Here is a 143,691-nt window from a genome sequence, read left to right as displayed (position 1 = left end):
CAATAGGATTGTCTGGGTAGTATATTGTCTGTCTATAGAAAAGTGTGGCTGGCTATCCACCCAAAGTTCCCACAGAGACACGTTCATTATCTTTGTGAATCTCATAAGGTCAAGGCTGCTCTTCAGCCTCTTTAGGCTCAATACTGGATCTCATCAGCACACTGAGAATGAATCTAACTGGGCATCACTTGGAAAGCTTATAAAATTATGACATTTGGGTCATGCCATCAGCGATTCTGACTTAACTGGTCTGGCTTGTAGCCTGTCATTAGGATTTCTAGAAGCTCCCCAGTTGATTATAAAGGGTGACTAAGATTGAAGACCACTATCTTAGAGATAGCCTCATTAACATCATAACTGTGAGTTCAATGCATTTCATTCCATTTGCCTTCTGGATTATTATTAATGACATAGGTTTTGGTGCCTTAAAAGTAGTGCTGAAATTTAAATGAGCAAACGCTTTAAAAAAAAAAAAAAAAAAAAAAGGAAGGCTCCCAAGTTTGTCATGTTAGCTCACTGAGTAAAATAACTCTAAGTATTAATCACCACAGCATTGCTCCAGCTGAGAACCAGATATCTCTACTTAGAGGTCACAAGGGATGGCTATCTCCAGATGTATGGGTAAGCAGCCCAGATTGTTGGTTTCCAGTTCTCAGAGAGAAAGACTGAGCAAAAATTCCTTTTATTGTAAGCTCAAAACACAGAAAGAAGGAGGACAAGAATTGGCTTCATCAGAAGAAGAAAGAAACTTGGTGGTAGGGTAACCACGCAATTTACAATCTACAGCAATTCAATGTAACTTGGTCCATGGCCTTCCTCCAAGACACACAGAAAGTGTCTCTCCTGGCATTTAAATTTTTGCAATCAAACTGAAATGTATTTCAGCCATATTAAGGTTAAAACTAAAATACACATACACATACATACCTTCATTTCTAGAAAATATAAAGAATGCCTAACAATCAATGCAAAGGTCAGGCACTCTAACAGAAAAATTGGCAAAAGACTTGAACAAGCATTTTACAGAAAAAGGATATTCAAATGGTAAATATATTAAAATTTTATTAGTCATCAGATCAAAGCATACTGAAACCATAATACCATACCAAGACATACCCACTAGAATGCCTAAAATAAAAAAAGACCAAAAACACTAAGTGTTGAAGAGTAAGAGGAGCAACTAGAACTCACAGACACTGCTGGTGGAAGGATAAGTTGGTACAACCACTCTGAAAAACTGTTGGGCACTACCTATGCCTCCCCTGGGTTCCAGTGATTCTACTTCTAATTATACACTCAACAGAGATGCTTACGTGTGTTCACTAGGAGACCTGTACAAGATTTTTCATTTCAGCACTGCTTTTAGTAGCCAAAAATTAGAAATTATAGTAATAATAAAATGGGTGAATAAACTGTGGGTTAGTCATAAAATGGAATTTTATACAGCAGTGATAATAAATGAACATGGATTAATCTCACAAACAGAATAGGGAGAGAAAGAAGCCAGACACTAAAGAACATATTGCATGATTCCATTAAAAAAAAAAAAAAAAAAAAAGAACTCAACAATAGTTGAAACAAATCTCTGGTGTCAGAAGTGAGATAGTGGTAGCCTTGAGGAGGTAGGAAATGACTGGAAGGAGTGTGATGGGGCTTCAGAGGGCCTGATGATGCTTGATTTCCTAATATGGGTACTGGCTTTATAAGTGTGCTCAGATTCTGAAATTCCTTAAGCTATTTAATTATGCTATGGGCCCTTCTTTATATTATAAGAATAAAAATATACAAACAGATATACAAATACATACACATACTTCATGGCTGCCCCGTTTTTATTTCTCTGAGGTCTTTCTAGAGAAGTATTCAAGGAGTAGATGAGTTTGGGGCCCCAAGGAGCAGACGCCAAGACAAGATTGGACATGCAAGAGATCTACTGGGGAAACACCTGTAAAGAATCAAGGGGAAATGGACAGAAGGCAGGGAGACCCTTCAGACTGTGACAAAGTTCTAACATCTATGAAAGGAGGAAAGGAAGGAAGGCCTAGGTAGGATGATCCTTCAGAGCACAATGCAGTTCTACAAAAATTCAAGCCAGGTCACTGGGGAGACCCTTAGCCAAACCTATAATCCTATATCATGCAGGTACCATGGCCCTGCCACACTTAGCAGCAGGTTGCAGCCTGCTGGCAGAGTGGCCTTGCTGTGATGAGAGCAGAGGGATGGCAGTTGGAAGTTACCATGATCGATGCCCCCAGAAGCAGGCTCTCTGGAGGAGTGCTGGCCACCACAGGAGGCATACACAAGGAATGCTCTTTGAGACTTCATTTGCACCAGAAACAATGTAAACAGCCTCAATAGTCTATTGCTAAGAAAGTCACAAGATAACTAAATATCCACATTGTAGAATATCCACACAGTGGTTAAAAAAAAAAAACAGGCATGTGTATGTGTGGGGGGGGGGGGGGGCGGTGTGCGCCAATGTGAATAGCTAGATGTTCAGGATGTATCAGAGAGTAAAAAAATAAATACATGGTAGAAATATTTTTTTTTCTTCTGTGACTACCAAAGACCCAGCTTTAATTCTGAAAATGTTTATTTACTCCTTATGACTACATGTCTAAGAATACAGACAAATTGTCATGATTTTCCTGCCTTATAGGTGCATTTTTAAATACTGCACATTCGAAGCAAGTATCCACACAAGACATTATTCCTTTAGCTGCCTTTGGGAAACTCATGAATTGATGTGCTATTTTTCATCATTACCTTTCCATTGTTCCTTTCTCAGACACTATTTGCCTTAGGCCTTTAAAAATGTATTTCAAGGGCGCCTGGGTGGCTCAGTGGGTTAAAGCCTCTGCTTTCGGCTCAGGTCATGATCCCGGGGGTCCTGGGATCAAGCCCCACATCGGGCTCTCTGCTCAGCAGGGAGCCTGCTTCCTCCTCTCTCTGCCAGCCTCTCTGCCTACTTCTGATCTGTCAAATAAATAAATAAAATCTTTAAAAAAAAATGTATTTCAATAGTTTGTATCTTTCAAGAAGAGAATCAGCCATTGATATCAATGGTCTTTCAAAGTTTTGGTCTGTGTCTGTGCCCTGATTTCCACCTGGGTGGCTCAGTAGGTTAAAGCATCTGCATTCAGCTAAGGTCATGATCTTTGGGTCCAGCCCCAGGTTGGGCTCCCTGTGTCAGGCTCCCTGCTTTGCAGGGAGCCCACTTTTCCCTCTCCCTCTGCCTGGCCTTCCTCCTGCTGTGCATACTCTGTCAAGTAAATAGATAAAATCTTTAAAAAACAAAACAAAACAAAAAAACCAAGATATTCATCTTATTTTGGGGTCTTTGAACTCCAAAGTGTTATGTTTTGTTTGCAAAAATTATGCTTTGTACTGGTGAGTTTCTCTTCCTGATTTTTTTTTTTTAAGGCCATTTGGTTTCTTTTTCTAGAACTTGGAAGCATTTGCTCTGGATAGCTCCCCTTCTGCCTTTCTCGGTCCCTGCCACACCTTTCCCTCTCCTACTACAGCCAGTTTTACACATCTCCCAGGTGGCTTGTTGACACAAGCGGCCAAGAACTAGAGTCATTTACTTACAGTGAATCATGGATAATAAGAGCATGGGCCCTGGTATCAGGCCTCCCTGGCTTCACATCTTGTCTCTGCCACTTACTAGCTGAATGGCTACAGCCAAGTTCATGAAACCAGTCCTCACCTGAAAATGGGAAGAATGACAGCAATTACCTCTAAAGGGTATTGTGAGGCTCGAATGAGAAAATTTCACATAAAGTGCTGAGAGCTCGAGGGGCCACTCATCCAGTCAACAAGTCACAGAACACATCTTTAATAGTTAGGGGCATTAAATCAGCACGTTACCAGAGGTGTGGCCCTGGTGGGTAAGGAAAAAAGTGCTTTGCGTTTCTTTAAAGCATTGGTAGTCATTCTCTTTATTTGGCAAGAAGCACGGGGAACAGTTCCATACACCTGCAAAGTGACCACATTCTCGTTCTTTGGTTCCTGGAGACCTGGACAGAGTTGAGAGAACCATGACTCAGCAGAGCAATGCTCCATCGGCCAAGTCAGGATGTCACCATTCCCGAATCTCAGCAGGAAACAGAATCCAGGGTGCCTCAAGTACAGTGGATTCCAAGCAATTAAAATCAAGAGCAAAGGATTGGGATTTTAACACAACATGTTTACAATGTTTGTCATTGAAATGGGCCGGCTGCTCACGGGGACCATAAATAGTTCTGTCGTTTCCCAATTTCCAGCTCTCACATTTAAAACAGATTTTTTATTTTTGAGGTGAAAACAATAAAAACAGAAAGATCAGAAGATGATATATGACAGGATGTTAGGCAACGAAGAATGACCTTTTAATACGCACACTCACTTAGTCATTGCCCCGATGGTCAGCCTTTCAAGTCAAAACTACAAATAATTCCATCCGCCAGCGAATCGCAAACAACGCACTTATCAAAAATTGTCAAATAAATCTGTCAGTCATCAAGGGTTACAAGGCATTTGTAAATGTGGCAGACTTCCCAAAGTAACAAGCCCCCTAACGCCCTTGACTGTCTCTCAGGAAGAGAAAAAGCAAACTATTGAATGGCTGCCAGAGACTTGGAAATTCCAAAGACTGACATGGCAGCCAAGGGGTCAACAGAAGCCAAGGAGGCCAGCTGCAGGCTGCAGGCTCAGCACTTGGCCACCACCCAGAGACTGCTTATTCTCAGGACCCACCTGTCAGACAGGCTGTGCAGGTGTTGACTGAACAGCGGCTTGGCCTCTCCAGCGCTTCCATTATTCCTAAAGAGAGAGGGCTATAAAAGAGGGACCAGAACACCCATCTGGAGTCATGGACTCATTGAACTTTTAACCCAGAAAAATCCTTAATGACCCATCTAACCCACCCCCTTCATTTAAGCTAGGACAAAATGACATCCTAGGAAGATCATAGGCTTTGCCTGAGATTCACAAAGACAGAACCCAGAACAGACCCTAGACTGCCCAACCCCAGCCATTTATTGGCCACTGTAAGAGACAGTAAAGCAAGGGAAGAGACACAACCTGTCTTCAAAGATGCTATCATATGACTCAGTGTAAAGAACCTTGCATAAAAGGCATGCTCGAAAAAATGGTAGTGCCTACACTGCTTCCAGGTAAAATATGACATTCTGGCTGGTGAATGATCCTCTTAACAACTGCAATGTCAAACAAGTGTGAAATAGGTTGCTCCCTCATATCATATTTTTAACCAAAAAAAGTCATTCAATTGAAATAAACTATCAAAACTTTAGATGCATTTATAGAATTTTTTTTTTCAAATTCCAATGATGGTGAAGGAGAAAGTTTCTGACTGATTCGCCAAAATAAACATTAATGTGACTGGTCCAACCAAACATGTTCCAGAGCCAGTGCTTGGCATTCAAAATTGCCTTCCAGAGAGTTCCTGCCTGAAACATTTTTTTAGCCTTCCTTCTCAAGCCTGCAATCCTATGAGAACTTAACAAGAAGAAAAAGAAACATGTTTCCTCTTTTTCTTCTTGTTAAGTTCTCATAAGATTGCATGGTGTGTTCATTTTCTTTATCACTCCTGTACCTAGCAGGTGGATTTAGAGTATGTTGGCTGAAGGCATGGGCTTGAGAATCAACCACTCAGATCTGGATTTCCAGTTGGGGGACTTGAGGGAGTCGTGTAAAGTCTCAGTTTCTTTCTCCATCAAATGGGTATGACAGATCTTATCCATAGGGCTGTGGTGATGATCAAGTTAAAGGAATGACATCAAGCAGTTGTTGGCAAGAATGTGGAGAAAAGGGAACCCTCATGCACTATTGGTGATAATGCAGCACTATGAAAAACAGAATGGAGGTTCCTCAAAAAGATAAAAATAGAATTGCCATATGACCCAGTAACATTACTACTGAGTATTTACCCAAAGAATATGACAATTTGAAAAGATACGTGCACCCCTATGTTTACTACAAGGTTATTTACAACAGTCAAATTATGGAAGCAACTCCAGTGTCCATCAACAGATGAATGAAAAGAGATATGGTGTAAGAGTGTGTGTGTGTGTGTGTGTGTGTGCGCACGCGCGCGAGTGTATGTGTGTACATGCAATAGAAAACTACTCTGCCTTAAAATAGAATGAAATCTTGCCCTTTGCAACAACATGGAAGGACCTACAGGGTGCAATGCTAAGTGAAATAATCAGAGAAAGACAAATACCATATGACTTCACTCATATGTAGAACTGAAGAAACAAAACAAGTAAACAAAGAAAAAAGAGACAAGTAAAAAACAGACTCAAATACAGAAAACAACCTGGTGGTTACCAGAGGAGATGTGGGAGGGGGGGATGAGTGAACTAGATGAATGAGAGTAAAATTATACTTATCATGAGGTAGAGAAATGTTGAATCATTATATTGTACACTTGAAACTAATATAACAATGTTAATTATACTTGAGTTTAAAATAAATTGTTAAAAATTGAAAATAAAAAAAATAAAAAAGTAAAAATTGAAAAATAACAATGCCACCAAGTATTCTTAAGTTTATTCTGTGCCAGAGACTGTGCTAGGCCCTAAGAATTCAGTAATGATAAGTGACCTCAGTGGAGCCCAGAAGAAGAGAGAAGAGCCCTAAAAAAACAATCACATAAGGAAATGTATAAAGACGACTCATCTCCGTGAAAGGCAAAGTGAGTGAAAAGGACAAAGATGTTAGTGAGAATTTTCAGGACATGCGTGTAAAGCAGAGGCAGCAAGAAAGCCGTATTTGCCCCCACATGATGTTTTCTTTGGGAGAAGCAGTAAGCTGGTGCGGCCCATAACTGGTGATGGACCATATCAGTATCCATAGGATTTTTTCTTATCCCAACTCCTCCCAGAAAGCTGGTCCAGAGTCTCCCCCCAAAGTAGAACATCTTGAAGAGACCACATGTAGTCCCAAACCACATGAAGAGGCCATATCATATTCTTGCCTGGACCCTAAGGGAGTCTGCTGGTCACCTTAATGGCATTGGCTGAGGTTTCCTACTGCCCTTATTCTGCCTCAAGTGGCTTACATGGAATAATGACACAAAGGCAGAAAATAAAGGAGATGAGGGTTACTGGGTCACCTGGGGGCTATTGCTTTTGGAAAGACGGTCCAAGCAGAATTGTGAGAAACTCCGTAAGTGCCTCAAACAGCAGCCTCACCAGGAGGGACTTGCAGAAAAAGAAAAATAATTCCACTGTTTTTTTTTTTTTTTCCTCCTCCAAGTTTCTGACCTATTCCACTTTGTTTTTGAAAACTGTTAAATTGAACTTTTAAAAAAAATATATATGCTCAAATGAAAGAACTTTTATTCAACTGCCTGGAGAGACAGAGGGCATTTATTTTAAATGGAATATCTTTCCATGTCTCTTTCTGTTTCTAATTTCTCTGCGTTAGGATCAAGAAACATGGCCATCCCTTGGAAGGCCCCATTTGAGAGAATTCCCTAGCAGCTGGCTCATAGGAGCTGTCTGTGGAGGTCAGCTAGTCTCCTGCAGCTGATCTCCTCCAAGGCCCACAGGCATGGAGTATGAAAAGGTCAGGCAAAGAGGGGAGGCTTGTGGCATTGCCTTATGTTGGCATTACCTCGGGGCCAGGGCTTGTCCAGCGGGAGCAAATTCCAGTGGTCCCAGATCCCAGAACAAGTGTGTTTTCCCAATGATTCCTGCCAACTCCCCTTTAAACTGACAGGATGCATGTTCCTGATGGCTGGAGGCCTGCCAGTGCTGGAATGTGCATGCATGTGCGTGTGTGTGACAGAGACAGAGAGAGAGAAGCAGCCTGAGAGAAACAAGGTCCCAGGCTGATGTTTTATAAACATGGGGCTGATGATATGACAAGAAGGCAAGTCAGGAGAGACAGGACTTCGGAGAAAGAAATGCCCCAAAAAGCTGAGTCTCCTTGCTGCCATGCTCGAGCCATAGGTTCCAGGAAAGTGGAGTGTGGCTGTCTTAACACTGACAGAAGGACCTTGTAACACTTCTCAGCTGTCACATTTGTCACCACACAGCACTCTGAGGCAGGTGGAATTGTTCCCATTTAACAAATAAGGAAGCTCTGGTCCCTGAAGCAGTAAGAGCTCCCTCAAGCCAGACCCTAATCTCCTGAAGCAGCTCCACTGTATGCATTCAACCACCCTCTGGGTCCTAGGACCTAAATGTCTAAGCTGATGTGCTGCTCCCACCTTCATATGGCTCTGATTTCAGCCCCAACATGTAAAGAGCTTGGAAGACATCACTCCTGTTCTTATAAGATGAAGCTGAATAAACAGAAAATCAATACTTTGCTTAGACTCATCAGGAAACTGAAGTCATGGGGCAAACTACCACGTCAAAATGTGAAGATACAGGGATGCCTGGCAGGTTCAGTCAATGGAGCACGCAATTCTTGATCTCAGGGTTGTAAATTCAAGCCCCATGTTGGATGTAGAGATTACTTAAACAAATAAAATCTTTAAAAAAAAAAAAAAAAGAAGGAGAAGAGACAGACACATCCAGAGAAATACAGCAACTGAGAGAGACTTAACTGAAGCAGATGCCAGTGGAGGCAGAAACTGGTGGGAATATTTAAATGAGAGTTTTGATGAATTCCTGGGGAATGAGTGGGGAGTAGTGTAAGAGCAAGAAACTGCTGGGGCTAAAATCAAGGGGGACCCCCACACTGCCATAAAGTTTCCCTCCAGGAACCTCACCAAGTTCTCAGGCTAAAGATCTGGGCAGGACCTCCTTGTGGCTCCTGCAAGGGGAAGAGTCATGATAGGGAAATGTACTTGAGAATTCTTCATCATACTCCAGACCCTCCTGCTCCTGTCTCATCTAAAGGGGAAAAAAACATAGTCAATAGGGGATAGGGTTTCAAGGAAACAGATTGAGAATGCTGCAGCCCTGGAAGGGGGTGGGGGACATAGTAGGTGGTAGAGCTATACCACTGGAGGAGTTCGAACTTGTGGAGGTCATGACCACAAGCCACAGGCCCACTAAAGATGGAGACTTCCTAACAGATGATAAGAAACTCTCCTTGCTATAACCTTCCACTATAAGGCTCCAGGATAAAAACAGTGGGTTATAGCTCAAAGAGCCATAAGGCACAGACTCTTTCTGAATGAATGTAGACATGCTCCAAAGCCAAAAGAAAGGACAAAATAAAAACACTAGAAGAATTTGAAGTCTCTGGTACCATAGCTACAACAAATATAAAACACAGTCCAAATCCTCACCCAATTAACATAAAATCTCATGCTAAAGATCTTTTTACTTTAGTTCCTCTTCCCCAATACATGTCCAGCTTTCAATAAAAAGTACAATGCATTCAAAACACAAGAAAAAACAGTCCAAAGAGACACAGAAATCATGAGAACAAGACTCAGATAAAACACAGATACTGGAATTACCAAGCAGGGAATTTTAAATAACTATGATTGATAATTTAAGGGCTTTAAATTAAAAAAAAAGAAGAAGAAGAAGAGGGGCACCTGAGTGGCTCAATGGGTTAAGCCTCTGCCTTCAGCTCAGGTCATGATCTCATAGTCCTGGGATCAAGCCCTGCATACTCTCTGCTCAGCGGGTAACCCGCTTCCCCCTCTCTCTCTCTGCCTTCTTGTGATCTCTCTGTCAAAGAAATAAATAAAATCTTTAAAAAAGAAGAAGAAGAAGAAGAAGAAGAAGAAGAAGAAAACAATATGCAAAGATGGGTCAGGTAAGCAGAGGGATGGAAACACTTAGGAAAAAGTCAAAAGAAAATGCTAAAAATCAAAAACATGGTCAAAGAAATGAAGAATGTCTCTCAACAACATAAAAGTATCAACTGGGACAAGAATTGAACATAGATCAATCAAAACTTCTCAAACTGAAATGCAGAGAGAAAAAAAAATGGGGAAAAAAAAGGACAAAACATCCAAGGACTATGGGACAATTTCAACAGGTATAACATAAACATAATTGGAATGGTCCTCCAACTCTGTATGAAGGAGAAGAAAAAGAGAGTGGAGCAGAAGAGATGTCTGATGTTATATCAGCCACAAACTATCCAAATTAATGAGAGACACAAAACCACAGCTCTAGGAAGCTCAGAGAATGCCACATGAGATAAACACAAAATAAAAACTATATTATTATGTTATAGTATATGATCTTCAAACTGAAAAATAAAACAAAGACAAAAAGAAAATCTTGAAGGAAGACAGAAGGGGAAAAAAAAAACCTAACCTACAGAAGAAAACAGATAAGAATTACTATAGACTTCCCATCAGAAATCAGACATTCAAGAAAAGAGTGAAATCTTTAAGTCTGGGGGAAAAGAACACCAACCTAAAATTCTATATCCAGCAAAACTATCCTTCCAAGCAAAGAGAAATGAAGACTTTTTCATACCCAAAAAAAGAAAGAAAGAAAGAAAGAAAACGGAAAACTGAGAAAACGTATTCTTGTCAGAACTTCCCTGCAAGAAATGTTAACAAAAGAATTCTTCAGGCAAAGGAAAAATTATGTCAGTCAGAAATTGCATAAAGAAAGAAAGAGGGGGCGCCTGGGTGGCTCAATGGATTGAGCGTCCAACTCTTGATTTCAGGTCAGATCCTGATCTCAAGGTTCTGAGACTGAGCCCTGCACTGGGCTCCTTGCTGAGAGTGGAGCCTGCTTAAGATTCTTTGTCCCTCTTCCTTTGCTCCTCCCCTCTGTTTGCTCTGTCATACTCTAGATAGATAGATAGATAGATAGAAAGAAAGAGTGAGTTGGAGAAGGAATAAAGTAAAATATTTTATTTGTTTCATTCTTAATTGATCTAAAATATAGCTGCTTATTTAAATCAATAATAGTAACAACATATTTGGTAATTATAGCTTATAGATAAAAGAAATGAATGACAGCATTGGCACAAGAGATAGAGAATGAAATTGGAATACTCTAAGGTACTTGCAATACCTGTGAAGCAGGATAATGCTATTTGAAAATGTACTTAAATTATCTAAAACTATATACCATAAACTCCAGGGCAACTACTAGAAATATAAAAGATATGCTAAGAAAGATCAAATGGAATCACCTAAAATGCTCAGCTAAAACTAGAGAAGGCAAAAGGACTGGAAAAGAAACAAAAACCAAATGTAATTAATAGAAGACATTACAAAGATTATAGATATGAAACAACAATCACTTTATTGTGAGTGGTATAAAAACATAAGCCAACTCTATGTTCTCCACAAGAAACCCACTTTAAACACAAAGTCAGATAGTATATAAATAGTAAAGGCTTAGAGAAAAATCTACCATAATATCACTATCAAAAGAAACCTGGACTCACCTTATTAATTTCAAACAATGCAGGATTTAAAACAAGGAAGAGTATCAAGGATAAAGAGGGATATTACACTGTGATAAAGAAATCAATTCTTGGGTGGCTCAGTGGATAAAGCCTCTGCCTTCAGCTCAGGTCATGATCTCAGGGTCCTGGGATAGAGCCCTGCATCAGTCTCTCTGCTTGGCAGGGAGCCTGCTTCCCCCTCTCTCTGCCTGCCTCTCTGCCTACTTGTGATTTCTCTATCAAATAAATAAATAAAATTTTTAAAAAAATCAATTCTCTAAGAAGACAAAACAATCCTGAATATGTATATACCCACCAAAGGAGCATCAAAACACACGAGGCAAAAACTGATAGAACTGGGGCACCTGGATGGCTCAGTGGATTAAGCCTCTGCTTTTGGCTCAGGTCATGATCTCAGGGTCCTGGAATTGAGCCCCACGTCGGGCTCTCTACTCAGTGGGAAGCCTGTTTTTCCCTCTCTCTCTGCCTGCCTCTCTGCCTACTTGTGATCTCTCTCTCTTTCAAATGAATAAATAAAATCTTTACCAAAAAAAAAAGAATTATTAAAAAAATGATAGAACTGGAAGGAGAAAGAAATAAATCCGAAGTTATAATTGGAGACATCAATATCTCAACAACTGATACATCGAGCAGGTGGGAAGTCAGTAAGACTACAGATGACCCAAATAACACTACCAAACAACTTAGACTAATTGACATTTGTAGAATACTGTGCCCAACAACAGCAAAGTACACATTCTTCCCAAGCTCACATGGAACATTCTGGGCCAAAAACATACCTTAACAGATTAAAAAAAAAAAAAAAAAAAAAAAAGAAAGAAAGTCAGACAAAATAGGATCTCATACCACACTGGCATTAAATTAGAAAACAATTACAGAAAATCTCCTACGTATTTGACAATTAAACAACATACTTCTAAATAACTCATGAGCCAAATCAGTCGTTCATCTTAAGAGACGTTTTTCGAATACGATCAACTGAAAATTAAACTGCAATTTCTCAAAATTTGTTGCTGCAGCTAAAGCAGAGCTTAGAAGGAAATTTACAGCATTAAATTCACATTGTAGAAAAGCTGACCAATCTAATACAAATAGCCTAAGTTTCCACCTTAAAAACTAGAAAAAGAAGAGCAGATTAAAACTAAAGAAAATAAAAACAAAGAAATAATTTTAAAATTGGAGCAAAAATCAACAAAACTGAAAACAGGAAAACAGAAAAGAAAATCAACAAACCAAAGACTAGTTATCAGTATCAGAAATTAAGAAGGAGTCATCTTTATAGACAGATCCCATGGATTTAGAAGGATAATAAGGAATTCTATAAACAACTCTGCTCACAACTTCAATAAATCAAATGACCTGATTCCTTAGTTTAATGAGCCCACAAGTCCTCTATGCATCTTGTTTAAATAAAAAATTAGGATTAAAAAAAAATTAGGATTCATGGGGCGCCTGGGTGGCTCAGTGGGTTAAGTTTCTGCCTTCAGCTCAGGTCATGATCTCAGCTTCCCCCACTCTCTCTGCCTGCCTCTCTGTCTACTTGTGATCTCTCTCTGTCAAATAAATAAATAAAATCTTTAAGTAAAAATTAGGATTCAGAAGATTTAGGATGGGGCCTCAAACTCTGCATCTCTAAGGCCTTCCCAGGTGACTCTGATGCTGTTAGTCCGGGAATTACACTTTGAATAGCAGTGATTTAGAAGACCAAAGAGAATGCATTGCTTCATTACACAATGCCAAAGTGATGTGAATACAATCAACTTCAGGAGAAGCTTATTTAAATTGATCACATATTCAGGGTCATGTCTTTCCGGGTCTTTTTTTTTTCTGCTTTTCCTGGCTTTCTTTCTGACTTTTTAGAACCTCACCAACAGTCATGCCTGAAAGACGAGGAAGATGGAAGGCAGCCTTACCTTTCATGAAAGCCATACTACCTCTACAGACTGGGGTAGGAGAGGGAGGCTAAAACACTTCGAAGCCGGGGCGCCTGGGTGGCTCAGTGGGTTAAGCCTCTGCCTTCGGCTCAGGTCATGATCCCAGGGTCCTGGGACTGAGCCCCACATTGGGCTCTCTGCTGGGCAGGGAGCCTGCTTCCTGCCTCTCTGCCTACTTGTGATCTCTGTTTGTCAAATAAATAAATTCTTTTAAAAAAAGAAAAAATTAAATGCCTCTAGCTTATAGTCTTACATGCTATTTAAATGCATCATAATCTGCCTTTAATGACTGTGAACATAACTTTGAGACTACTGCAGAAAAGATCTGTGTCCCATCCATATCTAGTGTTAGTTCACTACCTCAGCAGCCCCGTGGGGGGAAATCTGGAACTGGCCATCAAACCAGGGCAAGGAGACTGGCAGACCCTCCAGATCAGGAAGCCGCAGGTTAAAAGAGAAAGGAGCCTTATAAATAAATAAAATCTTTAATAAATTAATAAATAAATAAATAAATAAAATCTTTTAAAAAAAGGAGAAAGGAACCTTACCGGGCTTGGTTAGGCAGCCCCAAGAAGAGTAGATACCCGCACTAGCTACCAGAATCTTAGAAATTTATACAGAAGTCTTACCTTGGTTCAGTCACAGACGTGGTCCTGAAGTCCTCAACAGCGCATTGCTCTCAAAGCTGTGGCCCGGGGGGGCACCTGGGTGATTCGGTCACTAGGCGTCTGTCTTCAGCTCAGGTCTTGATCCCAGGGGCCTGGAATCCAGTCCCATCAGGGGCTTTCTGCTCCGAAAAGAATCTGCTTTTCTCTCTAGCTCTCACCGGACTCCTGCGTGTGTCTGGGCGCGCGCATGCGCTCTCTTCCTCTCAAACCAAAATCTTGAAAAGAAAAAAAAAGTTGCACCCTGGAAAATGGATCCCCCTGTGAGCAGGACATAAGTTCCAGGATAGGGGCAGGGACAAAGAGCCTCCAATTCCCCAGGTTCCCAGGGTGAACCCCTCCATGAGGTCCTCCAAAACTATACCCCTGGCGACAGGCTCTTACAAACTCAGATGCTCTCCGCTTCCATGGTACCCTGAGGGTCAGAGAGGGGTTTCATTAGCATGGAGGGGGTTCATTCGGCACAGTGATCCGGCTGCACAGGAAGCGGATACTCCAGCAACAATACAGGCAGGTGCAAGAAAAAACACAGGTTATCATAATGGTTCCTAAAATAAGTAACAATGTGCCACCAAGTGCCCCATGATCTGAACGACTCATTCAGTAGGTCCCCTGGGCTGAGGATTGGATCACTCAGAGTGTACACTTGTGTCCTCATGTGATTTAACAAAGATGATACACCAGCAGACTCATCAGGTATGAACACACAACGTTCTATTTGGATAATGGCACACGTGCCTCCTCTCAAGGCAATAATAACATCCAAGGTCATTCCATTTTGGAGGACAGCTTTTCTCAGCAGACACATTTCAGTGTTCAATCAAGACAGACTTTGCTGACTACCAAATACATGGCTCTCTCAAGACCGTGTCCTTGAAAACCAGCTCCAACCGTGAGAGCGGTGGGCAGAACATACAATTTACAATTTTAGTCATCATCGTATTCACCCCTGAATACCCCTGGAGCTCCATTCGGGTCCAAGTTAAGAAAAGAAAAACTCTAAATAACCCCTTCATTGTTCAGAAGGGAAGGCAGATGGATTTTTCCAAGGCCACACAGTATGTAATGGGCACAGCTGAGGAGAGTACATTCACTCAAGCTCCAAGGATTAAACCAGCACCAGTATTCTCCAACAAAATGGTAAATGAAACAATTCAACCAAGGAAAACTGACTAGAATAATCAAGAGCTGAAAAAGTACATTAAAAAGTACTTACCCAAGCAGGGCTAGGTAGGGAGAGACAGGGGGCCACATGATCAGGCTCACAGAAATCCCAAAAATTTCTGGGGAAAGCAGAGATAAAGGGACAAATCAACCACCCTGCCCTAGGTGTGCGGAGTGGAGACCATCCTGCCCTAGGCATCTGTGGTGGGCCGTGTGGGGTGGGTGTCTTTATGGTAATCACCTGTGACCAACAAAGTATAACCAGACCCTAAAAAGGAAGTAAGCCATTGAAGGTGTTATGCTATCAAGATATTAAAGGATTGAAGTTCCCTGGTTAGCTTTCCATAAAAGACCAACCCTAAAGGCCCTTGCTGGCAATGCTGTCGAGACCCCTTTCACTCTTGATAGCTTTTTATTTTTTTTTTAAAGATTTTATTTATTCATTTGATAGAGATCACAAGTAGGCAGAGAAGCAGGCAGAGGGGGTTGGGAAGGGGGCGGGGAAGAAGGCTCCCGGCTGAGCAGAAAGCCCGATGCTGGGCTCCTGGGATCATGACCCGAGCCGAAGGCAGAGACTTTAACCCACTGAGCCACCCAGGCGCCCCTTGAGAGCTTTTTCTATATCTTCACTTAATAAACTTCAATCACTTTACTCAAAAAAAAAAGTACTTACCAATGAATTCTGAGTAATCAGATTTGTGAAATACAATCACAAAAGGCAAAGACTTCTCTCTCATCACTTGTCCCCTAGAAGCTACAAGGGCATCCAGAGAAGTCACAAAATCCTAGCGCTTTGTCATTGGAAAAGCCTTTAGAGATCTGGCAGACCATTTACAGATGAGGACAAAAAGGTTCACTGGGGGCGGGGGGGTGCAGGTTTGCCAGGCGTGCCTGGGTGGCTCAATTGGTTAAGCATCTATCTGCCTTTAGTTCAGGTCATGACCCAGGGTCCTGGGATTGAGCTCTGCTTTTGGCTCCTTGTTCAGCAGAGAGCTTGGGCTTCTCCCTCTCCCTCTGCCTGCAGCTCCCCCTGCTTGAGCTCTCTCTTTATGTGTCAAACAAATAAAATCTTAAAAAAAAAAAAAAAAAAGTTCATAAAGGCAGTCAGATGGAGACTAGAGGGAAAGATTTCCAGGCAGAGGCAGAGCCCAGAGTCAAGTGTGGAGCTGGTACGCTCAGAGAAAAGCAAGGAAGCCAGGATGGGCTACATTGGAGTGAACTCCAGGGGAGATGGCAGGAGAGTTCAGAAAGGTTCAAAAATTGTCTTAATAGCCAATAAAGGCTGGAGGGACATTGCATTAGTTTTCCAGATCTTTCCTACACCACATTATTTTGTTATTGCAATTTATTTTACTTTTTTGTTTTTCTTATAATTTAAGATACTAAAAAAGAAATTTTGCTCAAGTATTTTTCAAGGGGAAGTTTAGTTAAAACCTTCTCAGCAAGATCAGTTTTCAAAAGGGAAATTTAAAAAATACACAATAAGTTCAGAAACCAAAACTTTGAAAGGCATAGGAAAAATTGTCAGTTGTGTAAGTTGTGTTTTAGCTCTTAAACAGCAACTGTAAAAATAATTTTTTTTGTTCAAATTTCACACCATTCATTCATTTTTATATATCTTCTCCCAAAAAAGATCCACTTATACAAAGTTAACATATATTATTTATAGGTCTTATGGATGTGTTTTGTCAGTAAGTTTGCTTCCTGTTTTGAAAAAAAAGTAAACAGGAAGCAGTAGATTTCAGTGAACTTCCCCATCAGAAAGGAAATACGATTAATAAAGCATTTTTTATCCCCTCAGTTCACCTAGAAAGCATTTATTAAATGATTACTTCAGTGGATGATGGAGTAACTTCATGACCAGGGAAAAATATATTCTATTATTATACATCAATTTTTAAAATATTTTTATGTTATTGTTTTTATACATTATTGTTACTTATATTTTATTTTTATATTGCATATTATATACTAATATTTTATATTTTTTATTTTAATTAATGTTATATTTACTATTTATACTCTGTTCCTATACTTCATCCTGGACAAAAAGCATTTCTTTATAAAAAGGAGAGGAGAGGGCGCCTGGGTGGCTCAGTGGGTTAAGCCGCTGCCTTCGGCTCAGGTCATGATCTCAGGGTCCTGGGATCGAGTCCCGCGTCGGGCTCTCTGCTCAGCAGGGAGCCCGCCTCCCTCTCTCTCTCTCTGCCTGCCTCTCCATCTACTTGTGATTTCTCTCTGTCAAATAAATAAATAAAATCTTTAAAAAAAAAAAAAAAAAAGGAGAGGAGAGGGGTGCCTGGATGGCTCACTGGGTTAAAGCCTCTGCCTTCGGCTCAGGTCACGGTCTCAGGGTCCTGGGATCGAGCCCTACATCGGGCTCTCTGCTCAGCAGGGAGCCTACTTCCTCCTCTCTCTCTGCCTGCCTCTCTGCCTACTTGTGATCTCTGTCTGTCAAATAAATAAATAAAATTTAAAAATATATATTTAAAAAAAAAGGAGAGGAGATTAGAATTAGGACATCAAATACTAAGTTAACCTAATACATTTCTAAAAATTAAGATTTGAGGGGTCCCTGGGTGGCTCAGTCAGTTAAACATTTGCCTTCAGCTCAGGTAATGATCTCAGCATCCTGGGATGAGCCCCCTCAAGGGCTCCCTGCTCAGCGGGGAGTCTGTTCCCTCTCCCTCTGATTTCTGCATGCTCTCTCTCTCTCTCTCTCTCTCTCTCTCAAATAAATAAATAAAATCTTGAAAATCAGTAATCAAGTAAGCAGTCTTGAAAGCCTTCTCAGGAAAGCTCGATAAAACCGTATGTACCTATTCACTTGTGACAAGTGAAGTTGAACATTAAGATGTGACTTTCAGTCTGATAAAAAATCTTTTGTCTATTTATGTGGACTTTCTTAAGTTTATTATGCTATCTTGAAGAAATAGATTCCTTCTATACTTCAAGTGCTTTTCAAGGAAGCCTTAATGTACGTATAGTCTCCTCCTTTTTTGATGAAAGATATTAAGCTTTAACATGAAGCCTCTGCATTTCATTTCTCTCTACTTGCAAACCACTAAAAATGCCTATGAACAACACAGCGGTTGGTGATCACTGCAGCTACTGTGGCTTGCTTTAGAGACCTTCCTAAGAGGCAAGGCAAAGCTCCTTCCCAGGGTTTTACAAATTTATGTCAAAGGTTTAAAACCCCAAATCCAGGGGCACCTGTGTAGTTCAGTGGGTTAAGCCTCTGCTTTCGGCTCAGGTCATGATCTCACAGTCCTGGGATTGAGCCCCACATTAGGCTCTCTGCTCAGCAAGGAGCCTGCTTCCTCCTCTCTCTCTACCTGCCTCTCTGCCTCCTTGTGATCTCTGTCTAATAAATAAATAAATAAAAATCTTAAAAACAAAACAAAACCCAAATTCATTAGTGTTTGAAACTCTTCCCTGCCATATGACCAATCCATAGTAGCTGTATTTGTCAGGGTAGGCTAATGGCTGTAACAAATAACCCTAAAGATCAGTGTCTGAACACAAGAGAAGTATCTCTCGTTTATGTAAACTCCAAAACAAGTGTTTCCTATCATCAAGCATCTCTACTCCAGGTAATGAATCCTGGGCAGGGGAGAGGTGGGAGGTAGGCATAGTCATCTTTGTCATCTTCAATATCCAGTTATTTGGGGGTGGTCGCCACTCCAGCCAGCTTACTAGAAATTAAAAAACAAAAACAAAAAAACCCATGGTGTTACATAAAAGGAGTAGACGTATCTCCAATTGGCTTCTCCATCAAATTCTTTCCTACAAGACCTTCATCTGAGTGACTCCTCTGTTGAAACCCCTTCAGTTGCTCCCCAATCCCCACAGGAAAGAGAAAAGTCCACATTCCCCACCACAGCCTATGAGTCTGGCTCCTGGCCCAGCTCCTGGCCATTCACACCTCACACAGGGCAGCTCGCCTTCGCTAAAGCTCCCCAGCTGATACACATCCCCTCAGCAAGGATCATGCCATCACCCCTCTTCCTCAAAACCCTACTTCCTATCCAGTGGCCCTTCTTCCACCAACACCCCTCCATTCTTCAAGACTCAATCCAGGTCACTTGGGCAGGAGCCCTTATAATCCTCCCCAAACACTAATGGGGATTTTGCATGTCCCATGTTGTATAGGAAGGGTCTTCTGGGCCAGATTACCTCACAAAATGCCTGAGTTAGCAACAGTAATGATAGTAACAATAGAAATAGCTACCCCCAAATGGCTAACGTGCCAAATATCATCCAAAGTGCTTTATGTAAATGGATTTGTTTAATCATCACAACATTCCTATGATGGATCATCATTCCCATTTTACAGATGAGGAAACAGAGGTCATGAAGGAAAATATGATGAGACCCTCAGCCAGTAAATAATACAGGCACGATTCAAAGCCAAATCCATCTCCAGAGTTCCTGTCCTCTTCATCATACCTACTTGGTTTTGTAGCCATTTCTAAAAGGTCTGGTACCAGGAGGATACCAGAGACACATGGAAGAAACCGACCCAAAAATGTACCGCTCAGAGAAAAAGGCATTAAGTAAAAACAAAGGAAATCCAAAACAAAAACAAACCACAGACTTTAGTTACTAATAGTATTGAACCAATAGAACCAATATTGGTTCCTTAGTTATGACAGATGGACCTTAGTAATGTAAGATACTAACAATAGAGGAAACTGCGTACAAGATATACAAGATCTCTCTGTGCTATCTTGGCAACTTTTCTGTGACTGTAGAACTATCCTGAAAGAGGGGTGCCTGGGTGGCTCAGTCGTTAAGCATCTGCCTTTGGTTTAGTCATGCTCCCAGAACCCCGGGATCAGTCCTGCATGGGGCTCTCTGCTCCCCAGGAAGGCTGCTTCTCCCTCTCCCACTCCATCCGCTGTGTTCCCTCTCTCGCTGTGTCTCTCTCTGTCAAATAAATAAATAAAATCTTAAAAAAAAAAAAAATACTTGCCAAGTGAAGTTGGTAATCGCAGAATTTCTACAAAGGAAGGACACTATTTCTTTGGCTTAAGACTTCAACCATTAATATGATTAAAAGAGGGGCACCTGGGTGGCTCAGTGGGTTAAGCCGCTGCCTTCGGCTCAGGTCATGATCTCGGGGTCCTGGGATCCAGTCCCGCATCGGGCTCTCTGCTCGGCGGGGAGCCTGCTTCCTCCTCTCTCTCTCTCTCTCTGCCTCTCTGCCTACTTGTGATCTCTCTCTGTCAAATAAATAAAATAAAATCTTTAAAAAATAATAATAAAAAAAATTTTTAAAAAATATGATTAAAAGAGGGCTTGAATGAATGAAATTAAAAATAAAATTATCAATACATGGTCTTGTCTGTCACTGACTCTCCTTCTCCCAATTTTCTTGGTTTCAGCTCTTGATATGAATCTATTCATAGACGTTTTCAAAAGGAAGAAAGAGACAGAAGTAGTATGATAGTTCAAAATGAGTCTACAGATTTTTTGATCCTTGAGGTGGAGCTCATTCCTATCCCTTCATTTCTAAGAAATATATGTGACAGATGCGATGGTGTGACTTCAGAGATCAGATTGTAAACAGCAAGTGGCTTCTGCTTTTCTCTCCCTCTCTCTTAAGTCACCCATTCTCAGGGAAGCCAGCCGCCATGTTGGGAGGATCCTCCAGAGGCCCCATGACCAGGTCCACACTGCAAGGAACTTAGGCCTCCCACGCACATCAATGCGAGCGCACCATCTTAGAAGACTTCCCAGTTCAGCCCTCAGCTAACTACAGCCCTTGCCAACATCTCCACCACAGATTCATGAAAGTCCCAGAACCAGAACCACCTGGCTAAGTCACCCCCAAATTCCTGACCCACAGAAACTCTAAGATAATAAATGTGTATTGTTTAAGCTGCTATGGTTTGGGTAATTTGCTACACAGCCACAAACATCTCCTTATTCACCACGGACCTCCACCAAAGGTAGAACTATCCTTAAGTGATCCTTAGTCTTTTTTTTTTTTTAAAGATTTTTTATTTATTTATTTGACAGAGAGAGATCACAAGTAGGCAGAGAGGCAGTCAGAGAGAGAGAGAGAGAGGAGGAAGCAGGCTGCCTGCCGAGCAGAGAGCCCGATGCGGGACTCGATCCCAGGACCCTGAGATCATGACCTGAGCCGAAGGCAGCGGCTTAACCCACTGAGCCACCCAGGCGCCCCAAGTGATCCTTAGTCTTGACAAAAGGTCTCATAGATTTGTTTGTGCCATAGACCTCTTTTTCCCTATATTCGTTTCCTATTGTTGCTATTAACAAATGACCACAAACCTAAACACTTAAAACAACACAAATGTATTATCTTACAGCCTCTGCAGGTCAAAAGTTCATACGGAACTCACAAGGCTAAAACCAAGGTGTTGGCAGGGTTGTTTCCTTCTACAGGCTCCAGGGGAGAATCTGTTTCCTTGCCTTTTCCAGTTGCTAGAGGCTGTTCACATTCTTCAGTTTGGGGCCTCTTCCATCTTCAAAGCAATCCCTTTACTCTGTTTTGATCATCACAAAGTCTTTAACCCTCTGACTCTGATTCCAACTCTGACTCCCTCTTTCACTTACAAAAACCTTTGTGATTACGTTGGGTTCATCCAGACTCTCTAGGATGTTCTCCCTATTAAGGTCAGATGATTAGCCACGTTAATTCTACCTGCAACCTTAATTCCCTCTTTGCCATGTTGCATGACATTTCACAGGTTCTAGGGAGTAGGTTGTGAATGTCTTTGGGGAGCCATTTTTCTGCCTACCATTAGTCAGTCTGGTGGAATCCATAGAACCCCTCTCAGGATGATGTTTTTAAAGGCATTCTGTAATATGCATAGGACTACCAAAGAAACCAACCCCACTAAATATGATTATCAAAATCCTTTAAAAGTAAATGTGTGATACAGAAATATATGCACTTCTCTTCTAACACATGATAAGATCTAACAGTGAATCTAGTAACAATGTTAATTTCAAAGTGGAGATGAAGTATATATGCTACTTCAAAATCTACAATCGTGTATTATAAAAACTGTGATTTCTATTGGTGACAGAGTCCTAGGTAGTACAACTACTACCTACATTTATACCTACATTTATACTCAAAGGCAATGCTACTTTTCTGTTGGGGTTAGTGATTTTTTTTTCCCTCCTCAAATTCACACCAAATTTGGATTAAGCTCTGATTGAGAACCTGGGTAGAATCAAGGAATTTACTTAATTTAAAAGAAATAAATAGGGGGGCACCTGGGTGGCTCGGTTGGTTAAGCATCTGACTCTTAATTTTGGCTCAGGTAATGATTTCAGCATCCTTGGATCGAGCCCCTCATGGGCTCTAAGCTCAGCACGGAGTCTGCTTGTCCCTCTCCCTCTGCTTCTCCCCGGCCCCTCATAACTAAATAAATAAAATCGTTTTATTACAAAAATAGTACTTCAGAAAATTAAAGTACTAGTACACTATCTCCTCAAATTTCTGGAAACTGTCCCTTCCAATTCAATCCAAATTTTATTTAGTACCTACTTTGCACAGAGACCTCCACATACCCACTACGAGCAAAAAAAAAAAAAGACCACAAACGTAATGGAAAGTCAGTGACAATATACAAACAAAGCAAGGATTCTGATAATTTATTGAGACAAATCTGCCTTCTAACTTAAAAATGGGCATATTTGGGTTCTCAATCTAATGAAATCAAACCAGGGTGGGGGAGGGGTGGGAGGAATCAGGAGGTAGAGGATTAATGAACATGACAACAGTGACATCTAGTGGGCTTCATGTGCTAAGGCACCTCAGGTACCTACCAAGAAATGCTACAGATTTTGAAAGCAAGAACAGAGAGCCACTCGTTAAACATTTATTGAGCACCTATTATAGGTTAATATCTCATTTGGTCCAGGCCGTCAGCCCACTTGTGTTCTTTTCCAGCCCCTGGCTCTATTCCACACCATAATAGTCTCATGTATACATACCTCAGCCAAGTCCCAGACGCAAGGTAGGTAAAGAAAATGATTCTGGCTATTCTTAACCTTCTAAAATGAACTGACTGCAGAGTCAGTGCCAAAGCAAAAACTCATGTGGGTTATGAGACTACCAAATCTAGGCAAGGGATATTTGTTCATGGGGACAAAGAAAAACATGTGCACTCAGGTCGATTATGATGTTGACCCTAAGGGTGGGGTCATTCACTACTCCACAAACTACTTCCATGCTCTGTTCCCTGTGATCATTCCTGTGTTCTTCCTCCAACAAACACAAAGCACCCTACAGACAATACAAGGGCTGTGAGAGAAGAAAGGAAGGGGAAGAAGTAAACAGACAGGATCTGGAGGAAAGGGAGGTCCTTTGGCCCTTGGACCTAAAGGTGCACACCCTTGTGACAGATCCACTCTGCAGAGAAAGGGGATCCCCAGGCACTGTTCCTCTTGTGCTGAGGACCTACACCTCACAGCGGGCTGGAGACCCATTGGAAGCTGGGTGTTCAGAGTCTAATGGCTGGAGGAGAGGCCCATGCAGAGATATGCTTGGGACCATCTGTGCAAGGAATTCCTGAGTCTCAGGCACCCAAAACAAGGTCTACAAGGCCGGGGAGGGGGGGCTCCAAGTGGACACTCCTCTTAGCCTTCATGGACTCCTCAGACAGTGAGAAGCCAAAGGAGAACCATGGGGGAGGAAAGGGAGCTCTTGCCAAGACTTAAGGGTACTACTGCTCTTAGAGTGAGAGTTCCCAGCTGGGACCATTACCATGACTGCAACAACTGTTTACACATTCATCTAGGCACTGCAGAAGAGGAGTGGGAGAGAGTAACCACACCTCTCTTTCTAAAAGCCCTCTGGAGTACAGCTCTTCTCATACATCACTGGGTTCGGGAATCACCCGGAATCTTGTCAGAACACAGATCCTGATTCAGTGGGTCAGCAGGGGCAACAAGAACACGCATTTCTAACAACTCCCAGGTGCTGAGGCTGCTGCTCTTCTGTGGGCCACACTGCAAGTAGCAAGGCTATAGGAGAGAGACATCATTTTCGTCTGCCTGGCACTGCATTTTCTTGGAGAACCCATTTCACTCCCATTCCATAGGAATCTGCCTCATTCCAAGTGATTCACTTAAGGCTGGTTCTACCCTCCCCAAAACAGGCACATGCCCCAAGCCAGGCTTATGGGCAGCCTTCCCAGGACACTGTCAGAACTACTCAGCATTGCCAACTGTGCATTTGTAATGAACACGGTGAAGGTCATCCTCTCGCCAGGTTGAGTCAGCCTGAGAATGACACCATCGCAGAAGAAAACATAGCCAAGACATGATGAGAAAGAGGCAGGACTTTGCTGAAATTCTGCATCTAGCGATGCCTCTAAGCTTCTCAGTTGCTAAGTCTTCCTTAGATGCCTAGTCAAGACAAGAGCTAAACTGCCTGAGTTCAAATCCCACCTTCGCCACTTCTTAGCTGTATGATGTTGGGCCAGTTACTTAACTTCCCTGTGCTTCCATTTCCTCATCTGTAAGTGGGGATAATTATAGTTCCTTACTCCCGGGGCTGCTGTGATGTTTGGTTGATTAACGTATGTTAAATTCTGAGTACAGTGTCCAGCCCATGGTAGTTTCCATAGAAGCATCTACTATTACCACGACTATCATTATTTTTATTATTATTTTTTCCCCAAGACAACCTGCCAGGGAAGGTATGATTTTTATCTTCATCCCCATTTTGTAGATGAGGAGACAGAAAATGATTGTGAGGCAGAATCATTTACTGGGCAGCACTGCTGAGATAATGTCAACATTCTTCCTCAAACTGTACTGTGGACTCTTCTAATGCTATCTTGTATTATTTAGCTATTTCATTGCAATGCCAACGCAAAACAGTGTTTATATATGAAGTTCTGTTGTCAAAAATACTTTTCTGTGTATACCTTTCTACAGGTAGACAAGAAAATAATGACTGCAGAAATTTATATCCAAATGTTAACAAGGTTATCATTGCTGAATAGAAGCTTATAGTTAACCTTTGTGCGTGTGTCTGGGATTTTAATTAAGAGACTTCCAGAGACTCAGTAGTTGACAGATGTGGGGTGTTGACAGAGTTCTCCCCCCCATCCTCCCCTACTGCTACCTGAGAGCTGTCAGGCTCCTAGGAGTCACCTCAGCTGAAAATGGACTGAGGGAATCTTCTTGAATCTAGAAACAACATTAGTTAATACCCCCTTGGTGTGGCCACCTGTCCCAGTTTTCCCAGTGGGTCCTAAGCTGCTAGAGTGAAGCCTCCCAGAGGTGCCATCAAATTCCCTCTCACTTCCATTTGGTGTCTCCTCAGTCAAGTGTTGTCAGAGGGGCACTCACAGCTTGGCACTCTCTCGGGATCTCTTCCATGTGGAAGAGCCCATGTGGTCCTTTGAGGTGGAAAGAGTGAGGTTCCACACAGGGGCTCTCCTTTCTACATCTTCTACCACCATCATGCATCTTATAATAGAGAAAAATGCATTTTTAAAGGCAAATGTTTGTTCCACCAAAGCATTAAACATATGTTGGAAATATACTCAAAGAAGTGGTTTGCATCCTGTCAAGCTTCATAGTGCTGAGAATATTTTTTCCCTAGCATTTGTTTTTGCTCTTTGGGATCCTTCTAATTCAATCAGCTTTGGATCATCTATTCAGGATTCTTTAGTCCACACATCCTCTCAGTTTCCTACCTCCACAATGGCTGGCACAGAACAGTTGTGAAATTTATAAAGTTAGTACTAAGGTCTTCCCTAATTTCTTTTTAAAAAATAGTCTTTAAACATTCCGATGGGTCAAAACTCAAGTCTGATCCCTCTTTATCATTTAGCGACTATTTGCTCAGTGCCTTCTACATGACAGACCCTGGGGGTAAAGTGATTAATTAAAACCACTCTTCCTGCCCTAAGGGACCTTAGAACATAGTGGAGTTAAATCTCACTCACCTCTGGAAATTATTTCCTTTTGTCATATTTCTATGCTAAATGCTCTGCAAATGTTCCAAAATCAAAGCTTCCCATGCACACTGAAGAGAGAGAGGCACCAGGGGGAAAGGCATTAGGAGAAGAGAAGTTGCTTCGTAGTTTATCTTCCTAATTATTGGTCTAAAATCTACCTTTGCAAGTATATGTCAAGCTCCATGAGAACAGGGGTCATGTCTTTTAATTCACTGCTTTATCTGCAGCACCTAGAACAGTGCCTGGCACCTAGGCGGCACTCAACAAAGATTAACTTACTGAATGAATGAATAAACGAATGAACCTAGAAATATTGCCTGGTAGATGGTAGGCGCTCGTTTGTGGAAGTTAGATGGATGAACAGGTGGTGGACAGAGGAGTGGATGGATATGTATATGGGTGAGTTAATGGCGGGTGGACAAGGAGAAGGTAGGGAAGGTTAATGTGACATAATGAGCGGGTGAATAGATGTGTGGTTGGGTTGGTGCTTATGTGGGTTGGGTGATATTAAAAAAACAGCAAAGTTTCAGTACAGTGACCATGATACTTATGATAATGTTCAGTTTGTAGAGTTTTGAATTTTCTCCAATCACAGAAACACCATCAGAGTTTGGAGCAGCCCATGGCCAGGAAGTGACCTGCACATTGCTGAACTGTCATCCCAGGTCATAGGGCTCCAGCAGCACACATGGGTCAGTGTCAAGAGTACCTCCTGTTTTTGCTATCCTCACCATTTTCCCTACTCCTCACAATAGCATCTCTTTACCATTGGAAGAATTACTTCCTCCTCCCAATATGATCTCCTGAGTGGTCACATGATATAAGCTAAGCTACCCAGATGTTTGTCTCTTGGGATTTGAACTTGGAGCAGAAGAACACTAATCATTTCCTAGAGCTGCCATAAGCAAGCACTACAAACAGGTGGCTTAAAGCAACAGAAACTTTTAATCTCACAATTCTGGAAGCTACAATTCCAAAATCAAGTAGCTGGCAGAGCCCACATGCTCCCTTGGAGATCTATAGGGGAGAACACTTCTTTGTCTCTCCTAGCATCTGGTGTTTGCTGGCAGTCCTCATTGTATTTTGGGTTTTGGATGTATCAACCCAGTCTCTGCCCCATCGTCACATCATCATGCCCTTGCATGTCACTGTCTCTCCTCTTATATGGACACCAGGATTGCTGGATCTACTGGATCGCTACCCTACTGGCTCACCACTGGATGAGCAGGACCTCATCTTGAGTACATCTACCAATATCCTTCTTCCCAATTAGATCCCATTCACAGGAATGGAGGGCTAAAATGTCAACATATATTTTGGGGGGGACACAATCCAACCCATAGTAGACATGAAGTCTAAAACCATATGGAACTCATTCATCCAGAGAGGGGAGCCTGAAGAGACTTCCTGGATCCCTGGTGTGCCTTGGTCTTTCTGTTTTCCAAAGTCTAATGGGGAGATTTTCCTTGATTCAATGAACTATACCTTCATATCCTTACCATAAACTCCTTTCAATTTTGTCTTTTTACCCTTTTAAGACAGAATTGGTTCATGCTGCCTAAAACCAAAGTCCCTTAACAGCTAAACCCAGTCCTCCAAGACAAAAGGGCTAAGTGTGCTACACACATGCACAGTGTTATTGCTCCCACTTCCCTTCCCTTTGGACTTTGAAAAGTAACCTTGGCAAGAAGAGGCCAAGGGGTTCCTTTGCCAACTTAAAGGAAAACAAAAGGATGGGGTGCCTGGCTGGCTCAGTCAGAGGAGCATACAACTCTTAATCTCGGGGTCATGAGTTCTAGCCCGACCTTGGGCATAGAGATTACTTAAATAAATTTAAAAACGTAAAGAAGAAGAAGAAAACAGGGGTGCCTGGGTAGCTCAGTTGGTTAAGCGGCTGCCTTTGGCTCAGGTCATGATCCCAGAGTCCTGGGATCGAGACCCACATCGGGCTCCTTGCTCAGTGGGGAGCCTGCTTCTCTCTCTCCCTCTGCCTGCAGCTCCCCCTGCTTGTTTTCTCTCTCTCTTTCTCTCTCTCTGCCAAATAAATAAATAATCTTAAAAAAAAGGGGCGCCTGGGTGGCTCAGTAGGTTAAGCTGCTGCCTTCTGCTCAGGTCATGATCCCAGGGTGCTGGGATGGAGTCCCGCATCAGGCTCCTTGTCCAGCAGGGAGCCTGCTTTCCCTCATTGCCTCTGCCTGCGACTCTGCCTGCTTGTGCTCTCTCTCTGACAATAAATAAAAAAATCTTTAAAAAAAATAATAATAATCTTTAAAAAAAAAAAAGAAAGAAAGAAAAAGAAAACAGAAGGACTTGCCAAGTGACTTTTTATTTAACAAGGGTACCTCTTTCCCTCTGTATTTTAGTTCAAGAAACTTGGATGGTTCACCGGCTAGATTGTGTTGAATTCTTGCCTAAGCTTATCACAGGGCTATTGTGACAATTAAACAGGGGAAACAGATTTCAAAGAAAAACATTGGCTACAAGGTGTTACACAATAATGAAGGCCCATATCTTCAAATGAGGAGGCTCAAGCAATAAACTTTAGATTGAAAAGACCCCTTCAGTTAAAAATCAATCCCTTATCCTGCTTTATTTTCCTCTATAACCTGAAAGTACACTTTATCTGTATTTATTTACTTACCCACTGTCAGTCTTCTCTACTAGAAGACGAGTTCCACAAAGGCAAGGGCTTGGTTTCATTCACTGCTGAACCCACAGTACCAGAAGGAATAAATGAGAGAATGAAGAAATGAATAAAAGCCACAAGCTTCGAAGCAGCTATACTGTTAGCACTGCAAACAAATTCCTTTATCTGAGCTTTAATTTCCTCATCGCTAAAACGGGAATGCTAAAACCTACTTTGTTAGGTAATTACAGGAATTAAGATGAAGTAAGGCTAACTATTCAAAATGTAGTCTGGAAATTATGGCACTCACACAAAAATTGACACATCCATCCCTGGAACAGAATAGAAAACCCAGAAACGGACCCTCAACTCTACAGTCAACTAATCTTCAACAAAGCAGGAAAGACTTGTCAATGGATAAAAGACAGCCTTTTCAACAAATGGTGTTGGGAAAACTGGACAGCCACATGCAGAAGAATGAAACTGAACCGCTTTCTTATACCACACACAAAAATAAATCCAAAATGGATGAAACACCTAAAAGTCAGACAGGAAACCATCAAAATCCTACAAGAGAACACAGACAGAAACCTCACTGACAGAACACTGACAGCAACCCCTCACTGGGCCCCAGCAACTTCTTACTAGATATGGTGTCAGAGGCAAAGGAAACAAAAGCAAAAATGAACTATTGGGACTTCATCAGGACCAAAACATTTTGCACAGTGAAGGAAAAAATTAACAAAACTAAAAGGCAGGGGCACCTGGGTGGCTCAGTGGATTAAGCCTCTGCCTTCAGCTCAGGTCATGATCTCAGGATCCTGGGATCCAGCCCTGCATTGGGTGCTCTGGTTCAGTTGGGAGCCTGCTTCGCCTTCCCTCTCTCTGCCTGCCTCTCTGCCTGCTTCTGATCACTCTCTCTGTCAAAGAAATAAATAAAATCATTTAAAAAAAAAAAAAACCTAAAGCGTCTATGGAATGGGAGAAAATATTTGCAAATGACATATCTGATAAAAGTTTAGTATCCAAAATCTATAAAGAACTAAACAAACTCAATACCCAAATATTATATAATCCAGTTAAGAAATGATCAAAAGACATGACCAGACACTTCTAAGGAAGATATCCAGATGGCTAACAGACACATGACAAGATGCTCAACATCACTTACCATCAGGGAAACACAAATCAAAAGCATGATGAGGTATCACCTCACACCTGTCAGAATGGCAAAAATTAACAACACAAGAAACAACAGGTGTTGGCAAGGATGTGGAGAAAGAGGATCCCGCTTGCACTGTTGGAGGAAGTGCAAACTCGTGCAGCTACCCTGGAGAGCAGTATGGAGTTTCCTCAAAAAGTTAATAGAGGCACCTGGGTGGCTTAGTCAGTTAAGCCTCTGACTCTTGGTTTCGGCTCTGGTCACAATTTCATGGGTTGTGAGATTAAGCCCCACTTAGGCTCTGCACTCAGCAGGAGCCTCTCCCTCTGCCCACCCCCCTCACACATGTACTCTCTCTCAAACTGATAAATAAATCTTTTTCAAGAAAAGTTAAAAATAGAACTACCTACAATACAGCAACTGCACTACTAGGTATTTAACCAAAGGATACAAAAATACAGATTCAAAGGGGTACATGCACCTGATGTTTATAGCACCATTATCAACAATAATCGAACTACGGAGGGAACCTAAATGTCCCCTGACTGATGAATGAATGAAGATGTGGGGTATATATATAATGGAATATTACTCAGCCATCAAAAAGAATGACATCCTGCCATTTGCAGTGATGTGAATGTAGCTAGAGTGTGTTATGTTAAGTGAAATAAGTCAGTCAGAAAGACAAATACCATATGACTTCACTCGTGTGTGGAAGTCAAGAAACGAAGCAGATGAACACATGGGAGGAGGAAAAAAAAGACAAAAGAGAGAGGGGAACAAACCATAAGAGACTCTTAAAGATAGAGAATAAACTGAGGGATAGTGGAGGGAGGAGGGTGGGGGATGGGCTAATGGGCGATGGGTATTAAAGAGGACACTTGTGACGAGCGCTAGATCTTATGTGTAAGTGATGAATCACTGAATTCTGCTCCTGAAACCAGTACTGCACGGTATGTTAACTAACTAGAATTTAAATAAAAATTTGAAAAGGAAAAAAAACTGTAGTCTGGAGACAACAGCATCAGCATCACCTGGCAGTTTGCTAGAATGCAGATTCTCAGGCTCCAACCCAGACCCACTGAACCAGAGTCTGCATTTTAACAAGAAACCCAAATGACACATAGGCACATTATAGTTTGAGAAGTCTTGAACAAAGGTATATAAAAATGCTTTATAAACTATATAGCAATAAGCACATATTATTATGACTGTACAGCTGTTTGCGATAAGTACCTTCGCTATTTCACCTCCGTGTCAACAGCAGGTTTCCCAAGGCCCTGGTAGAGCACTTAGCACAGTTTAAATACTTAACACAAGGCACTGCCTGATAACAATAAATAATAATCTTAGAGGAGTTCTGATATATTGCTTGAGAGTCTATTTATGGGTGCAATCTCTCTGGAAAAATACTCTTTAAATTTTTGTGTGCATGCACTACACTTTACAAAAATGTCCAGGACGGCTTTAAGTTAGGGAAATGGACAATTCAAAACAGTAAGTTTACAGGATTAAAATAAATTATGTATATACAGATAACAGCATGTGGCTGTTCAGATATCAGATATCAGAAAGTTTACTGAACAGAAAGTCCTGTTCAGTATTATGGAAATATATGTATCTCTACTCCATTAACTAAGCAAGATTTATGCAGTATAATTTTTTAAAAATTATCTTATTTGTTTCCCATTCTGCCTATTGGCATGGGAGGAAGGGTCCCTATTCAGATGCCATTTGCAAGAATTGTGTCCCCAGGGTACCTATACTCTGATTTGGCCACAAAACCAGGGGTTGCCTGACCCTCGAGGCTTGATAATTTGCTGGAACAACCCACAGAACTCAGAATAATGCTGTATTTATTCTATGAGTTACTTATAAAGGAAACAAATGAACAAAAAGATGAAAGAGGTAGTTTAGAGTGTAGTTTTATATGGATCCCAAAGATAGGGACATTTGTCCCCTTGGGGTTAGGGTGCACACTCCTTCTGGCATGTGGATGTGCTCACCAATTCAGAATTCTCCAAAACCCACATTTAAAGGTTTTTATGGGGGTTTCTTACCATAGGCAGGATTATAGCAGTTAGTGATTAACTCAATGACACACCCCTCTTCCCTCCCCGGAGATTAGACAGAGGTGCCGAAAGTTCCAAGATTTTAATCAAGGTCTGGTCTTCTGGCCACCAAACCCCCTTCCTGAAGCTATCTAGAGCCCCACCAAGAGTCACCACCTTAGAACAAGAGACACTCCTGTCATTTGTATCATATGGGAAATTCCAAGGGTTTTCAGAGTTGTGTGTCAGGAACCAGCGGAAGACCAATGTCTTCCTTATTATACCATGACAATGTTTACACTGTTTCATAACTATAATCTGTATTTGCTTTGTTTATAGATTACTTTTTTGAAATTGAAAGAGTTATCATTTTGTATCCTTTTCTTACAGCCTTTTGCTTTCCCGAATTTGCTGACTGACTTTATTATTTTTTTGCTGTATTTTCCTTTCACCATATCCCAGGTTTTTTCCCTAACTTCTCATAATGCCAGATTTTCTTTGAGGTCTTCATTTGCCTGGGAGACCTCTCCCCAGGGCCTTTGATTCTCCCTCTCTCCTCATTTTGGATTGGATTTACTATTTCCTGCATCCTGAGTTTTCCCCTTTCTTGATTCACTTGCTTGTTTTTGAAGATGTTTTAGAAAACATTGCTTGTTTTCTAGGGCAGGTTATGTGAGAATTGAATTTTCTGAGTCCTTGCATGTCTGAAAAATATCTTGACTGATCATCTGGGTACAGAATGTTGACTTGTGTTCTTTTGTAAGTAACCTGATTTTTCTTACTTAAAGTCTTTGAATTTTTATTTTTTTTTCCCATGGTGAGCTTACGTTTCACAATTCTGTCCTTTGGTGTAGCTGCTTATTCATTTGTTGGGTATCCAGTAAACTCTTTAAACTGAGGTTCATGTTCCTTATCTCTGGGCAGTTTCTCATATTAATTCTGTGATAATTTATTCCACTCTGTTTTTGTCTCTTGTATTAATCTTCCAGGTTTCTTATCTTTTTATTCATTTATTTCTAGGTTAAATTTTGTCACGTTAATTTTACTTCATAAAACCAGAAAAAAAGTAAAGCAAGGATTCAAAAGAATTTTTTTGTTTCTCTTGCATATTGGAGGATTTCCTTAAATGTTTGATAATGTTTGAGGATGGGGATTTTTTTTTTTTAATCTGTTTGGAAGTTCAGTGTCCAAGGTTCTACCGATAAGGTTTGCTTTAGGGTAAATGAGGGGAGAGTTAGCCTTTAAACCAGGTAACCCTTCCAAAGAGACATTTAACTTCTATTGAGTAGAGCCCCCTGGATTTGGGCTAGCAGGGTGGAGTTCTAGCATTCACACACTTAGCCTATATGTGATAGTGAGGGATTGACTGTCTTGTAGAGAGACAGTCTATCCATTCCCTTGTTTTTGGCAACATATTTCACTTCCACTGTCTGCCATACCCGGCATTTCCAAGTCCTGAGTTTCTCTGAAAATATTCTGGAAAACCTCAGGGACATCCCCATTTTCATAAACTCCTAGACTATAGATTGTACTACCCTTCTTCATTGCCAAACGCTTCTTCTTCAATTTTCTATCCTATAGAAAATCTTTGAAATCTCTCACTGACTGATGACCTTTCTCCTGTTAACCTTTGTCATGGTAGATTTAGACCTTCTTATTCCGATTTTTCCTTTAAGATTTTATTTGTTTATTTGAGAGAGAGAGAGTGAGAGAGAATGACAGAGCGGGAGAGCATGAGAAGGGAGATGTCGAGGGAGAAGCAGACTCCCTGCCAAGTAGGGAGCCCAGTGTGGGACTCAATCCCGGGACTCCAGGATCATGACCTGAGCTGAAGGCAGTTGCTTAACCAACTGAGCTACCCAGGTGCCCCGAGACTATTATTTTAACAGAGAACTCAATAGGGAGAAACAATAAATAGGAGTAGCCAATCAACCATCTTTAACCAAAAATCAATCAGATTAAGTTAGATTCGGAAAAATAAAGATGACCATTCTCACACTCAGCATTCTAGATTTTTTTCAAAATCATGCCCACTACCATATAAATAACCAGTGTTTACTGAACATCCATTGCCAGAAAGTAACATAGAAGTCATTCCCACATTTCTGGAGCACCCTGCAACTGCACTGGGATTTGGAAAGAGTTCACTGTGACCCTTTGCTACTAACCTGGATGTAATCTCTCAGTTTCCCTGTGGTGCACTCTACACGGGTTCACCTGAATGCCAGGTCCTCCCCTTCTTTGATCCCTTACATGTGAGCAAGAAAAGAGGAGAGGTGATTACAGTCCTACCTCCCTGAGAACACCCTCACTCCTTCTTATTTATTGGCTTCTCTAAATTAATTATTGAACATTTGCCATGTTTCAGGCTCTGTGCTCAGTGCTTTACACACATTCTCTCATCTCATAGCACCCAACAAAGTGGGTATTACTATGCCCAATTTTACAGAAACTGAAGGTTTCAGAGAAACAAACTAAAATATGCCCAAGCCCTCTGATCTATTTAAAGTCAGCAGTACAAGCAGGTAAACCCAGACTGGTCAGTTTCCAAAAGTCTGATATTCTCTCTCTGCTCCAGCATTCAGTCCAGGGTCTTGTGTGGCATTCAGTTCCCATCTCTCCTCAGTCTCTTCTGATCTGAGAAAGTTCTTCAGGTTGTCTACTCTCAGGAGCCTGATACTTCTGGAGAGTATTAGCAACTGTCCTCCCATTTGGGCTGGATCATTTCTCACGGTTAAATTGAAGTTATACATTTTGGACAAGAATACCACGAAATGATGCTGTGTCCTTCTCAGTGTATCCTATCAGGAGATGGGGGAGGTCAATTAGCATCATCACCAAAGATGTTCATTTTGATCACTTGGTTAAGGGGATAGCTACCAGTTTTTTCCACGCTGGTGTTACTATCTTTCTATAGGTCATTGACATTTTGTAGGAAGATATCTTGAAACTGCCAATATCCTGTTTCTCATCATATTTTTATTCACTAATTTTTAAATCTATCAATGATTCTGGGCTGCGATGACTGGGTGGAAACCCCAAATGCATCCTGTCTCCACATCTCACTCAGTTCCAAATTAAAGTCTAACTGTATCTGAGGGACAGAGTCCAGGTTATAGGCCTGTGCCCCAGCTGCAGGGGAGGCTGGGAATGTGAGTTCCAATTTCTAGATGGGGATGCTAACATAAGGATTTCTACAAACATAAAGAGGACTTTCCGGGGCGCCTGAGTGGCTCAGTGGGTTAAGCCGCTGCCTTCGGCTCAGGTCATGATCTCAGGGTCCTGGGATCGAGTCCCGCATTGGGCTCTCTGCTCAGCAGGGAGCCTGCTTCCTCCTCTCTGTCTCTCTGCCTGCCTCTCTGCCTACTTGTGATCTCTCTCTGTCAAATAAATAAATAAAATCTCTAAAAAAAAAAAAAAAAAAAAGAGGAATTTCCAAGGATGGTCAGTAGTCACGATGCCCACAATACTCATCACGCTATTTTAAAATGAGAAAAACAAGAACACAGAACCGTATGTATAGAATACAGTCACTTGTATAAAAAGCAAAAATAATCTACATGCATAGACTATCTCTTAATCTACATGCATAGACTATCTCTAGAAGGTTCTAGAAGAAATAGGTAACCATTTTCTCTGGGCAAGAGAACTTTATTATCAAAGAGGAGGAAGATTTGATTACCAGTATATACTCTTTTGTACCCATTGATTGAGATGGATGTAAAGGAAGAAAAGTGAAAGAATGGAGAAGAAGGGACGGAACAAGGGAGACATTGACCATCTTCCTTGCTCTTCTCAACCTTGATAGTCGGATCTATTGTGGCCTCCAGCAAGGCCTGCTTACTCTTCTTTCTCCATCTAGTGCCTGGAGATACATCAGGACACACCCTCTCCACCCTCGCAAGGAGAAAATTACAGAACTTGCCTGGGCATAGAAAGTGCTCATTATCCATCCAGCTGGAAAGGAGGCACATTTGGATTCTTTGCGCTGAACGGAACATGTTCGCCACAAACATGAACATAGCTCCTGAGTCCCAAGGACTGGGTGAAAATAAAAACACATTTTAAGGGCCCATTGTCATTTCTTAGTGGCTGGACATTTAGCACGTTGATAATATTTAATAAAGAAGTTTATGTTGAACAACATCCTGTCTGGTCAAATAAAACCATCAATCCAGAGAAACCCCGCCCCTTTTCTCCTCCCAGCAGCTTTTTCTCATTCTCTCTCAATTATATATAATTTTTTAAAGCTCTGAGGGCTCATTTAGTGGAAGTGGAAAGGTGCTGGAGGAGGGAAGTTGCTAGTATTTAACAAGACAACTAGGACCTTCAGAGGTCCTCTACTTGTTTACTTCCCCTTCCTGCTCAGTGAATAAGAACAGGGTCACAGCTCTCACCCAGTCCAATCCACTCATATCCCATATGATAAAGCAGACGTGACTAACTTACAACTGGAGGACACTAATCCCCACGTCAGTTTTTCAGCATACGGGTGTCTGATAACAGTTATTGTTTCAATATTTATTTGTACCGTGAACACGTAACATTTTGAGGTCAGGAGACCTCCTCTTTATCCTCCATCTTTTGCCAAAGAAGCTAACAAGAACTATTTGCTAACTTAAAAACATCTTAAAACAGGGTGCCTGGGTGGCTCAGTTGTTTAAGCAACTGCCTTCTGCTCAGGTCATGATCCTAGGGTCCTGGGACTGGGGCCCACATCAGCTCCCTCTGCCCCACCCCGGCTTGTACTCTCTCTCACTTGCTCACTCACACTCTCTCTCTCAAATAAATAAAATCTTTTTTAAAATCTTAAAACAGTTTTCTAGAGACTACAGGTTATTATAGGCAACTATCAAGCTTTTATCCAATGCTTCAAAATCCATCTCAAAAATCATCTCCTTTCCGAAATCTTTTCTCACACTTCTCCCAACTCTGCAAAGTTGATTGTAGTATATATCCCTCTTCTGAATTCCCTGGCATCATAACTGTGATCTGAAGATAAAGTCTCTGTGCCTCGATAATCTGAGTATTTTCAGCACATGTCACAGCATCTAGCCCAAAGGAACACAATGACTGAATGATTTATTAAACTAATTCATTACTTGATCAGGATGTGTAAATTAATTAAATAACTGATTCAAAGTGTTGATTCTGCTTGTTTTTTAAGAGACAGAAAGGGTGAGTATTGCTTGTTCATATATATATGTATATATATATTGCTTGTTCATATATATATGTGTATATATGTGTATTCTGGACTTGAATATATATATATGAACAAGCAATATATATATTCAAGTCCAGAATACACTTTTTAATTCATTTCTGACCCAGGACCCTAGGGATGTGTTAGACCTGTGTCTCGAGAATGATGATAACCAGGGGTTCCAGGGTGGCTCAGTTGGTTAAGGGTCAGATTCTTGCTTTTCACTTGGTTTATGATCTAAGGTCGTGGGATCGAGCTCCATGTTGGGCTCTGTGCTGACCATGGAGTCTGCTTGGGATTCTCTCTCCCTCTGCCCCTCCCCTACCTACTACTCTCACACTCTCTCTCTCTCTCTACACACACACACATGCACAAGAATGATAATAACCAGATAGTAAAAAAAAAAAAAAAAATCAAGCTTAGGACACACAATATGGATGAAACTCAAAAACATAATGTAGAACAAAAGAAACCAGACATTAAATAGTACATACCATCTGGTACCATGTATATACAGTATAAAGATTAACAAAACCCAGGTAAGGAGTTACAAGTCAGGACAATGTTTATGTTGGTGGGGGGTGCTAGTAACTAAAAAGGGGGACTAGGGAACTTTTGGGGACTGGTAAGTTTTGTTTCTTGACGAGGATGCTCACACACAGGTGTAATCAGTATGTGAAAACTCATCAGCTATATAATCATAATTTGTGCTCTTGCATATATAGTATTTTAATTAAAAGCTGAAAAAATAACGTAGACCAAGCGGAAAGCTTAATGCCAGTTAAATTCTTCAGTAAACTCCAGATATTTTCAACTAATATGAGACACCAATTTGGTATAAATAAAGCCATTAGTACCTCAAGTTCACACAGGAGATCTTAAAGAATGTCTGTGTTCTAAGCAGCCATGAACAGTCTCCACAAAGCAAGGCTTTAGACACTTTCTGCCTAAGATAACATAATTGTGCTGTTGGTATTGGGACCAGATGACAGTTGACGCCCTTCCCATAGGTGAAAAAATTTACCAAATCAGGAAATTCAGTTTCGTGTTTTAATTATTTTGGTTTAATTTTAAAATTCCACATTTGCTAACAATTATTCAACTTATCCTTTTATTTTAAAAAATTTTTTAAAGATTTATTTAGTTGAGAGAGAGAGAGGGAGAGAAAGCAGTCTCATGAGCAGGTGGGAAGGGTAGAGGGAGAAACAGACTCGCTGCTGGGGAGGGAGTCCGATCAGGTTCTCCATCCAGACCCTGGCATCATGACCTGCCCTGAAGACAGATGCTTAACCCATTGAGCCATCCAGGCGCCCCTCAACTGATCTTTTTAAGGATGTTATTATTTTCTTTTAAGTAACTTGTACAACCAAACAGGGGCTCGAAATTACAACCCTGAAATCAAACTCAACTAACCTTTTTAAAAATTAAATGTAAAATATTTTAAAACCATTATAATGGCTGAATATGGTAATGTGCAAGAAAAACAAGGATTCCATTTCTAAATTTGAGAGCATTTTAAGTTATCACACGCCTTATGTACTTGGTGTAAATCGCTAAAGTCTATATTATATTGCAGGAAATTCTGCCATGGACTAAATGAAATCTCACACTGGTTGGTGGTGGACATTCCACCTCTACCCATTTCACAGATGAGGAAGATATCAAGGCCCTGACTGTCTCATTAAACCACTGCATCCATAGAACTCAGCCCGATGCCTGGCATGTAGTAAACACTCCACAGAGGTGTGTAATATGAACCAGAGAGGCTTGGACAGGTTGTGTACATTGGCCAGAGTCACCCACCCTTCCAGGGTGGTCCAGCCTTCTTTGGGAGGAAATCCGACAGGAAGGTGACCCGCGAGACCAGGCGGTGAATCTGAGGCAGGCCGCCCAGTTCCGGACTGGGGTGTGTCCTTGAGTTGCCCCGGTCTCACATTGTACATATTTGGGGCCGGTCTCACATTATACATATTTTGGGCGCCTCGCCCTTGTCGGGGGTTTACATCACCCTCTTACTCAGAGATGAGCAGCTCTCCTTTCTTCCACCCGGCGCTCGCAGGTCCCCCAGGCTCTTTAAAGGGGAGAAGGGAGTCTCCGGACCCGGACGCACACGGGGGTGGGAGTGATGGGTATTCCTGGAGGGCAGGGCACGGAGCCGGACCTCAGCCACCTGGGATAGGCCCCGCAGGGTCTCGGGAACCCCAAAACAGGAGGCGGCCTGCGAGGGGCCGGAGGAGAGTTCGCTCGAGGGGCGCAGGCGACGGGCATCCGCCCCGGTTCTCCCCGCCCTCCCGCCGCGCCGCAGCCCTGCGGGCACCCTCAGCCCTCCCGACTCTGCCGCCGAGCGCTTCCCCTCCCCGCGAGCGAGACCCAGCAGGCCCGGGGCTGGGCGTGCCCTCACCTGCCCCGCCGCGCGCCGGCCTCGGCCGGGCCTCCGGGGTCCGCGCAGGGCAAAGACCGCGCACCCCGCGCCCCGCGTGCTGCCGAGGGCGGGCGCCGAGCCTCGGCGGGAGGTCCCGGGCGGCTTCCCCGCGGGCCCAGCCTTAGCCTCGAGCGGCCGCCGCGAGCGCCCACCCCGGCCCTCCACTTCGCGCGCCCGCCCGCCCGGCCTGGGGCGCCTCCGCCTGGACTCCGGGGGCGCAGGCGTCCACGTGCGCGTCCGCAAAACTGCGCGCTACCCGCGCCCGGAAAGCAGGTGGGTGCGGAGGGCTGGGGCTGGGGTTCGGGGCGCGGGGAGGCTGAGACGGGCGCCGCCCTGGCTGGAGACCCCTGCTTTCCTTTCTTCAGCCCCCCTTGCACGTAAATAGCTGCGGAATTAAAAATACCGTCCGTGTGGCCACTTTGTCTGGCCTTGTGTATCTGGCCCGGCAACATAAACTCTCCGTTTAGCCGCGGGGGCCGCCCTATGGGTAAAGGGGCAGGTTTCTGTCCACCCACCTCACCCGCTCTGGCCCCCAGGACCCTGCAGGACTGGCAACCGACAGGTGGAGTGGCCTTTGGACAGGCACACTCTCTGATCTTCCAGGAGAAGCATGGGGGCTATTATATCCCTCATCTTTCTGTCTGCCTGGCTGGCTGTCCTTCGTTGCATTTTCTGCAGACAAGGAGGACAGGAGGAGGTGGACTGCAGGGCTTCACCCAGGGAAGGCAGGTCAACTGGCGCTCTTGGCTTTCTGTTCTGGGCTCCTTCGATTTGTTTTCCCAGTTGGAGTTTGCTGCTCCCCTCAACAAGTAGCAGCTTGTTACGAATGAGAAGTTCACTCAAAACTGAAGGTGCAGAAAGATAGGAGAGGAATGCGGGGAAACCAGATCGTCCAATTTAAGCCTTAATTTCGCTGTAAGGGAATCACCGTATATTATTACCTGCGTGAGAAGTGGGTTTTCTTTTTTTGTTGTTTTTGTTGGAGAAGGGTTTTGATTGCCTAAGTTAGGAAGAGACCAATGTGGAATACTGCAGAAACAAGCAGTAAAGAGTCACTTTAAAGTACAAATGTTTAAAATAACTACACATCGAACCGTAGCAGTTTAGAAATTGTGAGGGTCTTAAAGTCAAATAGTTCAATGCCACGGAATGGAGTTATCTTTATTGCTTCCTCACTGGGAAGGATATTAGTAGAAATGCTTAGTGAAGCCTCCTGAGAGTTTAACTAACGTGGTTTTAAGAGTTTTATTTCATACTGGTGTTTCAGTTTTATGAAGGATCTGCCCCAGGGTAGAGGCTAAGAGTTTAGAGTTGGAAAGACTTGGATTTCTGTCTGGGTGCCGCCATCTAATTTGCTGTGTGGCTTCCCACAAGTTGCCTAACCTCTCTGAGCCTGAGTTTCCTCCTTTCCAAGGGGACTGTTGAGCCGATGAAAGAGATAACACAAAATAGTGGTTCAAACAGAGTATATCACACAGTGATACTTGAGCCTGATGATGATAGTGATGCAAGTGGTTAGGCCCAATACAGTCATTATGTAGCCTTCACTTGGCCATGCAGGAGATCTGTGCATGGGGAGGTACAAGCATTACATCCCTTTTGGTCATACAAACACACAAGGAGCTACTTCTGAACTCTCGAATGCGACTTGGACAAATAAAATCTGTCCTAAGCCCATTCAGATTTGCAGTGTATTTTTTGTGTATTTTGAGATTCTCTTATGGTTTCTTTCTTTTTTTTTTCCATAAAGATTTTACTTATTTATTTGACACAGAGTGAGTGAGAGAGACACAGAGCAAGCATAAGCAGGGTGAACAGCAGGCAGGGGAGAAACAGGCCCCCTGCTGAGCAAGGATCCTGGTGTGGGACTTATCCCAGGGTCCTGGGATTATGACCTGAGCCAAAGGCAGAGAGGCTTAATGGACTGAGCCACCCAGGTGCCCCCTCTTATGCCTTCAAATGTGAATGGTTTCAAATGCAAACAACACTGGTATACCACTGGGGGTGAAATTATTATTAAAAATAATGTTCCTGGGGTGCCTGGGTGGCTCAGTGGGTTAAGCTTCTGCCTTCGGCTCAGGTCATGATCTCAGGGTTCTGGGATTAAGCCCCACATCGGGCTCTCTGCTCAGCAGGGAGCCTGCCTCCCCCTCTCTCTCTGCCTGCCTCTCTGCCTACTTGTGATCTCTCTGTGTCAAATAAATAAATAAAAATCTTAAAAAAAAAAAACAAATAATGTTCCTCAGGTGTCACCACAGTCCCTGGCTTAATATTGATTTGGGTAGATTGAAGGGCAGAACGGAGTCCTGAAGCTAATTTTTCATGTGACTGTTTGGACTCAAAACTGTGAGCCACAGACCAGTGGTACCTGGTGCTTCTTATAAATTCTTATAAATAAAAAATTTAGGTGCACCGCATATTTGCTGAACAGAATCTGGGGTGAGGAAGACCCCAGGGGACTCATGCACTTTCCCTTGGAGAAGTCCCTTTTTAGGAGTTTGAGTGCACTGATGTTTCTCAAAAATAGGCCTTATGAAAACATGGGCATCTCATAAGATGTCTTTACGTAGTGAAGTGAAAAAGATGTGTTACCGTTTAAATGACTGATTTTTTTTTAATATTAAAATAGTCAGGAGTGGTAGTATCATTTGTTTTCTGTTTAGAAGTAAGAGCCCTCATTTTAATTCTGCCAATTTCAGATTCCAGTGTTCCTATTACCCCCGACACATTTCAGTCTTGATTCTGTGTAGCTTATTTTATTCTTGTTCCTCCACTAAGAGGAGAACTCTGATTTTGAAGTTCTCACCCCATCTGTATTTTGAAGAGTGGGCTTTGTATGTCTCTCACTCCTGTTTTAAATATTTTGCCGGAGCTATGTCCACAATTTTAATTGATGCACTTAATTAATTAACTTTTATATATCATAAATTGGTAGCTCAAGTAAGTCAAATACATGACAATAATTATTAATGACCTTTATCTTTATATGCATTTAAGGTAAAACTACATAGTATATGACTGAAATAGGAACTATTTTCCTATATTTCCATTTTTTGAATTTTCATAGCAGAAGATGTCATCAGTATTTATCGGAGGAGGAGTGCCTGGGTGGCTCAGTGGGTTAAGCTTCTGCCTTTGGCTCAGGTCACGATCTCAGGGTCCTGAGGTATTGCCCTGCGTCTGCTCAGTGGGGAGCCTGCTTCCCTCTCTCTCTCTACCTGCCTCTCTGCCTACTTGTGATCTCTCTCTCTCTCTGCCAAATAAATAAATAGAATCTTTAATATATATATATATTTATAGGAGGAATATAATAATGTAGATAGAGGAGGATTTTAATGGTATCCTTTTCTAAAATAAACTTTATCAAGGCATAATTTGCATCAGACTGCAATCAAATTATACATTTAAAATCTGTGCATTTTTGTGATGAACACAGCATAACATATGGAGTTGTTGAATCATTATATTGTACACCTGAAACTAATGTAACATTGTATATCAACTATACTCACAAAAGAATCTGAACAGGGGTGCGTGGGTGGCTCAGTTGGTTGAGCATCTGACTCTTGATCCCAGCTCAGGTCTTGATCTCAGGGTTGTGAGTTCAAGCCCTATGTTTGGTTCCATGTTGGGCATGGAACATGCTTTTAAAAAAAAAAGTCTATGCATTTTGTCATATGCAAATTACACTTCAATGAAGTTGATTTTTTTTAAGATATGAAGGATTCCCATGATTTATTGCCTATTGTCACAATAAGTCAGAGAACTATTCAAAATAGTTCAGAGAAAGTCAAGAGAAGTCAATGGAGACAGCAAGTGAAGATTGATGCATTGGGCAGGCACAGAAAATAAATAGTCAAGTCCCTGCGGAAAGATAAAGTTACATAAATTTAGAGACTTGAGACCATTTTGTCTTTAAAGTTAAGATGTTGAATAAGGGGTGCCTGGGTGGCTCAGTGGGTTAGGCCTCTGCCTTTGGCTCAGGTCGTGGTCTCAGGGTCATGGTCTCAGGGTCTTGGAATCGAGTCCCACAATCACCTCCCTGCTCAACAGGGAGCCTCCTTCCCCCTCTCTCTCTGTCTGCTGCTCTGACTGCTTGTGACCTCTCTCTCTCTCTGTGTCAAATAAATAAATAAAATTAAACTAAAAAAGATGTTGAATCAAATATGGAGCACTGGACACCCTGCTGAGTTTCTGAAGAAGAGGCTAACATGAGAAAAAGTTTTGCCCTGCAGGGTCTACTAACAAGCTCCAGCATCCTTCTCACATTCTGATCCGTGTCCTCCTTTTTCTGTGGCAGACGCCTGCATTTGCCATGATGCTCTCATCCAGCGACTTTGCATCTGCTTCTTGGGAGCTCATCGTCAGAGTTGACCATCCAAACGAGGAGAAGCCCAAAGAGGTCACACTGAGAGTGTCTGGAGACCTGCATGTTGGGGGGTTGATGCTCAAGTTAGTAGAACAGATCAGTAAGTTATTGTTTCTTTATAGTTTCCCTGTATTTGAAACCCTTTCTCTTGCATCAACAGTCAATGGCTGATCTAGGTTGTCTGATTGTCAAGGTTTTTCTACTTATTTATCTTACCAATCAGAGAACAAGCTCCTTCCCACAGGAAGAAGAGGAATAGAGGATCCTGCAAAAGCCATAAACGAAACCCTTCGGCCACCCTCATAAAAAGTTGAGTCTGGTGGCAAACTAAAGCTCCCCAGTGGGTATGAAACCCTGTCCCCACAGGCTCATCCCACTGGTGGCATCTCAGGTGACTTTAGGTAGCATGACTTTAGATGACTGTGTTGATTCTGTTTGTTAAAGTTTGATTGCTCAGGGAGAAAGTCAGCTCAGTGCTAATGTGTCTTCTAATACATATCTACCATTTGCTACTCTTCCTGTTTAAACAGAGGAAGAGAAGTCTTAAGTGACAGTCTTCACATCAGGAATCAACATGATCGGCCTAAAACTTAACAGTGTTTTTCTTTTCTCTTATTTGTTTTTACCTTCTATCCAAAATTGTCCAGATGCTGACTTTGCATTTACACTAATGAGCTGGAGATTTTTTTTTTAAATAAGTCTTCATTTAAGTATAATACGTACAGAGAAAAGTGCACTTATCATTCAGTGTACTGCTCAATGAAATTTCAGTCATGTAGCATCCGTGCAGATCAAGAAATAGAATATTACTGACTTCCCCCACCCAAGTATCACATCAGACACCCCCCTCCCCAAGTCACTGCCCCATGAAGGGAAACCACTATCCTGACTTCTAACACCATGGGAATAATTTTACTTGTTTTTAAACTGTATATAGGTGCACTTACATAGAACATACTTTTATGCATCTGCTTTCTTTCACTTAACGTTATATCTGTGAGATTTACCCATATTGTTGCATATAGTTTGGTTCATTTACTCTCATTGTTGTGTGATATTGCATCATGTGATTAGGCCACAATTTATCCATTTACCTATTGGTGGGCATTTGGGTTGTTTCCATTTTCGGGGTCTTTGGTGAGTAGATAGAGGCATTTTCATTGGGGTATAGCTCAGAGAGGAATTACTGCACAACAGGACTTTCTAAAATAGTTACAGAATTTATACTTCTACCAACAGCGTTGAAAGAAAAGTTTTCTAACGAAGTGAGAGAATGAGAGAAAGAGAAACATGTTTTAAAAAACAAATAAAGGATGGACTGTTGGTTCCAACATTGACAAAGGAAGAAGATTCAACTTTGATGTCAGCATTGAAGGAGGGGAAAGAGTCCACACTGATGCTGACATTGAGAGAGAGAAAATACTCAGCTGATCTCAGTGTAGACACTTCAGAAACTGGGAATCTGGTGGCAGTGCTAAGAGAGCTGGACATTATGGGGGCGGGGAATGTCGGCTTTATAGTCCTTCTGTGCAGATTTTGGGAGATATTGATGTTCCTCTGCGGAGCAGTGATGTAAGGATTCATTTCTAGTAGGGAAATAATCTTGGTTGAAGTCAAAAACTCCTGGCTTTCCCAGAAAGGACCATGCCCCTAAAGGACTTTAGGGAAAAGAACTCCAGCTTTTTTATCAAGAACAAAATGTGTATGTTTCCGTTCCTTTCACTGTGTTCACATGTAATCAGGATAAGGTTCAGTCTCTGTTTTCTACCTGCCCCACCTTAGAGACTTTGAAGACAGTCCAAGGCTTGTTTGAGCCTCGGGTTGTAAAAGGAGATGGGGAGCTGAAGACCATTTGTAGGTTTCAGCTCTCACATACAATGAAACAGACTCTAGAGTTCTTTCTCATTTCACTTCATGGTATTTTCCATTTTTGCAGACGTAGCCCAAGACTGGTCAGACTTTGCCCTCTGGTGGGAACAGAAACATTGCTGGCTTCTGAAAACACACTGGACTCTGGACAAATGTGGGGTCCAGGCAGACGCAAAGCTTCTCTTCACCCCTCAGCACAAAATGCTTCGCCTCCGCCTGCCAAACGCAAAGACAGTGAGGTTGCGAGTCAGCTTCTCGGCTGTAGTTTTTAAAGCTGTCAGTGATATCTGCAAAATCCTGAGTGAGTACCCTAGACGGGCCCTGTGCCCTTTGGACTGTTGGTGAAGAAGGACAGAGAAATTATGTGTGCTTACTGCCTACAAGCAATTGGCTTTACAGAACACTTCCTTTACTAGGAAGCATACTTTTCAAGTTTTTTCTGGGGACTTTCACCGTGCAAGTAGAGTTAAACCAAATGGAACATTATTGGAGTAAATCAGATTCATTTCCACAAAGCTTAACACTATTTCAAAAGAGATCTGTAAACAGAAGAAACAAACCCATTAAGATTATCCCCCCCACAAAAAAAATTAATTCTTTTAAGCTGTACTAATATCATCATTATTTTAAAGGCAAACCAGGAAGTTCCATTCAATCATCATCACCATAGAGCTGATGTATCTTTATTGTTTTTGAGATAATGGTGTTTCAGTGTCTTAATTGCTTTACTAACACTTCACTACAGCAAATACTCTATCCACAAAAATTATCTGTGGGATTTATTTAAAGCAGGAAGTTATACTTCATTATGGATTGAAAACTAATCCTTACAGTTTTAACAGTCTTTAGGGACAACACTGCCCAAACCATGTATTTGGGGAACTTCTATAATGGAAGAGAACCCTACATCTTTGTTTAATATTTTCTTGTTTAATATTTTTCTTGTTTTCTTGTTTAATATTTTTTTAAAGTGTATAGGTGCATTCTTTGGTTCTAAGGCTAAGATTTGGCATTTGAATACAGTATTTATGATATATGAGTGAGTGATCTCTCTTCCCCATTAAACTATAAACTGCTCATTCATTCATTCCTTCAACAAATATATCCTGATTAGGCAGGCATTGTGGTGAGTGCTAGGGATTGGTGAACAATAAAAACAGTACCAAACCCCTTCCCTTCTTGAGCTGACATGCTAAGATGAAGAGACAAGAAAGAATGAATGTAAAAGTAATTTAAAAATAAGATGTTAAAAGGAGATATTTGGTAGAGAAAAAAAGAAAAGCTCTAACAGTATATGCAGGATTGGGAGTTCCAGTGTTGGGCAGTAGGGACTGCTATGGTATTAAATAGGGTGAAGACAGAAACCATTACTTGAGCATGCCTGAGTTCCTAACACCTAGCACAACACCGGGCACACGTTGGCTGCTCATTAACTATTAAGTGAACAAGTGAATGGAACCTTCCATTTCAGAGCCTTCCATTTCACAGCAGTGCCTCTGGTACATGGTGGGAAAATGGCGAGCACCAGGGCATGTTGTTTCCAGCAATATTCCAATGAGGATTGGAAAACAAAGGAAATGATCAAATAAAGCCCAGTCCACAGTAGATGAGAAAGACACATCGTGGCTGGGGCCAAAAACTTGAGGTTGCAACATATATAGATCTGGAAAAGAGAAGTCAGACATTCTTCTCTTTTCCAGAATATATCTTCATAGTCGTTCTAAAGGGCTCAACCTGGCATTTCTGATTATTGTCTTTTGTATCCATTCAACTGAAGCTAAATAATATTTAGCAATATGATGGGTGTTCTCACAAAGAAAAGGCAAGATGCAAATCTTGGCCTTAGAGATGCAGGTTTGGTTTGGTTTGGTTGTTTTGTTTCTAATGCTCCTACTGGAAATTCTGATTCATCTCCTGGTCTTATCTATAAATTATGCATTTGGAATGGGCACAGGTGTGGGTTGCAACCTGACAATCAAGCATCCTTGGTTACAGGGGAAGAGGATGAAGCTGAACTGCTAGCCTCAGCCTCAGCACGAAGCAGTGTTTGAACTGAAAAATGGCAGGACCTATGGAATGGGTGCATCCGCCTCCAGGAAAGCTGCTTTCAGATTCTAACCTGCACATTCCCTGGCTTTTACTTGGAATCACATAGCAGCTCAGTGTAGTTAATGGTCATCAGGTGTTCTGATTGGCAATGGCAATTATAAATATATTTGACTAATGGAGAAAACTGGGAATCCTCTTGGTTTGAGTGCTCCAGAAGCAGACCCTGAGACAAGAATTCAAGGACAAACAATTATTTGGGTGAGAGGGGGGAAGGTGATTCCAGAAGACACTGGTTGGGGGTGAGGACATAAGACTGGAAAGAGAATGCCATCCATAAGAGAGTGTCACCAACCCAGTCGCATTTGGGGCAGTTGGGGGCTCCTGGGAGACAATATAACATGCCTCAGAGCTGGCCTGCCAAGAGGTGAGGGACCGGGAGGGTTAATATACCACCCCTAGTCAGTCATTGAGGGCTGCCCTCGGGGAATGTTAATTCTCTGAACTCGTGTGGCCTCTGCACTCATATGTAGACTATGGCAACTCCGTGGCGCAGGCACACTTGTCCTAGCACCCACCGGAAGTTGCGTCAGAGCGCGCGGAAGTGGTGAGGGCGGCGAAGAGATGCGCAGGGCACCCGGGCTTCCTGCCATAGGGATGATCGGGCACAGTGTAAGAGAAAGGCTTTCAGGATCTATGTTCTATAAAGAAAAAGGGGAGTTCTTGGTTGTTATTTTAGAAAAAACACTGAAAAAAGAGACAAAAGAGAAGGAGGGAAAAATTGGTAGTGAACAGATAATGCGAGAACAGCCAAGTGCTGATGATGGTTGAAGCTGGCTGATGAAAACACAAGGGGCCTATGATACTATTCCCTTTATCTTTGAAATATTTTCATAATACACTAAAAAACAACTAGGACTTTTATTAGACTAAATCTCCCTCCACTCTTGGACATTCCCCTCCCCCCACACACACGTGTCTGCACCTGTTTTAGGAGTCTCTGGTCCCCTTCTGTTTCTTCCAAAGAGGTGTAATTTAGTTCCATTGACTTCTCAGGTATTTCCTGAGAAATGATTTCAGATGCCCAGCATGACTCTGAGTCTTAGAAGGAATTTTCATTTTACTTTTTTTTTTTTAAGTTTTATTTTATTTCTTTTTAGTACTCTCGATGCCCATTGTGGGGCTTGAACTCACAGTTCTGAGGTCAAGAGTCACCTTCCCCTCCAACTGAGCCAGCCAGGCACCCCCTCTTTTTCCTTTTTGATAGTTTTTCATTTTTCTTTATATTTATTTGTTTGTTAGATATCAGAAGATCAGAAGAACTTTCCTTGTTAAAGCCATCTGGTGACTATTTTAAAAAGAAGAAAAAAAAAGACAAAAGTAACAGGGAGCCCATAATTGAAGATATTTTGAACCTGGAGGGTTCTCCAACGACTTCAGGTCCACCGGGTATGATTCGTGTCAGCTGTTTTATTGTTGTGTTTCATTCTTAAACACAAAGATTTCTTAAATCCCAAGACATTTCCCTCCCTCTGCTCCTCTTTCCCTCGTCTTCCCATCCCTCTCCTCCCTTGCCCCCAAAGAAAGACTAAAATTTCAGGATTCCTGTGATGAAGAAAGGATATGCAATTAATCTTAGAACTCACAGAATATTTTTAATCAGGTTTGTTTTATGGCTCGTTACTTTTTTAAGTGAGCTCTACACCCAGTGTGGAGCTTGAACTCACGACCCTGAGATGAAGACGTGCTCTACCCACTGTATACATTATTGGTTTCACTGTGTATATTATGTTGTTGATGAATGCAAAACTTTAGGGGAATTGGCTGTGTGTGAATCTGGGGGAAAATAGATTAGTTGGATCACTCAAATAATACTTTCCCTGATTCTATCTTCATGTGACTCTTTCCTGAATTCAGTTTAAATTTTGCATTGGGCGTTTAACAAGTGGGCAGGTAAAAATTCTGGAAAGACACTATCCTTGTCTTTTTACATAGTCATAAATCAATCTGTAGCTTGCTTGCAATAAAGGTCTTCTTGCATAGTATATCCCAACGCAAAGAATAAAAACATTCTTTGCGTTTTCCTTACACAGACCATATGATTTATAAACCATCAACTGGCTGGATTCTTAAAATTGGCAGGTACTATTATTTGCCTAAAGGATTTGCCCAAAAATAAAGTCTGTACATGCACTTTTGGGGGACCTTCTGTTCTCTGATGATGCCAAAACTCACTGCTGAAATAGGATTTTGAACTGACAAAGAGAGAGTCCCCAACATTTGCCTGGGTTGGTTTTAGGCGTTTTTATGGACTATGAGTTCTCTGCCTTTTCAGGAGCTAAAGTGGTACAAACATTTAAATTCAAAATCCATTTGGGTATAAGCAATGTTAGCACCTATTTTTCTAAAGACCCTTCCTCCTGAATCTCGTATCATAGTGCATGCTTCCCTTTGCCTTGCAGTAAGTCCTGGTTTATACAGTAAAACCATGACTCCCACGTACGACCCCATCAGTGGAACGCCCGCATCCTCCACCATGACTTGGTTCAGCGACAGCCCTTTGACAGAACAAAACTGCAGCATCCTGGCATTCAGCCAACCCCCCCAGTCACCAGAAGCACTGGCAGATATGTACCAGCCTCGGTCTCTGGTTGACAAAGCCAGGCTTAACGCAGGGTAAGGACATGGCTCCATTTCGTTTCTCGGTCACCACGTTCGTCTGTTATGAGACTCACTCTCCCCCACTGGACCTCACTCCCCCACTACACCGGAGATTGTATCTCAGTCATCCTTATTTGCCCCCCAAGACCTGATAGAACAGACATTCAGGCCATCTTCACTCCATGGGACTGGATGGCATTCATCCCCGTCTCATTCTGTTGCTCACTTTTATTCTCCGCCTCTCCACCCCTTACCATGACCCAGTATTTATTTTTCAGCTCTAGAACTGTGCCATCCAGACAGGAGTCACTAGCCACAGGTGGATACTTACATTTCACTTTGAATTTAATTAAAATTAAAGTGTGGCACTAGCTACACTTAAATCTTCATTAGCCACATGTGACTAGTGGGCAGTCTGTCAGACAGGGCAATACAGAATATTTACATTGTTATAGAAAGTTCTAGCCAATAAGATAGACCCAGCGTTGAGTCAGACCAGACAGAGGAGAAGCAGTGCGGGAAGTCAGCAAGTAGAAATTTTCATTCTGGCTCCACGACAAAGCATATGACCTTGAACATAGCACTTAATGTCACTAAGACTCCATTTTCCCACCCATAACACTGAGAAAATAGAAACTGCCTTGGCCTCTTCACTGGGTTACTTTTAAGTATCAGTGTAAACAAAATATGCATACAAAAAACACTTGGAAAGTTATTAAAAGCTATAAAATAAAATGTAGATGTAAGATATTATCAAGTCCTCTCCCTTACAGATTTTTGGTTATATTACTTACTCGGACATTGTTCAGGGAAATACACACACACATATGTGTATATCTACATCTATGTGTATATAAATGTAAATACGTGTATATAAATGTAAATATGTATAGAAACATATTAGGTAATGCTATAATAGGTGTGTGTAAAATTGATTGACTATTAAACTCATCCTAACTCATCCTACTCTTTTCCAGTTGGCTGGACTCCTCACGTTCCCTTATGGAGCAAGGCATCCAGGAGGATGAGCAGCTGCTGTTACGATTTAAATACTACACTTTCTTTGACTTGAATCCCAAAGTAAGATACTTTTTATCTTCTTCATTTTTTTTAAGATTTTATTTATTTATTTGAGAGAGAGAGAATGAGCAGGGGGCAGGAGGGTAGAGGCAGAGGGAGAAGCAGACTCCCCATCAAGCTGGGAGCCAGACGTGGGACTCGATCCCAGAACCCCAGGATCATGACCTGAGCCCAAGGCAGACACTTCGTCAACTAAGCCACCCAGGTGCCTCTTCTCCCTCTCCCTTTTTCAATGTGAAGGCCTAGAAGTGGAAGATCCAGTCATTTAATTCTCCAAATTAGGGTTAATTTGTATAATCTTCTGTTTAGCTCTGCTAAACTCTCTAGTCTTTTTGCATAAAAGCAATAACGTGACCAGCTGCCCCTGAGTTAGTGGAAGCCTCTCAGAGCCTTCCCTCCCAGCGTGATGTGCACTGCCCCTCTCCATCCCCACAAACGGAGGAACAAGAGGAGAGTGGCTCACAGAGCTGGACTCTCCTTCTAGGAAGGAAGGAGCATCTGAGCAAGGTTAAGAGCCGGTTCTCATGAACAAGCCAGGACCCCATGATGGTGCACACCACACTCCCCACTGGAGGGCCAGATAAGACTTTGGTGATGAGAAAGAGAGATCATCTGTATGAATAAAGACCCCAGCTGGTCAGCAACTCCCATTAAGTGCCCATCTGCCTCCTGACGTTTACTAGGACAACTGAGGGGTGAAATAAATCCTCTGAATTTCTGCCCCTTCCTTGGCCCTGCTTGGCCTGTTTGTGGAGTTGTGAGTCAGCACTTAACCTGCCACATGTCAAGAATATAAACGGGCCCTCCAAGTGCACAGGATGATTTTATCCCAGGGTGGTGCTTGTTGCTTTCTTCCATTCACTGGCAGGCCCTTCTGTGTAGACCCCTTTCTCACCCACAATAGTGATTCTGCTTCTCGTGGCACTGTCTTCTCCTGGATCCTGATGTTAAGTCTGGTCTTCACAGGTGCAACTTGGGTCCCAGTGCTTCCTTAACTGGCACCATCTTCAAAATAAGTCAGTCCTTGGTTTAGATCCAACTTAATGCCCCTGGACCTCGCTTGTGTCTGGAGCACCTAACTTCCACTGAATCATGGCAAACAAGCAAATTTTGGCTCTTTGATAAAACCTTCAGGAGAAACCACTCTACAGCTTCTTCCAAAATAGAGGGGGGTTTTTTGGTTTTGATTTTTTTTAAGGGTGCTTTGAATGATCAGATTTGCTTAATTGCTAAGGAGTTCTCTCCACATGGCTCATGAAGGAAACCTATTTGAATCTAACAGACAAATAGAAGCTGTCAACCCAAACATGGCCAGAAGACTCGGGCTTTGGGGGATATGGCTTTGGGGCACAGGAAAACCACTTCAGAGTTCCCTTCTCCCCTCTTCTAAAGTATGAAATGCTATAAATATAACCACGTTTAGTTCCAACTTTCTACTAGATGCTGAGTAGATAGAGGGATACAGAAACTTAGGATGCAGTTCATTTTTTATAGAATCTACAATCAAAGCAAGAAGAGCAAAGATAGCACCCAGGAAACCAGGTAAAACAGACAGGACACCCCACAGAAGAGAACAAGACTGTACAGTAGAATGAAGGAGCTTCTCCTCTCCAGCTTTCAGAGATGTAGGCAGGCGGCTGCACTAGGGTTACAAGTACTGATTAAAATCTCAGATACACAAAAATACTAGAATATACAAAATTTCAAAAATAATGTATTTTAAAAATACAAAATCCAGAATCCATAAAAGATTGATATTTTCATAAATTAAAATTTTATGCATGACAAAAACTATATACATAGTGAAAATATCAGTCTTTGCAACACATGCGACAAACAAAAGGCTAATTTCCCTAATAAAGAGCTCCTGAAAATCCATTTAAAAAAAGAAGAACAGGGAACTTGCTTCTCTCTCTCTCTCTCTCTCTCTGCCTATTGGTGATCTCTCTCTCTCTCTCTGTCAAATAAATAAATAAATAAAATCTTTAAAAAAAAGAAGAAGAAGAAGAAGAAGACCAGCAACCACCCAGTAACCTAATGAGCAAAGGATGTGAACATGTAGTTCATAGAAAAGGAACTAGACTGACTTTTAGCCTTATACTGGCAAAGATCAAAAAGTTTCATATACCGTCTTAGCAAGAGTTTGGGGGAAATGGCTCTCATACCCTGCTTGTAGTCCAAAGTACAAATTAATCTGATCCTTATTGAAGGTAATTTGGCAATATCTATCAGAATTACAATTCTACATAGCTTTGGCCCAGCAAATCCACTGCACTGTATATATGCCACAGTTATACTCAAATATGTGCTTTGATATGTCTGTATATGAGAACAGTTATTACCAAAATTTGCTCATTTGCCATGATTCAGTGGAAGTGAGGCACTCCAGACACAAGCTTGGTCCAGGGGCATTAAGTTGGATCTAAACCAAAAACTGACCAGAAATAAGGCTTGAGGAAGAAAATTGGAAACTACCTAACCATCCATCAATAGGGAAGTGGTTAAGTATATTATGATATATCCATATAGTTTTGTTGCTAAGAAGAATGAATCAGCTTTCTTTTGATGTGGAACCCATTCAAGGCATATTATAGAATGAAAAAGAACAAGGTACAAAACAGTCCATAGAGAAACTATCATTTGTAGGGAACAAGGAAGAGAAAGAGACTAACTTATTGTTGTCCGTTCTTTTGTCCCTTTAGAATTCATGCAAACCAAATTCCTTCATTATCTATTCATTTGCCCCATTTCAATTGTGAAGAAAAAAACTGTTACAACTCCAGTAATTCATAGTATTTTTTAAATGTTCAGTAGAGAAAAGGTGCACATCAGTTTTAATAAGAGTCCTAGAGGACACTGAAAGTTCCTCCCAGCTAACTGGGAACCCTTTGTGAGGAGATCTCTATAATGAGCCTTTCTTGAGGGAGTGAAACTCTGGGAAACAGGTCTTGGTACATGTTTGTATTGGTGGCTGGTAGATGGAGCGAAGCGTTAACTGAATTGTCTGGATGAGAAGAAACAGGGATTCAGGCAATGGAGGTGGCAGAAACCATGTGCTTCCCAGTCTAGGATTTCTGTTTTCAGTAAACCAGAAGACAAAGGAAATCAAGAGCCAAGGAAGGGCAAGAACAGCTAATCCCCACCAAGGGAAGAAAATTTGTCTCTTGTGTCAGGGAAACCACTGACAGAGTTCTCAGAGAGAGAAAGACCTGTTAGGGTGCCTGTTAATAAATGACCCACCAGGGGCGCCTGGGTGGCTCGGTGGGTTAAAGCCTCTGCCTTCGGCTCAGGTCACGATCCCAGGGTCCTGGGATCGAGCCCCGCATCGGGCTCTCTGCTCAGCGGGGAGCCTGCTTCTCCCTCTCTCTCTGCCTGCCTCTCTGCCTACTTGGGATCTCTGTCTGTCAAATAAATAAATAAAATCTTAAAAAAATAAAAAATAAAAAATAAAAAAATAAATGACCCACCAAAACCTGGGAACTTTTGATGTTCTAGAGCCTCAGGGGGAACATGAACAAGACTCCAGAGAAGGAAATCCGGAGCTCTGCTGGCTGTCAAAGAGCAATCCAGTGTTCCTCAGTGGGAGCCAGGGCTCATCCTGTCCATCATAACATCTTGTACTAGAGCCTGTTCTCCTACTGCCAGTCTGCAAATGTGGGCCAACTTCTCTTTGGCCAATGTTCTTCCACCATATTGTTTTATTTGGCTTTGGTAGCGGGGGAAGGGTAGGGGAATTAGGTTTGTTCCAGTGTGGAAGCTCTGATTCATTTTTGTAAGTCTTTACTGACTGCATTTGAGAGAAAAACCTGATCGGGTGATTTGACTTACTCTCACTAAAACTCCTACAGCATTAGGATTGAAGACACTGTGACTGACTGGGGGACAGACCGAGACAGACAGACAGTCCAATTCAAATTTTAGTAGCCGCACATACTATTTGGATTTTGCCTATAAACTGTTCATGAAGCAAGGGTCTTTTTGTTAGGGAGGGGGGCAGGGGTTGCCTCATTTTTGGTGTGCATGGTATGTGCTTTTTTAGTTGTTTTTATCTTGATTGCCGTGCCATTTACATGCCATAAAATTCTATTATAATGATTGTAGTACATTCATATGGTTGTGCAACCGTCACTACAGTCCAGTTGTAAAACACTTGGCATCACCCAAAAAAAGTTTTCTCATATCCCATCTGTGGTCAGTTCTGCCTCCCAGCCCCAGCCCACCACTTGGTCCGCCTTCTGTCTCCAGGTTTGCCTTTTCTGGAAGTTTCCTATGGATGGACTCATGCAGTATGTCATCTTGTGCCTCTGGATCTGAGGTCCCTCTGTGTTTTCACGTGTATCCATAGTACATTCCTTCTTACTGCCAAGTGGCGTCCCCTTGTTCATGAGGCCCACATGTTTAGCCTTTCACCAGTCGAGGGACTCCCCTGGAACCTTTCTGGTTCAGAGCTGTTATAAGCAACGCTGTTGTGAATATTCTCACATGTGTTCTGTTTTGGTTTGTTTGGGGCAAGTCCTGGGCCCAGCTCCTGAGGTGTGTCCCACAAAGTTCAGAAAGCAAAGACAGACTTTCTGAATGTTCTCAGTCCTCCAGCTTCCCAAGGGCCACATGTGTGGGATCATGTTTGTCTTGCCCTGCCGGCAGCTTCAGCACTGCCAGGAAGGACCGTGCCTCTACGGTGGGTTCCATTTCCGGCTGACCTGATAGCAATGCTCTTTGCTGGTTTGGGCTCGCTGTGGATTTCTAGATCCCCTATCACCTTTTTTTCTGGTGCAAAAGGAAAACTAATGCTAATCACCCTGTGATAAATCTGTTTAGGCACTCTATCTTTCTATTCCTCCTCCATATTTTCCTCACCTTTTTTCTTTAAGGAAACAGTAAACTGTATACCGTGGCAGGGGGTGGGGGCAGAGTAGGAGTTATGGTTTAATGGGTACAGAGTTGCAGTTTTGTTAGTTGAAGAGAGTCCTGTAGGTAGGTGGTGACAGTGATTTTTCCTATCAGTGGAAGTGTGATAAAAGAGAGGGAGAAATAATGCAATCAGAGATGGGTCAATTTGGCCCCTTGAAGAAGCTCTAGAAAATATTTTGACAAAGCAGTTTCTAAGTTCAGAAGTAAAAGGAGCTGGGGCAGTGGAAAGAGAAGTATTTCTTTCACTTACCTGAGCACAAGTTTTCTGCGTTAACAAGGAATGGCCTCCATGTTTCCAGTGTTTTCGTACTGAGGAATATAAATATGTCCCCTCTCCAACACATACACACCTACCTGTTTCTTCCCTTAGTACGACGCTGTCCGAATCAACCAACTCTATGAACAAGCCAGGTGGGCCATCCTCTTGGAAGAAATTGACTGCACGGAAGAAGAAATGTTGATCTTTGCAGCACTGCAAGTATGGGAACTTCAGTACCTTCTCTCTGCAAGAAAACAAAGCAAATTTGTTTTCTTAAAGTTTCCTTTTCCTCATACTGTTTCTTTTCTTTGAAGAAAGAACTGAAAGTGAGGGGAATCCATTTCAATTTAAAATATTCCTCATAACCCACACATGCGCCCATCTTCTATAAGGCGCTAGTCTCGTAATTTTTATCTCATCCCTACTACAAGCTCAACCAGTGATGGAGAAGAACCAAGTTTGAACATGACTAAGCATCCTTCTCAAAATAATTCAGATGAAAATGTCATTTTCCCTTCAGAGGAGGGAGACTCCTTCCAGGAGACGTTCAGAAGAGATTGTCTTCAAAAAGAGGAAAGTGCTGAGGGATGCATGTGTGTTTATAACGTTGCTGAAACCTCTGTTTATATCCTAGTATCACATTAGCAAACTCTCGCTGTCAGCTGACACACAGGATTTTGCAAATGAGTCTGAGGTCGACGAAGTAGAAGCTGCACTCTCTAATTTGGAAGTGACCCTAGAAGGTGGAAAAGCAGACAACGCTTTGGTATGAACTTTTCTGGTAACTCAGAACCGTGGCTGCGTTCTCATGGGCTGACACATCTAAATGAGCTCTTTTTTATGAGAAATAAGAGAATCTTGTGTCTGATTTTGAAAAAAGAAAACATACTTTTCACCAGTTTAAAGCTAGCAAGACCTGACTGGCTTTTCTCAGGTCAGTTCCGGAAGGGACTATGAGATATGTTCGGTGCTGTTAAGGGCAGTACTTTTATATGTATTTCTTAGGGAGAAGCTGGGGAGTAGGAGGCAAAGACTGCCACCACCAAGGACTTTTCTTTACTGAGGCAGTCCCTCCCCTCATATGTGGAGAGAACCACCCAGTCTGTTGTACAGCTAGCTGTGAGAATGGAGAAGATGCTTCACAGATACAAAGCCTATTACCTACTGACCTAGCCATGCACTGCAACTGGGCAAGGTTGACACAGTGAGGGCATTTATTCTGGGACACTCGAAAAAGCTCCTAAACCCTTTTGACTTCAGGAAATAGACAAAAACCTTCAGTGAGACATAAAGTAATACAAGTATTTTATCATCTCCTTATCCATGAAACGTGGCAGAATGGTGGCTTTATAATCGGAATGCCTCTCCTGTTTGATTCACCTGTTGAGTTCCACCCTTTTGTTTAACTAAGTACCTCAGTCATGGGAGTAATTATTAGTTTAATGCACACTGAATCAGAGGTGGATCTATTGTCATTGGATATAAATAGTAAGAGATAAAAATGAATCACTATATTCTTATGGATTTAATGCATGTTTCCCTGTAATTGATTTCCTTAAAATGGGAAGTTGGTATTACGCAAAAGCAAATACTTCACACAAACTAAATGCCAAGATTCTGTGGAGATTCAGAGCCCTGTCTCAGGTTTATAGGAGACACAGGGCTCATTGTATTGACTTCTCTTTTGTCAGCTTCCTCCACTGAATAGGTAGACCGTGATCCTTCTCAGAATAAATGAAAAATTCCCTCCTCCCACTCTCAATATTTTCACGTGATGCTAAACAATAGGCTTTTCATTTAGAAAGTAGGCACCGGCCTACACTGCAGAATGAACTCTGAACCAGGTTCCTTTTGAGAAGTTAATCAGTGAACTAGATGTAACTAGATTTACCTTCTCTGAGGTAAAATTTGCAAAATACTTTGCTAAAAGTAGCAGTTTCTAACTCAAATTTTTACCTTGAATAGTAGTGTTTGGCCGGGTTTTTTAATCTCTTTTCATTTTTATGACCCATGACCCATACAGAAAGTGGGGGAGGAAATGTACGACTTAACAAACTTGTATTGTCATCCAAGTCACCATCCAGATCAAGAACTAGAACTTTGCCAGCCACCCAGAAACCCATGCTTGTGCCCCTTCCCACCCCACTCCCTTGCCCACTCCCCATCTGCTGGGGTCACTACTAGAAATGTGGCTCGTGTGACTGAGGAACTGAGTTTCTCATTAGTTTAATTTTGATTAATTCACATTTTCATCACCCCATGTGTGGTGAATGGCTACAGTATTAGATGGTGCAGATATAGAGGATCAACGCCACCTAATTAACCACTTATGAAATGTTATCTGTTTTTCCTTAGGAGGACATTACTGATATCCCTAAACTTGCAGATCATCTCAAATTATTTAGGTAAGTCACCCTTAACGGGGAAAGGGATTTCTCCTAACAAAGCCTCGCAGGTCAACTGTGCAGGAATTTAAACTGAACCCGCAAGTTCCTGGTTCAAAGGTGAAGCTCGAGCTTTGGCATCAGACAATGGGCTGAATCCTGGCTCGACAACCTGTACTAGCTGGGTCCCCTCGGGCATTGTCATGTGTCTGAGCCTCAGTCTCCTGATCTATAAAATGGGGACATACCTCTTCTTGGGTTTTTTGGGGCGGTTGAAGAAGATAACATATATGAAGCATTGAGCATGGTCCCTGCTCATAGTTTGTGCTCAATAAATGGTGTAAACATGGCCTGTGTCTGCGACTAGTGCACTCCTATGCTAGACTGTTCATCCGCGAGGCTCAGGACTGGGCATCATTCGAAGGTTCTTTCGTGGTTGAAAAGTCAGTTGTCTCTAGAACTTTGATCCTGGGCTTATACAGAAGTAGTCTCCTTGGTTTATCAACCTTTGCCTGTTACAGTGTTTCTGAGAAACTCCCCAGTCACCTCAGATCTGAGACTTAAAAAGACAGAGGAGTTTTTTATTTCATGGAAAGAAATAAAACATTTGTGATGGTGCCAGGGTGTGTTAAGATGAAAAGAATAAGGCCCCTTTGAAGGTCTATCAATTACTCATGTCACTTTATGGTTCGTTGACTTTTCTTAACACACCGACACTTCAGCGGGTCAATGACTTGAAAAGAAACACGAGTTGTTTGGGGAACATATGATGCAAAGAAAGACTTAGAAAGAGTGAACAGCGAATCAGGTATAAGTGAGAAGAATCCAAAGGTAACGATTTTTATCACTGGGTTTCTATAAGTTGCTTTTTTTTTTTTTTTTTAATGTGATCTCAAACAATGGGTGGCTCAGTCATTAAGCATCTGCCTTTGGCTCAGGTCATCATCCCAGGGTCCAGGGATCAAGCCCCGCCTTGGGCTCCCTTCTTGGCGGGAAGCCTGCTTGTCCCTCTCCCACTCCCTTTGCTTGTGTTTCCTCTCTCGCTATATCTCTCTGTGTCAAATAAATACGTAAAATCTTTAACAAAAATTTAAAAAATAAAGGGGATGCCCAGGTGGCTCAGTCAGTTAACTGGCTGCCTTCGGCTCAGGTCGTGATCCCAGGGTCCTGGGATCAAGCCCTGCATTGGGCTCCATGCTTAGTGGAGAAACTGCTTCTCCCTCTTCCTCTGCTTGCCGCTCTGCCTACTTGTGCCATCTATCTCTCTGTCAAATAAAGAAATAAATAAAATATTTTTATAAAATAAAAAATAAAAAAAACCAGAAATGCCCATTTTTAAAAATTAAGTCAATTTCATTAATTCTTATTAATTAAATTTAACTTTTGTGGCATACATGGTTGCAACCACATATATTGTTATAGTCGGAGCTACAGTAGTAATTTGAATCCACAAATACATCTTTATAATTTTTAATAATCATTCTATGAAGAAAGTAAGTTGCCATATTCTCTGTCTAGAGCAAATGCAGCGCTTCACAAACCAAAAGATGACCTTTTCCTCCCTCTAGATGTTTCCAGAGAAGGAGAGAACATTCTGGGGTTAAGCCCTCCATCCACTTCACTTTAATGTGATTGCTTTGCTCAAACACACAGAACTGTCTTCTGTTTCATAGCAGTCACTGTATCTACCAAAGGTCTAAAGAGGTTGACTTTAATAGATAATACAGTTCATGGAAGGGAGAAACGAAGGAGGAAGGGAAGGAAGAAGGAAGCAAAGAAGAAAGGAGACAGGAAGGCAGGAGAGTCGAGCTCCACCCCTCCTACTTTTTAGCGTGTGACCCTTAAAGACCCTTCATTTCACTTCCTTGGGCTTCCTTTCCTTATCAGTAGACCAACAGTAGAATGAGCAGTAGAACGAGCCGTGCAACTTCAGTCTTGCTCTAAATATGCATGAGTGCTAGATAAAGTGAAAATAAAAGCATTGTGAATACAAAATTGAGGTGAGACAAGGAGGTCCAGCTCGCAGGCGATGCAGAGGGAATCTGATTCTACAAATGAAACCTCAGACACACAGAGGGATTTGGGCCAAGACCTAGATTCACATTCCCATGAGAATCTGGGATTTTAATTCCCGGGAGAGACGGGAGAGGACCCTGTAGGCCTGTTGTAAGGTACTGATGCTGGCCCGAAGCCCATGCCCAATGGCAGAAACTTGCTAAAGGTGGCCTTCTCTGTTTAGCTGGGGGTAGAAAAGCTGTCCATCTGCCCCAGGAAGCAGGGAGGAAGTTCTTCCCGAGTGGGGTCCTACTTGGGGAAATGAAAAGTCTCTGGAGAAACAAGAGTCAAACCCTATGTCCCACATGGAGGTAGATCTAAATTTAAATGTCTTATATGAGAAGTGAATTCTGAAAAAAAAATAAATAAAATAGAAATGGGCCCAGGACCACAAAACCCATGAAGCCTTGGCAAATGAAATTACAAAAATACCTGAAGGGAAATATCCACAATCTAGCATGCATGGGCCTTCCAGAGGAAATAGTAACCCCCTAAAAACTGACCTCCCAGGACGCCTGGGTGGCTCAGTTGGTTAAGCAGCTGCCTTCGGCTCAGGTCATGATCCCAGCGTCCTGGGATCGAGTCCCACATCGGGCTCCTTGCTCCACAGGGAGCCTGCTTCTCCCTCTGACTCTGCCTGCCATTCTGTCTGCCTGTGCTCGTTCTCGCTCGCTCTCTCTCTGACAAATAAATAAATAAAATCTTAAATAAATAAATAAATAAATAAAACCACTCAATTCTTTAAAAAAAAAACTGACCTCCCTGTAAAAATGACTAGCCACGTGAGCTCATGAACCACCATAAAGGAAAGACAACAGACGCAGCAAACAAGAAGATTAGCAGTTTCAGTAAGTTTAGATAATAGAACAATCTGAAAAAATAGTAAAATGAATATGCTTAGAATCCTTAAGGAAACTAACAGATAAAAATCCTCATGAAAGAGAAGAGGTAATATTGAAAAGGACCCAAATAGAAACTCTGGAAATGAAAAATTTAGTCATAGGAATTTAAAATTGAATAGGTGCTCTGAATGTCAAGTTTAAAAGCACAGTTAAGGGGCACCTGAGTGGCTCAGTAGGTTAAGCCTCTGACTCCTGATTCCAGCTCAAGTCATATCTCAGGGTTGTGAGATCGAGCCCTGTCTCAGGCTCCACACTGAGCGTGGAGCCTGCTTAAGATTCTGTCTTTCCCTCTCTCTCTGCCTTCCCCTCCCCCGCCACTCACACATGTGTGCACTCTCCCTCTCTAAAAAAATAGTAATAATAATTAAAATAATTAATAAAAATGAAAACACAGTTAAACACAGTTAAATAGAGAACACAGGTAGAAATGGAAAATGTTATAGGTAGAATGAGAAGTTTCAATATACACCTACTAGGAGTTCTAGAATATATGGGGAAGAGGCAAGTATTCAAAACAGAAAGCTTGAGAGTGTTCCATAATTGTTGAAGCCAAAAATCCTTAAGTTCAGGAATCATAAATTCCAATCAAAATACATCACTATAAATGTACATCTTAGTAAGGCCAACAAATGATAAGAGAAAGTCTTTAAATCAGAGAGAAAAGACAGATTTCCTAGCAAGGAAAAACAGTTAAGTGGGCAGCAGACTTCTTGTTGGCTAGAAAATCTCTTGAAAGTGCTAAGAGAAAATAACAGTCAATCTAGAACTTCCTGCCCAACCAGGCTTTCAAGATTCTACTTTATGCAAACCCCTAAGTACAGATCAGACAAGTTATAATCCTACTGCTAAGTTACATACTTGATAAAAACAGTTATTTATGTCCAAACTGTAAGGTGCGACCACTGTTGCAGAGATTACTTTGGAATAAATAAAATGGCTCCTCTAGAGGATTACAGAGAGAGGAGCACATGTAAAATTCATTCATTGCCTCATTCACAGACATGTTACTGTAGGTGAATAGGCAAACTCTACTGGACCAAAGAAGTTCCAGGCTGACTTACACAATGTCTATGGGAGATTATCGGTGAGATTCTTGATAAATAAAAGACACCTAAAATACAGTGGAAACTTCATAAAGAGGGAGTGACCATTAAAATCTTTAGTCCCACTAAGACACCCTGGTTATCACATGGAAAAATACCTTTAAGAAGAGTCATGCACTCTTGTTTTTTCAAAAGAATGTGTTCCGAATTTATGAGCTCTCTGTGATGACAAGTGGTTGTCCATGGTCAGCCTGCAGATGCTTTCAAAATAATGAACACACTTCACCTCTCCTTCACGAAAAAGGTGAGTGTGAAATGAGTGAGAACACAATTGGTATTCTAAAGAGATTAGTGCTGTGAAGAGAGCGTTTTGGAAAGCACTTATCTGGAAATGTTTCCATTGTCACAATGTTGCCAATAATGATACCGCCTATAAAGCTATATTCTCTTGCCCTGAATTTTGATCATATCTCTCAGTTAAGCTGAAAGTCTGTTCAAAATGGGAGAACTGCAAAAAAAGAAAATCACAAGCTCAAAACAGCACCACTTAGATCCCATCTCCAAACTAGGACTTAACACCTAACCTAGTTGCAATTTCAGCTTCCCCCAGAAATGAGTCCTAACCAATCAGAAGGGAATTTTCTGATCAGCACCAATGAGGTCATCTGTCACATGGGCCCTCCATCTCCCAAAAGATGCGGTAATCACCTAATAAGACCTCCTGCCCTTCCCCACAAGGAAGGTGGCCTTGCCTGGAATGGTCCTTTCTTTTACTAATAACTTTCTCACCCCACCTTCCTTCCTATGGCAACCTTCCATTTTGTACCCCTCCCCATAGCTTCTCTCTGCTTGCCAGGTGGGATGCTGCCCAATTCATGAATCACTTAATAAAGCCAATTAGAATAAAACCAATTTTTAGTTTAAAAAATAATAAAACAATGTTATCTTCACACCTTTAAACCTGGAAACAGAGTTTTAAACTCTGTTAAACGTCATCTAAATGAAGTTCTCATGTGTTTGAAACCCACTTACTAAATCTATAAAAATGCAGCCTCTTCTGATTAATTTGCATAAGTGAGTGATTGAGATCAGGGAAGATGGAACTCAGTAGCTTTGTTGTAACAGAAACCTTCAAAATGAGGTAGATGGCATTCTACCATGGACACTGTGATTTAGTGAGCATAGCCAATAGTGTATTTCCTCAACTGGGATTTATGTCACTGAGTAACGACCTCCCTTTTTGAAACAAATTGAACTTTCCATGTTCATTTTTAATTTATTTGTATAGGATTATAATGTACATATATTATAAATATTACACATAAATATAAATATGTTAAGGGATGGGTATTTATTATATTCACCTAACATATATTGGTAACATTATATATTAAAATATTAAAAATATTTTAAAGTTTGAGTGTACCCAGTTTTAGTTTGGAGATTACTGGCCTAGACTCGCATTTCTCAAACTTGGAAATCACCACAGGAAAGCTTACTTAAAATGCAGAACCCTGGGTCCTAACCTGGACCTGCTGACTATGAGTCTCTGGGATTAGCGTCCATGCTCAGGTACCTTTAACAAGCTCCCTTCTAATTCTGATGGACACCAGATGTCTCCAGATCCCTAGATGTTTCTCTAACAATAAATAATTTATCATTATGTTTATTTATTATATTACTTTTATTATATATCATTGTTATTATTTATTGAATTATGCTAGGTCCTGTGATAAGCACCCTCAGAGATTACCTCTTCCCATCCTCACAGAAGCCCTATGAGCTGGAGGCTGGTACTGTCCCCATCACACAGAGGCAGGACATGTGGGCAGGCAGAGCAAGTGTCTTCCTCGGGGACACATGTCAGGAGGAGCAAAGCCAAAGTGGTCTAAACCCTGAGATTCTGAAGTAACTACCACGTCTATTAAAAACCCCATTTTCAGTTTTTAGATATGAGTTAGCAATATGAAATTTATTTTCAACCATACAGACTGTGTTATTTGAACAGGTTTCCAGAACATCTCGAGCCACGTGAAATTTGCATTGTGTCCCTCCATTTCTGGATAGCTGTTAAAATGCTTACTTTACTTTAATTTGCAGGCCCAAGAAGCTGATCTTAAAGGCTTTCAAACAATATTGGTTCATCTTTAAAGACACATCTATCGCCTACTTTAAAAATAAGGAACTTGAGCAAGGAGAACCAGTAGAAAAACTAAATCTTAGAGGTAAGAAAGTATTATATCTGGGTATAGCTTGTCATCACCCAGCCAGGAAAGACCAACTCTTACCCCCTGAAGGAGGGGAGCCCCTCTATTTCACTGGTTCCCACATGGCAGCCTGCCTTCAGCTTCACTTCATGGAGCATGGGCCTGAAATGTGGAGCGATAAATGTGATTATTTCCATTCTGCTGTCCCTTCTTCCCTGGCGTGTCCAAGTCTCTGAAGTGGTGACAGTTGGTGCCATCCACATAGTACATGAGGGACTGTAGGTCCTGAAAAGCTTCCTGCATTCCAGAAGGGTTATGTTTAATTCAATGTCACTTTAGTTTCTGTTCTAATTTCTGAAAATGGCCATGATTGTGCTGGTAACTCCATGAACTGAAATATTTAATTAACCGGGGCACTCAGTTCCCTTAGCATTGTGACAGTAAGAAAATTCCCTCTATGTGGGTTTATTTAAAAGTTCATATTCATAACTCCATGTTACAATGAGTTAGCATAGCCAAATTGACCTGGAAAATGAATTCAATTGATGACATATTTAGGAAAATCATAACAGAAGATTTTTTTTTTATCCACATGCATTGTTCATGAGTCTTATTTAGTTCCTCTTTAATTAATGTTGTCTGCTTGTCCTCAATTTTTCAGAAAAGAAGCAAATGCCAAGGGCTTATGTTCAAAGTGTTTCTTTTAGATGCACATCTGATTTACAGAACACATTTCTCAGAACTCAGTTTTGTTCCTGCCTTTTATCATTCAGGCTGTGAAGTTGTGCCAGACGTCAATGTAGCAGGGAGAAAATTTGGAATCAAGTTACTAATTCCTGTTGCCGATGGTATGAATGAAGTGTATCTGAGATGTGACCATGTAAGTAAATTAAAAAAAAAAAAAATGCTAAGTCCCTTTACTTTTCTTCAGCCTAAGGACAAACCAGCTGAGATGTTTTTTTCCAATCAGAGCACTCATCAGTCAGTTACTGCCTTGTAACAACCAACCCCAAAATCAAAACGTCATATACCAATAAACATTTGCCTCTGAACCGAGGGCGAGTAGGCTAGGGCTTCAGTGATCCAGCCACACGTCCCCTGGACAAATCTGCTTCTAGCTGTAGGCCTGGCTAGGCTTGGCTCCTTGCTGGAAGTGAAACTCCTTGTATTTATGCTGGAAGTGCCAGGCTGCCTGGGGAGGCTCTGCTCATAATGACGGCAGAAATGCAAGAGAGGAATTACAAACATGGCAGACGACCTAAAGCTTAGGCCGGCAGGTAGTACTCTGTTATTTCCACCCACGTTTTGTTGGCTAAAGCATGTCCAAAGACAAGAGGTGGGAAATTACACTCTGTCTCTAAGGAGACAGACTGTAAAATTCCATGGCAGAAAGTACGGATACCAGGAGGATGAAGACTGAGGTCAGTAATTCAGTGCACCACAGCGACTGTTGCTCTGAAGACTTCCTCTCTCCAGTTACATCCCCTCAGCTTCTAGAACCATGCCCCTTGGCTCCCTGAGGTAAAAAATGACACAAACGTTCAAGAGCAATAGAGACCACCACTGACTGGTTCAGAGCCCAGCAGTGGACCCGATTCCTCCCTTGAGATCAGAATCTTTACTAAGGATAGGCCAGGGTAGACAAAATATGGGAAATCAGTTCATTTTTTTTTTTTCCCTCCTTTCCTTCTGTCACAGAGATCCGACATGATATGAAAATGGAAACAGGTATCAAGGAAGGCTGTCAGGTAGCTTGGGTTTTCACCTGCCTGTCTTCCATGGTACACCTGTGTCCTGGGTTCATCTTTCAATGCAAAATTCTCTGTGTGGAATGGGTCACAACTGACATTCCTATTCTCTAGCCCCTTAGCATAGAAAAACTCCACACAGGACTCAAAACACCCAATTCCTGTTGGGTGTTAAAGTAGGTGATTGACAGCCACTCAGAACATGGGGCACTTCACCTCTTGCCTCACTCAGTAGCTGACAGTTTTGTGTATTGTAGAGCTGAGAGCTCACGTCCTGGTCGGCTCCCAGCAGGGGGGGGCACTTTGCACTTGAATTTGTGTCTCAGCCCTCTGATGTTTGCTTCAGGAGAACCAGTATGCCCAATGGATGGCTGCCTGCATCCTGGCATCAAAGGGCAAAACCATGGCAGACAGCTCCTACCAGCCAGAGGTCCTCAACATCCTTTCATTCCTGAGAATGAAAAATCGGAACTCGGCATCTCAGGTGGCTTCCAATACCGAAACCATGGAAATGAACCCTGAAAGTTTTGTGTCACCTCGGTGTGCAAAAAAACACAAGTCAAAGCAGGTACCGCCAATCTTGTTGGAGCACTGTTTGCAGTAAATGCTGTATTTTCTGAGATAAAATGAGGAATTAAAATGATCGAGGCCATCAGCATGAAAAATCGGCTGATGGGGATTTCTGCCTATGGACTCGGTATTAGATGATGTTAAGAAATTATTTTTCCCTTTGGTAGAGTTGACTACTGCTAACTGAACATGGCAGCATTCCCAGATTTCATTAAAATCATTGAGTCCCCACAAGTTAAAAATTTAAATGATGCTTCCATGAGAGGGGGTTAAAAGTTATACAGATAAACTGATTCAAGAGAAACCATTGCCCACGGACACCATACAGAAGGAGGGAGCCAGAACCCTCCATCTCCATGAACCTCAGGGTTTATGTGTTGGCTGATGCTATTCCTTCTTCTCCCCAGTGAATTACAGAGGATGAATGAATGGGAATTAATTGTAGAGTTGCAGTTGGGTCTTCATTTATGTTTCTCCCTGGGGACCTGAGGTAAAACGATGATTACAGAACAGTGAGGGTATGCTAAGAACGGTTCAATGTTCTCCACTTCTGCTCAGCTGGCAGCCCGGATTCTAGAAGCCCACCAGAACGTGGCCCAGATGCCGCTGGTCGAAGCCAAGCTGCGGTTCATCCAGGCGTGGCAGTCTCTGCCGGAATTTGGCCTCACCTACTACCTTGTCAGGTATCACACTGTTCACCAGCCCCTCTCACTTCCTGTTTGTCTCCAGGTGCCTTTCTCAGAGCCCAGTTTATTCTCGGTCTAGAATGTAGAACTCTTTGTAATTTTAGAACACTGTCCTCTCGGGTGCCTGGCTCAGTCGGATAAGGATCTGCCTTTGGCTGGGGTGATGATCCCATGGTCCTAGGATCCAGCCCCACATCCGACTTCCTGCAGGGAGCCAGCTTCTCCCTCTCCCTCTGCTCCTCCCTACAGCTTGTGCTCTCTCTCTCTCTCTCTCTCTCTCTCAAATAAATAAATAATAAAATTTTAAAGAAATAAATAAATAAAAGAAGGAAAGGAAAGAATACTGTCTTCTCACAAATGGCCCCAACACATGATCTGCTCGTAACGATCTTCCATACCTTCTCTTCACAGTACTTACCCGGGCTCCCTACTTCTCTCCTTGTCCCCCTGAGTTTTCAGGTTGGCTGCTAGAGTGATCCTTTTAAGACCTGTGTCAAACCACAGCAGGCATCTGCCCAGAACCATTTGAAGGCCTTCCGGCTTACTTGGCACACAAGCCAAATCCTTAACAATGGCCCTGTAAGACCTTAGCTCTGGGGATTTCACATCCTCTGCCCCTCCCTCACTGAGCCCAGCCACACTGGCCTCCTGGCAGGTTCATGAGCATCCCCCCACCGCACCCCCCCAAAAAAAAAGAAAGCTGCCGCCTTGCACATGACCCGCTCGCCCCTAGAATACAAGCTCCAGAAGTGAGACACTGTCTATCCAGTTAGGTCGCTAAATGTATTCCCTGTGCCTAGAAGGGTGCCTGGCAGACACGGTGGATTTCAAATTCATTGACTTGACCCTCTCTTACTTTGCTTCCCTCTGACGTCAGTTTCACATAAAGGGTGTCTGCAGGACAGCCTTAATTCTCTCCACTCTTCATATTCTCTTCCTATCACAATAAAAATGCCCTTCTTTGGAAGAGTTAAACCCTCACTGTCCATTCTTCGGATGTCATTTAGAAATGTTCCTGTTATCTTTAAGTTGTGTATGAATGAACCTCATGCAGCAGTTGCTTTTCATTCACTTTTTCTTTTTTTAGATTTAAAGGAAGCAAGAAAGATGATATCCTGGGAGTTTCATATAACAGGCTGATTAGAATTGATGCAGCCACTGGGATTCCAATGACAACATGGAGATTCACAAATATGAAACAGTGGAACGTAAACTGGGAAATCCGGCAGGTATAACGTTTTCGGTGTATTCAGTGTCGAGGCTATAAATGTGTCTTCCATCCGAATTGTAGATTACTCTGTCCGTATATTTAGAACTCAGAAACCACAAGCCTGTGCTCATTGTCTGCTAAACTAATCACGTGCAGGTCTGGGCAGTTTGCTAATAAGCACAGGCCAAATGGTCTCGGAATCAACACCGCAAGTTGGCTGAGTCTCCATCCAGACTTTCCATACAGACTCTAAACCGCTGAGCAGTTCAATTAGTTTCCTTCCACTCAGCATAGGCTTATATAAGACACTGAGAAGTGCTTCACAGATATCACCAGAGTTAGCGCTGTCACCCAAAAGGAGTCCATAGAGGCTGCACTGACTGGCTGCCTGGAGGTCTAACCGGTTGAGGACTCAGAGGCTCAATTGCCCACCTGGGGAGCATTCCAGTCCCCACAGGGATAGGCTGCCAGAGAAGCAAGTGAGGGGAGCAGGGATGACTGAGAACTTTGCCTCCTGAGTTAAGTAGCCTGCAAGCTCTCTGTCTCCCATCCATTGCACTTGCACCCGGGGAGCTAAGTCCAAGCCAAGGCTATAGCATGGGAAATTCTAGATCAAGTCAGAGGCACCTGAGCGTCCAGCTGATTTAAGACATTCTGATGTTGCTGATCTAGAATCCTTCCTCCTTCGTTTTCTCGTTTTCCCAGTAGAAAGCCATCCACCTTAGAAGGAGGGGAACGGACTCCCACCTTTTTTTTAAAACCATGGAATCCTCTCAGCAGGGCTGTTAACTCATTTATAGAATAAAAGTTTGAGATTAGGTGACCTCTAAGGCAGTGGCTCTAAAACCTTGCATATTAGGATCGCACAGGGAGCTTTAACACACGGGCCCAGGCCACACCCTAGACCCCTCAAATCCCAGTCTCTGGGAGTGGGCACCTGGCAGCAATTTTTAAAGGTCCACCGGTGATTCCACTGGGCAACCAGGGTTGAGAAGCAGGGAAATCTGTTTCTTCTAGAGTTTAGAGTTTACGACTTTCAGCTGGAAAGTGGTGCAGGGCTGTTGGGGGTGGGGGGGTAGGAAAATTCAGGTGAGACTTTTTATTCCATTCAAAAGTCTGCAGAGCACCCCGCCCCTTGACAGAGGGCGTGCTTAGGAAGTTCTTTTTTTTTTTTTTTTTTAATTTAATTTCTTTTCAGTGTAACAGAATTCACTGTTTATGAACCATACCCAATGCTTCATGCAATACGTGCCCTCCGTAATACTTACCACCAGGCTCCCACACCCTCCCACTCCCCACCCCTTCAGAACCCTCAGATTGTTTTTCAGAGTCCATAGTCTCTCATGGTTCATCTCCCCCTCCAATTTCCCTCAACTCCCTTCTCCTCTCCATCTCCCCATGTCCTCAGTGTTATTTGTTATGCCCCACAAATAAGCGAAACCATATGATACTTGACTCTCTCTGCTTGACTTATTTCACTCAGCATAATCTCTTCCAGTCCCGTCCATGTTGCTACAAAAGCTGGGTATTCGTCCTTTCTGATGGAGGCATAATACTCCATAGTGTATTTGGACCACATCTTCCTTATCCATTTGTCTGTTAAAGGGCATCTGGGTTCTTTCCACAGTTTGGCGACTGTGGCCATTGCTGCTATAAACATTGGGGTACAGATGGCCCTTCTTTTCACTACATCTGTATCTTTGGGGTAAATACCCAGTAGTGCAATTGCAGGGTCATAGGGAAGCTCTATTTTTAATTTCTTAAGGAATCTCCACACTGTTCTCCAAATTGGCTGCACCAACTTGCATTCCCACCAACAGTGCAAGAGGGTTCCCCTTTCTCCACATCCCCTCCAACACACATTGTTTCCTGTCTTGCTAATTTTGGCCATTCTAACTGGTGAAAGGTGGTATCTCAATGTGGTTTTGATTTGAATCTCCCTGATGGCTACTGATGATGAACATTTTTTCATGTGTCTGATAGCCATTTGTATGTCTTCATTGGAGAAGTGTCTGTTCATGTCTTCTGCCCATTTTTTGACATGATTATCTGTTTTGTGTGTGTTGAGTTTGAGTTCTTTATAGATCCTGGATATCAGCCTTTTGTCTGTACTGTCATTTGCAAATATCTTCTCCCAGTCCGTGGGTTGCCTCTTTGTTTTGTTGACTGTTTCCTTGGCTGTGCAGAAGCTTTTGATCTTGATGAAGTCCCAAAAGTTCATCTTCACTTTTGCTTCCTTTGCCTTTGGAGACATATCTTGAAAGAAGTTGCTGTGGCTGATATTGAAGAGGTTACTGCCTATGTTCTCCTCTAGGAATCTGATGGATTCCTGTCTTACATTGAGGTCTTTTATCCATTTTGAGTTTATCTTTGTGTACGGTGTAAGAGAATGGTCGAGTTTCATTCTTCTACATATAGCTGTCCAATTTTCCCAGCACTGTTTTTGAAGAGACTTTTCTCCACTGTATATTTTTTCCTGCTTTGTTGAAGATTATTTGACCATAGAGTTGAGGATCCATATCTGGGCTCTCTACTCTGTTCCACTGGTCTATGTGTCTGTTTTTATGCCAGTACCATGCTATCTTGGTGATTACAGCTTTGTAGTAAACAAGAGCGACCAAAAATACCTCTGCGTGCTGGGCGTTAGAATGTTTTGCCTGCTGTATGGCATAGTTGACACAAGAGGGCGCGCAGAGAGCAAAGACTTGTTTGCTGGAAGCGTTCAATGGAAGAGATGCTTGGGGTGTGTGTGTGTGTGTGTGTGTGTGTGTGTGTGTGTGTGTTGGGTTTTTTTTGTGTGCAAATTTTGGGGGCCAGGACGGGGAGGGAAATCAACTGTAAGTCACCTAAGCAGTCCTCAGCTCTGGGGGCCATCCCAAGGCAGTTTTTCCCTCATTTTCTTTGAAATGTTTAAGCTTACCTTAAAGCTCAGAGTTCAGGCTCACCTGTGCCTTCCTCTTCCAGGTGGCAATCGAATTTGACCAGAACGTCTCCATTGCGTTCACCTGCCTGAGTGCAGATTGCAAGATCGTGCATGAGTACATCGGTGGATATATTTTCTTGTCTACTCGGTCTAAGGACCAGAATGAAACCCTTGACGAGGACCTGTTCCACAAGCTGACTGGCGGTCAGGAATGAAGCAAAACTGACCTTCCCACACACAGACGGTGAGCCAAGGATGGTCCTCCCTGAACAGATGGGCTCCTTGGCTCGCACAGTGTGCACTGCAGCCTGACGGACAGCACATACTCACCACTGGTCCGTCAGATGAGGACCTCATCTCATTCCAGATACCCTGCCCGCTACCTCCTTTTCCTTACTTTCCTCTATCCTACCAGTGACGGAAGGGCCCTCAGTTGCCTTTTCTGCAAAATGGGTGGGTGGGAGACAGGCTAGAACTCAAAAGATTACTCTATGGCCCAGCCTGCAGCCACCGTTCTCTGACTTGCAGAACCTGCAGGTCTATGGCTAGAAGCCACCAGTGTGCTTCTCCGCTTCGTTGCTAAGTCGGTGAAAGACAGAAAGGTCGAAAGCACGGGTGGCCAAGGACAGATCTTATTCCATAACTCAGGTATAAAAAGTAATTAGTCTTTCCTAACAGAACTGCTTTTAGCTCCCATCCTCTGAAAATGACAGAGGGGGTCCTCACGTACACACAGACTTGTTCCCTATAGGTCAAGGCCTGGGGGTGGGGAAGAGAGAGGTGGAGTTACCTCCCACTGGTTGGTGACAAGGCGTCAGAGCAGTGGCCTTCAAGGTCATCAGCTCACAGTGATTTCTGCAGAGGTGACTACAGACCCATCTGGCCTTGGACATTGGCCCCCTCAGGTTATACCGCTAGTCCTATTCCATTCCTGGGAGGTCCCTCAGCCACCTTCATGCCTTTCTTGATGATGGGGTGACTCAAAGGCACAGGGAAATCCATTCCTCAACCCAGCTGCAGATCTCAACTGCTGCTCCTTGGAGCGGGATGGGTCCAGTTTTCTCTGTTCCTAAGAAGCACGGCCCCACATCTGGGGTTACTGTGGGGTCTTCCTCCCAGCTGGTCAGGAAGAGAAGGACAAGCCCATTCTCAAAAACCACCAAGTTCAAGGGCTGGTGGCTTCCCTTCTGGCTTCTGCGTGTATTTTGTAAATCAGGAGCCGATAACAGACTTCTGTTTTCTCTGCTTTTCGCTCTGTCATCTCTGCCGCAAGCCACGGGCATGAGCCAGGTAACCGCTGCCTCAGTTGTCATTTTCTGCTTTGGTTTGTCACCTACGAGAGGAGTGGGTTTTGAGAAGGAAAGAATCGATATCCAGGGTAGAGGGAAATACCAGACAGTATTTAATTATGTTTTGATAAATGTTCTGTCCCAGAAAGGACTTTGGCTGCAGGAGTAAAGCACAGGCTCCATTTCCATTTTTAATTCTTTTATGATGCAAAACTCTGGAGGCCTGGCCAGGGCTCAGATGCCCCAAAACGTCACCTATTGCTTTCTTTTGAGAAACTGAGATCTTCCACCGCTCTGGGAGCCGCATTAGGACAGCCTGGTCTAGGGAACCCCGGGCCCTGGGCTGGAAGCTGTCCCTGGAAATTCCTCTTTTCAGCCTCTCCTTAGAGGCGCAGGTCCATGAAAACTCAATGAATTTCCGAGGCACCAAATGAATTTCCGAGGCCTCACTTAAACTCGGAGGCGGCTTAGGCACTTGGCAGATCTGGTCCACATCATAAAGACCTTCGTTTGAAATGTTTGTATAGAAACTAGTGCTGAGCCTACTGTTCATCCCGGTGTTGGTCATTTGGGTATCGCCTTGGGCTCTACTATTTTAGAACCTAAGTCAGGTCTTTAAGAGAACATCAGGCCCTACATGAAAGTGATGCTCCTGGACATCACACTTTACCTGTCTGTCGCCCAGGACAGCTCTGCCTCATTTACCAAAGCTAGACCTTCGGTGGGACCCTCGTCCTTAGCTCTTCACGGTTGTCTGACAGTTCAATGAAAACACTCAAAGGAGTGGACTGGTTTTAACCAAACTTTCCGAGGAACGTTTCTTCCCTGAACACACCACCACATCCCAAAGGAATAAACAAATGGGACAAGAAAACCTTAAATGCTGCTATTCCAAAGAGCAACTAAGGACTTTTTTTTTTTTTAACATTGGTTGCAAAAGGTCATCTGACTCCCTATGATGAAATTTTAAATTAATGTGTGCCTTTCAGCCTCCTATTTTTTCTTAGCTACAATAGATGGGGAAATCTGCATTTATTATTTTATAGGACTTTTTTAAATAAAAGTTTTATATGGATTTGAGTACGGTCTGGTCATGTCCTCTCTACTTTGCTATCTCTGAAAAGGTGAATGTTTTCTCCCCCTATGAAAAAGGATTGCAACTTTCAGGTTTAGGGCATACTTACCCTCACAATTGCAAGATCTGAGCTCATTCTTCTCAGTGAGATGGACTTAGAAACCTCACTTAAATGCTGGCTTCAACTCCTTTCCCATTGAAGGTCCCTAGATTTCCTGACATCATGAGCAGTTTTTTCCCAGGTCTACCTTTTGGAAAAAGCACCAGAAATCAAAGAAATAGCCAGACGCAGGGGAGCATCAGAGGGCCTCCGATTTGATGGACGAATGTCTAGGAGAGTTCTTTGATTTAGTGGTAGAGGATCTGTAACAGATAGTGATGTACACTTTATAGATGTCCCTTCACAATTCTCACAACAACCCACGGGGGGACAGGAAGGGCTTGCCTTCTCATTCCACAAAGGAGAAAACAGGCTCAGAAGGTGAACCACGTGCATAAGGTCACACCGCCAGGAAGCAGCAGAACCAGAATTCGAAGCCAGCTTCATCTTACTAACACTATCCAAAGACACACATTGTTGGCATTTTGGGTTGTGTTGTGTCTTTCCAGCCTTTATACCATCTCGTGTACTGGTTTTTGTTTTTATGTTTTAAGATTGTCCCCCTCGGCCCGCAAGGACGACAATGAGCCTGGTATGGTGTTAATGCTTCATTTCCCTTTATTTAATCAACTTCCTTAGCTTATATACAGCAGGGTGACCAATAAGGGGTCAAGCAATGGGGAGAGCCAATGAGAGTCCTGTTACTATGCTGATTAAATTTGATACAGCCAATAACTATGTCCTCCTTTAGGCGGGCTTCACCAGAAAGTTCATTGTATACTTGCAGCGTACTTTGCTAGCAGTGAGCCAAGCACCTTCTTGTAATGGCGGGGACTTCCCCGGCCAGAGGCAGTCCCCGACATCTCCCCCTTTTTTGTTTTATGGCAGAGATCGTGCCTGTCTTAGGTCGTCAGTAGCAGAAAACATCCTTACCCGTCATCAGACACAAGATATCGATGATCTCTGTCCTGTCTTAGGTTGGTATGTTTCTCTACTGATCTTACCCGTCTTTGACTACCGATCTAGCATGCTTAGCCATATCTGGGGAGATGTCCCAGCCTCTATTGACATAGGGGCTTATGCTATAGCTCGGCTCTGCTCTCGCTGCTGTGTTCTCCACTGGTGAACGTTTCTGAATAGAAGCAGAATGCCAATAAGGAGGAGGACAAGATGACCAATTGTATCAGCCCATTTTTGGTGAACTGGAACATATTGCTGAATGTTGGAAATAGCTCTGGAAGGGAAGCTGGTTGCACACGCATACTCAAGTTATCTCAGCCAGAAGGATTCATGTGAAATTTTGAAAATCGTCAGACCAAGTACCCTGCAAAAACTAAGAGAGCTGTTGGGAGGAATTTCTGGCCTTATTAAATTGAGAGAATTTTACAGGGGTAACACAAAGCGCAGAAAAAGGAACAATAGAACCAACACTCAGTATATCAGCTAGTGAAGAATGGGGGGAAGATAAAGGAAGAATTAGTTAAAGGTAAAGGATAGGGCCAAGCCTTCAGAATAGCCCATAATTCACGTGTCGCCGTCAGGGGAATTAGGAATATCAGAGTCCCCCACGACAGTAGGAGGATCACGGCTTCCTCTGTCCTCATCCTCGTTCTCAGGGGCCTTCCGGACCAATCTCTCTGGAATCCAAATCGGCACTTCTTTGTCCTGTGGGAAAACACAAACGGAACCTCTGCTCCAGATTAATACAGGATCCGGGCCTTTCCATTGTCCTGTAAGGATATCCTTCCAAAGAACTAAGGGCTTGGGAGAAGAATCCATACGGGCTGAATGTCTTTCAGCTGCTGCCTGACCGTTTTTATCAAGCGTCAAAAAATTTAAAATAAATAGAATTGTATTTAGTTTGCCTTTAGGGGACCGGAACGTGTCCCCTATTCCCCCTTTTTGTTTTAAAAGAGTTTGTTTGATGGTTAAGTGGGCACGTTCCACGATGGCCTGTCCTTGAGGATTGTAGACATGCGAGGGGCGGGCCAGTGGAGCCAAAACCCCTCTGTCCACGGGATTTTTCTGTGTTGGGGAATAGTTTATGACAGCTTGGTAACACTATAATTTGTGCTATTTTATCACCTGGACTGATAACTGTAATGCCACGAGGGGAAGACACTAATATTTTGACTATTCCTGTATAATCAGCATCAATTACTCCGGAGTGTACTATTAATCCAGCAAGGGCTGTGGAGCTATGCCCTAATAATAGGCCTACAGTATTCACAGGCAGTGGGCCCTTAAAATCCGATTCCACCACCTGGGTTCCCATCTCGGGGGTTAGTACAAGTCTGGTGGTGGCGCGGATGTCCAATCCGGCGCTTCCTTTTGTAGCCCGCGTTGGCTCGTCGGCGGGTAATGCGTGCGGGCTACCTGTTGAAGCACCCCATACATTTGAGGGCCCTGGGGTGATGGGCCCCATTTCCCGTTTTTTGAATTCCTTAGGGGTAGTGGATTACCTTGAATATCTTTTACTGAGCGACATTCATTCGCCCAGTGTGTACCCTTGCCACACCTAGGACATATGCCAGGTTGCTTTACTGTTGGGGGACCCTTGCTGTCAGGACATTCTCGCTTAAAGTGCCCCTGAGCTCCACATTTATAGCATTCCCCAGAATTTCCTTTAGCGCCCTTACGTTGGGATAGCTGAATGCCCTGAAGGCCTTGAGTAATGGCTGAAGCAAGTATTTGTCCTTGAATAACACTGTCATTAATATCCCTGCATACCTTAATGTAGGTGCTTAAATCTTTAGCCTTCCATGGCCTAAGGGCCTCTTTACACCATTTATTGGCTTGCTCCTAGGCCAGTTGTTTAATTAGAGGCATGGCTGTGTCAACATCCCCAAATACTCTCCCAGCTGTTTGCATCAATCTTGCAACAAAATCAGCATATGCTTCATTTGGTCCTTGTATCACCTTAAATAGTTGACCCTGCAAGTCCCCACTGCCCTGGAGGGTTTTCCATGCTTTGGTAGCGGAAGCCGCAATCTGCATGTATACAGCAGGCTTGTATTGCAGTTGGTCATGTTTACCAGTGTATGGCCCCATGCCCATAAGCATATCCAGATTCCATTGTGGATTGCCTGCTGCAGCATTACGCCGTGCAACATCCTGGGAATGCTCTTGCCATGCTGTCTTCCAGACCAAATATTGCCCTCCAGAGAGGGCTGCCCTTGCTAAATTCCCCCAGTCTTCGGGGATTAAATTCATGCCTGCTATGGACTCCACTAGAGAAATAGTAAATGCTGCCTGAGGGCCATACTGCATGACCGCTTCCTTTAATTGTTTAACTAATTTAAATTCCAAGGGCTGGTGATACCCTTGATGATTTTGGTCCTCTAGAACTGGGAAAATCGAGCTGCTATTGGCCCCCCTCCATGCGGTCTTCCAGTCCTCATTAGCAGAGGGATGACATTTACATGTTATCTCCCCCGCCAGGGGATTGTAAGGAGGCGGAGCACTAGGGGTCACTGCTGAACAGGGAGGGTCTGGTTTTAATTTGAACTTCCACTCTAGCTCCTCCCCCGACATTTCTTCTTCCCCTTCGCTAGAACTACTCCTTTCTGAAGCACGAGATGAGCATTCTTCTTTAACTTCCTCGAGTGCCTCAGCGCCCTCCTGAATAACTGAATCACATTTCGGCTTATATCCTCCCAGGCACCCTCTGACTAGAGTCCGTATAACTAACGTTCCCGGTGGCAATGGTTTGTTTTTATCCCTCTTCTTAAAATCCTCACCTAACTGGTCCCATTGGGGGATATTTAGCAAGCCCTCGTCCAGAAACCAAGGCACCACTGTCTCAACTGTATTCAAGAATGTCCTAGCAGTTTTCGTTTTTAATGGCGTGCCATTGGCCTTTAGAAGGTCCTTTAGGGGGGCGCCTGGGTGGCTCAGTGGGTTAAGCCACTGCCTTTGGCTCAGGTCATGATCCCAGAGTCCTGGGATCGAGTCCCGCATCGGGCTCTCTGCTCAGCGGGGAGCCTGCTTCCTCCTCTCTCTCTCTGCCTGCCTCTCTGCCTACTTCTGATCTCTCTCTGTCAAATAAATAAATAAATTCTTTAAAAAAAAAAAAAAAAAAAAAAAGAAGGTCCTTTAGGGAACCCTCTCACCTCGACTTTGACAGTCCAGATCCCATGACTAGAATCCCAACCTAATGGCTGTTCCGTGTATACTTGCTGCTTAATCCCGGCTCTAAGGCCACCCCGCTTCTTATTGCGGACTCACTAAATCCTGGCTCTAAGGCCGCCCCGCTTCTTATTGCGGTCTTGTACAAGATTCCCACCACTTTGATCGTGGTCCCTTCCCCGCTTACCTGCGGACTTCTCCCTTGCAAGGTTTTTCTATTTTTCTTAATATTTCCCGGGTCTCAGCACCATTTGTCGCCCTCGGCCCGCAAGGACGACAATGAGCCTGGTATGGTGTTAATGCTTCATTTCCCTTTATTTAATCAACTTCCTTAGCTTATATACAGCAGGGTGACCAATAAGGGGTCAAGCAATGGGGAGAGCCAATGAGAGTCCTGTTACTATGCTGATTAAATTTGATACAGCCAATAACTATGTCCTCCTTTAGGCGGGCTTCACCAGAAAGTTCATTGTATACTTGCAGCGTACTTTGCTAGCAGTGAGCCAAGCACCTTCTTGTAATGGCGGGGACTTCCCCGGCCGGAGGCAGTCCCCGACAAAGATGACATCCAGTAAGTCATTCCATATTCATGGAAATTGGCTAATTCATAAGAGAGTCACTAAGCAAAAAAAAAAAAAAAAAAGGTAGCTATTTAAGCTGGCTGAATGCAAAGTATGGGGCTATGATGCTGCCCAAAGGCAGCTTAAAATTTCTAATGTGGAACATGATGCCTCCTCTTAAGACATTTTTTTCCCCCACCTTCACCCATTTCCTCCACCCTCCATCTTCCACATCTGGCAACCATCAATCTATTCTATTTCTAGGACTTTGTTTCTTTTAGATTTCACATATAAGTAAGATAATACAGTATTTGTCTTTTTCTGCCTAACTTACTTCACTTAGCATAATGCCCTCAAGGTCCATCCACGTTGTTGCAAATGGCAGAATTTCCCTCTTTGTGGCTGAATAATATTCCACTGTGTATATACACATATATTTTATCTTTATCCATTTACCCATCAAAAGACAGGTTGTTTCCATATCTCAGCTATTATGAACAATGTTGCAGTGAACATGGAGATACAGATATCTCTTCCAGACAGTTTTGCATTAGCCTGGTCAAAAAGGAAACTGGAAGGGTACCTGGGTGACTCAGTCCATCAAGCATCCAACTCTTGGTTTCAGCTCAGGTCATAATCCTAGGTTGTAGGACTGAGCCCCATGTTGGGTTCCACACTCAACATAGAATCTGTTTGGGATTCTCTCTCTCCCTCTGCCCCTCTTCTTGCCCTTTCCCACTGTATGATCTCTAAAATAAATAAATCTTGGGGCGCCTGGGTGGCTCAGTGGGTTAAAGCCTCTGCCTTCGGCTCAGGTCATGATCCCAGGGTCCTGGGATCGAGCCCCACATTGGGCTCTCTGCTCAGCGGGGAGCCTGCTTCCTCCTCTCTCTCTGTCTGCCTCTCCGCCTACTTGTGATCTCTGCCTGTCAAATAAATAAATAAAATCTTTAAAAAAAAATAAATAAATCTTAAAAAAAAAAAAAAAGAAGGGATGCCTGAGTTAATCGTGTCTGCCTTCCACCCAGGTCATTAATGCTGGTGTCCTGGGATCAAGCCCAGGGTCGGGCTCCCTGCTCAGTGGGGAGTCTGCTTCTCCCTCTCCTTCTGCCCCCCTCCACTCATGCATGCTTGTTCTCTCTCTCTCTCAAATTAACAAAACCAGGAAGGAAGGGAGGAAGGAATGAGAGAGTGGGTGGGTGGGTGGAAGGAAGGAAGGGAGAAAAGGGAACCTGGAGCAGCAATAGCGGAAGAAAAGCCAAGCCCCCATCTGAGAGTGTATGTCTCCTCATCTATAGAACAAGGGTTTGGACTGTGTGGTCTCTTATAGCCCCTTGTACTCCAGCACACTCTCGCTGTGGTCCCTCTTCCCCAAAGTCGGGTTGAGGCACATCCCCCCTCCTATGCACCATGCCCATACTTTCCCTCCGAAACTCTGGCCTCACTCTGCCACCACTGGCCCATTATCTGAGTCGGGACACATAGTTCTAGAACTCGAATTTCTGAGGTTAACAGGCTGCCATGAGAGTTGAGCCCCAGCGGCCAGACACCAGGAGGCTAAATGGTTGTGCCAACTAGTGTGAGAGTGAGTCAAATCTTGCGCCTGTGCCACCCTCCCCAAAGAATATTCTCAATAGTAATAGGGTTGTTATTACATGGCTTAAAGAATTAGAACACCAACGTGTATTAGGGACTCTCATGTGTGCTTCCCAGGAGTCCTTTCAATTCAGCCTCGGGGTGTGATAGGTGTTGTCAACTTCACTGTACAAATGAGGAAACATGAAGCGGTTGCTAGTAAATGTTTAATGCTCTGTATGTAAGGGTCGGCAATGGGAGACTTGGTTTGCCAATCTTCCTGGTGTAAAAACTCCCACCATAGCCAGTGTGGCATCAGTGAACACAACTGGGAAGACACCCGAACACCCAGCCCTCTGCCAGGGACAACCCAGCTCCAGGACACAGCAGATCTACTGTGGACAGAGAAGTCAAGCAGCTTGTCAAGGTCACCCAGCCAGAGTGTAGGCAGTCGGGATTCGAACCCAGACCCTCCCAACTTGAGCTGTGCTCTTCAGCACTGCTCTTGATAATTCCATGTGAATGGCAAGGCCTCTTGAGCCATGAGCCCTAGACTGTCTTTACTTCTGATAATTCTGATGAGGTGACTTCCGCCCCCTCAACCCCAATATATTTGGGCAAGGGCTACAGAACTCCATAGACATTTTGTCCTTCATTTACAATATACCAGATCTCTTAAGTCAAAATAATGACAATTTCTACTAAAAAAGTCTTCAGACCCCAACTGCTGGCCCCCTTGTCCAATATGACATTTGACTGCAAATCTGGGTCAGAGGTGGCACTCAGGAGGGTGGGAAAGAGTTCTGCCCTCGTCCCAGGAGAGAAAACACCAACCCATGACTGGAGACAACACCCTCTATCCCCATCCCCATGAACGGTGTTGGCGTGGGTCCTGCCATTGCGTATAAGTGATTAATGCCAATTCCACCAGAGAGAGGCGGCTTTCCCTCAGGGACTGAGCTCTGCTCTTAGAGGCTGAGTGAAATGATTTTTATTCTGACCTTTTCCTCCCTTTATTAATGGCTCTTTGAGTCAGGTAGACATCAGAAGAGCAACTGGGCAGCCAAACACTTGGCAAGAAGTTGTTGAGTAATCCATTATTTATAACCTAAGCAAAGTTCATTCTAGAACAAGTGGCTACAGGGCGCCTGGGTGGCTCAGTGGGTTAAGCCGCTGCCTCAGGCTCAGGTCATGATCTCAGGGTCCTGGGATCAAGTCCCGCATCGGGCTCTCTGCTCAGTAGGGAGCCTGCTTCCTCCTCTCTCTCTCTGCCTGCCTCTCTGCCTACTTGTGATCTGTCAAATAAATAAATAAAATCTTTAAAAAAAAAAAAAAAGAACAAGTGGCTACAAATGCTAAAGTGCTTGGGTGGGTCTTGTACGCAGGCACATTCAGCCAGCTGTGCAACCACGGGGATGAAGGAGGCATGCCCTGCCGAGCAGTCACATATCTTAACATATATGAATACATAGCGAATATGTCTGAGAACCTAATGTAGCCTATGGGCCTACAGTTGTCAAGCCATGCTAAGTTTCAGTCAACTGTATTTCAACCAATTCAGTTAAAAACACATATAGAGGGGTGTCTGGGTGACTCAGTTGGTTAAGCGTTTGTCTTTGACTCAGGTCATGACCCCGGTGTCCTGAGATTGGCTCCCTGCTCAGTGGGGAAACTGCTTCTCCCTCTCCCTGCTCGTGCTCTCTCTTGCTATCTCTGTTGCTGTCTCTCTCTCTATCTCAAATAAAATTTTTTAAATTAATAATAAAAATAAAAATACATATGCACACATATATTTTTATTTTATATAAGCTATATAACATATAAATATATAGTTGATATAATTTGTTACATTTATTTACTATTTACATATTTTATGTGAACATTATTTTATACTATTTACATATTATATAAATTATATATGTATATATATATCTATTTCTTCTATCAGTTAGAATTGCTTAGCTACAAGTGACAGAAAATTGAAAATAATAGTGGCTCAAACGAGAGAAGTTTTTCTCTTTTCCACCAGAAATTCCAAAGGCAAGCCCAGGCCAATAAAGCATTCTATCCCATGTCAATGACCGAGGTCCTTTCACTGTTTCCATCCCCTATTTACAGCTTCAATTCACAAAGTCATCTCATGATCCAACATGGCTGCTGTAGCTCAAGGCATTAAGTTTCATGGCTTCAATGAACTACAAGGCAGACTGAAGTATTGGGTCTTTGATCAAAGTCACCATGGGTTCAATTAAAAATCAGAGTTCCTTTACTGATAAAGAGGGTGAGAATAGATATTAGGAAACAAGTAGCTTTCTCGGCCCATAAACACTTGCTGTGTGCTAGGTACTATGCTACCTGCTAAGGATAATACAATCTAGCAAGAGACAAACCTCTGAGAAAATAACATTGTATATAACAGGCATTATTCTTGACATGTTAAAAAGATATAGAGCAAATGGGAGGGAGTTGTTTTATTAGAGCCAAGAGCAAAAGGCGAAGGATTTCCCAGACAAAGGGACATTTAGACTTGGTCCTAAGGGTTGAGTGAGAGTTTTCAGAGTAGGGAGAAGGACAAGAAATGAGGTCAAGCCTGGGAGAGGGGCCATTAGTAGAGAGAGAGCCAGGGAAAGTACTCATCCACGGGGTGCCATGATCAGACTTCATTTTAGGAGTGTCAGTCTGGCAACAGATGGAGAATGGCTGGAGGAGGGTCACACCGGAAGTTGATGGGTCATTTCAGAGGCTGCCTCTGGTAGTCAAATTAAAAGACCCTGAGGACCAGAGCTAAGCCAAGGGAAAGAGAGGTAGGGAAAAACTGAGGGCTGTTTCAGAAGTAAAATTGGCACGCTGCAATTGTGAGCAACACTATAAATTACCTACCAAAACATTTTCCCTTCTTCCTTGCTAACAGAACCTGATTTTGGCTGACCCAATGTGGCCGCCTCCAATGATGGATCTTAATGATCCACACCAATTGTGACAATCTTATTGCCCAACTTCTCAGTTTCCTGTGCAGGTAGGGGTGGCCATGTGACCAGTTCTAATCAATGAGTCCTGAGGAAAAATTTGCCATGGAGGTTTCTGGGGAAGATTTTCTGTCCTGAGAGAAGGGAGAAGCAGCTGGCTTCACCTTCCCCCTTCCCTGTTCCCCGTTCTGCCTGCCTTGAATGTCTGGATATGATGCCTGGAGGTACAGAATCATCTTGCAACCAGAAGGCAACAAGATTGAGGATAAAGGAAATGCACGAAAGATGGGAAAGCCTACAAACAGAAGACGTCTGTGTCATTATGGAGTGGCTGAAGGGATACCATCAGCCCCCTAATTCTAGACTCTTTGTTATAAAAGAAAAATAAACAGATGTGTTTAAGCCACTATTAATTGGGCTTTCCATAACTTGCAGCTGAACATATTCCTGATGGTGGTGAACAGTAAAGAAGTGAATTTGTGGAGTAATGGAAAAGAGGGTCAAGTTGATCAGCAGTGGATAAATGGTAAATAATTCTAAAGTTAATTCCAAATGGTAAATAATTCTGAAGGTAATTCCAAATGGTAAATAATTCTAAAGGATACCAGGGAGAGGGGAAGTCAGTGGGCACAGCTAGTAAGTTCGGTTTGGGGGACCCTAAGATCTCAATCTCTCCTAACAGTATGACCCTGAAGTGTGTGTGGACCTTTGCAACAGTGCTTCTTTCTAAACATCCTCAGAACTCCCCTTTGGAAATTCTCAGCAAAGCCTGGTTCATCTATTTTTTTTTTTTTAAGATTTTACTTATTTATTTGACACAGAGAGAGATCACAAGTAGGCAGAGAGTCAGGCACAGAGAGAGAGAGAGAAGCAGGCTCCCCGCTGAGCAAAGAGCCTGATGAGGGGCTTGATCCCAGGACACTGAGATCATGACCTGAGCCGAAGGCAGCGGCTTAATCCACTGAGCCACCCAGGTGCCCCAAGCCTGGTTCATCTTATTTGGGATATCCTTACTGCTGATGAATCTTCATTACTTTCATGGGGGTTCAATTTTTGGAACTATCCAAGTCTAAATAAGGTGAGTTACGAGATTGTGACTAATAAAATATTTTGGTGAACAACTGAACAAACAAAAGTAACCCTGGTGATTGGTGTGTGTGTGTGTGTGTGTGTGTGTATGTATGTGTGAAAAACTCATTCTGAAAGCAATTCCAGAACAAAGAATTACAAACATATTTTCAACACTTAAAAGCTTCCTTTGCAAAATGACATCATCTACCAAATAAATTTGTTCAAGACCAACCCTTGCCAGATACTTTTTTTTTTAATTAGTCTCAAGAGTTGATTCAAATATCTTCCTCAAGTAAAACAAACAGGTATTTTCCATATTCTCTCTTCTCCTAAAAAAAGAAATGACCTCAAGAGTCCTAATCTTGGGTTCTTTCTCAGATTTACTTTATGAGATTAATACTAGTTTCTCCAGCAACAAAATGGAAATATAATATCATGTGGCTCCCGCCTAAAAGAATTGCTCAGCAAATTCCTAGAATTTACAGTGTCTCAGATAGGTTCCATAAATACTCAGCATAATTAATAAACACCAAAAAGTAATTTTGTTATTAATGTGTTATTAAAGATTAATAATCATGTATTTACAATCTATACTATTTTCGGCAATGACAAAAAGCCATCACTGTTAGAATACTTAACATACCAAGTCTCTGAAATTACTATTTTGTACCTTCTTTTCTTCTCAACCCACCTCACCACCTATCCTCAGCTGATAATTTGTAACCTGTACAAATTTGTGACCTGTACATTATAGAGCACAGTGATGTCATCAGATGGGAAGAGCCTCATCTTTTCACTCTTCATCTGTCTTCACAACATCTTTCTTCCCTCCTGCCCCAGTTGTAAAAGCGCCTAATCCCCAGCCTTCTGGGTATTGTCCCCTCATGACCTCCAAAGGACTTGATTCCTGAAGTTTTTCTTCTCTCTTTGGCATCATTCAGTTCTCTCCGTCTCCTGGTACATACCCATCCAGATTGCAAACACCTTTTCTATCTGTGGAGCTTTTAAAACATAGCTACAAATTCTTTGAGTGTCTTCCCATCAAGAGATGGGATCTATGTCCCCCTCCTCTTAAATTTGAATAGGCTTATGGCCTTATTGGCTGATAGAGTACAGCTAAAGTAATGCTATGTGATATATAACCTTAGGTCATAAAAAGCCATGTAGCTTCCTTTTTGTTCACAGGGTACTCCCTCTTGGAGCCCTGAGGCCACCATGCTAGGGAGGACACGTGTAGGCACTCCAACTGACTGTCTCAACAGAGCCCAGTCCTCTAGTCAGCCGCACCCAGGTGCCAGACCCATGAGTAAAGCCATCCTGAAGCCTCAAAACCATCCCATTCAACAGCTGAATATTACCAGGGATGCCAGTCAATGCATTTGGAACGAAGGAATCATCCAGCCACAGTATGACCAAATTCCTAACCCTCAAAAATCATGGAATAGAATATAATAACCTTTTCTTTAAGCCACTAAGTTTCGGAGGTAGATTGGGTAGCCATAGATAACTACAACAATATTTTCCACATTATAAAAGGTTCACACTCTACTTTTCCCCATTTTCTGCTCCCGCTCACAGCAAAAGTTCTCCAAATAGTTAGGAAGGCTAGTACCTATTTTCTCGTGCTCTTAATTCACTCCTTTCTGGCTTCTGTCCCTCCCCCCATTAAACCCTACTCTTGTCCCCATCATAAATGTCCTCCATTACTCACTCTGTCAAAACCTGGTTGGCTGGGGTGCCTGGGTGGCTCCATAGTTAGGTGTCTGCCTTCAGCTCAGGTCATGATCCCAGCGTCCTGGGGTCGAGCCCCGCATTGGGGGAGGGGGGGTCCCTGCTCAGCAGGAGGCCTGCTTTTCCCTCTCCCACTCCCCTGCTTGTGTTCCCTCTCGCAATGTGTCTCTCTCTGTCAAATAAATAAATAAAATCTTTAAAAACAAAACAAACAAACAAAAAACCAACAACAGCCTGGTTAGCTGTGCCCTCCTTAATACAATATTGTTCTCTCCCAACTTTCATGGTTCCAAATTCTCCTGATTTGCCTCCCACCTCCCTGGCTGCTACTTCTCAGACTGCTAGGCTGACTCCTCTTCCCCTGTTTCACCTTCAGATGCTGGTTTGGTCCTCTTCTCTTCTCTCTCTGCACACCTGCCGTACGGAGTCTCAACCAGTCTTCTGGCTTTAAGCACCATCTCTGTGGGGATGCCTTCCAAATGTCACTCCCCGTGCTAACCTCTGCCCAGAATTCCACAGTTGGATGTCCTGTTATCTCCCTCAGCATCTCCCTAGGTCTCACAGACATCTCAAACTTCACATGACCAAGACAGAGTCTGTGATTTTCCTCCCCCAAATCTGTTGCTCTCTTAGGCTTCTCTTTCCGAGTAAATGGCATCTCAATCCATCCAGTCCTCAGCTCGGAGAGCCTAGGGATCATCCTTGATAGCTTTTCTCTCATCCTTCATGTATTAGTTTCCTACGGCCGCTATAACTAATCACCACAAATTTGGTGGCTTAAAACAACAAACGATATTATTCAGCCTTAAAAAGGAATGAGATTTTGATAAATGCTACATGTTGGACCTTGGCATAAACATCAAACCTAATGAAATAAGCCAACCCAGGACAAATACTATGCAATTCCCCTGACAGGAAGTATCTAGAATAGATAAATATAGAGACAGAAAGTAGAAAAGAGGTTAGCAAGGGGCACCTGGGTGGCTCAGTGGGTTAAAGCCTCTGCCTTCAGCTCAGGTCATGATCCCAGGGTTCTGGGTTCAAGCCCCACATCGGGCTCTCTGCTCAGCAGGGAGCCTGCTTCCTCCTCTCTCTGCCTGCCTCTCTGCCTACTTGTGATCTCTGTCTGTCAAATAAATAAAATCTTAAAAAAAAAAAAAAGAGGTTAGCGGGAGTTGGGGAGGGGGATTATTATTAGTTAATGGGTTATTATTTAATGGGTAGAGTTTTTGTTGTGATGATGAAAATGTTTCAGGCATAGATAACAGTGATGCTTACACAACATTATGAATGTATTTAATGTCACTGAATAGTTCACCTAAGAAGTGGTTCAAGTAATACGGTCGTTCTTTATGTTTTACCACAATAAAAACACCAACGATGTACCCATTTATTCTCTCAGAGTTCTGGAGGTGAGAATTCTGAAATCAGTTTCCCTGAGCCAACTACAAAGTGCCAGGAGGGCCATACTAACTCGGGAGGGGTTGGGGACAACCCATGCGCTTGCCTTTCCAGCTTCCACACTGCATTCCTTGCATTCCCAGGCCCCTTCCTCTATCTTCAAAGCCAACGACATAGCATCTTCCTACAGTCTCCACATGGCCTTCTCTGTTGTAAACTCTCCCTCTGCCTTCATCTCATAAAGATACCTGTTGTTCTAGCCGGGGCCGAACCAGATAATCCAGGATAATCTCCCCATCTCAAGATCCTCACCTTAATCCCATATGCAAATTCCTTTTGCCATATTAGTTTCTAGGAATTGAACTATGTGTATCTCTGGGGGCCCTGATTCAGCCTACCACACCTCACTTCCAATCCATTGACAGGTCTTACAGATTCCACTTTCACAACATATTTCAGATGTGAACGCTTATCTACACTTTCACCATCATCACTCTTGAACTGGCATCATCTCCTCCCCCAGGGACACTTTCAACATCTCCCTCATGGAGCAGTCTAGCTTTGCTCTGGCCTACAACAGACAAAGAAACTAGAGTGACCTTTAACACAACCCACTTGCGTAATCACATCCCTGCCCTGCTATCCTCCAGCCACAAAGATCTGCTTTGTGGCTCTTTCCCTTCCAAACCTTTGCTCATGCTATTCCCTGGAACATCAGTCCCCTGGCCCTTTGCATGTCAGCTCCATCTCATCCTCAGGCCTCGGTGCAAATGAAGCAACCCTTCTCCAACACCACCCCTACACTCCTCCCCAATTCCTTTATATGACATCAGCCTTTTGATTTCTTTTATAATTCTTTTTTTTAAAGATTATTTATTTATTTATTTGACAGAGAAATCACAAGTAGGCAAAGAGGCAGGCAGAGAGAGAGGGAGAAGCAGGCTCCCTGCCAAGGAGAGAGCCCCACGTGGGGCTTGATTCCAGGACCCTGGGATCATGACCCAAGCTGAAGGCAAAGGCCCAACCCACTAAGCCACCGAGGCACCCCTGATTTCTTTTATAATTCTTTTTTTTTTAAGATTTTATTTATTTATTTGACAGAGAGAGATCACAAGTAGGCAGAGAGGCAGGCAGAGAGAGAGGAAGGGAAACAGGCTCCCTGCTGAGCAGACATCCTGATGCCGGACTCGATCCCAGGACCCTGAGATCATGACCTGAGCCGAAGGCAGCAGCTTAACCCACTGAGCCACCCAGGCGCCCTCTTTTATAATTCTTAATTGCAATCTGTAATCATCTTATTCACTAACTTCTTGTCCATTCCCCAATACAGGCACAGCAGCAACAAGGGAGCTCCGGTTTTCCCAGGGACCCAGGCTGATACAGCAACCACTTTCCCAAATATTTCCAATGCCCAAGGGGATTGCCCTGGAGGGTCTCACACCAGCAATTAAATGCATTGTTTGGAAGTGACGAACATAGCTTCCTGTTACCACTCATTGAGCACAACAAAATATGGAAACATTCAACAATAAGTAATCAGGAAGCACAATTCTGAGTGACCAGAGAGAGAAAGGTTGACATATGTGGCAGATAGCTCTAATAACCACCACAGGGTCTTTTACAAAATAAGCCCAAGTAATGTTTCCAATGACTTCTCCCTACACTACTCCACCATGGCCCCCACTAGCCTCCTGCCATATTGAACTGCCTGTTCCTTCAATCCACCATGTCTTGTCATACCTCCAATTCACACCTACTGGACCATTGTACTTGGGATGCTCTTCAAAAATAACCACTGTTCTGACCATGGATTAGTTTTGCCTGTTCTTGAACTTCACATAAATGGAACCATACAGAATGTATTCTTGCGCCTGCCTTCTGTTGTCCGTGAGATTCATCTGGCTGGTGGTGGTTGTTGTTTTGTGACTGTGTAGTAGTCCGTTGTGTGACTCTGCCACACTTTTTGTATTCATTTTCCTACTTACAGCCCTTTGGGTTATTTTCAGTTTGGGGCTTTTTTGAATGGTTGTTACAAACATTCTTTCAGTGGATTATATGCTCCTTTCTCTTGACTATAAAGAGGGCATCTGGGGCGCCTGGGTGGCTCCGTGGGTTAAAGCCTCTGCCTTCTGCTCAGGTCATGATCCCAGAATCCTGGGATCAAGCCCAGAATTGGGCTCTCTGCTCAGTGGGGAGCCTGCTTCCTCTTCTCTCTCCCTGCCTACCTCTCTGCCTATTTGTGATACCTGTCTGTCAAATAAATAAGTGAAATCTTTAAAAAAAAAAAAAAAAAGAGTGCATCTGCTGAGTCATTACATAGACATATGCTTAGACATATGCTTTGGAAAACGGACAGTTTTCCAAAGTAGTTGTACCATTTGACACTCCCACCAGCCCTGTAGTTGCTCCACACCCTTCCCAAAACTTGGTACAGTCAGTCTTTTTAATTTTGGCCATTCTGGCAGGTGCATAGCAGTGTTTCACTGTGGTTTGAATTTGCGTTTCCACGGTAAGTAGCGCATGCCCATACGCTCATTGGACAGCAGGCATTTTCCTTTTCAACGAAGTCTTACCATGTGTGTAGGTCACTGCGGCAATGGGAAATAAACATCACCCACCCAAGCTCTGCAAGATTAACTTGAACGCTTTTGCTTTGGGAAGGATTTTCTTTAACGTACTAAAAATCTACATAAATATGCAGGCAAACCATTGCTGCTCTGTGCAAAATTCCGATCAAGGAACTACAGCTGATCGGAAACCAAAGAAGGGGAGGACACAGTTAAACACTCATTCACTCAGCAAATATTTCTTAAAAACACGCGTTGTATCCAGGCACTGCCAGGTGCTGAGGTCCAGCAGAGAACAAGCTAGACACTGAGTCAGCCTAAGCCAGAGCTTGCATCTCAGCCTCTCGGGACAAGACAGCATGCTCACGCTGCTGGTGGCTCTTCTCTGTCTTCTGCCCGTCCTAGCCTGAGAACTGCCCCTTCTAGTCCAGGTCCCGTTCATCTCTGAGTCCCCATTTCAACACTGCTCACCTGGGGCATGCTCGGTAGCTGAACCCTTCTGTTGACTTTATAGATGAAAAATAGGAGATAGAAGCTTCAGAGTACAGATACTGTACCTGATTTTAAAAGTGGCAGCATTCAAATGCTAACCTGGCATCTTGTCCCAGTTTCAGGACCTTTCCCCTCATGTGCTGCCTCAGGCTGTAATAAATTCCAGAATGTGTTTTATAATAAAGCCCAGGTACTGTCTTGTTCCACGTGCTACCTGCCAAATAAAGCGGCAGATTCAAGTCTGACCTCTCATTTCAGGCGGGATTTTATCACTGTGGATTTTTCCAGAATTGCAAATGATATATATATTTCTAATTCTAAGCATTCTACTAGTTGTTATGCTAAAAACCTAACCGCTCTTGAGGGTTGCCTCGATAGGAAACTACCATGAGTCTCAACCCATGACTATTTTATTCCCTGAAGATCATTTCCTCATAGGCAGGTGGGCCACGTCAGCGGAGTCCACACAGACGTCTTGGTCCCTACCACCTGAAGGCCTCTTTTCTGCATACCATTCCCTGAGAGCTGGCTGCCCCGAGACTCCATAACCTGGTACCGACTCCTCCCTCAAGCCCCCTCCCATTCCTCCAGCTTATCTCTGCTGTCAGAGAAAAATGCAGCCTCCGCTCGTACACTTTTACATTCCGGCTCCAGCACTCAGGGGAAGGGCCCTCAGCAGAGCCGTCTGGCATCTGGAAAGCAGGGCAAGGGTGGCTGGCTGAACAGTCACCTGCCGCCCAGACCAGCCCCCCTCGGGCCATCCCAGGCTGCTGCCGCTGCGAACAGAGCTGGACAGGACCCCTGGGAAAGCACCAGTTCTGAATCTCAGGGCCAACGTATATTATTGGGCTTTATTTCTGGAGTTCTGGGGATGGGAAAGGGGAGAGTAGGATCAGAACGTCCAGAGACTCTGCCTAGCAACTCATCAGGTGTGTTCACTTAGCCATACCTTTGAAAAGGTGAGAAAGACCCACAGTGCTAATGCCAGTGTTGGTGAGACCTGGTCCACTATGCAAATGAGCCCAGAGCCCGGTCTAGAATAATGAGAATCAGGCCACCCCTCCTTCTCACTGGATTACTGGGATTCACCTCTGTGACCTCAGGCAACTCAATTGTCCTCCCTAGGGCCCAGCTTCCTCCCTCTAAAATGGACAGGGAAGAGTGGAACCAGACAAGTTGTAAAGGCACTTTTAAGGCCAAAAATCCACATGTCTGATTTTGAACTAAGTCCAGAAAACAAGTGTAGCCAAGTGTATAATTAATTGCTGGCTCTTTTCTTTTTTTTTCCCCCTGCAGGATTTGGTTTCACTAACACTCTGACCTTGTGATCTACTTCCATGAGATCTTTCCTCCCCAAATCCATAAGCGTGTGGGGAATCTGGGTTGGAAAAATCTTTATGACTCAGTTCTCTCCCTCTACCCCCATCCCACCCACCAGACCCCTTGTCCACCCTAACCTGAGCTCTTTTGATGCTGGGATGCTGGGGGGGCCTGGGGATTCAGTGTTTAATGTTTGGAGTCCTGTCCCTTCCTCTCCTGGTCACTGCGGAGGACACTGTGACTCGCTGAGTAGTCTTCCTACGCATTTGAGCAATGTTTCTCACATGTGCCAGGTTCAACCCTGGGCACCAGGGCTACTGAGAACAACAACGTGGCTCAAGTCTCAGGAAGTTTAATGCCTATATTAAGGAGACTTGACAACCCACCTGATGGCAGTTAGCCTGGGTCACCTGGGAGAGGCCCACCAAGGGAGAGCCTGCCTGGGCAAAATCATGAAGGGTGCTGTTGCTGACGTTGTAGACGCCCACTCCTATCAGATTTGTTTCGACTCGTGCTCAGGACAAACTAGGAGTGTCAGGGACTTAAAGCCACAGAAAGAACCCTTGAGCCAACAAGAAGCAGAAGCTAGTGAGTAAATAGCCCCAATTTCTCACCACTTCCTCCTGCGGGGTGCTTCCCCTCATGTCTGGGGGGGGGGGTCCCAGTGGGATTGACTGAGCTGTTCATTAACACAGCTGCAGTGCCTTCCCTTCCCTGTCTCACTTCCTGTTCCCCTCCATGCTCCTCCGGGTCACCTCCCAAATAAACTACCTGCCCCCAGGTCCTTATCTCAAAATCAACTCTTTTCTCTCTCTTTTTGGAAGATTTTATTAATTTATTTGAGAAAAAGAGAGAGGGAGCAAGCACTGAGGGAGAGGGAGAAGCAGACACCCCTCGGAACAGAGAGCCCCTACATGGGGCTCAATCCTAGGACCCTGCGATCATGACCTGAGCCAAAGGCAAACACTCAACTGACTGAGCCACCCAGGTGCCGCTCAAGGTCAACTCTCAAGAGAACCCACAGTAGATATAGAAGAGTAAGCTTATATGGGGAGTCAGGTGGTCAAGGTGGAGAGCATCTTGGCAGAGGGGAGCCACCTGGGTAAAGTGATGGAGGACAGGACATTGCGTGGCATTTGGCATGGCATGGCAAACTTGTTGGTCTCAGGACTTTGTTTGGGACCTTAGCATCCTTGTCCGGTGGGGAGGAACTCTTCAGTCATCTTTTCCTAACCTCCCAGAGGTTCTAGAAGAGAAGGGGTTGAAGAAGAAGGCCGGGGCATCCTGAGAGGTACCCAGAGGCCCTGGCCAGATGTCTGCCTCTGACCTGGGCCCTCAAGGGTGCAAGAATCTGGCTCTGTTTCTTCTGAAAATGAGCTGCTCACCTATGAAAAGGAATTTCCCAACTGTCCTGGCTTCTTGCATGATTTGGGGCTATCTAAATATTCGGAAAATGTTCTCTTGTGCTTACAGGGCATATTACATGGTCAAATGCTGAGGCCTATGTAAGTCAATATAAAGCAGTGGTTAAGCCAGACAGACTAGGTAGTTGTGTGCTCCAGAACCTAGGCAGCACCTGTGAACCTCAGTTTCCTTATCTGTACCATGGGAATAATAGTACATGCATATGGCACTAGGCTCTGACTATAGTAGATGCCAGATTTTTTTTTTTTTTTTTTTTTTTTTTTAGATGCTGGATTTTTAAAAGATGGCTGTGGTGACAAGCTGAGTGTACCCACTGGGGCAAAGCCAACTGGCTACCTGGGCAAGACCAGGAAGCAAACTCTGCCATGAAGAGTCTGCCACCAACCTCGCCAGCCCACCAAGGGTGTGTTTGCTTGGGTTGGCTATGACAAGAGCAAACCAGATGGCCAAGCTCAGACATCAAGTCATCCTGCCCAGGCCGGGCCTTTGCCACCATGGGTGAGCTAGCCAGCAAGCAGCAGGGAGAAGACATTGGCTCAGAAGGCCTGGGGTTCTGGGCAAGTACAGGGAAATTACCTCAGTGGGGTTCCTCAGCCCCCTTGCCCCACTGGTGTGCAGAGGAGGACCCAGCATTGCTCCCTGGGATCCTCTTTTATAGGCTTATTGGGGGGGGCAGCTTCCTTTCTCTTCGGGGTCTCTGTTTCAGGGTCTCAGTTTGACCCCTCTCGTCTCTCATCTGAGAGCCTTGTCTGTGCTCCCCAAACCCCTCCTGGCCTAGAGGGTTGACCTGGCTCGTTTAACAAGAGAAGATTGGCAGGGAGGGGCTCTGGACTTGCATTGCCTCAGGCAGTGTTGTGTAGAACAGGCCTCTCCCCTCCCCCACCTAGGGCAGATGAAGGAATGCTTCTGAGCAGCAAGACCCGGGCTGGCACTTAGGCTGGTATTTTGAGGCTTTCAGAAGAGAAGTCCTCAAAGGAGATCCCAGGGGACTTGCAATTATCCAATTAGCACAACATGCCAGTTTCCGAGGTGTCCTGGAGTTCCTCAGGGCTGCTCAGATAAGGACTGACGGGCGGAAAGATCTATGAAGTTCTGGTCCTTGTCTGTGTACACAATGCTGGGGATGATTAACCACCGGCTGGGGCAGGGGCGGGGGTGGGGAAGGTGCAAGGCAAGGAGGGAGGTCAGAAAAAGAGATGGGGGATGGAGCTCAAAGGCTCTCAGACAAAATGACCAGTCTTGGATCTCTGGGGAAAGAGGGCTCTGTCTGCACTAAACAAAGCATATTTAACATCACTGCTTTGGGGAGACCTGGGTAGCCTGGGAGACCTCTTGGTAGCCAGTATCAATCGCCCCAGCCATGCACAGGGCAGCAACCTTCTTGCTGCATTTCCGCCATCTTTATTTCTCTTCACAAGATAAACAGAGAAACGCACACCTACGCTCTCACCAAACTGGGGCCCAGAGAAACCAATCTAACGACTCCTGGGAACGCCTGATCTGGTTTAGTTGCGGTATTTCTCTGCCTTTAGAGTCCATGGTTCTTGGTCCCACTGCTTTGAAGAATGAAGAGGTCGACCAGATGAAGTGTAGTGGGCAGCAAAGCTTACTGAGCGATAGTACAAAGCTCCCAGAGAGGGAGGGGCGGCCCCAGTGGAGTTTCCCCTTGGGGTTCCTAAGTTGAGGGGTTTTCATCAGCTGTGTTAGGGCAGGAAGATCAGATTCCTCTCCCTCACTGCACCCCTTAGCACCCTCTCCTTGGCCAGGGAGAGCTGCCTCCCTCCCTTTGTCAGGATCTGGAAAGGCAGTGTAGGGAAAGGTAAAGATGGGGGAGGGCGGGAAGGAAGTGCCAGGCCTAGAAAGGGGCAGGCCCAGGCCCAGCGCAGGGGAGGAGGGAAACAGGCCTTGAAAGTGTTGGCTAAGAACCACAGTCTTGGTGGGGAAGGAGGAGCTGCAGGGACTGGAGTATCTCAGGCCCTCTCAGTGGGTGGGGCCCGGAGCAGGGGTACCTGGGAAACAGGCCTCCCTCTGGAATTCGGAGCAGAGCTGCTGTCTAAGTCACGGACCTCTGGAATCTATAAGATAGAGGACTGCAAAGGGGTGCCACACTCCAAAAGGACAGCTTAGGGTGAGTATGACATATTGCCAGACGCATGGACTCCTGGCCCCAGCTTCCAGGATCCTTCTCATTGCCTGGACCCCCAACTAGCAAGAGAGAAGCCCCTCCCCTGGGTGGTTGCTCAGAAACCTGGAGGTCGGCAGAGACAGTGGTAGAGGATACACACCTGCAGAGATGGGGCCATGTGAAAGGGTTTTTGATCTACCCCTACCTGATCTCCCAACTGCCCTAAGAAATTCTGAGGACTCTAGAAACTCCACACCCAGAAGGCTTCACCCACCTCTCCAGGGCAAGGGTGAGCTCAGGGGCTCTGGCTTTTGTTGCTATGACCATTGAACCCAGGTTTCCAAGCCTCCCAGCTTTCTGGGGGCTCTTTTCCTCCCAAAAGGCAACTCGGAGTACCATCTCAAGAAAGAGCCCTCTGAAGAGAAAGTTCTGCCCTCCGAACTCATTTTAAACCATGACCTGCAAACCAGGTCAAACGCAAATCCGACTCACCTGTGGCTGGCCCATTAGTTCTAAGGGGAAAAACTGAGGCAACAAAATCTTCCGTAAGTCCCCTCCTGTTCCAGCAGAGCTTCTCCTGACTGAGGTCGTTCACCGGCTCATTATTAATAGATGGTTCTGGGGCAGCATCTGTGCACCTGGGGAAAGTTTACGGCAGTAAAGGACACAGTCTCTTCCCCCCAGAAGCTCATGCAATGGGGACAAGGGAGGAGGTTACTTGGACGTTCGGGCCCGAGGGGACAGACGTAGGAGGCCTTCTGCAAGAAGTCACTCGTGGATACTAACCCACAAGTGAATTAGAGGGAAAGGCATCTGGGAGCGGGATGGGCACGAGGTGCCACAGGAGCTCCCCCTCATCCCTGCCCCGTCCTTCAGGGAACAGCCAGCCCTTGGGCTTCTCCGCAGAGCAGGAGGGTAGAGCGCCACGTCTGCCCCTTCGTTCGGGGTTTCTGCGCATTGAAGGGACTGTCTCGCTGTTCTCTCCGCAGCCACGCACCATGTGGTGGGCCCTGCTGGCCCTGCGGGTCCTGCTGCCCACGGCGCTGCGCCTCTGCTTGGCAGGGCCTCCCCAGGAGAGGGGCCCTCTTTTCCGGCTGACTCGGCAGGACTCTCGGGAAAGCGGGGCCGCCAACGCCACGGTCTCGCCCTGCGAGGGGCTGCCCTCCGCGGGAGCGTCGACCTTGACCCTGGCGAACCGCAGCCTGGAGCGCCTGCCCAACTGCTTGCCGCCCGCGCTGCGCAGCCTAGACGCCAGCCACAACCTGCTGCGCGCCCTGAGTGCGGCAGAGCTCGGCGCCCTGCCGCGGCTGCAGGCGCTGACGCTGCGCCACAACCGCATCGCCGCGCTGCGCTGGGGCCCCGGCGGGCCGGCGGCGCTGCACACGCTGGACCTCAGCTACAACCAGCTGGCCACGCTGCCGCCATGCGCTGGGCCCGCGCTGCCCGGCCTCCGCTCGCTGGCGCTCGACGGGAACCCGCTGCAGGCGCTGCAGCCCGGGGCCTTCGCCTGCCTCCCGGCGCTGCGCTTCCTCAACCTCTCCGGCACCGCGCTGGGCCGCGACCTGGGGGCGGGCATCGCCGACGGGGCCTTCGCCGGAGCGGGCGGCGCGCTCGAGGTCCTGGACCTCAGCGGCACGTTCCTGGAGCGCGGTGAGTCCGGACGGCGCCGGGAGTTGGGAGCCGGGCTGGGCGGGCGCTCCAGGGGCTGGGCCATGAGCTTCCTCCGGGGTGGGGGTTGGGGGGTGGGGCGGCGACCAGGGCACCGAGCTCCCCGTGCGGCTCAGAAAGGGCCCCACCTCGGTTTGCGGAGCGCAACAGCCCGGTTCGAAGGGCACAGGGTGGTTAACTTCTGGCGGCCCGAGAGGTGGGGACTGTTAGTAGGGATCTCCGCTTTCCTTAGGAGGGAACCAAGGCGCGGACAGCGGAATGAGCGGCCCGCGGTTTAAGTGGTGACTCCAAATCTGAGCCCGGGCATTCGAGCCCAAAGCCCAGCCTTAGCCACTCTGATTACTGCTACCTAGCGGAGCTGACAAATGCTTGTAGAATGGGGAAGTGGGATCGCTTCGAGGCTGAGTAATGAATGAAGTTAGCACCAAACACGCAGTTAACCTGAGCATGAATTCGTTGATCTTTCTACTTGGTTTGGCTCAAGTGGTTTCTGTGAACGTTGAATCGTCAAACAAGACACATGCACTTGGCATGTTTTAACTGATTCACTAGGGTGGTTTTATTTAAAAACAACAACAACACTATATATGCCTATAATCACCTATTCCACTGTGGACAGAAAAAAAAAAGAGCGAGAATGGAAAACAGGGAAAGTAGCACATTCTCCACTTGTTGGGGGAGCCACAAAATTAGGTTTCAGCCTTGATCTCATCTCCCCCTTCCTTACCCCTCTCAAAAACACCCCCACTTCTGGTAGCCCTCAGAGTGAAATCTGGGGTAGTTCCCTGTGAAGTTTAACAAGAGGATGGGCAACAGCAGCCTTAGAGACCGTGTCCTGGGTTCAAGTCCTCATGCCATCCCTCCCCAACTGAGTGGCCCTGGGCCTGTCCTCCTCTCTGACTTTAGCTGCCCCAGGGCTGGAAGGAAGGAAGGCAGGCAGGCAGCCTAGTGAGTCTCTAAGGGCTCTTCCAACTGAAATGGTCTATGCTTCTGAGATTCCCAAAGCTGTTAATTGTCCATGCTCATCAATGACCTTTATGACTCACCTCATCCGTCTCCTCCTTTCCTTAATGCTGTGCTGGCCTCACGGGTTTGTGCCTTCCTGGGTAGTTGCCAGTTTCCCCCTCTGTATTTCAGTTCGGTCAGGGTGGATCAGAGACCTGCCGAAACTCACCTCTCTCCACCTGAGGAAGATGCCCAGGCTGCGGATCCTGGAGGCAGCCGTTTTCAAGATGACCCCCAACCTGCAGCAGCTGGATTGTCAAGACTCGTCCGCCCTGACTTCTGTCCACACACAGCTCTTCCAAGACACTCCTCGCCTACAGGTCCTTCTGTTCCAGAAGTAAGTGTTTTCTTTCTTCTTCTTCTTCTTCTTTTTTTTTTTTTATAAGATTTTATTTATTTATTTGACAGAGAACACAAGTAGGCAGAGAGGCAGGCAGAGAGAGAGGAGGAAGCAGGCTCCCTGCTGAGCAGAGAGCCCGATGCGGGACTCGATCCCAGGACCCTGAGATCATGACCTGAGCCGAAGGCAGCGGCTTAACCCACTGAGCCACCCAGGCGCCCCTTCTTCTTTTTTTTTAAAAAAATATTTTATTTATTTATTTGACAGACGGAGATCACAAGTAGGCAGAAAGGCAGGCAGAGAGAGAGGAGGAAGCAGGCTCCCTGCTGAGCAGAGAGCCCGATGCGGGGCTCGGTCCTAGGACCCTGATATCATGACTTGGTCCAAAAGCAGAGGCTTGGGCGCCTGGGTGGCTCAGTGGGTTGAGCCGCTGCCTTTAGCTCAGGTCATGATCTCAGGGTCCTGGGATCGAGTCCCGCATCAGGCTTTCTGCTCAGCAGGGAGCCTGCTTCCTCCTCTCTCTCTGCCTGCCTCTCTGACTACTTGTGATCTCTCTCTGTCAAATAAATAAATAAAATCTTTAAAAAAAAAAAAAAAAAAAAAAAAAAAAAAAGAACAAAAGCAGAGGCTTCACCCACTGAGCCACCTAGGCACCTCCCCAGAAGTGTTTTAGTTCTAAGACACATGTGAATTCCGTAACTGATTTCTGCCCACTACACTAAACTGAACAGATGTAACCATTTATAGCGCTAATCAGACCTTCATTCCTCTCCCTCTTCTCCTTTGCATCCTCGCTGGACTTCTTTTTTTTTTTTTTTTTTTTTTTAAAGATTTTATTTATTTATTTGACAGAGAGAAATCACAAGTAGATGGAGAGGCAGGCAGAGAGAGAGAGAGGGAAGCAGGCTCCCTGCTGAACAGAGAGCCCGATGCGGGCCTTGATCCCAGGACCCTGAGATCATGACCTGAGCCGAAGGCAGCGGCTTAACCCACTGAGCCACCCAGGCGCCCCCTCGCTGGACTTCTGTTCTTCCTCCTCCTTTGGGTGATATCTCGGTCAGGTACCAGATAGTCCAGTGGCCTAATAGCCATGCAACTCCGTCTTGTCCAGAGTAAGAGTAAAACTCCAAACTCTCATGCGTGTAAAGTTTCCTTTAAGCCCAGGTTGAGAAACTTGCTGTGGGAAGAGGGCAGGAGGCATCAGGGTCTTCCATTACTGGATCCACCTGCTTCCCCCCACCCACCTGCAAGGGTTTATGCAATTCGGCCCTTCTGAGGTTTGAATGGGTCTAGGGAGGAAAGGTGAGAGATTAGAAGCATCCTACTTGCGGTTGGGGCCCAGAGTCTGTCCTTTCAGGCCTGGTTGTCCAAAGTGTCACTGTACTCCCCCTCCTGACCTGACTTCCGCAGGAAGGGCAGCATACATACCTTTGAAGGTGAGCCCAGACCACCTCCTTTCCTAGGGGCCCACATCTGGACCCGTGAAGTACCTTTGCCCCTCATCACTTTCAAAGTAGCCACTTTTCTCTTTTCTCTGCTAGCACCAGCCATCACCCGAGTATTCACTTTGGGGTTTGGCGTGGGAACAAAGGAAACAGAACACGCAGAGCACTTAGCTCAGTGCCTGACATATTACGGTACTTGCTGTACCGTTCTTGATGATACGGTGGTGGTGAAGAAGGTGATGGGGATGATGGCCATAACAGTGGTGGTGGTGACGGTGATGTTGTTGGTTATGATGGTGAATTGGGGACAGTGAGGGTAATCGTGATGGTAGTGATGTTGGTGAAATGGATATTAGCCTCTTGGGCTCCAACTCCTCTTCTGAGCCTCAGACTCATATGGAAGGTATCAGATGTGGAGCCATGCTGCCCCAGCTCAAATCCTGACCACCCCATCCCTGGTCACAACACCCCGCCTTCACAGACCCCAGGGTAAGAACACTTACACCATCCAGTCACCACATTCAGCCAAGGGGTCTGTCTAAATCATAATCTGATTGAGTCTCCTGCCAGATGAAAACCTTGCGGTGCCTTCTGTGGCCTGAAGGAGGAGGTTTAATCCCTTCTGGCTCATCTTAGGCTCCCCCACCCCCAATGTAACACCTGTGTTCCAGCCAGGGCGTGAGGAAGGAGCCAGCCACTTGCTTTCTTGGTGCTCTCAAGTGTCTCCATCTGCCCTGCTGGACCCTCTCCCCCCTTTTAGCCTGGCCTACTCTCTGCTCTCCTTAGCTTACCCACAGCCTTCCCTGGGGGGCCTGTGTTAAATAGTCATATTGGGTTCCCTGGCATGGCCACCTCCCACCAGTGAGGGGATGGCCACCTTCCTGGCTGTTCTGCCCACCCAGTGTGCCCAAAGCCTTCCACAGTCCCCTCTGACATGCAGGAGGGAGGGGCAATAGTTCAGCAAAAAAGTGAAAAGAGGGGGCACCTGAGTGGCTCAGTTGGTTAAGCATCTGCCTTCAACTCAGGTCATGATCCCAGCAATCCTGGGATTGAGCCCCATGTTGGGCTCTCTGCTCGGTGGGGAGTCTGCTTCTCCCACTCCCTGCTGCCCCCCCCTGCTTTTTCTCTTTCTCTTTGCCAAATAAATAAATAAAATCTTAAAAGGAGGGGCACCTGGGTGACTCAGTGGGTTAAAGCCTCTGCCTTCTGCTTAGGTCATGATCCCAGGGTCCTGGGATTGAGTCCCACATCGGGCTCTCTGCTCAGCAGGGAGCCTGCTTCCTCGCTGCCCCCCTGCCTGCCTCTGCCTACTTGTGATCTCTGTCTGTCAAATAAATAAATAAAATCTAAAAAAAAAAAAATCGAAAATAGGTTATTTAGGAGAGCAAATGAACCTTCTTTCACACTAGGGCTCTGTAAGTTACAATGTGACCCACACCAGGATGTGAGCCAGGCCCTCCTGTACCTCCATGTAGGTGGTGATTCGAATTGATTTCATCACATGCAAGCTACACTGGTGGCAGAAAGGGACGCCGGATAAGGAAAGGATTCATTTTCCTTATCTGTAGAATGAGCAGAATATCATTCTCTCACTGATTTGTCACTGAGATAATGACTGTAAAGCCCTGGGGAACCTTACCTGCTCAAAAAGATGACAATCCTTTTCCCCTCTCCCCCTTCAGGCAAAATGAAAAATATTTCCTTGGGATGCTGAAGTGCTAAGTGATCTCTGATTTTAAGATTTCCACTCTGGCTCTGTGAAATCGGCTGAAAGCAAGCATGCATATATGTATATATTCATATATGTGCTTTACATTTCCATGTGGACACACCTCTTTGCAATGTGACTTGGCAGCTCAAGAACTGGAGTCTATCCCCCACCTCTTGAAGCTGCTGCACTTGGCCATGTGACTTGCTTAGGGGAGTGGGACATTAGCAAAAGTGACCCAAGCAGAGGCTTGAAAGCAGTTGAGGATTGGAGCTTTTCCCTTCCTGGGAAGCCCACCTGGGAGCCCGCCTCCCTCCCCGCCCTCCACCACCCTGTGCACTAGGCTGGGCTAGCCTCCTGAATGATGAGGAGTTTATGGAGGGAGGCCCCAGCAAACCTAGTTGAGGCTCCATATATGTGAGGCTATCCTAGATCTTCCAGCCCCAGCTGAGCTCGCTTGGACCACAAGAACCACAGAATCAGGAGAAAGAACAGATCTTTGTTGTTTTAAGCTACTAAGTTTTGGGGAAATTTCTACTCAGCAAGAGCATGATACACTCCAGCGAGGCATCTTCCAAAGGACTAGTGGTTGAGTACCATCAGCAACAGCTCAACTGCAATAGCCCGTATTCCAGAGTGCTCTCATTAAGAACTTCTGCCATCTCTTGTGACTGGTCTATAATAACAATATCTTACTTTCAGGTAGAGATGTACACTTATAAATGGTGTCATTGTCATAGACTCTTGGCGATATAACACATGGGCAGGGGAATACTGTCTCCATTTAATAGGAGGAGTGAGAGTGACTCAGTTGGTTGGTATCTCCGCTTTACAGATGACCAAAAAAAAAAAAAAAAAAAAAGGTAGTCCAAGGTCCTTAAAGAGTTTTGTCCAAAGTAGTATCCTCTAAGCCCTAACAGAATGGTTTTGCAGTGACACCACCATGGCTCTCTGGCAATAGTTTTGACTAGGTTTTTAAAGCCTGACTTGATTTTTTTATGTTTCAGCTGCAACTTGAGTTCTTTCCCTCCGTGGAGCCTGCATTCCTCCCAAGTCCTGTCCATCAGCCTCTTTGGCAACCCCCTCATTTGCAGCTGTGAATTGTCCTGGCTCCTCAGGGATGCAAAGAGGACTGTCCTAAGCAGGTAACATACTTACAAAGCAGATGACTAAGAGGTGAGCCGAAATTCTCACAGCTTATGGCTTGCCCTTCTTGAGCAGGTTGGCAGAGTGGCAGGGAGAGCATGGAGGAACAGACAGGATGGTTTTAATGGGTCGAGACAGGAGGTGGGGCCTCTCATCTCCACTCACATCTCATTGGCCAGATGTCGGTCGCAGGCCACACCTACTACAGGGGAGGCTGGGTAATGTATTCTAGGTTTGTGCCCAGTAGCGGGGAAAATGGGCTAAGTCAACAGCTAGATTGTCTCTGCTGAGACAGGCTTATCTGTGTTCCATTTTACTGATGGGTTGGGTTGGGGCCCAAAGAGACGAAGTGCTTGCTTGGGTTCATGCAGCTATTGGGTGGAGGAGGCAGAATCTATCTGCCTCCAAAATGGTGCTCTTAACTACTGGGCCCCACTAGTGAGTCCCCAAGATGCAGCCTGGTCCCCTGCATCATTTAGTCCAAGGCCAATGGGCTTACAGAGCTCTTGTGGGACAGTGAAAAATAAGTCCTTCAAGGACTTCCCATTGACTGTTGGCTAGAAGGGCTGTTTTTGCCTTGGGGAGCCATGCTCAGGCTGGCTACCAGAAAACACTCAAACCAGCTCCACCAGCCCCTCTAGCTTGCTTTAGGAGACACCTCCCTCCATCCTCTGCTTTTTTTTTTTTTTTATGTCCCACCCAAACCCAGCTGTGAAGTGGGGATCAGTCTACCCCCCACCTCCTCATGTTATCTCCAAAGATAAGGACCCAGGCCCTTTGCAGGGAAGCGTCTCATTACAGTATTAATGAAGAGACTGAGATTGTAACCTCTGCACACCACTACTACTCTTGATTTTGGCTGCATTACTGAACCTCTCTGTGCCTCTGTTCCCCACCATAAAATCGGGAGAATAGTGGCCACCTCATAAAGCTCTAAAGATTAAATTAGTTGATACAGTAAAGTGCTAACAGTAGTCACTGGCATATGGCAAGAACTTAGAAAATGTTAGCTGGTATGAGTATTACTACTAGTATTCAGCCCGGAAGTAGATAGGTGACAACAAAATGGCAGACTACACTTGGAGAATCAGAGCCACCATTCACAAACCTGCCCTGGGTTTAGGTTCTGCCACTTGCTATCTTGGGCAATTAGTTCCTTTTTTTTTTTTTTTTTTAAAGATTTTATTTATTTATTTGACAGACAGAGATCACAAATAGGCAGAGAGGCAGGCAGAGAGACGGGGGCAAGCAGGCTCCCCGCTAAGCAGAGAGCCCAACATGGGGCTCGATCCCAGGACCCTGAGATCATGACCTGAGCCAAAGGCAGAGGCTTAACCCACTGAGCCACCCAGGCGTCCCGGTTAGTTGCTTTTGCTGAGCTTCTGTTTTTTTCTCTGCCCAATGGAAATGATGAGGGAAGCCTACTCCACTGGTTGCCCTAGGGCTCAGGAAAGTGAAGGATGGAGAGTGTGTGGCCGGTGGGACCTAGCAGACATGTTTGGGTTTGATGAGAGGGATTGTCTGCACTGAGGACTCAAACACCTTCTAACTGGTTGGTCTCCCTTCTAGGGCAGCAGACACTGTGTGTGTACCGGCTTCAGGATCCCAAGACATCTTCTCAGCCCCTCTTTCGCTGTCCCAGCTGCCCACTGTGTGTCATCTGGACCAAAGCACCACCCTCAATTCTAGCTCGCCCCCGGCTGTTCCCTTCACCCACCAACCATCAGCGCAGGGTCTCACCACCCCATGGAGCACAGCCCCTTCCACTCGACCTGTGGAAGCTGGACAGAGTGTCACCAAGCCCCTCTCCTTCCCTACGGATTCCGCCACACAAACCGCATGGTCCCACAGTGGCATCAAAGTGGGGACCACCCACTCCATGGCCATCCCCACAGCAGATTCTAGCACCTCCAGCGCTCTGCGCAGGGCTGCAAACACAGCTGGGGCAGAGCACCAAGAGCACGCTGCCATGCTGGTCCATGCGCCTCACGTGTCAGCTGCTTCCACCCCCTTGGCCGGCAAACACCCTGGGCTCTTCCCTACCCCCTGGAGCCAGGTGCAGACGCCCCAGCCCGACTACAGGGCACAGGCCACCCTGCAGGCGCCTCACCCGAGTCCTTCTGAGGGCGGGATTCCAGTCTTGCTGTTGGACGAATCTAGTGAGGAGGAGGAGGAGGGGCAGAAGGAGGAGGTGGGAGCACCTCCCCAGGATGTCCCCTGTGATTACCACCCCTGCAAGCACCTGCAGACCCCGTGTGCGGAGCTGCAAAGGCGCTCACGGTGTCGATGCCCCGGGCTCAGCGGGGAGGACAGCCTCCCGGATCCCCCCAGGCTGCAGGCAGTGACCGAGACCACTGACACATCGGCCCTCGTGCACTGGTGCGCCCCGAACTCGGTGGTGCACGGCTACCAGATCCACTACTCTCCTGAGGGCTGGGCAGAAAACCAGTCGGTGACAGTGGTGGCGGACATCTATGCCACCGCCCGGCAGCACCCCCTGTATGGGCTCTCACCGGGCACCATGTACCGCGTGTGCATCCTGGCCGCCAACCGCGCGGGCCTGAGCCAGCCTGTCCAGGCCTCGGGCTGGACGCGGGCGTGCGCCGCCTTCACCACCAAGCCCAGCTTTGTGCTGGTCTTCGCGGGGCTGTGCACTGCCTGCGGCCTCCTGCTCATCACCACCCTGCTGCTGGCAGCATGTCTGTGTCGCCGCAGCAGAACGGTGAGCCTGCAGCGCTACAACACGCACCTGGTGGCCTACAAAAACCCAGCCTTCGACTACCCGCTGAAGCTCCAGACGCTCAGTTAGCTCCGCGTCCCCTCCTCCACTGGAGCTTAAGAACTAGCCGCCCATGTTTAGAAAAGAAGAGACAGAGGGTCAAAGAGGACCCTGTCAGCTCAGAATGCCTCTGTGAATTTCTGTGAAGCCAGCACTCTTGCGGCACAAAGGGAACTTGCCATGCAGTTTCTCTGTCCAGGGAACCACTGCTTTCCCTGCCGTCTTCTCTGTGCCCAGAAACGTTACAGTTCACACCAGACCACTCCCGTTGCCACAGCGCAGCCTTGTGTGGTGTTGTTTTTCAGCAGTCAGTGCCCCTTGGAGTCCAGTCGAATAGATTGGGTGTGTAAGTAGGAAGAGATAAAACAGTTCAAACAATTCAGTCTCTTTTGCCATTCTGGAAGTGACATCCTCAAGTCATTTCAGGGACGTTCCCACGGGTCAAGCTTCTGGCTAAAGCAGGTGGTATTCAAGGAATCAACTCCTGTGGATTCTTAATCTGAGAACTGGGGTAAGGGAGAACTACTGGTTGTTTCCTGAGGCTGCCTGGGGTTTATTGCGTCTCTTGGCAAAAAAAAAAAAATGTGCTTTTAGCTTTGTAGTTAAAACTGCAGTCTTCTGGGAACCTCTGTGAAACACAAGGACAAGCTGTCCTTTTTAAAGTCATTGTCTACTGGACTTCTCCAGAGTGTAAGTGGTCAAAGAAACTACGAACTCCTTTTCTTAAAAAAGCGCAATAGGATCACTTCCGGGATTTGGTCTTTTAAGAGAAGAGATGAACAAAAAAGAACGTCAAGGCTCTAGCTAGAAGACAAAGCATTTGCTCTCCATTGCATCAAACAGTGCCTTCAGGATTTGTATCTGAGTGTGGGCAACGCCTTTCAACACCCCTTTTCACTTGTATACCAATGTTAAAAAAAGCATTTTTTATAAAATTACAATGTGTGTCATTACTTCTAGATTTTAATTTTCTAAGTTAGTACTTATTTCACTTTTCTGTGACTACTGGAACAATTACCACAAACCAGGTGGGTTAAAACAACAGAAATCTGTTCTTACAGTTCAGGCCAGAAAACCACAACCAAGGTATCAGCAGGAGTGGTTTCTTCTGGAGACTCAGAACTGTTCCCTGCCTGTTCTGGTTGCTGGCTGTCCTGGGTGCTCCTTGGTTTGCAAATAAATCCAATCGATGCCTTCATTGTCTTATGGCATTCTCTGCGTCCAAATTTCCCTCTTTAAGAAAGTATTTCTCCCCCCATCTTTACAGAGATATAACTGACATATAAGTTTGTGTAAGTTCATGGTGTGCAACCTGATTTGATACACGTATATATTGGGAAATGATTATAAAAAAGTTTCCCTTCACTTCACATGGGTACCTTTTTTTTTTTTTTTTTTAAAGATTTTATTTATTTATTTGTCAGAGAGAGAGGGAGAGAGCGCGAGCACAGGCGGACAGAATGGCAGGCAGAGGCAGAGGGAGAAGCAGGCTCCCTGCCGAGCAAGGAGCCCGATGCGGGACTCGATCCCAGGACGCTGGGATCATGACCTGAGCCGAAGGCAGCTGCTTAACCAACTGAGCCACCCAGGCGTCCCACACATGGGTACCTTTTTGTGTGTGGTAAGAACTTTGAAGACCTACTACTTTCTAAGCAACTTTCAGGTATACATTATTAACTATAATCATTGTGCTGTCTTCTGGGGATCATTGTCATTTCCAGAACTTACTCATAACTGGAAGTTTGTACCCTTTGACCACATTCACCCATTGTCTCCCACTCCTATGAACCACCAATCTACTGCTGTTTCTAGGAGTTGGGTTTTTTATTTTTATTTTTTTTAAGATTCCACATATAAGTGGAATCATACAGAATTTGTTCTACTCTGCCTTATCTCACTTCAGTATAATGCCCTCAAGTTCCATCTATGTTGTTGCAAATGGCAGGGTTTCCATTTTTATGGCTGAATAAAAAACATCACTCTGTGTCTCTATGTATTTATACCACATTTTATCCATTCATCCATTGACACTTGGGTTCCTTCCATGTCTTGGCTATTGTAAATAATGCTGTGGTGAACATAGAGTGCATATCTTCAAGATGATTTCATTTCCTTCCAGGATATACCCAGAAGTCAAACTTCTCTTTTTAAAATTATTTTTATTAACATATAATGTATTATGTGCCCCAGGGGTACAGGTCTGTGAATCATCAGGCTTAAACATTTCACGGCACTCACCATAGCACATACCCTCCAAATTTCTGTCTTCTAATAAGGACAACAGGCATTAGATTATGGCCTACACAAAGCCAGTAGGACTTCATCCTAACATGATTACATCTGCAAAGATCCCATTTCTAAGTAAGGTCACATTCACAAGTACCAGGGTTTAGAACTGAACATTATCTTTTGGGGAGAAACAATTCAATCCCAAACACCATTTATTTCTGTTTAAAAAAAAAAAAAATCAAGTTTGGGCACCTGGATAGCTCAGCCGGTGAAGTGTCTGCCTTTGGCTCAGGTCATGATCTCAGGGTCCTGGCATCCAGCCCCAGGTCAGGTTCCCTGCTCAGTAGAGAGGCTGCTTCTCCCTCTCCCTCCCTCCCTGCCACCCCAGGCTCATGCTCTAATAAATAAAATCTTTAAAAAAAAAAAATTAAGTTTGGGTACCTGGGAGACTCAGTTAAGTGTCTGCCTTTGGCTCATGTCATGATCCCAGGGTCCTGGCATTGAACCCTGTGTCTGGTTCCCTGCTCAGTGGGGAGTCTGCTTCTGCCCCTCCCCCTGGCTTGTGTGCTAATAAATTTCCTCTTCAATTAAAAAAAAACAAAAATCAAGCTTGATTCCCACATATCTTGCTTCCAAAATGTGCTGAGGCACAAAAACCATGCTGCAGAAACTCAATATACCCAAATCTCACCTCAATAGGTGTTTAAAGTTTTGAAAAGGCTTTCCAAAATTCTAAGATGGATCCCAAGTTTCATCAGATATGTAACCAAGAGAATTGGACTAAGCAATCTTTTAAGATACGTACCAGCTCCTGATTAAAAACTGGAAAGCAAAAGCCAAAAATGTGACTACCATAGACTTCAGACATGTAATCATCTCAATGCCTTTTTATTTTTTATTTATTATTTTTTTTAAAGACTTTTTATTTATTCATTTGGCAGGCAGAGATCACAAGTAGGCAGAAAGGCAGGCAGAGAGAGAGAGAGGAGGAAGCAGGCTCAGAGAGCCCAATGCGGGGCTCGATCCCAGCACCCCTGGATATGACCTGAGCTGAATTCAGGCAGAGGCTTTAACCCACTGAGCCACCCAGGCGCCCCTCAATGCCTTTTTAAATTTACTATCAGGATTGAATCCATTCTATGGAGGCACTGAAATGAATTTGCCGTGCTTGGCTCCGTACGAATATACACTCAAACATGCCTAGTACAGTTCCAGTGTTTTGTAAACTAGCAGAATTCACATTGTATAATAGTCCAATATCCAAAACCCTCAAGAAACTTGTACCATTTTTCTAAGGGTTGAGGTTTATTAACCAGAGCCAGATTAAGACCTTCATACTATAGAGATTATGAGCTCAAGACATGAGTAACTCCAAATAGCCTCAACACTTAACCAGGAAATAAACCTAACAAAGTACAAAATCCCAATTTTTCCCCATAATTACTTTATCTTGAGTTCTCTTCTCTCATTTTAAAACACCTTTGTGCTCCCACTTTACTGGTGCCAAGATGTGTTCAATGTGCCTCTTGGGTGGATATTCCAGCTCCAGCCTGACCGCCACCCAAGCTATGAGACTACACAGGGGGTTCCAGAAGGGGAGAATGGCCAGCCACAGGTCATCCTCCTCTTCCCTCATACACCCTCCACTGGATTCAGTGACACTGTCCCTGGCTGCAGGCTTCGGTGCATTTCAAGCCTGGGAACAAGGAAGCCAGGACGAATGCAACAGAGGGGCAAGCTGATCCCAGGATGCCACTACCAAGAGGCATGTATTTTGCTTATAACTTTGCATCTTAATTTAACACAGCTTAATTTAACACAGCTTAGACAAGCTCACTGCACAATTCCACAGGACACCTGGGACAGCACCAGGCCTCCACAGTTAAGAGGAAGCAACCAGCAAGAGCCATTGTCTTCCTCGTCCCTGTCTCTGTGTCTCCCACCCTTCCAAACAGGACGGTGGAGTGAGAGTAAGGACTTTAAGTCAGATGGTCCCAAACAAATGATTTTTACAATGCCAGGGCAAGTGATGTACTTGAATGGACTTTAGGAATCAAAAAACTTCAACAGTGAGGATCATAGCATGTTAAACAGACCACCAGCACTGAAGGCACTTTTCCAGCTCTTTTATTCCTTTAATATCTTAACAAAAGATACCCAAAATTTAAAAAACCTTTGAAAAATATACAGTTTCATATTATTTACAGAACATGTAAGTACAGGTTCCAACATCATACAAACGTTGCTACGTTAGAAACGGCGAAAGGCAGGATATAACTCACTGCCTCCTGGCTGGTGCAGCCTAATGGCCACGCTTTCCTATTTCAACCCCCTGTGTCACCTGCTAACCTGATACACAGACTGTTAGGCACCTGAGAGGCTGGAAGACTACTGAACTTGAACTTCAATACCTTCTGCTGTGACCTTATTATTTTCAAATTTACTGCATTTTAATCTCTTTACAAGTCTATTTCATCCACCACTAAGCTACCTTTATTGTCATTATCCTAAATGATCAAATAGTAACCACGCCAACTATTAGTGTGTACACAGTTCTAAAAATCAAACATAAGACTGTGTGGCCAAGTTGTATCCAATAGATACTTAAACCCAGTAAATTCCCTGGTGCTTTGTAAGCAATCTCAACTCTGTTGAACAGAAGTGGCATCTCTTTAGTTTCCATGCTCTGGACTATGTTTCTTAAAAAGGTATTAAAAAGTGTCTGACGGTAATTGGAATAATTTGGTACCTTAGAAATTAATCTAGAACCCTAAGATACAAAATTCTAGTTTTATTTGTATTTAAAAATACATCGGAAATTCTGCATATGCCCATGATCAAGCTTATTTTCAATGCACATTACTTAAATTTTGATGACATGGTTTGTTCTGACAAGTCCTTTTTTCAAGGTGAACCCCGAATTACGGAAACTCCTGTAGATTTCCACTTGCCCTGCCACCAATGATGTATATTGCTTCCTTGCTAATGATGATCGGTGGCTTTCATCTGCCTTTGATCACCTGAACAGTTTTTCGACCATAATGATAGTAACTGTAAGCTGATGCAGCTGTGGTGAAAGCCGTGAAACACCTTTTTTTGGAAGAAAGAAAGAAAGGTTTAGTGGTCAAGTCTGAAACACAGTAACCATGAGAATCACAAAGAATACATGTAATAGAGTTATTTAAAAAGCAAAAAGGCCATGTGTGTGATTCTTTTTTTATCCCCAGGAATCTAAAGCTGCTGCTTTTAAGATAACTGTCAAACAGAATCTAGGTTAATGAGCCCGAAAAAAATTACTAGCGATTGTCACATTTACCCAGCCATTATTCTAGGTGTCTTCGGCCATCATTTTATGTTCGTAAGAACCGTCTCTTACAGAGCAGCAGACAGAGCCCCAGGGAACTTTGCTGAGGGCCACAGAACCTTGACTGAGCCCTGTCCAGAGCCCTGTGCTCCATGCTGCTGATGGTACTGGGCTTTTATTTCCTGCAGAATTTGAGCATCTGAGTCATTTTAAAGGAAATCCAGCTTTTTTTTAATGATTTTTCCTTAAGTGAACTGCCAGACTCACCAGATTCTCTTGGAAGCTCCATGAGTCATGCTCATGGCTTTCTGCATGCTCGTGGCCCACCAGATTACTTTTTGGTGCACCCATGCGTGTCTGCTCCCACCAGCTGAGCAAAAGTCATGGAGACTCTGTTTCTGTTTGATCCCAAAGCTGTCTGTGTCAGTTAGATCATCTGAATTCACACCTGAACTAGTGCAACATCCATGTAGGAAGAGCTGCTATTTCTGAGAACTAAGTAGAATACTTTGGAAATAATTTATAAATCAAGGTGAGTTGCTAAGAACTACTGTCAAAGGCAATATGATTGTTGAAAGGCTAGAGAAAAATGGTCAAAATCTAGAAAGTTTTTATACTTAGATTGCTTTGTAAATGTCTTAAGTTCTTATATTCCTTTAAAGAAACAGAAAATAAAAGTCAGAGAGGTTGTATTATGGATGTAGTTTAGTCAAGAAAGTGAAAACTCCCAGTTAGACTGATACTCAAAAAAAGGGGCATTGGTCCTCTATCAAAAGATGTAGCATGAATCAGAAAAATGTATACACATATATTTTAGAAAATAAAATGTTTAGCACGTGTATCATCTTTAAAGCTTCTTTGGCTGAACTGACTTTCGTTAACTAACCATTTTTGGGCTCAGACTGCATCAAGTAAGGCTTTAATTAAAGTGATTAAAGTGCACTAAAATACGGTGCTTCAAGTTCAGTGTGGTGCATCTGGACTCTGACAGTTTGAATTTGATGTATTTTCAAGGAGATACATTTCAAAGCTATAAGGATAGTAACATAAAAATCAAACTCCTTTCTCAAGTCTCCCTCCCATTATGCCCTTGCACCACTAGGCTGGATGCACTTTCCCCTCCCCACTCTCCTACACCCTACCTTGCTCGGGGTCGATCCTTCACCTCAGAGGCCTCCCCCAGTCTCTCCCTGTATAAACTGACTAGGCCTCCTGCTCAAATGCCACTTCCTCCCTGAAGCTTCCCCTCTTCTCCCTACCCGGGATCAAGTATCCTATCCTTCCCTCCTCCAAAACCCCAATACGTTATACGTCTCCTTCCTTTTAATTTGCATGAAAGCTCCTGTAATTTCTATATCCCATGCATGGTACTAAACTTCAGAACAGTATCAGTCATAAAATACAGCTCCCAACTTTACCCAGCTGGTGCTGCTCAAACATGGTAAGAACCAAGTAAATTCTAAGACCGTCGCAATAAGCCATTTTGCTGACATTCTCAGAGAGTAATTCTACACTTAGCTTACCACAGTATCTGAAGATAAATGCTGTCAGCGTAATTGAAAACTGGAGCTGCCAAAGAAGCGGCCACCAAGATTAACTGGACTGCTGTGTTTACCTTAAAAAAAAAAAAAAAGTCATAAATGAGCAGTGCCAAGGAGATCCTGTTTCAAGCTCAAGAAACAAAGGCACAGCCCATCATGCAGTAACATGACATCCTCGGCATGCCTGGTGTTGGAATAGCCTTGCCAAAGAAGCTGGCGTTCACACCCAAGGGGGAACTTCACTAACGGGCTCATCTGTCTGCATAGGTGCCCTTTACACTGAGGCTAAGGGGATGTCAGAAAATACTATTACCTTGAATTTCCATAGCAATTCAATAATGTTGCAATGTTCTTGGCCTTTTTTCAGTTGTCTTTAAAATGGCCCCGCGGAATAGAAATAACAAAGCTACCTATACCATTTTCACGGGTGAAAATGTCACGGGCTAAGTGACTTGCCTGCAGTCATAGCAGGTTACAGGGCCGAACCCAGAACCCAGACTCGCTAGCCCTTCATCCAGTGCCCTTGGCTTGCCCAAATGTCAAACCCTAAGAGGTCAGAATATTGAAATGCATTCATCTCCACAAGAAGAGGCTCGGGAGGCAAGGCGTATGTTCCCCGACCCTACAAGACAGCATGGAGGACAGAAGGAAGAAAATAGAGCCAAAAAGGTGCTGGAGACTGCCTACTCATCCTGAGAAGCACGCTGGGGAAGAGGGTGTGAAGGATGTAGCAGGGGGACATGTGCACAGAAGCACCCCTATCGTCCATTCTGCAACCAAAAGACAAGAATTCCACTTCATCTTTAAGAAATTAAATAATAAAATTGTATCAAGAACTTCTTACACCTCCTTTGAGTTCCTTTCTAAGTACTGTTACACTCTGTTATGCTTGATACAAATGTAAATCACTGGAATCTAAAGAAAAACAGAAAAACAAAAATCCTTTAACTCCACCTCAGCGAGTTTTATGTATAATGGTAACAAACCATCTGTCCCAAAGATGATCTGTGTCCCTAACCTGTTAAAGTACTGTCACAAGGGACAGGGCAAAAGGATGATAACAACAAACTTATCAAGGCTACTAGGAAAACAAATGTGCCTTGAGAGGCATTAATGAATGGTGTGTTCTCTGTATGCAAAGACTGGCACAGTTACCGTACTGAAAGGGGCTCAGGAAAATAGACAACAGACGGACAACTGAGAGTAGGAGTTGTTTATTACTAAGTACGTTTTCCTTTCCTTTCCACGTAATCATCAGTGGTGAAAACGAAGGGCCTGATTTTATGGTGTTTTCCCCACAGAAAGGAGGGTAACGAAAGGAACCTCCATAATTTCTCTGTAGCTCATCAAGATGCAACTGTATTTCACCTCATCCACCTTCCCAAAACACTGACCCTAATACCTCCTTCGGATGCTTAAAAGCTCAGGCCACCAATGCAAAACATATGCATATACTAAGGACCCGAAAAAGCTCAAAGGACAAGAGAATTGGGTGAATGACCTCACTCTCTATCTCCTACAGTCAGCACATTGAAATAAATCTCGCTGGCAGCTGCTGCGGACTGAGGCTTATATTCATTATAATAAACATTTACAAGGGAATAACTTAAAAAGGATGTATGTGTCTTACCTTGCTGATAAAGGTTGGTTTCAACCTAGCGGTGGCATAGCAAGGATTGAAATACTTAGAAAGTGTTCGCTGGAAGAGGACAAAAAGATAAAGTTGATTCAATTTATCATTCACGTTTAAAACAAACATTTTATTATTATATGTAGCTAACAGTTACTGAATATTGACCATATCGCCTGGCTCTATGCTAGATAAGCCCTTTATCTGCATCTTCTTTTATCACCCTAAATGAGTAGTGTCTATACATACACAGGTTACTGAAAACAGATTTTTTTTTAAATTTATAGATTACTCAATCCCTAGAAAACTCTAACACAGTAACTATCCTGAAATCTGCCTGATGACATCTGTTTTCTAAATAAACTCAATAAATCTCCCTTATTGCTATTTTCTTTCACAGACTAAAACATGAAATGAGTAAGATCCTGCTGTTTTCTCTGGATTGAGAACCAAAAGATGAGGTGATTATCCTAGGCCTATGTGCTCAAGTATCTGTACAACAATGAACAAATCTGCAAACAAACCATTCTGCATTCATACAACTGTGATTTTATAAAAATCTAGTTCCAGACAATCCATGGTTGAGGCTAAATCAGGCAGCTGAGGGACTTGGTCACACAAACATTCCTAACAGTTTGCTGCTAGGGACAGGGCAATTCATTGTGGGTGATTCAAAGAGCAAGATGACAGTTATGTGTGGTTTTAAAAAATTCTTGAAAAAAGTATAATAAAATTAATGGCCATAAATTACTCCCATGAAGTGAAACTCAAGATACAATAGAGTGGGTCTGGTTTTTTGTGTGTTTTTTTTTTTTTTTTTTTTTACATTAAGTTATAAGTAATAATAAAAGAAATTCTTTTTAAACAGACTCACCGGTGTTGGAAGAGTTCGATACCTGACGTAAAAAACAGCAGCAATCAGCATTACATCTCTTGAAATTATCATGTAAGTAAGTGGAACTGAAAATCAAATATAAAATAATTTTGAATGGGATTTTGAAAATTACTGATATTACACATACAATAAAACCTCATTCAGCCTTATGAACTGGTATTTCACAGAAGCAAAAATGTTGTAAATACATACTTATTTATGGTTTAGGGTCCTTATAGTGAACCACTGATTTTTATATTCTTCTCTAACCGACCCTCAAACCAAGTGAAGGACTATGCCTGCCTTTGAGAATGTCAATCCTCTTGCCTTTTATTCCTTCTTGCCCATGTTTTTAAGCTGTAGTTATTAATATTAGTGTCAGCCCTACTCAGCCCCTACTAACTCCTTTGTGACCAAAAAATGGTCACCAGGCTCACTATACTTACACGGAATTAATGAGATGGTACAGACTGGAAAAGATACTGGAAGACTCGAACTATTATGCCAACTCCAGAGCTCTGATGGCTTCCACATTCTAGGCTATTTTATAAACAGTAAAATTTGCTGTATGTAACACTTGTGAAAAAAACAAATATTTTCATTCTTGTCTGGTCAGTTCCTATCCAGGCAACTGCTATTTTTTTTCTGCTGCCCCATTCATTCAATGAATTCTAATTTAAAAAAAAAATCCAATCAGTTGATAATTTTCTCATTATTCTTAAGATTCTATAGCATGGGGGTGCCTGGGTGGCTCATCAATTAAGAGTCCAACTCTTTTTTTTTTTTTTTTTTAAAGATTTTATTTATTTATTTGACAGGCAGAGATCTCAAGGAGGCAGAGAGGTAGGCAGAGAGAGAGAGAGGGAAGCAGGCTCCCTGCTGAGCAGAGAACCCGATGCGGGACTCGATCCCAGGACCCCGAGATCATGACCTGAGCCGAAGGCAGCAGCTTAACCCACTGAGCCACCCAGGCGCCCCAAGAGTCCAACTCTTGAGTTTAGTTCCAAGTCATGATCTCAAGGTCATGCGATGGAGCCCCATGTGAGGCTCTGTGCTGAGCCGGGAGGCTGCTTAAGATCCTCTCTCTCCTTCTCCCTCTGCTCCTCCTCACCCCCTCCAAAAGATTCTATAAAATGGCCCCAAAGCCAGAGCCAGCAAAATATAGATTAATACTCAAAGAATCACTGCTCCCTTGTTGAGTAACAATGGGAGGGCAGAGGTCCTGTTTCATTTCACATCCTTCTACACTACAGGAGGTCTTAACTATGAACATATATTGCTTCTAGTAGAAAAAAAAAATTTTTTTAAAAAGAAAAAAATCCTGACAAATTGTTTCAAACTAAAATAACAGGGTCATGTGTATCCCCCTTCCATAATACTTTCAAACAGCTCTTTTATGAATTACTTTTGAGATGATATTTATGGTCCTCTCCAGTTCTGAAATTCTTTTTTTTTTAATTAAAAAAAATTTTTTTAAATTTTTTATTAACATATAATGTATTATTAGCATCAGGGATACAGGTCTGTGAATTTCCAGGTTTACACACTTCATAGCACTCACCATAGAACATACCTTCCCCAATGTCCATAACCCAGTTCTGACATTCTATTCAATGCAACTCCAGCAAAATCTAATTAGAGATTACAATTTAAATCTGTGTTGGTTATGGCTATGATATAAGTGTAGCTCCCCGGCCCAGTCCTGGATGACAAGACTACTTGAAAGAGAAAACACTTATCTACCACTCAAGTAATAGCATTTGGAAGACACAGAAGATACAGCTGTATGAGCCAAGTAACAAAACAAGATAGCCATAATTTTTAGGAGACTTCTGTGTCTGTAAAACATATTTTTCTACAGCAGTCATTAGCTGGCAAAATCTAACCATCATATTTTAAGATGCAGCACACTCATGCAAATTACATACAGTAAACCTCCTAAACACAACTTTAGAAGAAACACTTGTTAGTGTATTTCATCATCATAAGGGAAAAGAGACTAGGACTTAGTCTTAAATAAGAAGTTTCTGCAGAAGAGATGAGGCAATTCAATACACCGCAAATCCTTGAGTTCTTGTTCTAACTAGTAACACCCACACTACCATTTATTGAGTATCTGGCACTCTTGTAAGCACTTCATATATACTGTCAATCAATTCCACAAAATAGGGACCGTCATTATTGCCATTTTACAAATAAGGAAAGTAAGCCTTAGGCAGATTATATATAATCTGGCCAAGGTCGCCAGTTACTGAGTAGTACAGCCAGTACTAGTACTGTACCACTAGTCAAAAGTACAGTAAGCAGTATGGCTGGAGACCTAGGAGTGGAACCTAGGCCTATGAAATTCTCAGCCTATGCTCAGGCCAGAGTGCGAGGCTCCAGCCCAGCCATGTGAGTCATGATTAGCACCTCCAGACTCCGTTTACCATCTGTAACAGTCTGGCGGAGGAAAGGAAAGTTAACAAAAATCAAGTTTTCTCCAAACTGCCCACCACAGAATCACCTTGGGAGAGCTTCACAGAAATACAGATGACAGCTCCCTGAGGGATTCACATGCACAGCCAGGCTGGGACCCTGCCTCACCAGGTGGTCTCTAAGGCCTCTGCCAACTGACAGTATACATACAGGCTTTTACTATAGTTCTTTGGGCAATTTTATTGGGTTCCCTGGCTTCTGCATTTTCTAACTGCTCCCCCTTTCTCTCCAGCCTTCCCTTTCCTTTTCTTCCAGGGCTAAAACAGCTTTCATTTTGCTTATCAGAGTATAACAGTGTGCTAGTGAGGGTAGAAGGGGGTAAAATGTGTCAGGGATTGCTCCAAGGTTTTCCTCCCTTCTTGCTAACCCTATCTGAAATAGGTAATGTCTGCAACAAAGAGGCACATTACAGACTAATTTTATTAGGATTCAAGAGAAATAAATAAAACAAAGTTACTTTTATCACAAGTGGTCATTTCAATATCATAGGTTATTTCACTGAGAATAACAGAATAATTACAGAAATTGATTCAAACCAGCAATAAGAATTTGCTATACAGTAAACCAGAAATAATACAAGATGCAGAAAAGAATGGTTATTTAGTAAATGCGGAAGAACAAATGCACCTAAGTACAAATTAATTTAGGCTCATATCCCAGACTGCTACAAATGTAACAAACCAAATAAGTTGTTTTCATCCTTATCTCTCCTCCCATAGAGAGCAAGAAGAAGAGCAGAATTATTTATTATCCTAATTGAGGAAGAAAGCACATTTCTTACTCTTGAGGAAACAAAGCTGTTCAAATCAAGGTGGATGGAACTTTTACAAAAATGCAGGCAGTATAAAAGTAAGAAGATGCAAGATAGCATATATACAGCTCTCCTCCTAAAACCTGCCTAAAATGACAGTGAAGGAATGAAAAGACAAAGTCACAAAGAGAATGGGAAGAGAAGACAAATTTCCCAGTTTCACATTTGTTAATAAGAACTACTTTAATTCAAACTGATTAAAGATACATTAAAAAGCCCAACAAATCCCAAACAAGATAAATAAAAAAGAAACTCATATCAAAGTGATCCGAAGGGGGCATCAACAGATGAATGGATAAAGAAGATGTAATATATATATATATATATATATATGATGTAATATATATATATATATATATATATATGATGGAATACTATGCAGCAATTAAAAAAAAAACCCCGAAATCCTGCCATTTGCAACAACGTGGATGGAACTGGAAGGTGGTATGCTAAGTGAAATAAGTCAATCAAATATGATCTCTCTGATATGAGGAATTTGAGAGGCAGGGGAGGGGGTCATGGGGGGAAGGGAGGGAAAAAAAAAGAAACAAGATGGGACTGGGAAGGGAGACAAACCATATGAAACTTAATCTCAGGAAACAAACTGAGGGCTGCTGGGAGGCGGTGGGGGAGGGACAGGGTGGCTGGGTGATGGACATCGGGGAGGGTATGTGATACGGTGAGTGCTATGAATTGTGTAAGACTGATGATTCACAGACCTGTACCCCTGAAGCAAATAATATATGTTAATAAAAAATAATAATAATAAAATAAAATAAAAATAAAGAAACTCATACCAAGATATATTACTATGATACTGCAGAAAACCCCAAAGACAAAGAGAAAATCTTAAAAGCGGCCAGAGTAAAAACAGTTAACTTCGAAAAAGAAATGGAGGGCGCCTGGGTGGCTCAGTGGGTTAAGCCGCTGCCTTCGGCTCAGGTCATGATCTCAGGGTGCTGGGATCGATCGAGTCCCGCATCGGGCTCTCTGCTCAGCGGGGAGCCTGCTTCCCTCTGTCTCTCTCTGCCTGCCTCTCCATCTACTCTCTGTCAAATAAATAAATAAATAAAATCTTTAAAAAAAAAAAAAAAAAGAAATGGATTAGCAGTTGATTTCTTTTACACCAACAACAAACATGAAAATTGAATGATATGTTAAATGTGCGGAAATGACTACCAACCCAGACTTCTACACTCAATAAAAATATCCTTCAAGAACAAAGGCAAAATCAGAGAAAGAAATATACTGCCCAGTATCATTTCTATGTAAAATTTTAAAAATAATAAAAATAAAATAGAAGTTGAAATAGAAATAGCAAGTAAAAAGGTGGCTGCCAGAAGCTGGAGGATGGGAGAAACAGGGAGAGGTTGGTAAAAGCGTGCTAACTTCCACTTTTAAGATCAGTAAAGTCTGAGGATCTAATGTATTATACGGTGACTGTAGTTGATTACACTGTATTGTATTAATTGAAATCTGCTAGGAGAGTAGAACTTAATATCCTCACACATACAAAAGAATAAAATGATCTCATAATACAAAAGGATAAAGGCAAAATAAAATTATTTTCAGACAAATAAAAACAAGAATGTACCACCAGTTGCCCAATATTAAAAGGATTTCTAAAGATGTACTTCAGATGAAAGTGACCCCAGATAAAAGGGTTTAAGATACACCAAACAATGTAAGCCAGAAAGAAGTAAATATGAAGATACATCTAAATGAACACTATTAAAACAATATCATGTGGGTTTAAGAAGTATATAAAATTAAAGCATGGCAACAATAACCAAAGTTAAGAAAGGAGTAAATGGAGGTCAAACACCAAACTTTGATAAGGATGAATAATTTTAAGAAAAACCAAATGGAAACAGAATATAACACAGCCAAACTGGCACACAGGGAAAACAAGTATGATGATAAAAAATCTATACAGATGTAGAAAAGCACGTATGAGCCAAATGAAACCCACAAAATGGAAGACTGCTATACAAATACTAGTAATCACAGTAAATGTTAATGGATTCAATGTTCCAGTGGAAAGATTAAGTATTTTTAGACTGGATAAAAATAAAGAAAACCCAACTATCTTCATGCTATTTACAAGAAATATCTAAAATATAAAGACACAGAGAAATTGAGAGTGATTTATCCATCAGGCAAACACTGACTTGATCATTATTGAAAATATGGAGGGTCACACTTCATAATAAAACATTCAATTTATCAAAAAGACAAAAACATCTAATTTATATACACTTAACAGCAGTACTTCAAAAGACACAAAGCAAATATCAGACTACAAAGAAAAATAATGGAAAACTAAACACAAAGGAAACTAACCTACTCTTAGTAACTGACAAACAAGCAGACCAAACAAAAAAGAACTCAGTAAAGATTTAAATATCAGGATTTAAAATTTGACCAAATGGATATATAGAGAACATCACACCCAACCACTACAACTTCAAAAATTCATTTGAAGCACATGTAAAATGCTTCTAAAATTTGACTGTAGGGGTGTCTGGGTGGCACTCAGTCAGTTGAGCATCTGCCTTTAGCTCAGGCGGTCCTGGGATGGAGCCCCAGGTCTGGCTCCTTGCTCAGAGGGAACCTGCTCCTCCCTCTCCCTCACCCCTTTGCCTGCCGCTCTCCCTGCTTGTACTCTCTCACTCTCCTCACTCTCACTCTTTTTTATTTTAAAGATTTTATTTATTTATTCGACAGAGAGAGACACAGTGAGAGAGGGAACATAAGCAGGAGGAGTGGGAGAGGGAGAAGCAGGCTTTCCATAGAGCAGGGAGCCCGAAGTGGGGCTCGATCCCAGGACCCTGGGATCATGACCTGAACCGAAGGCAGATGCTTGACGACTGAGCCACCCAGGTGCCCCACTCTCACTCTTTCTGTCAAATAAATAAAATCTTAAAAAAAAAAAAAAATTGACCCTATACTTGCCTGAAGGGCTAAAATCAGAGCATGTTCTCTGGATATAAGGTAATTATGCTTGACATTAGTAATAAAAACATACCTAGAAAACCTCACAAATTAAGAAATAAATTTTTATTAACCCCCTAAGTCAAAGAAAGAATTATAATGGAAACAGAATATTTTGAACTCAATAAGGGCAAAAATACTTCTATTGACACAGGAGATTCAGTGAAAGGGATACTTAAGACAAAATGTACAACCCTAAATGCTAACTAGAAAAGCTGAAAGGTATGAGTTAAATATTCATCTACAGTTGTGCTGTTGTGGGAAAATAAAGCACCTGAAATGTGCCTGGTCTGAAAGAGAGATGCTGTAAAATGAAAATTACACTGGCTTTTGAGAGCATAGTATGAGGAAAAACTCACTAATTTTTTATTACACATTGAAATGATATTTTTGATCTAGTAGGTTAAATGTTATTAAAATTAGTTTCACCTGTTCCCTTTTATTTTTAATATAGCTACTAGAAAATTTTAAATTAGATATATGGCTCCCATTATATTTCTACTAAACAGAACCAATCTAAAGAATTTGGAAAAAGGACAGGAAGGGAAACCTGGAGAAAGAAATAAAAGAGCAAGATTTAATGAAGCAGTAAGCATATCAGACAAAGCCCAAAGTTGGTTCTTTGAAAAGATTCATAAAACTGATACACCTCTGTTAAGACAATTCAAGGGAAAAAAACAAAGAAGGGACAAATAACTAATAATCAGGATGAAAAGGGGGACAGCACTGCTACATATCCTAAGAACATCAAAAAGTTAATGGGGATACCATAAATAGTTAATGGTAAATCTTTATAAATGTTGTTGTAATGGACAAGGTCTTAGAAAAACACCATAACTTACCAAACAGACAAAAGATGAGCCAGAAAATCTGAATCATCCTATAACAAAAAAAATGAATCACCTATTTGAAAGCTCTTTCCTAAACTCCAGTCCTCAGGGTTTCAATAAGCTCTACCAAACATTTAAAGAAGGAATATTGCAATTTCACATAAACATCTCCCAAGAATGGGGGGGAAAACCCTAGACTTCCTAACTCTTATTATGTGATCAGTATAAATTTAATAGTAAAACCTAATATATCCTTGTTGGATAACCTTCAACAAAATATTATAAACTAAATTCAGCAATATTTTCATAATCTATCATGAGCAAATTAGATTTATACCAGGAATTTCAGGTTGATTTAACATGAGAAAATCAATTATGTAATCCATAACACATTAAGAACTTAAAAAAGAAAGTACATGACTAATACATGAAGAAAAAGAATTTGATATAATTCAATATCTAATTGTAATAAAAACTCTTAGCAAACGCCCAACAGAAGTGAACTTCCGTAACCTAAAAATATCTATATAACCCTACAGGAAACATCTTATTTAATAGTGAAATGCTGGTAACTTTCCTTTTCAAACTGGAAACAAAACACAGACACCATTCCTATTCAACACTGTACTGTGCAGTATGGAAAAGCAAGGGAAAAAAAAGGTAAAAGAATTGGAAAAGAGGAAATACACTATCATTAATTATAGACAATACTTAATTAAGGATGTAGAAAATCCAAGAGAATTTACATTATTAGAGTAAGAGTTTTTAAAAATATTTTATTTGATAGAGAGAGCAGGAATGGGGGGGAGAGGGGCAGAGGGAGTGGGAAAAGCAGACTTCCCAATGAGCAGGGAAACCCGACATGGGGCTCGATCCCAGAATCCCAGGATCATGACCTGTGCTGAAGGCAGATGTTTAACTGACTAAGCTACCCAGGCACCCCGAGAATAAGAGTTTAACAAGTTTTGCTAGCACAAAAATCAACAGAAATAGAACTGACTTTAGTTATTACAAAATGAAATCGTAAAAAGCTACCATTTAGAAAAGCATCAAAATTACCAAGTAATAAATACCATGTAATAAATCTAATAAAAAATTGTTTATTACCTCTCTGAAGAAAACTAACATTCTGACATCTTTTTAAAAAAGATTTTATTTATTTATTTGACAAGAGATCACAAGTAGGCAGAGAGGCAGGCAGAGAGAGGAGGAAGCAGGCTCCCTGCTGAGCAGACAGTCTGATGTGGGGCTCGATCCCAGGACCCTGAGATCATGACCTGAGCTGAAGGCAGAGGCTTTAACCCAATAAGCCACCCAGGTACCCCCACTCTGACATTTTAAAAAGACTAAATAGAGTAGATGTATCATGCTCATGGACTGGAAGATCAATATTATAAAAGTAACAATTATTTCAAATAGAGCTATAGACTCAATGCAATCCCAATTAAAATTCCAACAGGCATTTCTGGGGAACTTGAAAAGCTGATTTTAACATTTACATACAAGGGGCGCCTGGCTGGCTCAGTTGGTAGAGCTGGGGGCTCCCAATCTCAGGGTCTGGAGTTTAAGCTCCATATTGGGTGTAGAGATTACTTAAATAAATAAACTTAAAATACATTAAAAAAATAAAATTTACACACAAAATAGAAAGGGTTAAGAACATCAAAGGTGGAAGGACTTGCTCTACCAGGTATTAAAACTTTTAGTAGTAACAATTAAGGATGGTATTAGTATAAAAACAGACAAATCAATGGGGAACAACGAAGACAACCCAAAAACGGACCCATGTATATACGGACATTGCAGTGAGCCTGGAAATACAGACTTTTCCATAAAAAATGCTGGGTCAGGGAAACTGGGTGGCTCAGTTGATGAAAGAGTCTGACTCTTGGTTTTGGCTTGGGTCCTGATCTCAGGGTTGTGAAATTGAGCCCCAAGCTGGGCTCCCACACACAAGAATCCCCATGTTCCTCTCTCTTTGCCCCTCCCCCTGCTTACCCTCTCTCTAAAGAAAAGAAAAGAAAAAATCTGTTTTTAAAAAGTGCTGGGATAATGTGATACCCACAGAAATAGCTAGAAAATTAATTTTTAGGAGAGATAATTTTTTTCTAAAATATCAACTAGAAAAAATGTAAACAAACAAAAAAAATCTAAAAACTTTCCAGTACAAAACAATCACATATAGGAAAAGGTACCCAAATGGCATGAGACATCTCAACAGCAAGATGGAATCTGGAAGTCTACAGAACAGGGTCTTCAGAATTCTTAGTGAAAATCATCTGCAACTGAAAATTATGCCCAATTCAAATCTCAATCAAGTATGGAGGACAGAATAAAGACATTTTAGCTGTCTTTAGAATAAAGACATCATGAACCTCTGAAACTCTGGCTGCCATAGTACATCCTTACAAAGGAAACAACAGAAGTTTGCACTCCACCAAAAGGAAACTCTCAACAAAGAAGCCACAGAAACTTGGAAAAATAGACCCAACACAGAAGAGAGACAACAGAAATTCCCAGAATAATAGCAAAAAAGAATTCTCAGCTTACAAAACAACATATACTTATTCAGGTAAATCTCACAGGAACATTATCTATTATGCTAAAACCCGGATACAACTTCTTTGTTCAAAAGGGAAATACCTGATCAACCTTTGTAAAGTAATAGAACAAAATGCAAAATAACTCTAAAAAATTGGAGGCATGAAAGTATGTGCACACATGCACACACATACAAGATCATTTGGATCTTGAATAAAATCAACAGAATGTTGCTTAGGTTCCTTTCCCCTCCACAAATTATATTAGAATGAGAGTACCCTTGCCCCTTCAACATCCCCAACCGTATACAGACCAAAATTCTGAATTTCAAAGAAACACATAAATATAAACATTAATCCAGTTTATTTTGTAATTTGGCATGGGAATTTAAAAGCCTAAAAATAAAGCAGAAAAAGAGCCTCTAGATTGAGGAGACTATACTAGACTGAAATGCCATTACACTTCTTCCTATCAAATGGCAGTAACAACATGCTATGGAAAGACCATGCGGCAGTGTTTGCTTTATTCTTGGATTCTATTTCTAAAACTTGGAAATTAACAGTTTAGTCTAAACCAAGGGAGAAAAACTAACAAATACAGCTTAAGTAGAAAATGAACAACCAGAAAAGCGCATGCAAAATAAAAAGCAAAAGATTGTAAAATTTAGTTAGAAAGAGTATTCAGATAATGTACAAACCATACATATTTTAATATATATTATATATATATGATTTCAAGTTGCATAACAATGTCTAAGTAAAACTAGTAATGTGAAGTTTTATAAACATTTTCAGGATTTCAGAGCTCTCATTTTTTTATGATTAAACTGTACTAAATAAGCAACAGACTTAAGAAAACTTTAAATTGCTTTCAAAAACCAGGCACTAAGTAGGAATATAAAATACCATTTCAAAAAATTCTAAATATGAATTAGCAATGTGAAATAATATTTGCTTAAATTTAACTTCAAACAATCTAAAACAACAGATTCTGCTAATAAAACAAGGACATAAATTCTAAAGTAAAATAACAGCTTGACAATCAGAACAGTTCAATGGTTTAAAATCAGGGAAACAGTTTAAAGCTGAAAAATATATTTTTAAAACAAAAATTATTTGTCTCTCAATCAAGAGAAATTCTAAACTGACTAATGTTATTCTTCCCTATGCTATTTAAAAGTACGCAGGACGGCGGTCTTACCTGGAATAAGATCTGCATAGGTCAAGCTAACATATAAGATGCTGATAAGTATTTTATCAGCAAGTGGATCAAGAGCACTTCCCAAAGCTGATTTTTGATTGGCCCAGTTTCGAGCAATAAATCCATCCAACTGAAAATAGAAGTTTTTTTTTTTTAAAACAAATGTCATAATAGATACAGAGTAGATATCTTGAAGGTTAACAGATACCAGAATAACAAGTATATTTTCATAAAATGTTAATAAAACCTCTTCTGTTTCTTACCCTCAAACCTTCTCATTCTTTCACTGGTTTGGTCTAAAAACAATTTCACTTTTCTACAGTACTTTTCTTTCTCTAGGACTTCCAGTATTTCTTTTATTTTCATAAGGCCCTGTTGTGGGATGAATCCAAACACAAACTTAGAGATTTAAAGGACCCCCAACAAAGCCATAGAAAGCATGGCGGACAGAACACGGACTGGCAGCCACTCCTTGAGCCCTGGGTTATTTCACTACAGCCAAAATAGCTGCTTTTGCTTGCCAAGGACTACTTGTTAACTCTAAGACTTCGATTTTCACTCCTACCTACTTTTCTATGGTAAGAACCAACACAACAGTTCTCACTTATTTTTTGTTTAGTGCAACTGTTAATTCCATGTTTGACTGTATGTGAATAAAAAACTCAATCCTCAGGGGCGCCTGGGTGGCTCAGCTGGTTCAGTGTCCAGCTTTTGGTTTTTGGCTCAGGTCATGATCCCACGGGTCATGAGATCCCAGCCCTGTATTGCGCTCCGCATTCAGCTCCACATTCAGCGGGGAATCTGCTTAGTAAGACTCTCTCCCTCTGTCCCTTCTCCCTCACCTGCATGTGTGTGCTTTCTCTTTCTCCTCTAAAATAAATAAATCTTAAAAACAAAACAAAACAAAAACCCAAAAAACAAAAACAACAACAACAACAAAAAAACCCCACAATCCTCTGTACCTATTTGAAAATCTTCATATGAAAATTACTTACTCACTATTCCTGGAAGCCAATCATATTTTAAAGCAGAAGTCATACATGGTTATCAATGGGCCCAATGGGGCCTGCAAGCAGGTTTTTGCTTAACCTGTCCAGAGCTTTCAAAACCATAAATTAGGGCGCCTGGGTGGCTTAGTGGGTTAAGCCACTGCCTTCGGCTCAGGTCATGATCTCAGGGTTCTGGGATCGAGTCCCGTATTGGGCTCTCTGCTCAGTAGGGAGCCTGCTTCCCTCTCTCTCTCTCTCTGCCTGCCTCTCCGTCTACTTGTGATTTCTCTCTGTCAAGTAAATAAATAAAATCTTTAAAAAAAAAAAAAAACCATAAATTAATTGCCAAAATTTAAATATTCAAGTCTTACCACAAAAGCCCAGATCTCTAATTTCATTTGATAAATGGAAAGATCTGATTACCCTGGGGCCACAAGATGAATTGAAAGCAACTATCTACCACCTATTCCCATTAAATAAGGGAGGTTATTTTCTGGCTTTCCAAGTCTCTACCTGGCTTTCATTCACTTTATTTAATTTTAAGCTTCAACAAATGTTTGAATTTTCTAGTCCTATTTCCAAAAACAAAGAACCAAGGAGAAATTAACTTAGACATAATTTAACATGTACATTTTAAAGGATAAATAAGTCCTCTGTATCTCAAGTACTCCAGTGAGTGAGTTAGAGGTCTATGGTTAAGAACTTGCCTTTGGCAGCAGAACATAACTGGGTCAAGTCCTGGCTCAGCCCTTTACTATGTGACCTTGGGGAAATTATTTGGCCCAAGCTTCCCTTTCCTCATCTGTATAACCTACCTCAAAGGGTTTATTGTCTTCAGCACATAATGGAATTAATACTATTTAGTAGTCAGTAAATCCTCAAGGAAAAAAAGTTACTAGCTTTTACTACAGCCACTGAAAGAACCTATTTTCTTGTAAATATACTACATGTAACAATGTCTAGAACTGGGCACTGGGGCCTTGGAAGATTCAGGTTTCAGTTCAGCTTTTGATCTCAAGGAACTTAACCCTTCACTTTTTCACTAGCATTCTGGTCTGGTCCTCGCTATTCTTCTACTTACATTAGATTCCAAGGTGACCAACATCACCGCTCCTTTGCAGACATCTGTAACTCTCTCACTTCACTCTCTATCCGCCCAAAACTATCCATGTACTTACTCCAGGCCTGCACCTAATCAACCGACCATTGCTCAAGAACACGTAAGTGAGCTAAACTGATCTCACTTCAAATTCGGAATCATAAATCTCCCATGGGCGCTCAGTACTGCCTGGAAATCCCACACCTGCCTCTTTACCTTTCCTTTTCACACTGTCTGTTCGCACTTCAAGACTACTTCTCCTTCACTCCCAAAGCCTCTCACTCTAACTCATGATCATATCTATACTTTCCTTGAAAAACAGAAACAGATTGTTAGCACTCCCTTATATTCCCACCCACAAATCCACCACCTACCTGCTGTACCCAGACACATTCTCTGCCTTCCCTGATTCATGATCCTAGGCCCTCTGACCTTCTCTGATTTGCCTCTCTTCTCCCCCATCTCTCTTGTATCATCAATCTCCTCCTTTCTGTCTGGTCATTTAATTAACCAGGTAATTAACAACAAAAATTTCCCCAGTACTACCTTCCTTGACCCTACTTCCCTATACCTCTATAAAGCAAAACCTTGTCAAAGCCATGTGTATTGTCATCATACCTCACATTTGTTGCCAAACCACTCTGACTGTCCTCACTCCTCTAGAGATGGTGCTCATGAAGATTGCCAATGAATTCAACATTTTTGGCTTACTTGACCTCAACACAATTAAAGCACTGTCTTCACTTAACTTTTGGGACACATGATGGCCTAATTTTCTTCCTTTCTCACCAGCTCTTCTTTCTCAGTGTCCTTCACGGGCTCCTTTTCTATTGCTTCACCTACTGCTCATTTCTCTGACCCCTTCTCTTCTTTAACCCAGCCAAAAATCACTTCACCCAGACTTGACCATCCATATGCTGATAACTCTCAAATTTATCTCTAACCCTGACTTCTTCCAACTCCAAACTACTACTACCGAACTGATTACAGGCACAACAACTCTTGGTACTTTTCTATTCTGTCCTACCCTGAATGTTGCTCATCACAGAAACTGTTAACCTTCATGCACTAGTTGTTGAAAAGAAAACAAAAAGTAACAGCCTTTCGGACATATTTCTCTCACTGCACATATGCAATCCACTGACGTATCAACTCAATCTTCAAAACATATCCCAACTCACTCATTTCTCTCCAAATTCCCACCCAGACCAAGCTACTACCACTGCCACTCCCCTAGGTAACTGTAAGCCTCCTAACCAGCCTCTCTGCTTCCATTCTTGCCTTCCTACAATCTATTTCCCATATACAACATCAATCAGGCCTTGTCATTCCCCTGCTTAAATTCCCCATGACTCCCACTATCTGCCCAGTGGCCAATCTAGAGGCATCAAAACCTCCATGAAGTAAATGTGAAATATGGTGCCAGATAGCTCAGGTTTTCACATACACTGTATATTCAGAAAAATGTAAATGAGGCCTGAGTTCAGTGAATACTACAATCTCATGTAGCAGCTAAAAAAAGGTATGAGCAAAAGAAGAGCAAATCCAGTAACTAAAAAAAGATCTTTTTACATTAAAAAAAAAAATCCATTATCAATATAACGGCCTTTGACAGACTTGGGAGTGTGCCTGAGTAGAGACCTTCAGGCTACAGAGATAAAAGCAAGGACAAAAAGAAAAAAAAGAGAGAGAGAAAAGAAAGAAATTGTGAGAATGGGGAGAAAGAGTGACAAATAGGAGCTAAACTCTGAAAAAAAAAAAAAGTGGGAACCATTCTGAGATGCATATTTGGAAATGCTATATAATGCAATTGTCCTCCTTTGCTTACCCTGCAAATTCTTCACTTAATCCTGTATTGTTCACCAGTGCTAATGGGCAGGTGGAATTTTGTGTCTGTGAACCTCAGACGGAATAGCTGACATTACAGATACTATACAACTGTTATAGAAAATTAGTTTATCTTCACTCTCACTAAATAAGTATCAAGCAATACTTTCCAAACATAAATCAGTCTGAAGAGGCACCAAAACATTACTGCCTGTCTGGTGCTCACACAGATCTCAGACCAGCCTTGTCTGAGGATATAATGTATTTATTTCTACATGAGAACTCTGCTCTGATCTTAAACTTCTCCTCAATCTTTCCACCACTTTCCTCAACTGCGTTTTTAGAGGACGTGTAATTTTAAAAGTCATTTTAAATCCCTTATGCAACAAGGCGGGTGATAAATACAAGTAATGTCACACATGCTGATAGCTGGTAGTCCACAAAAGCCTCTTTCACACATATGCTGCCTTCCATTATAAAATTGTTTTCCAAGTTCTAATTTGATATAACCCAAATAAATCCTCTGAAACTGACACAGTGATATAAAAGGGCTATTTTTTCATCTGTCCAACTACTGGGGGAGTGGAAGAAGGAAGGATGCCTAATGCCTGGCCCAGGGCAGGACCTTCTGCTGGGTTAGTCAGAGACCATTGCAGAGCAGGGATCAGAAACCAAATCTGTGTGGATGCTTATAGCCTCCCACCAGCATAAACTTGAGTAGAGCTCTGACCTCTACAAGCTCCCTGGTCACAATAACAGACCCACTGTTTCCACCCCCCACCAGCCAAACCAATTGTTAAAGATCAGAGTATTTCTATTACAATAAACAGAAAAATAGTCTCATAACTTCTCTCCTTTATTTCTATTCCTAAAGCAAATACTTGGCTTCTTGGGAATTTCTAAGGGTTTTTCTTTAACTAAAAAGTTAAAAACCAAGAGTAAAAAGCACTCCTCCTATGCCTCCCAATACCTTTTACTTCCTTCTTTACATCACTTAAAAAATAAAGAGTTCCACACAGACGTTAAAGACAAGTCCTTATACAAAGTACTGGGTCAAACACATCTTGAGGATTTCCTTCCAGGAAAAAGCGGACTAAGTCTGTGCTATTTCAGCGTACCAGAGACCCTGGGATTTGAAAGGGGAGCAAAACAGGGGAAGTGCATTTACAACTTACCAAATCAGTTAGCCCAGCTAAAGCAAAAACTCCTAGTGCAATATTAAAATCCTCTTCAATAATCAAATAGCCCAAAACTGGGGCCAAGCCAATTCTTGTCATTGACAACATATTTGGGATTGTCCATGGGTTTTCATACTGAAACACAAAGACAACAAAATTTAAATTAAATGCTAGGAATTCATACTTTAACCATATTAGAAAAATATGCTTATACCAACTTAGGAGTCAAAAACTATATTAACTTTAAATTTAATACTTTGACTTTTAAAATCCATTCTGTTGTTTACAGACCATAGCACTAAAACTGTCAGAAATACAGAAGATGAAGATATGTCATATGCCCATAAAGTATCTGCTATATAGAGAGTGTGTGTATGTACACGTACACACACACACACATTTCCTAAAGAAAGAAAAGAATATGTATTATTTACCATATAGGTCAAGGCTTTAATATAGGACTTCAGGATTAGAATTCAAACCTTACAACACTCTGCTTTTAACAGTGTAACTTCAAGAATATCTTATACTTCAAGTAGAAAGCCTAGATGAAGTATCAGGGAAAAACAAACAAATAAACAAAAACAAGCCAAATTACCAACCCCAGGCATTTTGGCCTAAAATGCTTAGCAAATAACTTCTCTCCCTCCCCTGCACATACCCATCAAAGGAAGGCTAAATGCTATACAGTATATTGGACATATGATGAAGAGGGAAAAAAAATTTAATTCCATGATCTCATCACTGAATGGATAATTGCTGGAAGAAAATGGAGATAGAAATAGGGATTGAGACCTTTAGGAAATAAAGAGAAATTATGTAAATCTGCTCAAAACAGCCATGAAAAAAAATGTTAAAATTTCCACCTAGAATCTGAGGGCTTTAATATTCTTTGAAACTTCATTTGGAGCCAAGCTGTTTGAAGTTGGCACTAACAAAAGGGCTCTTTGGCAGCTACTATGAAGAACATTACTTACTTGCCAAACAAAATCTGTTGCATGAGAATATTTCAACTTTAAAAAGCCCCACCCTAGTGGAGCTAAGATACCCTGCCCAACAGGATACAGAAATAATACCAAGAAAATGTCTCCCTAAAGCCTGGACTTTTTCTCTACTGGTGAAGGTTGCCAGCTCCTACCCCATGGGACTATCTCCTCACAAGACTAAGCCTACTCTTAATTAGTAACCAATTAATCTGAACCTTAACTTTGATTTTTTAAAACAGTGACAGTTTCCATTTCTAAAGAAATCTTTTAAAATTCCATGAACCATCCCATAAGAAAAAGCAGTTCTCTAAAGATACTAAATCTGTGTTTATAAACAAACGGGTAAGAAATGTTTACCTTAATTTGAAAAGAGAATGGGGTTGTTAGGGCAGAATACTGCCATTTAAAGCTACAGAAAAAACTTCAAATTCTCCGGAAACAAATCACCAAACAAGAAGCAATACAAACCTCTTTTCAAGGACCCTTTATTGAAAGTAGAACACATTATGTAATGAAATGGGAAAATTCTGGGAACATATTCCAAATTCAAGTTCAAAGGTCAGAGTGTTTCAGAACCCAAAGAAAAAACACTGTTTACCATGGTCTGTTTACCATAATGTGGTACCGAGTAAGTCAAACACTGATCCAATATTACAGCAACTGAGAGGGGGGGGAAAAGTTCATGACTGAGAAAAAGGAATCACAAAACAAAAGGCCAAAATAGAGTCCCAAAATCAATGTCAGAAATACCCACAGGGCAAAATTAAAGACAAAGTTGCAAACAGCCAGATCATTTCATTTGGCGAACTAATCAACAGAACTATAATGTTGTTGGAACAGTGAAAGAGACTTCTTTTTAGCTCCATATAAAATATTTTTAAGTACCTCATTAATTTCTAATCATTACATTTGCAAGTTTCTAAATTACAATTAAGAGAGCTAATCTCAGATTACCCAACCAGATAACCTGTGGCATACTCGACCAACTACTGCCGCTCTGGGAAGGACTTCAGCCACCATATGGCAACCTCAAAGCATCCAGCATTCAAACCCCGACATACTTTAGCTATTAGTGGAGCTGAGACCCCGGCCAGGAGGTGGCCACCTCAACCCATGCTGTACAACTGATGAAAGCAGTACAGGGCCCACTGAAGACATAACAATTGAAGATGTAATAATTGCATGAGCCTTGCTAACATGACATCAAAAGCTCTCCCATATTCATGCTCTGGTGTCTTCTGCTTGGGCAGTATTTCAAAAGGTAAGGGGACAAATATTTCGTTCTATTACCTAAAAAAAGAGTTGTAATCTTCTTCTATAATTAGAGGTTAAAGAATCCTTTAATTACGATTATTTAATTATCCTTCATCTTGTAATACAGAAGGTTACCAAAGGTCAAATGATAGTGAACCAAACCTGCACAAGCCAAAAGGCTTGTATACTCTTCTGAAGATTCCTACTGACTTGCCCTAAACATTGGGGAATGGCTTCAGAGAATTAAAAATAGACTTAATAAGACAAGTGAAGGCTATTTTTACCAATGCAATATCCTGTGGCCGCTCCCGCTTAAGGTGCGGACAGAAAGCGGGTAGGGAAGGAGGAATTCTAACTTGACCGCCGAGACTAAAGGTGGACTCGGCTGGCACCTCTGAAATTCATCCCAACTGAATGACCTGCCCGTTACTCTTCAGGGAACGGTTTACAAGTTCTGGAACGGAAATGTCTGACTTGGGGCAGTCAGAGCACGTTATTTTCCTCCAAATCCAACCTCCGTGAGGGCCCGCAATCCCGACCCAGGGCTGCCCCTCCGCCGCCGCCTCTATACATACCAGGCTGGTGGCGCTCGCCTGGCCCCATCGGCCGCCCCGGGCCTCCGCGGCGGCGTCCTCTCCGGCTGCGGGCCCGGGAGCCGCCTTCCCCGCGCCGGAGCAGTGGCCCCGTGGGCTGGCCCCAGGCAGCCGCAGACCGAGCGCGGCGGGGCGCAGCCACCAGCGCTCCACCAGGCAGCCTAGACAACCAGGCACCGAGCGCAGCAGAGCCCCGCGGGCGCGCCCCTTGCCCGGCCGCACCCCTGGCGCCCATGCCGCGCTGCGAAGGAAGCCCCACGAGCCGCGGGCCACGCGCGAAGCCAGCATGGCCCTGCCGCCGCGCCGCGAGGACACAGGCGGCTAGAGCTCAGCAGCCTGGGGCACCGGCGAGCCGCCTCTCCATAGAGTGCCCACAACGTCGCGGAAGCTCAGCCGCCTCCATAGCAGTTTTCAAACCCCAGCACGCTTTGCTTATACAGGTGGCCCGGAGCCGCCAAGGACGACGCCTTCGCGACGCTTTTGCGACACCGTCGGCGCTAGCCTTCCCAGCGCCCCCGGCGGTAGCAGAAAGAGCGTTGCATCGGGCCCCGTGGGCTTGCTGGGAGCCGTAGGTTCGTGGTGCTGTGGCTTTCCTTCTGCGGTGGTCGGGAGCTGAGGTCCGCGGGGAGGGGAGCACAGGAACTAGTAGGGCTGAGTGACGGCTGGGCCGATGTGGCCCGAGAGCGTAGGAGCCGTTTCGGGTCTCGGCCTGAAGCCCTCCGAGGCCCGTGACCTGCAGAAGACCCCCCCAACTCCGAGGTGTTGCGGCGCTCCGGGGGTCCTCGTGGGAGGTTTAAATATTAGTAAAGCGTCTGGTACAGAAGTCATTAATACAAGCTCCCTGCCTTTTTCCCTCTTCTGAGTGTTTAATACGCCAGAAATGTGGGTATTAGAAAATGACAGTTTACCAGGAAAGTGTTTATTACAGCTAGGTTCTAGTGCATTCTCCCGTTTAATCCTTCCAGCAACTCCAAAATAGGAAATTTAGGATGAGAGAGGTTAAGAAACTTGCTTATTAGAGGAATATCCAAAATAAGAATGAGCTCATCATTGATCAATATTATTATACATTAATTATTAATATTGCAATTATATTAATTGCTGACATATTTTGCATTAATATTGCAATGTTGCAGAACTGTTTTCTTTTTTTTTTCTTTAAAGATTTTATTTATTCATTTGACACAGAGAGATCACAAGTAGGCAGAGAGGCAGGCAGAGAGAGAGAGAGGAGGAAGCAGGCTCCCCGCGGAGCAGAGAACCCGATGCAGGACTCGATCCCAGGACCCTGAGATCATGACCTGAGCCGAAGGCAGCGGCTTAACCCACTGAGCCACCCAGGCGCCCGCAGAACTGTTTTTTCTTAATTGACTTCTGTGTCAAATTGGATTTGAATGGGTCTTGCTGCCTCGGCACTGTTTCGCCCCCACCCCCCACCCCAGCCCTGTCTGTGATGACAGACCCACTTTAAAGTTGATCTTGAACTCTTAATTCAGGTAGTTAGGAAAGGAAAAGACCACCTGAATTTGAAAATCATTGTAGATCTGAGTATTTATCAAAAGAAATCTTTAATGTCTTATGTGCATATTGAAATACATTGTGAGAAAAGTTAAACTTTCTGATCTAGCAATGTGAAAAAATTTTTTAAAACCATAAATAAAAAATTTAAAAAAAACATTGGAATCAAATACCTACAATTCTCATAGACATTGGATAATCCTATGAAGTGAGAATGGGCAGTATTTCAATCTCTCCTTTGCTTTTCACTCACTAAATTGCCTTTATTCATTCTTTCCACTTCTTCCTAATTTAAGACAGTTTCTCACTGTTTCTTGGAAGTTTTCTTCTCTATGCTGCGTCTGCCTGTAATAGTTGGCACTATGGGGTCTTTTATCGTGGTAATCATTTTCCAGTATATACTTGTTTCGGATCATGTTAAGTGTATACAATGATGTATATCAATTACAGTTCAGATAAAACTGGAAGAATTTAATATGTATATATTATATATATAAAATACATAGATATTAAGCCAACTTTACTATGAACTACTGATAGTACTGTGAAATATAAAGTAGGACAGCAAAGGGTCTGGCATTTTGGCCTAAAGGACAATGACAGGCTAATACATAGGACTAAAAAGTAGGAGTGCTTGGCTGGCTTGGTCAGTGGAGCGTGCGACTCTTGATTTTGGAGCTATGAGTTTGAGCCCCATATTGGGTATAGAGATTATTTAAAAATCTTTAAAAAATAAATAATATGAGTAACAGTGCTTCTAGCATTGCATTTCCCTAACATTTTAAGACAGGAGAATATCCAAATATTAATCTCTGATTTCATTTTCTAGAACATGACAGGTGTCAATAAGTTAACAGGTTAATCTGGGATGAAGGTTGTAGAAAATGCAGAAACCCCGGAAAACAATTTCAGGTATAAGATAGTAGGTACATAAAGTAAATAAAGAGTGTAACATATTTCCTAACATAGTTTGGAGGAGGGCAAAGGAAACGTTAAAATTCTACAGTTAGTATTTGTTTTATAGTAGGTTCATTTTCTGTTTTATAAATCTATAATTGTTCATTTCTATCCAGTAAGATTAAATAGGTGGGCAGCTTACATGTCTGAGGGGATTGGGAATCTCTGTCACTGCAATTTTCCCCCAAATTGGGAAAAAATAATTAGAAGTCTGTAACATAAATCCAAATAAGAGTTCATATGTAGGGGTGCCTGGGTGGCTCAGTCAGTTAAGTGTCTGCCTTCCACTCAGGTCATGATCTCAGGGTCCTGGGATCAAACCCTGCCTATTTGGCAGGCTCCATGCTCAGCAGGGTGTCTACTTCTCCCTCTGCTTCTCCCCTACTCTTTCTCTCTCTCTCTTTCTCTCAAATAAATAAATAAATACAACCTTTAAAAAAAAATCCACATGTAAACCCTAATTCTCATGCTTGAAATTAATTTCAAATTTTTATCTCTCTACTCTTGTTATTAGAATTATTTTTTTTTAAAGAGCAAAATTATGCTGGTCAGGTATCTTATCCCAACGTCTCTAGTCAATCATGTAAGTGCTAACATTAAGAGAAACAAAGAATATGAAAAGAAAAAGGACTGTAAATAAATAACCTTGGATAATTAGCCAAGTTGACAGTGTACTTTAGTTCTGTGAAAACATAAATGCTTTTAACAGCCACTAATACCTATAGTGCAATCACAGCAATACTGTGTTTGGCCCTTATCCTTTAATTGATCCTTTGCGGAGGAAGTTGTAAAAATAAAAATCCCGCCCTTAGAGAGTAGTAGTATCTTGCCACATTTATGCTTTCCTTGGTAAGTTGCAAAGCACTAAAGGTCTGGCTGTGCTAACTATCAACACATCTGAGGCTTTTGGAAAAAAAAAAAAAAGACTCTATTCCAGATCTATTAATATTTTCTATTGATAAATTGAGAAACTAGAAATACGTTTGCCCTCCCCTTATATCAGACATATGATGAGGCATAGGTTTGTTATTTATAATAATTTTTTAGTATGGGACACACTAAACTTGAGCCATTTTCTGTTTCTTGGGACCAGAAGAAAATAGTGATAATGCAAAGAAGTAGCTTTGCAAATGGATCTTATATAAATATAAATAATAATGATTGGAAGTTAAACCAGAAAATTGAAATTGTTTCTCTAGGAATCAAGTTAAGTCTTGTAGGAGTGAGCCATTAAGTATTGACAAAAAAGCCAGTATCTAGTAACTAGTAAGGCACAGGTTTCAATCATTGTAATAAATATACCAACAGCCTTAAATAGAAAGGAATAAAATGATTTGATTTAGATTCAAAACACAAGAGAGGGAATTCATTGTAGGGTCAACCTCCTCAAGACGTGCAGAGATTAACTCCAACAAAACTTTGTAATTTAGCTCACCCTTTAATTTATTAAGAGATTAAATTATTAAGAGATCTAAACTAGGGGCACCTGGGTGGCTCAGTCGGTTAAGTGGCTGCCTCAGCTCTGGTCTTGATCCCAGAGTCCTGGGATCAAGCCCCACATCAGGTTCCCTGGTCAATGGAGAGCCTGCTTCTCCCTCTCCCTCTGCCTACTTGTGCTTTCCCTCTCTCTGTCAAATAAATAAAATCTTTTTTAAAAAGAGTGAACTAAAGTATTTTTTGTCAACTTCTAGTGCTAATTTTTCGTTATTCCTTCCTGCAAAAGTACTGCTGGTACTAAATCTATCAAGGCTTTACCTAAGAGCTTTTAGGCAGTCCATTCTTGTAGGAACCTCTAAAAGAAATAAAAATGCTCACAAAGACAGGCATTATCTACAAACAAGGAAGTAAAAAAGGTTGGTTTCAATATATTTACCCTCTTCCCTTTGCAATAGTTTAAAAATAACAAAGGGATTTTTAACATTATTTAGTGTATGACTTGCTTTACTTTCCATTCTAGTCCTCCTTCTTGTCAAGAATTTAAGAATCTTGTTGTCCTTTTTGTTGCTTAGGGTACCCTGTTTTAATGTTTTTATCTATCCTTTCTATTTCAGGGCAAGTGGCTGAATTTTGGAAGGTGAGAAATCACCCTCATTAACCACCAAAAAAAAATTAAACCAATGCTGTGGACTCCTTCAGTGATTTTCTTCTGAGAGAAGCCTTCAGATATGAGCACAAGGTAATTTTTTTTTTCCTCCACAGAATCCTAAGCATTTTAGTTCATTTTAAAGGGGTCCATGTAGGGACACCTGGCTGGCTCAGTTGGTGGAGCAAGTGACTCCTGATTTTGGGGTCTTGAGCTCAAGCCCCACGTTGGGTGTAGAGATTACATAAGAACAAATAAAGGAGTTCATGTAATTACTGAAAATGGAATGCAAATAGAATTTTCCAAGTGTTTTGTGTTTTGGGGGGCACTTGGGTGGCTCAGCCAGTTAAGCATCTGCTTTTAGCTCAGGTAATGATCTCAGGGTCCTGGGATCGAGCTCACACTGGGCTCCCTGCTCAGTGGGCAGTCTGCTTCCCCCTCTCCCTTTGCCCCTCCCCACCCGCTCCTGCACTCTGTGTGTGTGCGCGTCGTCTCTCTCTCTCATATAAATAAATAAAATCTTAAAAAAAGTGTTTCTGAATATGGTACGTATTCTTTAGCTATTAATTTTCTGCACATACTTCATAGTCCTTAAGAATTGAGCAGAGTTATTATTCATATTTTTATAAACCATGTCTCCGTGTAACTCAGCATTAATTTTTTTCCTAGTTAAATCAGGTTATTTAATAACCTTATTTCTGGTGCACAGGCTGATACATAGGATAAGAGGGGACAGAGCTGGGCAGCTCAGTACTGATAGCGTTAAAAACAGTTGTGTTTCTTGGCAAAATTGCAGTTAGACTAGGTCCCTTCGGACATTATGAACAAAGTACAGGGCTAGATCTCTTTTGAAAGAGATCACTGCTTTCTTATTAAAATGCATATTTTATCCAGTAAAACTAGATATTACCAAAGTAAGGTTAACTTGTGCAAATGTCAGCCAGAGTTTGGGATGGATTTTCTGGTACTAAAGCCAACCCTCTCTTCTGTTCTTATCAATTCCAAACCCGTTTCCCAGGAGGCAAATTAGCCTAAATGTATTCTTTCCCTTTTTCCACAAATACTTAGAAAATTGTTGTATACCAGTCATGTCCTAGATTCTAGGTAACCTGCACACGTCTTACACAAGAGACATCTGTGTAAATAGATGATTACACAATCATGTAAGTGTAAACTTACACGATTGCACACTATCTAGACTCCAGCCCCTAAAAGGTAAAAAAAAAAAAAAAAAAAAAAAATTCTTCCAAGGAATGTTTTCCAGATCTCCTATAGAATCTGGTAAAAGCTATAAAACATCTGCAACACAAATTTTGTGTAAAATTTAAAGGATTCCTGTCACCCAGGAGACCCACTCACCAACCCCAAGGTAAGAACCACTAGGCAGTGCTCACTCAACCCTCTGAGCTCAGAGTTCAGGTGGTCTTATGAACTGTTTGCCATGTTCCCAGGAGTCAGGTCTTGTGCTTGGTCTCTGCAGCCCCTAATCTCATATATTAGGTGGAGAAAACACGGCTGTCACCTCAGCTTTTCTTTTAGAGCCATTGATATAGCAACCCAGAGGGACACGTGGGTGGCTCAGTCGTTAAGCATCTGCCGAGGTTCTGGGATCAAGCCCCACATTAGGCTCCCTGCTTGGCTGGGAAGCCTGCTTCTCCCTCTCCTACTGTCGTGTTCCCTCTCTTGCTGTCTCTGTTTCTGTCAAATAAATAAAATCTTAAAAACAACAAAACAAAATTTAGCAACCCAGAAATTCTCCCTTTTTATTCTTGGCCTTGGTGAAGGTATGTGACCTTTCTCTGAGAACTGCCCGAGAGGCATCAGGTCCCTTTCAAGAACCTCTAGTCTTCCTGCTGTTTAGGTAACCTCTGATGGCACAGAACTACAGCCAAAGGGCGGGGGGTGGGGAGGTGGGAAAGCGGCATCTCATGGTATCATAGGGGAGTGTCAATAACAAAATATTTAAAAAGCCTGGGTGCCTCAGTGTGTTGAGCCTTCAGCTCGGGTCATGATCTTGGGATCCTGGGGTCAAGCCCCGAATTGGGCTCTCTGCTCAGCAGGGAGCCTGCTTCCCCCTCTCTCTCTGCCTTCCTCTCTTCCTGCTTGTAATCGCTCTCTGTCAAATAAATAAATAAAATCTTTTTAAAAAAATGTTAAAAACCTCCACAACTGAAATTTTAGCTGAGAGTTTTCTTCACTGAGCAATTATTCAACATTCAGAGAGCAGGAGACAACAGAATGACATGACTTGCCTTTTTTTTTTTTTTTTTCCTCTAGCAGGTTTTCAGCATCATGACTACATTTTGGCCGCTACTTTTAGAATACCACGTACAAAATGTTGTATTAGTGTCCTGGTGCTACTTGCAATACATTGCCACACACTTAGTGCCTTCACACAAATTTATGACCTTAGAGCTCTGTAGGTCAGAGTTTGATGCAGGTCTCCCTGGGCTTTAAACGTCAAGGCACTGACAGGGCTGTGATCCTCTCTAGGGGGTTGTTTCCTTGCCTTTTCCAGATTCCAGAGCCCACCCACATTCCTTGTCCGATGCCTCCGCCCTCTGTCGGAAAAGCCAACGTGTTGCATCTGTTGTGCCTTTTTCCTGCAGTCTTCCTCTCACTGACGCTGTCATTTTGCCTCCCTCTGCCACTTTCAAGGTTACGTCTGATTATCTCAGGCCTGTCTCCCAATTTTAGGGTCAGCTAACTAGCAACCTTAATTTTCCTTTGCCATGTAAGCCAACATAGTCATAGGTTCTGGGGACTAGAACCTGAGGATGATCGAAGCTGTATCTACACATGGTAACTAATTCCACCGTGGAGAAAAGCTGATGATGGAAATCAAATAGGTACACTCTACCTTTCCATCCCCAGGCCGACTCCCTAGAGCAAACTTAATACATCTTGTCTGTTTTTAGTTCTAATGGTTACCTCCATAACTTTAAATAAAGCCAGGGGGTGCCTGGGTGGCTCAGTGGTTTAGGCCTCTGCCTTCGGCTCAGGTCATGATCTCAGGGTCCTGGGATCGAGCCCCACATCGGGCTCTCTGCTCAGCGGGGAGCCTGCTTCCCCCTCTCTCTTCTGCCTGCCTCTCTGCCTACTTGTGATTTCTGTCTATCAAATAAATAAATAAATAAATAAATAAATAAAGCCAGTATGCAGTTTGTGTGAATTAATATTGCCTTCTAACCATAAGTATTGTGTAATGATCTCGGTGGAATGCTTTGGATAAGGATGAATCCGTGAGGGCTTAGTTGCTGGAATCAGAAACGACGATAGCCACAGTAAGGAGGATTGCACAATGGAATTGGGTGCTTGTCATATTGTTGGAAGGGTGGAGGCGTGGGCGCTCTGTGCTGGGTCTCCAGAGCTGACTCCCAGGAAAAGGGTGAAGGTCTGGCTTGCTGCAGGAGCCACTACCCCCATGACAGTGAGGAAGGTGGAGAGTGGGGGCTGCTGCCATCACCCCACAGCTGCTTCGCAACTACTGCTAGGATTCTGGTGCAGAGAAATTAAATGTCTCGACTGCATATGCCATGTTGGAGGAAGATGGCTCTCTCCTGCTTCCACCTTCCAAATCCCACACAGGACGTCTCATCAGTGCAAGCCAGCTCTCACTCAGAACGCTAGCTGCAAAAGGAGTGTGGAAATGTCAAGTTTCTTTGCTTCCTAGTCTCTGTGTGATAGGAAAGCCTACCAGGAGGTAGGAATGAAGGTTGGATATCAAATCGCTGTATTCACGACCTTCACCTCTTTGGCTCGGCAATATGCATATACAAAATTCTACCCATTCATAACCTTCTGTATAACAATAGCAACTATAATACATTAATGCAAGAACTCTTTTTCACTCCTTTATAAAAGGAGAGTTATTCACACAGGCCCATCACTATGTGGTACACGTTCCTCTTCTGTTTCGGCTGCATTCTCATCTTGATAACCTCTATCCTTAGGACTAAATTGTCAAATTAATTATCACCAATCCATTTAAAACACTAGAGAAAAATAAGAGGGGAAGGTAAATTGGTTAATGTACAGTGCAGAGCTCTCCCCAACTAGTCATGAAGGCCATGAGGTTGTTGTTAATGTTTAGAACTATCTTCCTCCATTCCCATTCCTTACTCTCTTTTTGCTCAGTCAGCATCTCAGCTGCTCTGAATTCTTTACCTTGTGGAGTGACACAAAGCTTCATTCCTGAGGAGTTTGAGCCTACAGAGATCTTTCCTGTAGCCTTCCATCATCCCTTACTGGTGGATGTGAATATAGTAGGAGCTTCCCCAGAAGATTCTTTTTGAGATTCAGAAATGTCCCCCACGTCCCCATTTAGAGGAGTGACTCGGTTTCCCCCTCATTCTCAGGTAAACCCATTAATCCTCTGTTTTTTACTTCTGTCTCA

At 43.0% G+C, this 143,691-nt stretch overlaps 4 protein-coding genes and 1 long non-coding RNA gene across 9 annotated transcripts; 2 read left to right on the top strand and 3 right to left on the bottom strand.

Moving 5' to 3' along the window:
- Positions 1-29,258: 29,258 nt before the first annotated feature.
- Positions 29,259-39,992, bottom strand: LOC116596338 (translation initiation factor IF-2-like). Its single transcript, XM_032353673.1, has 3 exons — positions 39,520-39,992; positions 35,838-35,953; positions 29,259-29,266 (listed from the first exon to the last, which is right to left on the bottom strand). The coding sequence occupies exons 1-3, from the start codon at positions 39,990-39,992 to the stop codon at positions 29,259-29,261; spliced, it is 597 nt and encodes a 198-aa protein (XP_032209564.1).
- On the top strand, positions 39,195-74,377 carry FERMT1 (fermitin family member 1). Its single transcript, XM_032351382.1, has 15 exons — positions 39,195-39,813; positions 43,841-44,009; positions 45,846-46,079; positions 49,127-49,273; positions 50,287-50,500; positions 51,463-51,565; positions 56,847-56,954; positions 57,370-57,501; positions 59,091-59,140; positions 65,220-65,344; positions 66,100-66,206; positions 67,421-67,642; positions 68,203-68,327; positions 69,418-69,559; positions 72,505-74,377. Exons 2-15 carry the CDS (start codon positions 43,856-43,858, stop codon positions 72,676-72,678), a joined length of 2,037 nt encoding a protein of 678 aa, XP_032207273.1. The 5' UTR covers positions 39,195-39,813; positions 43,841-43,855; the 3' UTR covers positions 72,679-74,377.
- Positions 45,914-98,274, bottom strand: LOC116595238. Its single transcript, XR_004287571.1, has 5 exons — positions 98,085-98,274; positions 96,781-96,926; positions 72,461-72,549; positions 56,831-56,979; positions 45,914-45,994 (listed from the first exon to the last, which is right to left on the bottom strand). It is a non-coding gene; the product is annotated as an uncharacterized LOC116595238 (long non-coding RNA).
- On the top strand, positions 96,129-107,577 carry LRRN4 (leucine rich repeat neuronal 4). The gene is made up of 5 exons (XM_032351381.1): positions 96,129-96,291; positions 97,278-97,938; positions 99,094-99,298; positions 103,462-103,599; positions 105,170-107,577. The coding sequence occupies exons 2-5, from the start codon at positions 97,287-97,289 to the stop codon at positions 106,407-106,409; spliced, it is 2,235 nt and encodes a 744-aa protein (XP_032207272.1). The 5' UTR covers positions 96,129-96,291; positions 97,278-97,286; the 3' UTR covers positions 106,410-107,577.
- A 3,136-nt stretch (positions 107,578-110,713) lies between these two features.
- Positions 110,714-135,188, bottom strand: CRLS1 (cardiolipin synthase 1). Of its 5 annotated transcripts, none has more exons than XM_032351375.1 (7): positions 134,720-135,186; positions 131,902-132,039; positions 126,812-126,941; positions 115,958-116,043; positions 115,084-115,152; positions 113,436-113,527; positions 110,714-111,698 (listed from the first exon to the last, which is right to left on the bottom strand). In XM_032351375.1, the coding sequence occupies exons 1-7, from the start codon at positions 135,023-135,025 to the stop codon at positions 111,611-111,613; spliced, it is 909 nt and encodes a 302-aa protein (XP_032207266.1). In that variant the 5' UTR covers positions 135,026-135,186; the 3' UTR covers positions 110,714-111,610. The 5 variants fall into 5 exon arrangements, with proteins under 5 accessions (XP_032207266.1, XP_032207271.1, XP_032207270.1 ...); XM_032351380.1 differs by lacking the exon at positions 134,720-135,186 and adding an exon at positions 133,952-134,026; XM_032351379.1 differs by lacking the exon at positions 134,720-135,186 and adding an exon at positions 133,858-133,924.
- Positions 135,189-143,691: the final 8,503 nt, after the last annotated feature.

This window comes from Mustela erminea, chromosome 7 (assembly GCF_009829155.1).
Source record: "Mustela erminea isolate mMusErm1 chromosome 7, mMusErm1.Pri, whole genome shotgun sequence".
Lineage (NCBI taxonomy): Eukaryota > Metazoa > Chordata > Mammalia > Carnivora > Mustelidae > Mustela > Mustela erminea.
Note: the sequence above shows the minus strand (reverse complement) of the source record. Positions and strands in the feature narration are given on the sequence as shown.

What these genes read in the sequence shown, in the direction of transcription:
- LRRN4 (XM_032351381.1), top strand. Translation starts at nt 97,287, where the DNA reads ATGTGGTGGGCCCTGCTGGCCCTGCGGGTCCTGCTGCCCACGGCGCTG. An exon ending in CGGCACGTTCCTGGAGCGCG is followed by an intron (nt 97,939 to 99,093) that starts GTGAGTCCGGAC and finishes TCTGTATTTCAG; the next exon opens with TTCGGTCAGGGTGGATCAGA. An exon ending in AAGAGGACTGTCCTAAGCAG is followed by an intron (nt 103,600 to 105,169) that starts GTAACATACTTA and finishes TCTCCCTTCTAG; the next exon opens with GGCAGCAGACACTGTGTGTG.
- CRLS1 (XM_032351375.1), bottom strand. Translation starts at nt 135,025, where the DNA reads ATGCTGGCTTCGCGCGTGGCCCGCGGCTCGTGGGGCTTCCTTCGCAGC. An exon ending in AGGCGAGCGCCACCAGCCTG is followed by an intron (nt 132,040 to 134,719) that starts GTATGTATAGAG and finishes TTTGTGTTTCAG; the next exon opens with TATGAAAACCCATGGACAAT. An exon ending in ATCGAACTCTTCCAACACCG is followed by an intron (nt 115,153 to 115,957) that starts GTGAGTCTGTTT and finishes GTCCTCTTCCAG; the next exon opens with CGAACACTTTCTAAGTATTT.
- FERMT1 (XM_032351382.1), top strand. Translation starts at nt 43,856, where the DNA reads ATGATGCTCTCATCCAGCGACTTTGCATCTGCTTCTTGGGAGCTCATC. An exon ending in TGATCTTTGCAGCACTGCAA is followed by an intron (nt 56,955 to 57,369) that starts GTATGGGAACTT and finishes TTTATATCCTAG; the next exon opens with TATCACATTAGCAAACTCTC. An exon ending in AAAAACACAAGTCAAAGCAG is followed by an intron (nt 67,643 to 68,202) that starts GTACCGCCAATC and finishes ACTTCTGCTCAG; the next exon opens with CTGGCAGCCCGGATTCTAGA.
- LOC116596338 (XM_032353673.1), bottom strand. Translation starts at nt 39,992, where the DNA reads ATGTTGCCGGGCCAGATACACAAGGCCAGACAAAGTGGCCACACGGAC. An exon ending in GCCGGCGCGCGGCGGGGCAG is followed by an intron (nt 35,954 to 39,519) that starts GTGAGGGCACGC and finishes ATTTTCACCCAG; the next exon opens with TCCTTGGGACTCAGGAGCTA.